Source organism: Cervus elaphus, chromosome 33, assembly GCF_910594005.1.
Source record: "Cervus elaphus chromosome 33, mCerEla1.1, whole genome shotgun sequence".
Lineage (NCBI taxonomy): Eukaryota > Metazoa > Chordata > Mammalia > Artiodactyla > Cervidae > Cervus > Cervus elaphus.
Window position 1 is genome coordinate 37,910,088 of NC_057847.1, and position 144,179 is coordinate 38,054,266.

The following is a 144,179-nucleotide window of genomic DNA, read 5'->3' on the forward strand; positions in this document are numbered from 1 at the left end:
GCAGGCTTGGAGCCTGGGTTTCCAGGCGGCCTGTCCCTTGGCCCGAGAAGGCCTCTGGCCCTTACAAGTTGGAACTTGGGATAGCACTGGAACCTAGCAGAAAACAAGAGTTCCCCGCTTACTAGAAGTGATGGAGGTGGGAAAAGGGTGGACTGGAGGAGTCAGTGATACACTCTGAGTCCCTTTCTGGGCCATAATCTCCTTCCGTTGTCAGTAGGCTAGTAGATGTCAACTGTGAGAGAGGAACTCTTCCTCACCTAGGAAAAGAGAAGGAAAAAGAATCGCCTTTCACTAGATAGATGCAGTGGTATATTCTGGCTGGAATACGTTGGGAAGTTTTTTTTGAATTTTGCGTGTGTGTGGGAGGAGTGAGTGAGAGGGGAGGTTGGGTGGGCGGGAGGTAGGGGGGAAGGGAAGAGACTTGGATAATTGTCTAGGCATTTCCATTCAGCCCCAGTGGCAGTGAAAGAAAGATGTACATGCCTCAGAACCCTTCACAGTGAATGCCTAATAATCACTGTCACCTTGCTGAGGAAGATGTCAGTGTGATGTGCTTGGCACCCGGGGAAGTCGAGCCACCACTCTCATTCTTCCACAAGCTAAGGCCCTTCACTGTGGCACAGGTGAAATATGAACAAACTGCTCCAACCCCTTATCAGAAACCCTCCCCACAGCTTTCTAAAACACTTGCTCCCAAGAAGGCTTAATTTTCTGTTTTGAGAGTTGCAAATCAGTGTTTACTTCATAAAAGAGAAGCCATTCCTCAAACATTTTAAAAAATTGAGAGTGGGGTGGGGGAGGGAAGAGAAACCTAAATGACAAGAATCATAGGGAAGTCTCATTTTAAACAAAATTCTGCAGTCTTCTGAATTTGGTATCCTCTCTCTTAAATATCCTCCACTGGCCATCAGGCTGCTAACAATGAATTAACAATTTCTCAACAAGAATGTGAACATTTCTAATATAAATTAATAAATATGGATAATCCTTACAAGGTTTTAGATTTGCTCCCATTAAAGACAAATGTGTTCCTTTAGAAAGTTTAGCTTGAAAAATAATTTTAAATTTCAAAGTGATCTATTAACTGTAATAAAATGTCACCAGATCTGGTATCACCCTTCTTTCAGATTATTGGAAAGAAACATGAATTATATGAATTTCCCCCAAATGTGATTTATTTTTTTATTCAGGAACAAAGAACACATTAACTATCACAACATAAGTAACTCTTAATATTTAACTAACTTCATCATGTAGCTATACATACAGAAATAATTAAACCTATGTCTATTATTTAAAAAAAACTAAAGTTTTTAAATAATCCCACCAGTGATTTTCATCACTGAGCAACAAATGTCTTAAGTTTGGCACTTACTCAGATATTTATCTTGTCTGCTATTCTCTATTATAGGTTTATTCAAAAAGAACACCCAATGCATAAATAATCTAAATTTTAAAATGAAAACAAATTAAAAAAACCCTATAAACATTTGACATCACCACATTCAATAGATCTAACTAGAAACCCAAGCAATAAGCTTAGACATTTGAAAAAACATAAATTATTGTTACACAATTGCATAATCCCATACATAATAAAGACTGTAAACATGAATACAATGAATTACAGCTTTGTACAAAACAATCTTTTAAAAGGCAATAAAAGACAGTTACGATATTAAGTTTAGAAAAAAATTCAAATAGCAGTGACTGGACTTTTCAGTAAATGATCTTGAGCTAAGTTTGCAATCAAGTATTAATATATAATATTACAAACCCAAAATCATCACGTAGAACTTGAGATGTCTGTTTTCAAATGCATCTTAAGTCTCCCCATTAAAGTGTGAATTAAGATGCCGGAGGAAATCCCCCCTGGATGTAATGGATGGTGGGAAAACTGCTTGACAGAATTCACATACTCGAGGTATACGCAGTTCAGAGCCTGTTCCACTTGGTACCGATAAGTCACTGTCTTGATTAGGAAAGGGCTTCCAAATGGGCTGCAGGAAACAAACAAAAACATCTTCTGTTATTTGTATTTAAAATCAACTTGCACTGAGTTTCAAATTCAAATTTTTTGAATGGGATATATACATATATATGAAATTCCCTAATATGAAAGCAAATTACCTTTCCATAGAATTAGCACGAGGACATGACTCAATTTTCTTTTTTATAAAGGGTATAGCTTAACTTAAAGAATCACTTAAAATACACATTCACACACTTTATCTTCACAAACTAAAAAATCTTTCAGCTTTAACATCAGCATGTTTTAATACCCATTATCACAGTGATAATAGTTCTGGAGCAACAGTCAATACCGAGACTTTAAAAAAATTAAAATTCTATCTTTTTTATTTTAATTGGAAACTTTCAGTTATAGGACCTTTATTAATACACAGCACACTAGACCTGATGTGTGTGAACATGCATTTTGATCAAGAGTAATTTAAATTTTACTACTATTTACCAGCAAATCCACAACGAATAAATCATAGAAATAAGTAATTTTTGAAAATAATTTTTTTAAGTATGAAATGAATTCTATTGATCAGTTCTTTTTTGAAACCTCAAATATTTAATCATTCAACAAAAACCAACACTGGATGCATTCTTTTGACTTCTTATTTTGCTTCTGTTATACAGTGTATACTTTGGCCTTCTTACCTTTTCTAAGTGGCTAAATAAAGTGAAGCCTGTCAATAGTTGCCCAATTAAAGAATTATGGAAAAGCATAATTCAACAGAACTACCTCTAGTATAATAAGCAGCACATACATATTCTTAATTGTATTTACTATTAAAAAAATATTTAGAAGGGTAAGAGAAAGCATTTAGTTCAAGAGTAGGTGCTCTGTAAATGTTTGCTGACTGGAATATCTTATTTTCCTGAAATGCTATAAGCCAAATTATTTCTAAAATTTGCTTTCTTATCTTAAAACATCTCAACTCTGGCACTCTGAGGAAAATCCCCTCAAAAAGTCAACTTAAAGAGACCCCTTTGTGCTCCTATTACTAATTTGCTTTTAAAATAACAACCTAATCCAACTCTTGACACAGTGTTAGTTTTCATTCCCTTAACCAATCTCTTTCATCCTGGCTAACCAATCATTACGTAAACAGTATATTACTAACTGAAGCATTTGGGTTTCACGTCATCACTGTCTTCTTATAAACATTTTACTGGACAGCTGTGTACAGTTGGTGTAAATATACAAAGTCTGTCTAAGCACCCAGATACATTCAAGTATCAATACAGAGGGCTTATAACACTGACTCAAATCCTTTTGTGAGAAGCAACAATTTTATAACAAAAAACAGTAATATTTAAAATACATATTTGAAATTTGGGGTGAAATCATTTCCTTTCTCCCATGATAAAAGAAAAGCAGTACTAACTGTGAGTATATAAGAGTTATCTAGACTTAAATTTTAGTGTTGGCGGTTTAAACAAAAATTAATAGGTACCATTCTAATGGGAAGTTGATATGGATATAAATAAAAGATTATTAAGTTAAAGATACTTTTAATTAAAATATATAAAATAGTTATAGGCTCAGGAGCAAACTAGCTTTTAAATTTGATAAGCCAATCTTCTACTGCCAATTAATTTTCAAAGTCCATACTTATCCTTCTCTGTTAGGACCTATTAGTTCAGATTTGATCTTTTCACAGAATTTGGTTGGGACCCCAATGACTGACTCAGCAAAAGTAGGAAGAAAAGAAAATCACATAAAGCAAAATAAACAGATATATTTTAGACTTTATTATGATAGCTGAATGTATAAAAAAGGTGTTAAGTAGTAATGATATAAAAGTAAAAATCTGAATTATGAAACCAAAATTTCACTTTCTTTTGTTATCAACAACTCAAGAATTTTGTATTCCTCATAGTCGCTTTACTAAAGCAAATAAAACAACAAAATGTTTTAAAAAACCCATTTTAAGAAATATCCTTTGAATCCTAAACTGTAACACAGCATTCAAAACAAACGAGTTTCTCTGCCTTTTCTGCCAAAATATCAATTATCTAACCTTATGCCCCATGTCTTGTGACAGCTCAACACCAATTCTCCTGCATTTTTTAAGCTGAATACTTTTCCATCAAGTTGTAATCACATACCAGCTGTTTCTCTTGCTGTAGCATAGAAAGCAAATGCACAATGCAGGGTGCCATCTACTGAAACATGACCGTACAGACTAGTAAAAGAACAAGCAGGAGATATAATGGGGAAGAAGTAACAGCATTAGAACTGACGCACTTCACAGCTCCACAGGAATTCTACTTGCAATAAATGAAATTGTTTAATTTGTTTCATTAAGTAGTAACTATAACTGTGAATATGATGTAAAATAAGGTACAATGTAGAACATAAGTGAGTCAATAATTAAAGCTTATTGTCAGAGCTGCCTCCTTTTCTCCACTGCTAAACTATACCACAGCTTGAGTACTGCCTTCTTTGTATGTGGATTTAAAAGTCTATAACCTATAAAAATACTGACAAAGCCAAAGAGTATTAATCAAGTTGGTGGTGTTTTTTGGTTTTCAATATCTCAAGGCAAAGGGAAATCAAACAAATGTCCTTAAGTTGTTTTAGACACTTGTATCAATCTGCAGTTTTTTCCAAGCTCCTGTTTATTTTAACAACTGTATATTTTTCAGTTGTCTTCAGGCATTAACCCTCATCCCCAATTTTTTTAAACCTAAAGAATCATTTTGTAATAGCACCTGAATAAAAGGGAGGGTAGGAAGGGACTGGGGTGGCGTAAGGGTGGGCTGAAAGTAGTCTGCAAGCTTTAGAAACACTAAAGAATTTGATAAAAATCATACATATGTAACGACTAAAAAATATATTAGGTTGTGTGTTCAGGGCCAGATTAGAAACCAAAACCAAACCCTCCAGATCCTAAGTACTGTATAAATGAGACTGCAACAAAAGTATTATTTGAAAGACAGTTCACTTATTTTCAGAAATAGAAATATACAGTGTGATTATTTACTTATTAAAAAATGATGCATTCTTATAAAGCTAAGTATGATATATACAACTTTTTGATAAAAAATGACATCTGCTTCACTGAATAAAATTTAATAAAAAATCTTATTATAACAATGATACTGAGTAAAAATCTGAGTAAGGGACTAGGTAAGATAATGACACATACTAGATATAGATAAGGTTTATATCTATTTTTAAATGTGCCATAAATTTTAAGGTACTTTGTAATAGACCTTTGCCATAATCATCTTTTAAATTTCAAGTCATTTATTTTAAGACCTGGATTTTGTTAGTTGAAAGCTTAACTTTGGCTAGTCAGTAGTTTAAAAAAGATGTCTGATAACCTGAAAGAGATGCGTATCTGTGCATGCATGGCAAAATGTGTGTTCACACATAATATATTTGTTAATGCAAAACAGTTACCTGCTGTGGTCCTCGGATAGCTTTTCCTGGGGAATCGAGTGAAGGAAAAGGTGCATCAGATGGGTCCTGAAGTGGGAATGTATTTACAAATAATGCATTATGGTCTCCAGGTGGCAAACACGGAGCTCTGTCCAGAGATGTCCTAATACAAGGATTTGAGGGTTTTGTTTTGTCAGTTGTTTTAAGGTTTTGTATAGCTGAAGCTATGGGGTCAATTCCCTGAATTTCAAATAAAGTTTCTTCTGTTTTGACAAAGTTTCCTGGATTGTCTCTGGGCTCCATACTAAATTGATCCTGGCACACAGTCTCAGCTGTGACAGAACCAAGGACATTGGGTCTTTCTGGAGTGCTATGTAAGAAAGTCGAGTCATTGTCCGTAGGTGGAAACTTGACATTGAATTTAGAAAGTGATTCAAAAGATGTGTCTTCCTCATCTTGGCCCAGTCCTCTTGGTGTGACAGATGTGATGCATGGTGCACCTCTATTTATATCATCTTTTGCCTGGGGCTTAAACAGCACTTCTTGTTTATCTGTTTTATCCGTACACTGTATAGGCATAGAGCACTGTGTCTCTGCAGGGAAAAAAACACAAAAGGAAAACAGTCGCATTTCAATCATTCTTAAAAATCTGAATGTTCAATTAGCTTTGGATAGATGAGTATTATTTTTTCTATTGGTTTTTATAGTAACTGAAGACAATTGGCTTTTTTTTTTTTTACATTTGTGACCATCTTACACAGAAATATTAACAGTCTCCAGTGGGTGAACTGGAATATAACTTATTAGTCACAGTTTAACTACTTTGTCTTTTCCTAGGTCTTGTGCTGTAAGCCTTGAGTCTTGTTCACAGTTATTTGCTCTACACTTAAAAACATTTGCTTATAGTATATACATTTCAACATTTTGTCAGTAATGGAAGCTGCAACTGTTAGCTTACTTAGACAAGTAAGTTATTAAAAGGGAAACTCCTTACCAATCACATATATGTACAGGTTAAGAATCTATATGAATTAGGTCATTTACTCCCCTATAATATGTCTGTGTGACAAATATTAATATATCACCAATCAGCTTAGCCACTGTCTACTCTATGTGAGGGAGTGGTGGTGGTGGGTGTTAGGGACAGAAAAGCTTGGAAGCAAAAGAAGGATGAAATTTTAGGATGCATGTTCAGAAAACTCTATGTGAATATAGGATTTTCTCATTTAGAAAAGGCCTCTCTAGATAACAGGTAATATCAGGTAGATACTAGAAACTCCGAAGCTCATTTATCTAGAAGATACTTTTCCAATAAATTCAGCTCCCAAGGACAGAGGCAAAAGCTAGAAAATAAGAAAACAGTGCTTTTGAGGAGTCAGGTTTAGAGCCACAAGGCCCACTGATGAATTTTGCTCTTATTCTCATTTTAGATTCATTCTAACAAGCTTGATGATGTCTGCCTAGTTCATAGCTGGTTAGAAGCAGCACACTGCAAGGTATGGACCTGAGTTGTTGAAAGCAGATGCAGCCATCAGTAAGAGCTGAAAGCACGAGACAGGAAAAACAAAAAAGCAGATATAAGAACTCAGAAAACACTACAGTTCAGTGTAGGGCCGACCAGAGCTACGTTTTTCAATGCAAAAAAATGATGATCAAAGCACTCTCCCTGTTGATGATATTGAGAGATTAGAAAAAGCTAAATTACGCCCCACAATGTTACTTAAGATGACAGTGAAATTGGAGGCTGGTAATATGCATATTTTCATTAAATGGACAAATGGTAAAAAAGAAATTTTTTAAGTGAAAGTGAAGTTGCTCAATTCTTTGTAACTTCATGGACTGTAGCCCACCAGGCTTCTCCATCCATGGAATTTTCCAGGAAAGAGTACTAGAGTGGGTTGCCATTTCCCTTGCCACTGGATCTTTCTGACCCAGGGATTGAACCCGGGTCTCCTGCATTGCAGACAGATGCTTTACCGTCTGAGCCACCAGGGAAGGCTGGTGATTTTTTTAAAAATCAGCACGCTAAAAAGGTAGTCATCAGTGAAGCTGTACATTAACCAATGATGCCAATTTAAGCAGACAGGGTATAGAGAGCACTGTGCAATACAGCGTTTGCCCAGATCAGTAAGCACTTAACAAATGTCGTTCTTTTCCTTTCCTTTTGGTGTTTACAGTCTCATGACACCTTTCTCTTCTTTGCCAAGCTACATTCCAACACAAGATGTTTACTGTTTGGACATGATTGTAGTACGATGCCAACAGCTTCTTTAGTTCATCCTGTTACATACCTCTGCCTCTCTTTAGTATGTACCATCTTCTCTTACTGGATTAACTACAGCAGCCTTTGAACTGCTTCCTTGCATCTAAATTTTTCTCATATCCACTCCACTATCTACACTGCTTTCCCCTACCCTGCCTTAGTTTTTCTAAAACACGTATTTGGTCAGGTTATTTTCTTAATAAACCCTTCTCATGGCTCTCCAAGGCCTTCAGCCCTAACATTCACATAAAACAATGCGTGACTGATCCTTGATCATGTCTCCATGCTGCAATCTTTCACCACACCTGCTCCATTCCTTACTCCAGCTTTAATGAACTTTGGTACAGTTGTCCCAAAGGTCATACTCTCTTGTCTGTGGGCCTTTGCGCATGTGGTGCAGACTATCTGAACTGCCCCTTTCTGATACTCTTTGCCAAACTCTTATATGCTCTTCATTTCTTGGCGTAGGCATTCACTTCTCTGGATGGCTGGCTCTGGCTTCCCAAGACTGGTTTAGTAATGACTTGTGGGTGCCCTGAGGACTAAACACTCTGCATTTTATTTGCAAATTACCTCTTTCTCCCATTAAGGTAGATTTATTGAGGTCCTTAACTATGTTTTGTTTCCCACTTTCCCCAGTACCCTGCTCAGAACTTGCACATAGTATGCCCTCAATAAATGCATTCTGAATTAATCTGTGTTCTCTTTCCCATGGAGCTTAGTATAATAATCTACATTTGCTAGATAATCTGTCTGTAACTAGGAGTGAAAGTGAAAGCGCAAGTCTCTCAGTCATGTCCGGCTCTTTGCGACCCCATGGACTACAGAGTCCATGGAATTCTCCATGCCAGAATACTGGAGTGGGTAGCCTTTCCCTTCTCCAGGGGATCTTCCCAACTCAGGGACTGAACCCAGGTCTCCCGTATTGCAGGCAGATTCTTTACCAGCTGAGCCACAAGGGAAGTGGTACAGTATTAAGATCAAGCACAACTGGTTGGCAGGATTTCTTTGTCCTCTGAGGTTCTTAAAGTCCATTAACTCTCAAGTAGTCATTTTTCCTGGTAGTAGACTTAAAAAATGGTAGGAAATTCTAGGAAATAGTACTTTCTTTGTAGATTACTTACTAATTGCAAATAATAAACCAGGAACCACCTCTTGAGATAACTAAATTTTGTTAACACCTTAGAAGGAGGAAACGCTTATCTAAATGTTCTTCAATAGGAGAACAGGGTGAAAGCGAAAGAATCTGCTGCTGCTGCTAATGACAACTATTAACATTAACAGAACTTCTATGTGCCACACGCTTATAACCATTGTATGTGTGTTAATTCAGGGGTTAATTCCAGGGCTACACAGCTAATAAATGAGTGGTAGATCTGGAACTGGAACTCAGGCAGCCTAACTCTAGAGCCTGTTCTGAATTATTATGACACATTGAACGTGCTGCTTTCTACATTATAGAAAAGAATCTCCAAAATGATAGAAATGTGCTTTAAATTTCTTTTCCAGAAGTAGATCTATCCCCTTTGTGAACAAAACATAGAACACCCAAACGAGTGTAAAAAAGCATATATTTTCTTTCAGTATAGCTAGTTGGCATACCTCTCAGCACATTAATCTTCTGAATTAATCTGTTCAAGCAACAAGAGTTACTATTAAAAAAAATTTTTTTTTGTTTAAACCTAAGATTTCTAAGGCTACCAGAAATCTAAGCTTAGAAAATTTAAAACTCAAGCTGTATGAAAGCACTTCCATTCTGACACTATACTAAGAAATATGATTAGGTGAGCTTATTGTCTTTCTACTTTGTTTACTTCAAGGACACTTATCTCTAAATTTTAGATTTCTAAATTTTAAGAACAGGCTGTCCATTTGGACTACTTCTCAGTTTAATTATCTGGTATATGACAAAAGAAAAAGATCTGATGGTTGTTTTAACTTATAGTCCTATATCTTCGTCTCCTGATCCCCACTGAAATATGACCCTGCTTCATGGACCAAATAGTTCTTCTTCCTGAAGCCATAACTGCTTAAGCATACTTCATCTTTATCCTTTCTCAAGGTTATTGTCATATGTGGATGAGAAGAAAAAATTAAAAGAAAATTTATAACTCTACTAACTCAGCAATTTATGAATTATATCTGTTTCTTAGAAGTAAAAATCAAATTTTAACAAAAAATAACACAGGGGACAATCATGTTAAATATACTTTTTCCAGCTATATTATGCAAATCACATTAATACAGTTACTTTGTATTTGTATTCAACGTAGTGTTCACCCTTAAAATAAACCTGAACAGGCAGGCGTCTTCCCCAACCCATCTCCAAACATTTCTTTTTCTTTTTTTCCCCTTTTATCTACTCCTTTCAGAAGCAGAATATGTGATATTGTGGTTTGTTTGGAGTCAGAAAACTTCATTGGAATTTGTAGCACAAAAGACCTAAAATGTTTCCAGAATAATGCTGTATTTATTATTTGTGACACAGTTAATATAAAACATAAGAATATTGTTATGAAGCAGTTTTAGTGGGAAAGGAACTGAAGTTAAACACTCCAGTTAAGTATTCCAGTTGACAGATACATACTCATATTTAGACCTGTACAACTTAAAAATGGTCAAAGTATTATGCCATTGATAATGGGTAGGTTCTCTGTGTAACAAGGAATATGTCACCATTACAATGTTTTGATAAGATGTTGATGTTCAAAGAGGCATGTTTATGAATTCTAGGTACTACATCTCTATAGCTAGTAGATTTTAAATAAAGATAATTCTTTTACTTCAGTAGTACTTAGTGTTTTCAGTCTGTAGAAAAGATCAATTTCTCATGAAAATGACAGAAATTAAAGTGTAGAAACTCAGAGCTCTTTCTGGGGAAGTACAGCAAAGGGACGAGAAGTAAACTATGTCTGTTTACAAAGATTGTTTTGCTTTTCCAACAGAACACTGTGTACCTTTTCTGAAAACAAAATGGTAGTAGTAAGCAAAAAGTGAATTTACACAATAAAATGATTTCTTAAATAGCCTAGTTATGAGTTTTAAGAAATGGGAAGTGATCTTTAAAGGGGTGTTTCAGATTGAAAACTGTAAATCACATCTCTTCAGAACTGTATACAGAATATCTCAAATCACAAGGGTAAAAGAGAATTTATCATTATAAATGATCAGTTTACCTTCCTTTTGTTTACAGAGATGCTTGGTAGCCAAATTCAATCCTTCCTTGGTATTTTGCTATTCATATTTAACCACTGAAGCAAATACCAGGAAGCCTGTCTGGGGTTTTAGGGAAGGGTAGAGCTTTTAAAAACCACACTACACATATCTGTAAAACAGATATTCCTTTTGAGTTGTATTTTATGCTAAATTTGCACTTGGTGCCTTCAACAGAACTGGACTCATGAAATGTGAAATGTTTATTTCTTCAATCAAATTAGAAGAATGTATCTATGATGTACAATTAACTTTCAGGCAGAAGTTAAAAAACAAATCTAATGTTATAATTTTATTTAGCTCATATATGATAGTGTAGCTTCTAGGTTGTTTACTAATATATCAATTAATTTTAATAAGACACCCAGTAGCAACTGAAGATTTTGAGAGATATATCCTATATTTATTTTTCTAAGGTAGGACTTCTTATTAAGAGGATTAGTAATTATGTCAATCAATTCAATCTGAATAGCGCCACACAAAATAGAGGGAAGAGGCCAATAATTATATAATGTAATAATTATAGAATTTAAACAGTACTTACCCATTTTAAGTGGTGAAAGGCACAAGTCACAATCCTCAGCACTTAATAAGCATTTAGAAACATTTTCACAATCAAAAAGAAATCAATTTCAACCAATTAGATTAACATTACTGTATATTAAATCAAACCTTACCAGCTGCAGTGGTTGGTACATTAAGTTTGCTTAAGTGGTCTTTTTGTGCTTTAGCTAGCACGCATATTCTATGAAATTCTTCTTTCAGATCCCGGAAAGTCTTCTCTATACAGCTTCTGAAAATAAATCAACATTTTAAAATGTAAAGACTATATCTTCAAATTTTAAAAATCATGATTGAATTTACAAGCACCTTTGAATGTACCACAAAATAATTACTGAAAGGTTCAAGTTTAAAAATGTCATTTTAAATTCCTAGACAATATTTCCTAAAACAACTTTAATATTTGGCAAGCCAGGCACAAAGTAAATGATAAAGTTCTAATACAGACATATTGCACAAACTAGCATGTCTCCTTATTCATATATTCCACTTATGCTGGCTGTCTCATTCTTGCATTAGAAACTACAATGTATTGACTTTTTGTCCTCTGTGGATATTTTAAACAGAAAAAACTTAATTTTTTATTTTTCACATTGAAAAGATTAAAGATCTATCCATATAAAATGATGTGGCCATAATACTTGTTCTACTGAAATAGGAGAACTTCAGAGAATTCAGTTTTTAGAACCATCTCTGATATTAACTGTATGACTTATTTAGGTCATTTTAACATGGAGAAGCCTTGAGTTCATCTCTTCTAGTTTTAAAAGGCTGCTGTTTCTTACAATTTCTAAAAACTTAAATATGTAAATAAAAATATATTTGAGTATTTATAATTTGTAGAGTGGGCCAAGAAGGACACAGAACTACCTTTCATGGAATAAAGGAATGCCAAGACTCCTTGGTGAAGTTTCTTTTCTTGGAGAGGAAACCTCTTGTCTTCTTACCTTCAAGATATAAAATGATTACCACTTTAAATTGCTTCCAAACTCAAATGAGAATGGATTAACAGAAAACAATGGAACATTTATCTTCCTCACTGAAAAGTAAGTTTAGTTAGTTTTACATATATATGTTTATATATATTAAAGTGAAAGTGTTAGCCCCTCAGTCATGTCCAACTCTTTGTGACCCCATGGACTGTGGCCCACCAGGCTCCTCTGTCCATGGGATTCTCCAGGCAAGAATACTGGAGTGATTCCCTTCTCCAGGGGGATCTTCCTGACCCAGTGACTGAACCCTGTCTTGCATTGCTGGCAGATTCTTTATCGTGTAAGGCATCAGGCAGGGAAGCCCCATATATATGTATATATTACAATAGATTTTTAAAAAATGAGAACATTCAGTGGAAAAAGGAAAATGAAAATAGAAAAATAAGATGAAGTCATGAAGTATTTCTGGTAACTTCAATACTATTTCCAGTATTGATAATTCAAGGAATTTCCTCAAACTCATATCTTGATGAAATTGCTACTCTGATCACCAAGCATCTGACATGACTAGAAACTTTAGGAAAAAAATCCATGTGAGTTTACTTCTTTTCCGTTATTGGCCTATACATCTAAATCAGTGTCTTTGTATTCTGCTATAGATTCTTTGATGAGAAATGCAGCTGTCTAAGAGGAATAAAGAAAACCAAGTTACAGCTCTTTAGCATTTAACAATCGTTTTTAAAGACAGGGCAATTATGAATTTAAGCTCCTTTAACACAAGTTCTTGCCACCACCCTGTGGCTTCCACTGGTATTACACTTATCACGACACAAGTCAACATTAAAGAACATGTAATAATTTACTGCATAGTTTAGATTTTTAAAAAATCTTCAATCACACCTAGAGAACTTTGTGTACCTTTTAAAATTACAAATTGATAAATTCAAATATTTGAAAAAACCTTAATATTATTCAATTATTTATACTTTGGCCAAACTGCATAGGATCTTATTTAAGTTCAAATTCAAACCAGTATTTTGTATTAAGTGACTTTTCAGATTTTATTCAATTAAGGTCATTGTAGCTATTACTAAAATGGATAATTTTACTTCATTGCTTACCACCTGAGTACATCTCCCTTATAACCTTACTTTCCAATAGGTTCTTTTAATTTCTTAAGAGTATTGTTCGTTCTTTAGGGAAAAATCTGATTCTAGTTTGCTCTTCTTAAAATTCATATCTGCTCCAATTTCTTCAGTTTATTGTTCTACTTTTCCAGCTTTTTCGAAATACTAGTGTTTGCTTAACATTTCTAAAATAGTGTTATTAGTTTATAGTAAGTAGTAAAATATAATCTTGGCAACACAAACATATGCGATTTTATATATTATGTTTTCAAACTGAGGTAAAACAAAGATCATTTGCTGATGCATACTTTTTGTCTGCAATATTTAGGCCATTTCTTCTTCTGGATTAAAACTGCTTTGTTGAGCTTTATGGCTTCCCAGTTGGCTCAGTGGGTAAAGAAGCCACCTGCAAAGCTAGAGATGCAAGAGAATGGATTTGCTCCCTGGGTCAGGAAATCCCCTGGAGAAGGGCACTGCAATCCCTCCAGTATTCTTGCCTGGAGAATCCCACGGTCGAAGGAGCCTAGTGGGATACTGTCCAAAGAGTCGGACATAACTGAAGTGACTAAGCATGCACGCATGCACACACTGAGCTTTATAAAGCAGTCATATAAAAGACATTTTCACATTCACAGTTTGTTTTTAAAAGTGGTAGACAAGGTTTTCCTTTGGTGTTATGTGCAATTAGAACACTCAGTAGATTTTAGTGTAGACTAGGCAAAAAGGCAACATTTTAAAGCTAACCAATCATGTCAGGACACTATAATAAAAACCTCTTAAAAGGTTATATTAAATCTATAGCAACAAAATAGAGAAGAGGTAATGTTAAGAGAACAGAAACATCTGACAATTTAAATAATAAAAAAGGTGATTAAACTAATAATCTCCTTTTAAAATTTAGTATCTGAGACTCTCAACATGGAAAAAAAAAAAAAAAAACTGTGTTAGGAGCCAGAAATAACCAAAGAGAAGTAACTCCTATAATTTTAGCCTGAAAATGAAGATAGTTAAAGAAAACAGTGATGACTTCTCCAGTTTTCAAAGTATACTGATTTAGACATAAAGTAGGAATGACTGCTTCTGAAACTAAAGAAGCCTGAAGACCAATGGGTGGGGGTGGGGTGGGGGAGGAGACAGAGGTGAAGAAAAAGGTAGGAAAAGAACGATGAATTTTTGTTTGGCTTGCCAAATAACTTGTGTCGACTTACTTCTGAATTTATCTGGAAAAGACTCCTGGGTTGTACTGGCAGGAGGTAAAGGAAGACAGACTTACTGAGGAATCTATGAAGCATCTAAATTAAGGACTTCAAGTTTCTTTGGAGTTAGGAACGGCTCTACTTACTATTATTTCTGTTACTATTGATATATTTCAAATGAAATTTTTATGTCCCACATCCCAAGAGAAAATTCAAGAGATCTTAATATGCTAGTTAAAAAAAAATAAAGGAAAGTACATTTTGAAGCAGGGTTTATCTAGAATGGGTAGAGAAAGTTAATGTTAGTTTCCATTGTAGCAATCAAACACAATTTTCTGAAAAAGATTATCTATTTTCTCATAGGATTTAAGATCAGTACAGTTAATAGCAACTCAGAAGCTCAGAATTTCTTTTAAGTGGTAAAATTATCTTACCTAATGAAGACTACTCAGTTTTGTAAGCATCTCAGAGAGTAAGCAAATATTAGAAGAGATAACTAATATTTTGCTATTTTCAAATATTATCCAGGTGGGTCCTGCACTGCAGGAAATTGAAGTTACTACAACTTCAGATAAGGAAGCAAGAAAACTCTGAACGTTATATTTTAGGAGATTTTTAACATGAAATCATTCAACAAATGAATTTATTTCGAGGTACTAAAACTTAAAATACTTAACATTATAAACTGTTCCAAGTACTAGTTTGGAAATGGCGAACTTGTGGAATGAATACTGAAATAAGAGTTTTACACGTCGTACTTTTCATTTACACTTCCAGTATGGCACTGGATAAGTCATTCAACTAAATCATTAAGATAAACCCATTTGAAACAGTTGGAAGACGTTGTGAAACGATTCCTTAAATTTCCTCTTATGTAAATTGGGAGAATTTGTTTTAGTGTAAATCAATTTAGGTTTCTCATAGATGAGTAGTATATATAAAAAATGTTCTGTTCAAGACCTAGTTAAATATGCAAAGATATTTAAGAAGGAGAAAAATGAAAAAGTGCTAATATTTCATTAGTCCAAAACCTTCTTATTCTTAATGCATATGATAACAGCAAATATTTTTGTGTTGGAATCCAAGATTTGTCACACATCAACATTTCAAAGAAAGAAATGTATATTTCCCCCAATGCCTGCCTTTTTAATATTTGGCACTAAAAGTATTTTGTTCTTTTTATAAATCAATGTAAAAAATACAGAAATGATTCACAATAGCAAACATATGAACTCAATCTATGTGTCAACTGATGATGGATGAGTAGTGAAAGAAAACGTGGTATATATGCAATAGAATATTGTGTGTGTATACACACACACATTTTACGGATGAAGACATCAGCTTTAAAAAAGAATAAAATTCTGTCATTTGAGACAATATGGATAAATCTAGAGGACATTATGTTATGTGAAATAAGATAAGACAGGCACAGAAAAACAAATATAGCACAATCTCGCTTATATGTGAAATCTAAAAAAGTCAAACTCATAGAAGCAGTGTAGAACGGTGGCTGCCAGGATTTGGGGGAAGGTGGGGGGAGATGTTGAGTACAAAGTTTAAGTCATGCAAGATGGATCAATTCTGGAGATCTAAAGCAGAGTATGACAACTACAGTTAATATTACTATATGTATATTTGAAATCTGCTGAGAGTATAAATCTTAAATGTTTTCACCACAATAAAAAAGAAAATTATATGAAGTGATAGATATGTTAATTAGCTTGACTGTGGTGATCGTCTCATAACGTATACATATATCAAAACATGTTACACATTGTAAATATATATAATTTTTATTTGTCAATTTATACCTCCAAAAAGCTAAAGGGAGAAGAAGAAATGCAAAAAACAATTTTAATCAGAATCATTAGTTGACTCTTAATAGTTTTTCTTTAAAATCATTAGTTTTTAAAAATTTTGAACAATTAAAGTCAGCAAAATTAAATTGAGTTATTTAAAACTCTTTAATACTTTTAGGGTATATTCTCTCATATGGAAGGAATTTTAACTTTACAAGGCTATTACTAAATAAAGGTGGTAAGTTTTCAATGATACGTATTTGAACTATAGCAATCACTAACACTTTATTCTAGGATTCATATCAAAGATTCTCTCTAAATTTAGCTGAGATCCTTTCATGCACGAGGAATATTTATTTTCCAGTATCTCAGGCCGCTGAGTGTAGGCTATATTTGATTTTACTTCTGAGATTATGCTTTTAAAACAAAAGAGAGGTATGTTTTTACTTGGAACCAATATCAACCAAGAAGTCAAGGTGAGATGGGATGGATCAGTAAAGGGAATGTAAACTGTGGAATAGTTATAAACACTAGCTTAATAAAATTTACTACAGAAAAAGAAAAATGAGCAATGGAAAAAGAAACTGCAAATAAGGATTCAGTTATCACTTAGATTTCTGAAACTAAGAATGAAATGTTAAAGGAGAAACTGAGGTTGCATTTGTTAGTTTAGATATACTGAGACAAAAATGGACTAAGAAAGCGAAGAGCTTAAAGTAGAAAATAGGAACAAAAAAGTTACAAGAGATTTGATAAGAATATAAAAGCATATTAAAAGAAAAGTTTGAAGACAAAATATAATTTTAAAAAATACACAGAAATTGTATTTATAAGAACTTATGACCATGTGAAATCTATGGTTCTCTCACTCTCAGCAGTATTACTGAAAATCTAGAAAAGCAAGAGGAGCACAAATTCTAGGAGCCTTATTGGTTCTGCATGATGCAGTATGCTAGGTAGATCCACTACCAATGCAGGAACAATTCCAGGGCAAGATGGGATCCATCCCAGAGTTCTGAAGGAATGGCAAGAAAATAAACAATATAAAAATAATATTAAATATCCCAATTATTTCCAAGTGCTTCACAGGGTTTTGGTTTAATGTTAATCCCCCCAAACTTCTATCAACTCAATGTTACAATAAAACACTAAAAAAAGTTATCTTGCTGAATTTTCTTAACAAATAATTGTATCTAATTGTGGGAATGCCTTTTTATGTGGAACAGAAAATAAATGATTAATCTTAAAAAGTAAGGTTTCCCATACTTCCCTCACCCCTTTGCCGAACACTGCATTTAAAACGAAATAATCTGGGAAAATTCTTTTCATTAACTACTCATTTTATGTTTTATCATTACCATGGTGAACAGAGAATATCTTCATGAAAATAGCTGTTATTTAAGCAACTTGCATATATTATTTAACTTAATCCACATAATTTTATGAATTGTTGTTGTTTAGTTGCTAAGTCGTGTTTGACTTTGCAACCGCATGGACTGTGGCCCACCAGTCTCCTCTGTCCATGGGATTTTCCAGGCAAGAATACTGGAGTGGGTTGGCCACTTCCTTCTGCAAGGGATCTTCCCAGGAATTGAACTTGAATCTCTTGTATTGGCAGATGGGTTCTTTACCACTGAGCCACCAAGGAAGCTCAATCTTGTGAATTAAGTATTAATACTTGAATTTGATTTTAACATTTGCTAGAGGCTTTGCTAGAGGCTCCCTGGTAGCAGAAGACACAGGTTTGATCCCTGTATCCAGAACATGCCCTGGATAAAGAAATGGCAACCCATTCTAGTATTCTTGCCTAGGAAATCCCGTGGACAGAGGAGCCTGGCGGGCTAGTCTATGGAGTTGCAAAGAGTCATACATGACTTAGCGACTAACTACAATAGTTACTAAGGCTTTGGAGAGGTCAAGTAATTTGTCTACCGTCTAGTAGAAAGAGAGGCTACAATTGGAACCCCAGGCTCTCAACTTCTTGGCTTTTAGGTCCTAATGGTGCTAGAGGAGTAAAATAGTAAGGTTATCTAACCTGGAGAAGGGAAAGGCTACCCACTCCTGTATTCTGGCCTGGAGAATTCCATGGACTATGTATAGTCCACGGGGTCACAAAGAGTTGAACATTACTGACTGAGCGAACGTTACTGAGCGACTTTCACTTCACTTCATCTAGCATGGTGAGGAAGATGGATAACACTTACACATTGCACCAATGCAAACAAATTTTAAGATTCTAAAACTTGGCTGTCATATAACAAATAGAGTTCTCAGTGAGGCATAGTTATAAGCCAAGTTTTGATGTTTAAATATTACCTGGGGGAAGAAACTTTTGGTATGGCCTTTTTTTGTGCTCAAGAATGTCAAGAAGAAATTCAAACCCCAAAATCACCTGGATAGATTTACTGAAATTTTACAAACCAGTTCATGTATCAGAGGCAATTTGGCAACAGTTTCTTAACCAAAATTTCAGTTTAAGTGTTTCTCAACCTTCTGACAATGCATGACAACTGGAGTACCTTACTGTTAATTCTCTCCTTTCAAAACCTTACTTCTCTACCTGCCTTCCTAAATACCTCCTAATAGACAGCTAGACATAGTTATAGTAGCTGACTGAAAATCCTTGTCTGATAATCTCAGTTGGTACATTATCTCATGATAGATATCTGTTCCCTTGAAACTGGGTGAGACTTTTCTTGACTCACCATATGTTGAATAATTTTGGATTATACCCCAAACATTGTGAATATTACACTGGGGAGACAGTATTTTATGGTGCCAAAGGGTGTTGATGGTTTTTGTCTTCACCAGGTAATTGAGTGGTTTGGATGCAGACCCCACACTGCCCCTCCTCTGAAGAGCAGCAGCTCAGATCTCAGCTCATCCCTTTATGCTTTAGCTGCAAACTGCTTCCAGTGTGCCCACACATCCTTGGTTTTGGGGAGATCCAGAGACTTAGGCTTAGTTTAAACACAGAACTTTGAGTTCATTTTCTCTTGCTCTCTCCTCTCTGGGGCTCCTTCCCTCTCTGGTGACAGCTGTTATTCTGGGCTCATTTTCCTTTCTGGTTCTTGCAGCCAGGATGGTGGGTAGGCTTTCAATTGGAATTTCAGCCACTCGAAGTGTGGCCCACCCTCAAGACAAAACCACAGAAAACTTGTGAATTTACTCTGAGCCAATTACATGCTCCACATTTTGACTCCTCTCCAAAATATGCAAAGTTCATATCCAAAGTCCTCAGATAATTGTTTTGTTTGTATGCTGCACAGTTATTACTGTTATTTGTAGAGGACTGGTTTGCTCAGTACTCATTCCTCATTGTAACATAAGCTGAACTTCCAAGCTCAATTTTCTTTTGTTAACCCCTCCATTCTTTAGAGGATTCACCATGGTTTTCTAGAGATGTCTTCATCACCAATCCAATGACCTTTCCTAAAGTTCACCTTCTGCTTAATGCTCATTTGACAGTTTTTCACCCTAGTGAGCAGCTTTTCTTTCTTGATAACTTTTTGGGTACCAGTATAATATTTAGGTTTTCTTAAGTTCTGGTGTTTTCACTGGTCCTTATTCTTCCAAGACTAAAAATGTGGGTATTCTCTAAGATTAAGACATGAGGGTATACTGTTCTTCCCTCATTATACACTTTTCTTATTATTTATTCTTATGTTACGTCTATTGAGTATTCATTTCTTAAAGTCTGTCTTCAGGCTCACCGTCTCTCTTGATAACCACTCTCAATGTTCTTTGAATCCAATATATTTTTACCTATTCTGTTGCCTATTGTAGAGCACCACATTTTAATGTATAATGTAATAACCATTTCCTCAAATCTGTTTCACACCTCTAATCTTCATATTCCTTTATTAATATAAGGCCATTCTCCTTAGCATCAAAAAACCTTAGATAAAGATAAAACCTTAAGGAAACTGAGATTAGGCTTTCCTGGAATAGTAAAATTCAAAACAAAACTAGAGGTCTGATAAAGTGCTACCAACTTTTTATTTTGCCAAGAAAAAGCTTAGTAACAACAACTAACTATAAAGATCTATTATCTTTTTCATATAAACGAGAAATTGAGGGACTTCCTTGGTGGTCCAGTGTCTAAGACTCTGCACTCCCTAAGAAGGAGGCCTGGGTTTGATCCCCGGTCAGGGAACTAGATTCCATATGTTGCAAATAACAGTTCATATGCCTCAACTAAAGAACCCACATGCTGTAAACGAAGACCAAAGATCCTGCGTGCTACAACTTAGACCTGGTGTAACCAAATAAATTTCAAGAAAGAGAGAAAAAAAATGGACATTTATCAGAAAAGTAGAAGGGAGAGTTTTAGATTTAGCTTTACCAAAAAGTTTTCACTCTGTCCCCAGGACAAGATAAGAAACAAGAGCTGGGACAAGAACAGGGATTCTGTGACTGCAACATGGGAAAAGAGGAGGAGGAGAGAAGGTTCCATCAGCAGCATCAAGAAGGAAAGGATTTACTGTGGCAACTGACCATCCAGCAGGGATACATCCTAAATTACACTTTCAGGGAATCTGGACAGGTAAGTGACCCCTTGCAGCATTATTTGGATGAAATGTAGAAGGAAACATGCTGCCTTAATGTTAACTAGTGAAGAACAATTAGAGGTAGAAACAGCAGTGGGTAAATCCATCCAATATGGAATATAAAAATCACTACTGATAAACAAAAGAAGAGAGAAAACAAAAGACAGCCACCTCAGAATTATTTGGTTTTCCAAAAGGAACTTACCAGAGAAGGAGGAAAAAAAAAAAAAAATCACATTTAATGGCTTAGAGAATGCACAGGAACTAATTTACAATAGTTTTATTAGGATTCTAGGATCTTTCTCTCTATTTTAGAGCAAAGTATCGAGTGTATGGAAAGATGTCTAATCGGCAAAGAAAGAAAAAGTCTTTCAGGGAAAAAAGTCAGCTTTCATAACAGGGCAAGAGTGCCTTAAGCAAGCAACAAAGACACTGAAAGAGCATAAAATACTAGGTACAAATGATAAATTAGATGTGCCCTCCCCATCTCTTTCCCATCAAATGCTAGCAATATCTTATAGAAGACTACAAATTCAAGAAGTGTTGTTAAAGTAGCAACTTCCCTGGTGGTCCAGTGGTTAAGACACCATGCTTCCACTGCAGGCCACACAGGTTCGATCCCTGCCTTGGTCAAGATAAATCAGGAAAGAATAGAATACAGTAACTCTGTTTTGTGGACTCTGGAGAAGAGTAGAAAAAAGAAAAATGGGAAATGTAAGAAAGCGTACAAAAGGGGGAGATAAGGGGAGAAAAGCCACATTAGGGATATTTAAATCTGCTTAGAAGTCAGAGAAAAAGATTTAAAAAATAATATGCCACGTCTCATTATCTTCTCCCCTCAAAATTTATTTCCAGTATAATAACAAAGCAAAACCTAAAATTACATATTAAATTAAAAACCAGAGACTCACCAACATAGAGAAATCTGTTCTGTTTCTTTACATTAACCATAAAGTATCAGAACTGGAAAGTATCAATAAAAGAATAATCCTTTTTAAAATCACATCACCAAATAAATAAAACACTTAGAAATAAACCTGATCAAGGAGGTGAAAGACTTATATGCTGAAAACTAAAGAACATTAATAAAGGAAACAGTAGATGATTCAAGGAAATGGAAAGACATTCCATGCTTTTGGATTGGAAGAATTAATATTGTTAAAATGGCTGTACTACTCAAAGTAATCTACAAATTTAATGTGATCCTTATCAAATTACCCATGACATTTTTCACAGAACTAGAACAAATAAGCCTAAAATTTATACAGAACCCTAAAAAACCCAAAATTGCCCAAACAATCCTAAGGAAAAAGAACAAAGCTGGAGGTATAACCCTTCCCAGATTTCAGACAATACTACAAAGCTGTGGCAATGGCAACCCACTCCAGTACTCTTGCCTGGAAAATCCCACGGACAGAGGAGCCTAGTAGGCTGCAGTACACTGGGTCACGAAGTTGGACACGACTGAGCGACTTCACTTTCCCTTTTCACTTTCATGCATTGGAGAAGGAAATGGCAACCCACTCCAGTGTTCTTGCCTGGAGAATCCCAGGGATGGTGGAGCCTGGTGGGCTGCCGTCTATGGGGTCGCACAGAGTCGAACACGACTGAAGCGACTTAGCAGCAGCAGCAGCAGCGATTAAAACAGCACTGTACTGGCACCAAGAGATGGATCAACCGGACAGAGTGGAGAGCCCAGAAGTAAACTCTCACACCTACAGTCAAATCATCTTCGAGAAAGGAGGTAAGAATATACAGTGGAGAAAAAACAGTTTCTTCAGCAAGTGGTTACTGGAAAAGACAGAAATCTATTAAGTTAGAACACACCCTCACACCATACACAAAAATATACTCAAAATGGCTTAAAGACTTAAATATAAGACATGACCCCATAAAGCTCCTAGAAGAGAACATACGTAAAATGTTCTCTGATATAAATCGTACCAATGTTTTCTTTGGTCAGTCTCCCAACAGAAACAAGACCAAAAACAAACAAATGGGGCCTAATCAAACTTATAAGATTTTGCACAGCAAAGAAAGTATAAACAAAAGGAAAAGATAACCTACAGAATGTGAGAAAATATTTGCAAATGATGTGACTGACAAGAGCTTAATTTCCAAAATATACAAACAGCTGACACAACTCATTAACAGGAAAAAAAAAAACCCCAATCAAAATATGGGCAGAAATATATATGGAATTTAGAAAGATGGTAACGATGACGCTATATGCGAGACAGCAAAAGAGACACAGATATAAAGAACAGACTTTTGGACTCTGTGAGAGAAGGCAAGGGTGGGATGATTTGCGAGAACAGCATTGAAACATGTATATTATCATGTGAAATAGATCGCCAGTCCAGGTTCGATGCATGAGACAGGGTGCTCAGGGCTGGTGCACTGGGATGACCCAGAGGGATGGGATAGGGAGGGAGGTGGGAGGGAGTTTCAGGATGGGGGACACATGTACACCCATGGCTTGGCTGATTCATGTCAATGTATGGCAAAAACCACCACAATATTGTAAAGTAATTAGCCTCCAATTAAAATAAATTAAAAAAAAATATGAGCAGAAGACCTACATAGACATTTCTCCAAAGAAGTTGTAAGACTGCCAATAGGTACATGAAAAGATGCTCAATATCATTAATCATTAGATAAATGCAAATCAAAACTACAGTGAGGTACCACCTCATACTGGTCAGAATCAGTTTAGTTTAGTCCCTCAGTTGTGTCCGATTCTCTGCGAGCCCACGGACTGCAGCATGCCAGGCTTCCTTGTCCATCACCAACTCTCGGAGCTTGCTCAAACTTATGTCCATTGCATCAGTGATGCCATCCAACCATCTCATCCTCTGTCGTCCCCTTCTCCTCCTATCTTCAATCTTTCCCAGCATCAGGGTCTTTTCTAATGAGTCAGTTCTTCAATTTTTATAATAGAAATTTCAATGTAAATATTAAAATGATTTGGATATTGATTTTTTTCTTAAGAGTTTGTGATATATTTATTATGACACTTTGGGAAAACTTTAAAGAATAAACTTGTTGAAAGCAACCTTCTAATTATTATTCTACCAGAAACTTTATAGACAAAGACTAATCATCAAAGAAAGTAATATATAAATGTTACATATAAAAAGAAGGCATATTTGATCCAATCTCTAAAAATAAAACCAGGGGGAATGGAACATTTGCTCTGAGAAGGCAAGCTGCTATACACAAACACGTTTTCTCCAACCCTTAGTAATCCCTAGGCTAGGCTGTCATGTGCCATTATATAGTAGGCATTTCTATCTAATAAAAGATGAATCAAGCCTTAATGGAGTAAGGGATATACATATATATACTTTTTTTTTTAACAAAAGTAAGAACGTAAGAAGTCATATTTTTTTTAAAGTTCCTCTCTCAGGAAAGGTAGTGAGTGTTTGGTGGTATAAATCATATTTTATTTTGTCATGGAAATCACTTGATAGTTACCTATCTTGATTAATGGTCTAATTTCCGTTCATATAATAAATATTTATCATATACCTATATATGATAACTTTTATTTTAAAGCATTTACTATGTATATAAAACCAGGTACCTGATAATATATAGCAACCTAGCCAACAAATAAATCTAGTTTAAGATACTTACAACAGAGAAAGTATCTACAGTGGTCAGAGAAGCTATAGGGGCCTGAAACTCAGATGGAGATCGTGAAGTGAGAGGTGCACCTGAAGTCCAGAGTATACGAGATATGAACAATTCAAGGATGGAAACCTTCCAAGGCCACCCAAGACCTAGACTTGTGAGGCCAAGATTTTATAAGCTACAGTGCCTGCCAAAATTGTCACACATAATAAATGGAGGAACACACCATGGGTAAATGTCTCTCACTGAAGAACTGTCTACAGAATAAAGAAACAAAAAGCAGCACTATCCTCTGAAGTCATGATTATGTCATTTAAAAAAGGTTATAGTCAGTGAAATTGGTTTTTCAAAACCCTCAGTTTGAGCTTTCTGTTTATTTTATGTTCTGCATAGTAGCCTGGAATAATATTGGTCCTTGCCTAGAAATTATTCTTTTTCCATTAAAATACTGCACAAAACTTAAGTTTACATGTCTACGCATATAATATTAAGATATAAGCAAGTTAAGAATTCCCTCCCCACCCCCAACTTAAACTAAATGCTGAGTGCCTGATCAAGCCTACCTTTAGCTCACTGGGAATATTTATTTCTAAATTAAGGTTCTATATACTTATCTGTGGGCTTCCCTTGTGGCTCAGCTGGTGAAGAATCCACCTGCAATGCGGGAGACCTGGCTTGATCCCTGAGTTGGGAAGATCCCCTGGAAAAGGGAAAGGCTACCCACTTCAGTATTCTGGCCTGGAGAATTCCATGGACTGTGTATAGCCCATGGGGTCGCAAAGAGTCAGACACAACTGAGCGACTTCCACACATATTTATCTGTACCATAAAATGATAATTAGGATTTCATTCTGTCATGTAATTAGGATTTCATATTGTCTCATAATTTGCTTGCTATTATTACTATGGGTCTGCAAATCTTTCTTTCCCCAACTAGGTTGTAGCTCCTTAAAGGAGGGAGATTTTACCTCTTATTTTTTGGTATTCCTATCAAAGACTAGCAAGACTGGGTAAATAGAAGGAGTTCAATAAATACTTCTTGTCTAAGTGATTGACAAGTGAATTTTTAGACATCAGTTTTCTTCAAATATGTCATAGCTTCTATATATACTTGCAATTGCCAGGTACAGCATATCTTATTTCCTTAATGTTAGCACTGATGGTAGCTCCACAGGTCCATCACTGTTTTACTATTCTGAACCTACAAAATTTTTCCTACTCCTCAAAGCTACCATATATTTGCTGATCTAATCACAATGATAGCTATATTAGAAATTTGCCAAGTGTCTAACTGGCATCTTTCAGCAACAACTGTATTCTTCGTATTTTTAAACTTTTGTTTAAAGTAAATACCTCAGATGAAAAAAGATGCATAAGGAATAAATTATATACAATCAGAAATAGGCATAAAAACAGCTCTTTATACACATGAATACACGGTCTCTAAATAGTTAAAAGTTCAAATAAACTCATACAATACCTACTTTGTATCCTGGATACTAGACCATTCAATAATGTCTATTTGGTTATTAAATCAGGACTTTAAGTCAGAGGGCAGTTTAGAGGTATTGAATGAATGAGTGAAAAAATTTACTAATATTGCTAAATTCTTTTATGTATTTTACATTATTGCTCTTTATATATTGTGTCAAAACACTCTAGACTTCTGTATAACTTACACACACACAAATGGAAAAGAAAGATGCCAAAATTTTTTGTCACACCCTATACACCTCGGATAGCATTTAGTTTGACAACTGAAGTGTTTCCTAAAACACTATTATAGAAAGTTTTGTTTTCAAGATCATAAAAATGACCCAGGGGATTTTTCTGGCAGTCCAGTGATTAGGACTCTGTGTTTCCACTGCACTTGGCCTGGGTTCAAGTCCTGGTCAGGGAACTAAGATCCCACAAGCCATGTGGCGCAGCCAAAAAAACCCCCAACATATTACAATCCTAGCTTTTTTATAAAAGTAAATTAAACAATGCCAATTTGTATTTACATTAAAATACAAAATTTGCTAATTAATAACTGCCATCATGACATATGTTACTATGTCTGACAATGGTGTCCTGCAAACAAGATTGTAGTCTTTGCCAAGAACAAGTATATGTATTTTTGAGTGATTTGATTGTTTACAATTTTTAATTTTCACAGTAATAACATGCAAGTTTCTTGATTCTCGAAAGCACCGCTCAGCTAATCTCCCCTGAAAAGTCTATATTCATATTAGAATTCTTGAAACTACTCTCAAGATAAATAAGCTATGATATTTCTTTCCTCTGAGATGAATAATAATAGAATTCAGGAAGTCAAATTCATTATTAAATTCTGCCAGATTCCTTTATCTTTCATTCATATTTATCACATGGTAAGTGAAGCACTGTGCTGTCCCTCCACATACCCTTGATCTTTTTGGTACCCTCTTCTGTACACCACAATCTACAATCCCTGTGATACTTTTAAATACAGTAGGTCTACAAAAACTTCGATAATCTTCTTTTTTCCAAGAGGAAGAACTTATTTTCTTATCTCTGGAGCACTTAGTGATTCATTTCTAATAAGCAGAATAAAGCAGAAGCAAAGGTGTGATTTGAGAGACTAGATTTGAGAAAGCACTATGGGCTCCTCCTTGCTATCTTGTATCTCTTTCTTTCTTAGTCTGAGTAAGATACCTGTCAGTGTGATGAGAGGCCTGGGTGGCCAGGTCTCTTGTCAACAGCCATCTTGGAGTAAGCCATCTTGAAAGTGGATCCTCCAACCACAGTAAAGCCTTGAGATGACTGGAAGGCCTTGGCCACATCTTGACTTCGATAACACGGGATCCTGAACCAGTACCACCCAGCTAAGTCACTCCTGAATTTCTGATTCACAGGAAGTGATAGTTGTTGCTAAGTACTAGGGTAAATCTGAGGTGGTTTGTTATATGATAGATAATATAATGAATTCTATCTCATCAAGAAACACTGTACAAACTACTGTGGTGAACAAGAAGTGAAACTCAGGTTTTCCTTTAAACTGAGGACTTCTCCCCTAATGTCTCTATACTGTAAATAGAATACTAACGGTCATTCAACGATACAGGTTCTGCTATCTTGACTCTTTATATCCTTTTAGAAATCAAAGGATTCTTGCATGTGCTTTGTGTAAAAAAAGTGATGCGTTAGTCCCTCAGTCCTGTCCGATTTTTTGTACTTGTGGCTCCTTGTGTAGGATTACCATAAACAGAGACTGAACTACAAATTTCCTATTTCTCAAATACAGTCTTCTAAAAGGGCCTCTTTCCCCTCCACTCTGTGTCTCGTTTTCCAAGGCAGCCATTGTTGATATTTACTATAGTGTCCAGGGATCTTTCCCTTTTCAAATACCGTAATCAAGTCCTAAACAAGATAAATATTCCTCAAAACTTCCCACCAAATAGAAGGAGGAAAGCGCTGTGAGTGGTTAGTAGCAGCTTCCTTCTGTTACTGGTTCAAAACATTTCTGTTAAGTCACTAATTCATTAGAGACTTGGCCAACTGATTGGGAATGAAATCAATTGGAGTTTTTTATAACACAGAGAACTATATTCAGTATGATAAATCATAATGGAAAAGAACATACAGAAAAGAATGTTTACAGTATATGTATAACTGAGTCACTTTGTATATAGTAGAAATTAACACAACACTGTAAATCAACTATACTTCAATTTAAAAAAATTAATTCATTTTTGAGAAGGCTAATAAAGTCACATTGAAAACAGAAAAAAAATTGTACCACTATCTTAGCCATTTCTGAATACTACCTGATAGGTTTTATTTTGTGTATACATGCATACTTTTTTAAAACTGCAAGCAACCAATATGGAATTTTTTCATTTTGGAAAAATCTTAAATGTATCCATACCATTTAAAGTTTTTAGGAAAGAATTTCACTTGTATTAGCTAAAAGTGTATTTAGTTATAACTTAATAAGCATAGACCAACATATATGCCAATGGAAAAGATTTTAATTTCAACTGGCCAGTATTTTTCTAAATTAGGTCTAAGGTTTTACAGTGAAATATATATCTAGCTCTTAAATACTCAATAAATCCAACTTATTAATTCCTTTAGAATATATCTGTTCTCTTTAATCCTTTATATGTTCAGGGCTTATTAGCACTTTGGCTCTAGATATATAAAAGGGCTCCCCTGGTGGCTCAGATGGTAAAGTGTCTGCCCAAAATGCGGGAGACCTGGATTCGATCCCTGGGCTGGGAAGACCCCAGGAGAAGGAAATGGCAATCCACTCCAGTATTCTTGCCTGGAAAATCTCATGGACAGAGGAGCTGGTAGGCTACAGTCCATGGGGTTGCAAAGAGTTAGACACGACTGAGCGACTTCACTCACATATAAAAGGAGATCTTCCCAACAAAGGGATTGAATCTGCATTGCTTGCATCTCTTGCATTGTTAGATGGATTCTTTACCACTGTGCCACCTGGGAAGCCCATTTTTAATGTATGTGTGTGCTCAAATGCTCACATTAAATATACAGTTGTCAAATATAGTAAGGAGAATTAAGAGAACTCAATGAATTTTAGATTTATTTCTTATTTGGAGCTTTATATATTTTCCTCTTATCATCTGTCTACAAATATAATCAATGCAATATTATTAATTTTTTGATAATAAGCTACCTTTGACATGATTCCTGTTACACTTAATTTCAGCTCAAGTGTTCATAACTGACAGATGTTAATAAAACTTTCAAATAATGACAAATTATCCAAATTCAAAATTAACTAAATTAGTAACACATCTTAGAGTTTTTCACATTACCCCTTTTGTTCTAATCAAGATTGCTATTTTCAAAAATACCTTCTATGTATTTTGAACTGGAGATATTTTATTATCCTCAAAGATATAATCAGAATAAATGTAAGAATTGACTAAAAATTAATGGTAAATCATGACATTTAGAAGTCCCTGAAACAAGAAAATGGTCTGCAAATATTACTTACTTAAGCACTACCTTTATAAGTCAGTATCTTATAGTAGTTTAATGATTTTAAAATGTACTTACTAGGCTCTATCACAAAACTGTATTCTAAAAGTCAGAATCACTGTTTCTGAATTTTGTGTTTGGCAAAATAAGTCTATAAACATATTCCAGTGGCATGGTTTCTTGTATTTACTAGCAGTTTTAGATAAATGGAAATTGGAGCGAGGGCGAAGAGAGCTGAATGATTCAAATAAAAAAACCAATACTGATTCTTAATAAAGAACTATGAACTGAGAGATACTGTAGGAAATTTTTCATTCTAAAATTTTTATTTATAGGGAAGTATCCAACAGGATTTCTCAATTTGATGTTAAATAAAAACAAGATAGTCTTAGTTCTCCCCATCTTTATTTTTCTAAAGAAAATATGTAACCTTCCTGCATGTATTTTTCTACTTCATTATGCATTTATATTTTTATAAATGATGTCATTTTACATTAAAAAAAATCTAAAAAAATTATTCCTATTTTATCATTTTGTAATCTCCATTGTTTATTCAACACTGCTTTTGAAATCCAAGTATAGTAGTAAGTAAATGTTCAGTTTAATTTTTCTAAAATGTTTAACTGTAATGATGTACCACTGTGCTACTGATGGATGTTTAGGTTATTTCTAACCAAAGTGCCATGAACATCCTTGTGCATGTCTCCTCCACAGATATGCAATATTCATTTTTACACTGCTTCAATGAAGACTTTTGCTTCAGCTAGTTAGGTGGATTTTGTTTTTTAATTAAACACAGGCAAATGAAAAAACAAAAATGCTATTTTCTAGCCCAGAATCATCTGTGTCTTACTATATTATTTTTATCTTTCTTTGTTAAATCTTTTATCTCTTTGGTAAACACCTGTGATATAGAAAAGTGAATACTAGAAAATAAGAAATTTAAGCCTTTATTTTAGTGCTTCAAATATATTTAGGAACATGTAAGTTACTTGCTTGTAATATAAACAACTTCTGTTTAGAATTCCAGTGGTGGATTCACTTTAAGAAAACAAAATGAGGAAGATGTGTTATATACTAGCATTTAAATTCTACTTCTTGTAATAACAGTGTTAGGGTTGAAAAGAATCTTGTCCGCTTTCTCCAACTTTCTTGCCCACCCCAAATGTAACAGAATACTGACTAAATAATTCAGAAAGTCTGATTTTTCATTTATTTCCTTTAGGGAATGAAATGGCAGCGCAGTCTACCTTTGATTCTTTTTCTCTTGGTATTCCTGATTTTGCTTTATCATGAGGCTGATCAAGAGTCAAATTATTCTTCCTTGCTTCACTGTCTTCAAGCAGGGGAACATAGCCACAACTGTTATCTGTAAGACAAAAACCTCTTGGATCTAAGTGGGAAATCCTTGTTTTGGGTACCACTTAGAAAAGTAAAAAGAATATACACCCAAACCCCTAATTTTAAAGAGCAGAGATTTTAAACTATGGGTTTTAAAAATTCTTTAGATAATAGTTACTTTAACAATTTACATTTGTCCACTTAGATTCTGGCATATTTGATTCGTATTTTTAAATTTTCATTCCCAATAAGCACACAAAATTCCTACACTTCCAGTATTAGTAGTATACAGAATACATAGAATTTACAAAACTAAAATTATGCTGTTTGTATCTTATCATCAGCAACCGCAATTAAATTTTTATTTAAGAAATATATTCAGGTATGCATTTGCTGTTTACTTACTTGTATAATGACTCTATGCTTATTATAAAAAAATCAGAAAATGCAGACATGCTGAAAAGTATAAATAAAAAGCTACTCACAGTTTTTATCATCTGTGAATGATTCCTAGTAACATTTTGGTTTATATTTTACCAGAATTTTTCTTTCTCAATACACATAAATTCACAAGAAACAATTTTTTTGCATAGATAAAATGCATGTTTTTTATCTTGCTTTTCTCATTTTGCTATATATCATGAATATGTCTCATGTTTCTAAGTGAACACCTATTATTATCACTTTACTTGGCTACACAGCTGTTTCCTACATGAATGACTGTAATTTAACGGTTGAACATTCCATTATTAGAAATTATTACTGTGATGAGCATCTTTGTAATATATACCTTGAGTACCTGAAGAAATATTTTTTTATGATACATTCTTAGGACTCAAATTTTTGGTTTAAAAGGCACACACACTTAAAAAGCTTTTGCTAGTTACTGAAAAATTGTCTTCTAGGAAATTTTACCAACTTAAGAGGGCCACCATATGGTACATGTGGCTGTCCACTTTCCCATTTCCTGCAAGTGTTCATTTCTTAAATAAACATAAAACTTAACTGCACCACAGGTATTAAGATACCAGAAACACAGGAGAAATAAAACAGAAAAACTTAACTTCCACCTTTCTTTTCCACAGAGGTTTAAGAAATACTTAAAAATTTAACATGAACATACCTCGACTGGAGTTCACAAGAAGTAACTGTGACTTGAGCTTGTCAATGAGCGTTTGCTGACGTGACAGCTGTTCCTGTTGCTCACGTATTCTCTGCTCATAGTTCTCAGTCTGCTGACCATAAAGACCAGTTAGCCTGGCATCTACTGACAGACATGTGTATACATTAATGTCCGTTAGTAATTACATATAGGTATGAGTTACCCATACTGCCATTTCCCAGCCACAGGGGCATTTATTTACGAGCTGAAAACAGGATTTAATCATGTACTTACAATCGTTACAAACAAAAGTGATTTAAAACACTTTAAGCACTGTAAAATTTTAGAGAAACCTTAGAGAAATTTTTAAGAGCTCAATGTACAGTTTCTTGGGTAAAAATTATAATTTAGAATTTAATCTGTAATGATAACAAAAAAGCACGAATGACAAAATGGATGCTACGTTAAAGTTTTTCTATAAAAATACTAACTTTAAAAAATTAAGATTTCATGTTCTTAAAACAAATGCACTTTTGAATTTATTTTTAGAGTAGAAAAACACAAAGTAGTTACAGCTAAAACACTATGAAAATCAAAGGTACAAGCACAAATTATAAAATTACATTGATCAGAAATTCCAAGATTAGGATTTAAGAAGTCAAGAAACCACATGGTTAATTTCTAATGGACATCTTAAATACCACAATTTCCCTTATATTTTTAATGCAGTCACTTTACTACTATTGCAATGGCTGTGAGAATTAAGCAATGAAAGTCTATGGCCATACCACCCTGAATGAGCCCGATCTGGTCTGATCTTGGATGCTAAGCAGGGTCAGGCCTAGTTAGTACTCGGATGGGAGCACTGAAAAGAACACACAAGTTCGCACTGCAGCATATAAATGTTGCAAACCTGATATTTGAAAACACTCCATTACGATGATCAAGTTAGCACAAAGTCTGAAAAATATATAACCAAAAAATAATAGAGAATTCTTTACCAATATCTATCACTAGAACATATAAATGACTAAATTGTAAATTCCTTGAAATATGAAATGGGGTTCTAATAATCTTGGAATGTCCTTCAATAGATACTAAATATTTGATTTTGAATTGATTCTTAATCAATGATCAAAATTAGTGAAGCTCTAGTATTTTCAGAGATCCACAAATACTAAGTACTTTATAAATGACACAGCTGTTTCTAGAGTCCCAAAAGAAATTAGCTTAAGAAATGAAAGCAAAATAGCACATTTTCCCAAATAAAAGGTGAAATTTTGTACTACATTTTAAATATGAGTAACTGACAAAGCTGGTAAGTAATCCAAGTGGTGTTTTGTCTTGCATGCTGCCTGAGGGTAGCTTCATGTAACTTGACATTTCTATGCAAAGTAACTTACACATAGGACATATTCAGTACAAGGTTATTGAAAAAAAAAAAAGAATTCCATTAAAATAAAATTCAATTGGTAAATTTTATTATTTTAAGTAAAAGAATGAATCTTTTGAATCTGTCTGAACCATACATCCTATGACTAGGAGTGTGATAATAGAACTTTGGATACCAAATTCTAGCCTAGGGCCAGGCTTCCCAGAACAAGACTTATTCATACATAAATTTGCATCCAAGCCCCTAGAAAGAGTGGGTGGGTTGACTATAAGAAGGGTTTAAACCTCTAATGCTAATTCTGTAATACTTTAAATTTGCCTTGTCTACACAGAGCTACCAGGGCTGAGGAATCAGCAAACATGCCTGATATTATGGTTTGTTCTATCTACTTTTGTGTATTTAGAACTTCCTCTAAAGAACTCCAAACTTTCCATAAACATGAACCAAAAATTATCCATTCTTTCACTTTTTCGATAGGTATATATATTTTACTATCAAGCATTAAATGACCAGTACAAAAAACTTACTAAGTTAGAGACACACTCAGAATAAATGTATAAGTTATTCAAACCTCAGCCCATTCTCTATCTACTACATATTTTTTTCCCAACCTTAATGAAAAAACAAATGACCTGTATTTTCTTTTGGAAGCAACTCAGAAAGCCTCTGCCAGGTAATTTTCATCTTCTAGTTTCTGGCTTAAAAACATACTTTAGCACATCTCCATATAACATATTATAATAAATGAAAAATGCTGAAAATGTTTTCATTAGCAGGTAAAAAAATCAAGAGATCAACAATTTCAAGTTGAAGTTTTCCACTATTTAGTAAACCACTTAACAAAGTACTTCATAAACTTAAGCAAATTCTGTAATAATTTAAAAAACTGATACTCTGGAAGTATAGCAGGAGAAACAGAATAGCAATAACCCATGTTCTTTTAAGTTCTTTCCACACACTTTCATTGTATCAATTATTAGTCTAGCCTAATTGTTTATATGTATGATTTCTCTTCAGACTATGACCTCCTCAAGGACAGAGACTATTCTGCTATCTCCAGAGTACCTGGCACATACTGAAATGCTCAATAAATATTAGTCAAATAAATAATCTAATTAAGTTAAGAAAATATAAGAGAAATAGATATGTCTTCAGAAGTTAACATGAAGGAATGGAGATAAGGTTTTGCTTACATTTCTGAAGAAAAATAGGAAAAATAGAGATAGTAAGTCAGTAAGTAAATAAGACAAAAGAAAATTAAGCTTCAGAAGATAGATGCAAAAAAATGGCTATGTCTGAAGATTTTTTCGTTTTTCCTTTTTTTGGAAAAAAAGGGAAGCTTATACTGTTAGAAAAAAATTTACTAATTTGAGAAGAGAAAATATTTAGAAACAGTATAAAGACTGACCACAAAGCCATGAGAGGGAAAGTCCAGAAGAGGATATTGTATCAAATTGGGAAATAACCAGAAGAACTGAGTTTACTTGCTATGTTTGGAAACTAACAGAAACAAGAGGCTTTTCTTCTTTTTATTAAATGCTTTTTGTTCACTGAACAGATGTATATAAACTTATTATCTGAAAATTCCTTTTAAAAGGTCAGATAATTGTTTCACTGTCATAGTATTTACACACACAAAAATCAGTACAATTACAAAGCAAGTACATTCCAGCACTACCAAAGACCCTACAAAACAGAAAAATTACTAACAACCACATTGAAAATGTACAACAGCAATGTCTTGTCAACACTTCTGTACAGAGCACAGACATGACAGCTAAAACAGACAGAAGAGAAGATGCTTTTGACAGCCAGTGTGTGTGAATGATTCTTTGAGTCAGATGGCAGCAACAAGTTACCAACTAGGAGATCTGCATGACAACTAACCATCCATCTGTATCAAACACCATCTGGCCAAGATGACTCTGGCTTCTGTGTATCTGACACTCCTTCCAATTCCAAAGAATAGCAAAACAAGTGGTCTACCAGCATCTAAAGAGGTAAACAGGTACTGAGGTACTTGTGCCAGAATATACTTTAATCCTTTCTCAATGTTCAAAAGCAAAACTTGTAACAATGCTGATGAAATATAGCACACACCTTGGATTTACTAAAAATGGTTCTCCATACACTCTCTTGACTATCATAAATAAAGCAAAAAGCTTATCTTAAGAAAAGTCCCTTTATCCTGGCAAAATTTCAGTCCATCTTCAAAATTAAGGCAGCATATTTTCTATAATTTTGGACATACAGCTGCTCAAGTTTTCATGGGTTTCATAAATATTAAAAGAGTTCTATAAACTGAATTTTTTTCTATTGCTAACATTGAAAATTCTCATTTTTCATATTTTCCAAAGCACTTATTTCCTAGATGGGAAAAAGTTCAAGTGTCCTCAGTCATCCATAATACTCTAAATAAGTCAAACATAATCTCTCTCATCCTCAAGAAATAATCCCAATATTCTGAGAAATACCATTTTTTTTTCTTCCAAGTATAAAAAAGAAGAGAAATTTAGTAAATATTGAATGGATTCAGAGAAAAAGTTTAAAAACCTTCCAAACTATTGCAAGATTAACAAAGAGAACAAAAGCTTTATTGACGGGTTTGCTTGGCTACTACAAAAACTCTCAATAGGAACTCCATAGTTCATGAAGGAAGATAATTAAATATTAATTATTCCAATATATAACATTTTAGACAAAAACTATCTTGAAACTGGTAAATCAAAAACATCAACTTCAATTTTAGGTTAAGAAAAAGAGAGACTGCATAGGATTAGCAACTGGAGATCTGGTTTCTACAGCTCATTTCTAAACCAAACTCTTATATTCTCCTATAACTAGGGAGTTATAAATCCTGCCCTCTCCCACCCTCCTGATACCAACACTTATCCAGGAGACCTACAGTCTGACATTAGATTATCAATCTGATTATCTACTTTTAAGTGATGGTGCTGTCACCAATTTCTCTGTATACCAAATGGTAAACTATTTTTATTTTACAATATTGTGTTTTGGTCCTGATTAATTTACTTAGGTTCTTTGGGCCTTGGTTTCTTTCACTTTGAAATAAAATTAATATTTACTTGAAGTACTGAAGTAGATGGCATGTATAAAATGTATGTTATGTAGTAAGCTCTTTGCAAATGTTAGCTCCCTTCCTGTAATAATGAACAAGGTTTCTACATACTATTATTAACATGTGTGAATATGTCCATTAACTAAAGCTCTGATTATCACTGATTATCACTACATATACAATTTGTCACCAGACTTACCACACAACCACTGCATGCTCTAAGCCAGTTTTTTCAATTCTTCTTATAGTTCACTGTAATTTAAGACTCAGAAGCTTTTTCTCTGAAAAATCAGTGTGGTATCTTCATTGAATCAAAAACATTCTATGAAGCAATAAACAAACAAAATAATTAATAAACAAACTCTGGTTGTTCAAAGTTTACAAAGAGACAAAATAGGCTCAAAATGATTAAGAAACAAAATGGTTGCTAAAAATTACAAAAGTAGCACATCTGTTGAAAACAATGCAAAAAACAACAAAATGTCCACCATCACAACCATATCAAAACCTCAGATGTGTACAAAGTAAAAAACTAACAGTCTCTTCCTTTACTTTGCCCTCCATTCCTCCTTAGAGGTAATTCCTATTGACATTTTGGTATGTGTTCTTTCAAAACTTCAGCGTACATGTGTATGTATCTTTTTAAAAAATGTGAATTGTTCTACAACCAAATTTTTCATCAACACATTATTATATGATCATTTCACTGACTACTATGCACCAGAATCAGAGAGCTTTATTTTCTCTATTTCACTTAAAAGCATTAAATTAACCTCCTGAGATTATTTCCCACATTTTATAGATGAGAATACTGAGGCAAAGAGCTAGAAAATAACCTGCTCAAAGTTTCTCAGTAGGAAGTAGAGCTGGGATTTGAATCCAGGTTAGCCTGACTGCAATGCCCAAGCCCCCTGAATAATCACCATGACTAGACGCACAGGAGTCTATCTAGCTCTACCAAGATCTTCTTTTTGCTATTTACTCTCCAGTTGGATATGCAGATGAAACCACCCTTAGGGCAGAAAGCCAAGAGGAACTAAAGAGCCTCTTGATGAAGGTGAAAGAGGAGCGTGAAAAAGGTGGTTTAAAACTCAACATTCAAAAAACAAAGATCATGGCATCTGATCCCATCACTTCATGGCAAACAGAAGGTGAAAAAATGGAAACAGTGGCAGACTTTATTTTCTTGGGCTCCAAAATCACTGTGAACTGCAAGGAGATCAAACCAGTCAATCCTAAAGGAAATCAACCCTGACTATTCATTGAAGACTAATGCTGAAGCTGAAGCTCCACTACTTTGGTCATCTGATACGACGAGCTGACTCACAGGAAAAGACCCTGATGCTGGGAATGATTGAGAACAGGAGAAGGGTGCAAGAGAGAATGAAACGGTTGGATGGTATCACTGCATCAACGGACATGAGTTTGAGCAAACTCTAGGAGACGGTGCAGTCCATGGGGTCCCAAAGAGTTAGACACGACTTAGTGACTGAAAAACAACCTCCCCCTCAGGCAGTCTCATTTCCAGTGGTTGGTTATTTGCCAGACTTTCAAATTCTCCTTCCAGCAGACCTCTCCTTTGAACTCTCTATTTATGTGGCCAAGAGCTACTGAAAAAGTATTTGTTATTTGTAGCAATGGGAAGAAAGCAGATGGAAAACCTGGGAAGGGCTGTGATTTAACTAGGTTAGTATAATGATTACGAATTTAGAGGAGTCAGATAAGCTCAGTTTCAGTATCGATTCTGCCACTTATGTTGCAATATTGATTTATTTCTGAGTCTCAGGTTCTTCATTTGAGAATGGGGCTAATAATGCCAACTTCGTAGGGCTGGGCATATTTACATGTAAAGGATGTGACATTTGTAAAATATATTTATTCATAAAAAGTTAATTCTCTTTGCTGCTTTATGAAGTAATATGAATTTAAGGACTGAAGGAGCAAAGAGAATACAATTGGTTCAGTATTATCTGGGATTACCTGACATTTTAGTATGGTCTAGGATAAAGGCTATCCTGGGAAGAAAAGCTAAAAACAGTCAAGTTTTCATAAAGACTAGAGGTCCTTAGACAAACAATTTAATGTCATAGTGGCAGGAGTGTCTAGGTATAACAATGGAAAATTTGGTATCAAGAAGAACACCTCTCAGGTCCCAGAGAAAGTGAATATACTTGATGACCAACAGGACATTAGTAGCAGTATCAGGAATCATCCTTGGAAATTTAAGTGAGATAATTTAGGATAAATAAAAGGCACTATTATTCCACACAGTAGCTTATAAGACTCATTACTCTTTTAACATGGTATAGGTGGGAAAAAATAGAGGATGTATAAGCTCAGGTCTGACAAAATATGGTTTTCAAGTGACAATGAGACATATGGATCTAGAGCTCAGAGAGTAAATCTGGAGTACGGAGATAAATTTACAAGTTATTGTCATAAGTATCCGAAGCAATGGAAGATGAAATAGCTCATACAAGAATATAAAGTAAGATACAAAGAAAGGCTTGAATAAGTCTAATATCTAGTGGCCTGGTATTGGAGAATAAACCTACAGAGAGAAATGAGGAATTGCAACCCAAAAAGGAATGAGAAAAATCAAATATGGTGTCTGAAATGTTAAGGAAAAATAGTGCTTTAAGGAAGAGGTAGCACAAGAGATACAATCAGTTATTAAATGGAATAAGGTAGTTTTGTATGTGTGAACTTGAAAGACTATCAATGATTTTAGGCAAAGAAGTTATAGATGTGAAATCCGTGGTCAAGCAATTTTTTTCAAATCATAATTCTACTACGTATTAGTGGAGTGCTTGTTAGTTCACCTTTTTTGTTTGAAAAATTTAAATAACAACTTACTCAAAAGAGCCATATAATAATTAAATGAGATGACTGTAACACTTTGCCAAACATAAGCTTCAATAAATCTTAGTGATGATGATGGTGAAGATAAACATAGTTTTAAAATTTTAAAATCTTTTCCAAATTAGCGTAACTCCATTTTTGAAAAGATACGATTCACATATTCTGAAAGGATAGAGGTATGTTATTAACAGTGGTGACCTCTGGGAAATGAGGGAGAGGACCATCACTTTATACTCTGTATATCTTAGATTATCTGCATTTTTTTCAATAAGCATGTGCTGCTTTTGTAATTTTAGCTAGTAATATTTAAAAAAAATCACTTACCTGTCTTATTTGTCTTTGTCTCCTTTACTGATTTGGAATACTCGGATGTCTTTGCTTGACAGAATGTTCTAAAATGGATGTAGCACACTGACTTTTCAAAGAGGAGCTTCTGAATCTTAAACTGAAGTGAACTAGAAGAAACACTGTGAGAAGAACTGGCCTGGAGTATGGACAGCTGAGTGGTAAAAGGTGGGCAAGTATAAACTAATGAATGACAAGTGAATAGAAATAAAACATAGTCAGAGAATCTACGCTAATTTTTTAGTAATAGATTTTTTTTAAAAGTTTGGTAAAATACATATAGCATAAAATTTGCCATTTTAATCATTTTTAAGTGTATAGTTCTGTGGTATTAAGTATAGTCAGACTGTTGTGCAAGCATCACTACCATCCCTTTCCAGAGCTTTTTCATTTTCCCCACCTGAAATGCTGTCCTTTACAACATGAATTCCCCACTCCCTTCCCCCAGCCTCCAGGAACCACTCTACTACTTTCTGTCTCTTTGAAGTCAACAGGAACCACTCTACTACTTTCTGTCTCTTTGAAGTCAACTATTCTACCCATTCTATGTATATATTGTTTTTTGTATATTGTATATACATATACAAAATGTATGCATATTTTGTTTATCTATTTATCCACTGAGGGGCAACTTGAGTTGTTTCTACCTTTTGGCCACTGTAAATAAGGCTGCTACAAACACAGGCATACAAATATCTCTTTGAATCCTTGCTTTCAGTTTATTTGGGTATCTATCCAGAAGTGGTATTGCTAGACTATGTGGTAATAATCCTATGTTTTGTTTTGAAGAAACATCATTTATTTTTCACAGTTGATACACCATTTTACATTCCCATCAGCAATGTACAGGAGTTCTAACTTCCCTACATCCTCACCAATACTTAAAAAAAAATTTTTTTTTAATAGCCATCCCAATGGGAACGGGATTAGTGTGGTTTCAGGGCTTTCCTGGTAGCTTAGTTGGTAAAGAATCCGCCTGCAATGGAGGAGACCCTGATTCGATTCCTGGGTTGGGAAGATCCCCTGCAGAAGGGTTAGGCTACCCATTCCAGTATTCTTGGGCTTCCCTGGTGGCTCATACGGTTAAGAATCCGCCTGCAATGAGGAGACCTGGGTTCGATCCCTGGGCTGGGAAGATCCCCTGGAGGAGGGCATGGCAACCCACTCCAGTTTTCTTGCCTGGAGAATCCCAGGGACAGAGAAGCCTGGTGGGCTACAGTTCAAGGGGTCACAAGGAGTCAGAACACGACTGAGCGACTAAGCACAGTGATTTCAACTTGCATTTCCCTAATGATGTTGAATTAATGTTGGCTTCCTAGGTAGGCTATCCACTCCAGTATTCTTGGGCTTCCCTTGTGGCTCAGCTGGTAAAGAATCCGCCTGCAATGCAGGAGACCTGAGTTGGGAAGATCCCCTGGAGAAGGAAAAGGCTACCCACTCCAGTTTTCTGGCCTGGAGAATTCCATGGACTGTATAGTCCATGGGGTTGCAAAGAGTCGGACACGACTGAGCGACTTTCACTTTCACTTTCCCAGGTGGCTCAGTGGTATAAAGAATCTGCCTGTCAATGGAGGAGACACAGGTTCAATCCCTGGGTTGGGAAGATCCCTTGGAGGAAGAAATGGCAACCTATTCTAGTATTCATGTCTGGAAAATCTCATGGACAGAGCAGCCTGGCGGACTACAGTCATTAGCATGGTAAAGGGCTGCACACAATGGCTGAGTGATTGAACAATGATGTCGAGCATCTTTTCATGTGCTTATTGGTCATTTGTATAACTTCTTTGGAGAATGTCTATTCAAGTCCTTGGTCAATTTTTTCATCAGGTTGTTTTTTGTTGTTGTTGAGCGTAGTTCTTTATACACTCTAAGTATCAATCCTTTATCTGATACATGATTTGCAATTATCTGCCCACTTTTCTTGGGTTGCCTTTCACTCTGTTGATAGTGTCTTTTGATGCAGAAAAGTTTTAATTTTGATGAAGTCCAACTTATTAATTTTCCTCTTGCTGTCTGTGTTTTTGGTGTCATAGCTAAGAAAGTGAAAGTGAATGTCACTCACTCGTGTCCGACTCTTTGTGACCCCATACAGTCCATGGAATTCTCCAGGCCAGAAAACTGGAGTGGGTAGCCTTTTCCTTCTCCAGGGGATCTTCCCAACCCAGGGATCGAACCCAGGCATCCCACATTGCAGGCGGATTCTTTACTAGCTGAGCCACAAGGGAAGCCCAAGAATACTGGAGTGGGTAGCCTATCCCTTCTCCAGCAGATCTTCCTGACCCAGGAGTCAAATGGGGGTCTCCTGCATTGCAGGCGGATTCTTTAACAACGAGCTATAAGGGAAGCCAATAGTAAGAACCCTCTCCCAAATCCAATGTCATGAAGCCTTTCCCCTATGATTTCTTCTAAGAGCTTTACAGTATTGGCTCTTGCATTTAGGTCTTTGATCAGGTTTAGGTTGATCTGTATATAGTGAAAGGTAAGGGTCCAACCCATGAACACAGATTTTCCCTCAAATGTTCATTTTTTTAAAAAAAAATTATTATTATTATTTTTGAGTATACCATAGAGCTTGTGAAATCTCAGTTCCCTGAGCTGGGACTGGACCTGGGCCATGACAGTGAAAGCTTGGAATCCTACCCATTAGGCCACCAGGGAACTCCCTCTTTTTAAAATTTCTTTCAGCAACATTTTGTAGTTTTCAGTGTATAAGTCTGTTGCCTACCTGGTTAAGTCGATTCCTACTTATATTATTCATTTTGATACTATTGTAAATTCAATTTTCTTAATTTCCTTTTCAGCTTGTTTAATGTTAATATATAGCAATGCAGTTGATTTTTGTGTGCTTATTTTATATCTTACAACTTTGCTGAATTTATTACTTCTAACAGTTTGATGGAACCCATTTAGGGTTTTCTATACATGGGATCCAGAAATCGGCAGAGATAATTTTTCTTCTCCCTTTCCAATTTAGATATTTTTCTTGCCTGACTGCTTTGGATAGGGCTTACAGTGCTATGTTGCATAAAAGTAGTGGAAGTATACTTCTTTGTCTTGTTCCTTATTTCAGAAAAATAAAGCTTTCAGTCTTTCACCATGGAGTATTATGTTAGATGTGGTTTTCTCACACATAGCCTTTATTATTATTTTTTTAACTGTGGTTATTTATGGCCCAAAGCAAGTGGCTGGCTGTTTGCTAGAAGCCAAGGGTTTTCTTTCCTTTTTTAAAAAACTATTTATTTATTTTAGTTGGAGGCTAATTACTTTACAATATTGTAGTGGTTTTGCCATACATTGACATGAATCAGCTACGAGTGTACATGTGTTCCCCATGCTGAACTTCCCCTCCCACCTCCCTCCCCATCCCATCCCTCTGGGTCATCCCAGTGCACCAGCCCTGAGCACCCTGTCTCATGCATCGAACCTGGACTGGCGATTTGTTTCATATATGATAATACACGTTTCAATGCTGTTCTCTCAGATCATCCCACCCTTGCCTTCTCCCACAGAGTCCAAAAGACTGTTCTATATATGTGTCTCTTTTGCTGTCTTGCATATAAGGTTATGGTTACCATCTTTCTAAATTCCATATATATGTGTTAGTAAATTGTATTGGTGTTTTTCTTTCTGGCTTACTTCACTCTGTATAACAGGCTCCAGTTTGATCCACCTCATTAGAACTGATTCAAATGTATTCTTTTTAATGGCTGAGTAATATTCCACTGTGTGTATGTACCACAGCTCTCTTATCCATTCGTCTGCTGATGGACGTCTAGGTTGTTTCCATGTCCTGGCTATTATAAACAGTCACACATAGCCTTCAATATATTGTAATAGTTCCATAAAGTCTGTTTGTTGAGTGTTTTTACATTAAAAAAAAAAAAAAGGTGTTGAATTTTGTAAATTCTTCTGCCATCAATTGAGATGATCCTGTGCTTCTGTCCGCCTCTTCATTCTGTTAGAGTGGTGTATTACATTCATTGATTTGACCATTCTTGCATTGCAGGAATAAGGTGTATAATTGGTGAAGGTGTATAATCCTTTTAACACACTGTTGAGTTTGGTTTGCTAGTATTTTGTTGAGGATTTCTGCATCACTGTTGATAAGGGATATCAGCCTATGTAGTGCCTTTGTCTGGCTTTGAAGTTAGAGTAATGCTGGCCTCATAGAATTGAGTTAGGAAATATTCTATTTTGATCAATTTTTTGGAAGAGTGTGAGAAGGACTGGTGTTAATTCTTTGAATGTTTGGTAGAAATCACCAGTGAAGCCATTAAGTCCTGGGCTTTCTTTGTTGTAAACTTTTTGGTAACTGCTTCAATTTCTTTACTAGGTATTGGCCTATGCAGATTTTCTAGCTTTGCATCCCATTTTGTTACTGATGTCACTAATTACACCTTTATATATTGTAAACCCATTAATATAGACTTAAAATTATCTTATGTTTGTGTTCTAAATATGGCTATAGAAAATAAAAAGCAGAGTGACAAATCAAAATTATAATAATACTGATATTTATATTTGTCTATTATTCACCTTTCCCAAAGGGTTCTGTATTTTCACTTGGCTTCAAATTATTCTCTAGTACCTTTTCACTTCAACTTGGACATTCCTTAGCACTTCTTATAGGTCAGGTCTAGGGGTAACGAACTCCTTCCACTTTTGTTTGTCTAGGAATATTTTAATGTCTCCCTCAGTTTTGAAGGACAGTTTTGCCAGATATAAAATTCTTGGTTAATAGTTGTTTTTTCCCCCCTCTTTAATACTTAAATACAACACAGCATTGCCCTCTGGTCTGCAAGCTTTTTGTTGAGAAATCCACTGAGCCTTATTGGGGCTTCCTTGTACACGAGTCCCCTTCCTCCTGCTGCTTTCCAGATTCTATATCTTTTTTTTAATCATTATTTTTTTTTTTCATATTCTATATCTGCCTTTCAACAGTTTGATTACAATTTGTCTTGATGTAGGGCTCTTTAGATTTACCCTACATGAAGTCTGTTGAGCTTCTTGGATTTATATATATATATATAGTTTATTTTATAGTTTATTTTATATATATATATAGTTCCTTAAATTTGAGAAGCTTTATTTAATAATCTATTTCTTCAAAAGAATCTCTCTCTCCTTCTCCCATAGCACATACTGCTGTACTTGATAGTGTCCTGTAATTCCCTTAGGCTTTGCTAACTCTTCTTTATTCTTCTTTTTCTTTCTGTTCCTTGGATTCCAATCTTTCAAATGACCTGTCTTTCAGCTCACTGATTCTTTTCTCTGCTTGTTCAAGTATATTCTTGAACCTCTAGGGTAAAATTTTTATTTTCTCATTTTGTTCATATTATTGCTTTCCTGATTTACTTTAGCTCTTTGATTCTGTCTTACTTTAGCTCTTTGGGCATGTTTGCAACAATTCTTTGAAAGTCTCTGTCTAGTAAATCTGATGCATATATTTCCTCAGGGCCTGTTTCTGGGAATTTATTTTTTTCCTTTGAAAAGGTCACATTCTCATTTTTTTGAATGCTTTGCTATGGTTGAAAACTGTGTATTTGAACAGTCACTCGCCAAGCCTGCAACCTTGTGTGGATGATCTTCACTAATTAGCAGGTCCTTTAACCTTGACATTAGTCCAGGGTAAAGGTTTAAGGTTTTCTCAAGTATTTTCTGGGTGTGTATCCTGTTTGGTTCTCTGTTTGTGATTTTTCCCCTCTTGATTTTTCCTGGCTGTTTGGAGGTGTCTTCTCAGGGCCTCAGATGTTCCATTATATTCCTTTTCCCACATCTCTTGCACCATGTGTTCACTGCAATCCCCTCCCCACAGTTTCCGTATGTTATGATGCCACCACTGCTTTCCACAGTTGCCAGTCTGAGACCTAAACTATGCAGTCAGTCATTCCCAATTCCAAGCTTCAATTCAGATTAAGACAGAAAACAGTCCCTTGGGTAGTCCACAGACTGACCAGGATGTTTCAAAAATGTTCCACTTTGCTTGTTCCTTTCTTCCTTCCTGAGGGAATCAGGAACTGGGCTGCTTCCTTCCAGATGCACCATGCCATGCTGGGGAGGAGGTGGGTCAAGGGTGAGTAAAATGCCCTTAAATTTTCTTTATTTTCATTGTAGGTTTTTCTTGACTAAGTGTTCACTTTGTTGCCATACATCACTGACTGATTTCCAGAATTCCTAAAAAAATTTTTTCAGTCTGTTTAATTGATGTTTTTGTGTAAAATCAGGGGATTGGACTTCCTACTTTATTACCTTGCTGATGTCATTCAACAGACCAATTTATTTTAAGCTTAATGTTCAGAAGCACAGCCAAGCTCACTCAGAGTACAGCTCCTGGGGCCTTTTCAGAAGGCCAGGCAACTTCTCCAAGGTTATTTTCTTGCTTCCCTTCTTCCTTTGCTCTATTCTCTTTCTCCTTAGAACCTCCTTCCCCTATCACTCCAAGTATCACTCTACAAAGTTGATTCCTAAATTTGTATTTTCAATTGTTACTTTACTTCAAAGATCTGTAACTCAATAGTCTGCTGATAATTTTCCCCAATGATCTTCTAATTCTTGAACTCAAAATATCAGATAAAACCAAATAACTTCCTTTATCAAAATCAGCATTCTCTTTTCTTGTGCCTGCATCATCAATCTTCCATTTATCCAAGCTAAAAATCTTGGAAGTGACATTTTGTTATCTTCTCATACTACAAGCTTGAGAATGTGTGTATATATATATATCTTATATATAAGATTATGAATAGGGAATATCTAGCTTGATTGAACTTTTCAAAGTTCAATCTCACTTCTGAGAGTAGACAGATAAGGAGAAATTAGTGATTTACACTTGGTACATTTGAGTCTATAATTTTAAAAAATAAATGCTCCATAAAATAAAATACAAAAAAATGTCAAAAGGATGTATAAGTGTTTTCTCACAAAAATGTTTTAGAAAAATGTTAGTTTTTTAAAAAAGGAACGAATGAGATCAAATTTCTAAACTCTATTTCATTGTACTATAGAGAATGCAATGGCCAATAAAATTGAATTTCAGCAAGTCTAGCATCTCACATTAAAATGGGAATAATTATGTTGTCTCCTAATAATTATAGATGCCTCTGTAACTCCCTCATATGAAGCTGTCTAGTGTTATATCAAACAGGGATCGGGCAATGGAGTTAGATGCAGGAGAACAAAAAGGTAAGTCATTTGCTTCATTATTGCCACTATGGGCCATTATTCCTTTAAACTTAAGCAAAAAGCCATTCACAAGGCATTTTAATTATACCAGTCTCTTCTCAAAACAGTTATCTTCCAAGACACTAATCATTTCCTTACGTTCAGGAATTTTTGCTCTTCCCTTCACGTCTCTCTAAATGTTCTTAAATCTACCACCATTCTAGGAGAAGTGCTCTAGTCTTAAGAGTTTCCTGAATTCCTCAATCTCATTCCAGCTATCCACTTTCATGACTCATTATGAAAACAGAAGATACTAAACATCAATCTTTGCTCACTGACAATAATCCATCCTTTGAACTCACATTCTTCTACTCCCGCTGTATCTGTCCTCTCACTTCATGAACACTTCATCCATAAACCCTCTTTTTGTTCTTAGTCTTAAACTCTTCTCGGATTAGCTTCTTTCTGATTTTAGCTTATATCTCAAAGCACATAACTTCAATTGCTTTTGTATGTACTTTCTGGTCACCTAACCAAAAATTCTTTTACTTTAACTCTACAATCTCTTAATCTTGGATCTAGCCATCCAATTACTTCTACATCAAGAAAGCTGCTGAAAGAATAACCAGCAAACACAGCAAACAAAAATTCATGATAAAGGCTGGATGCCATATTTTTCTTCTTTCACTTAACTGAAGCTTTCAAGTCTTTATTATCACCTTCAGACTATCTTAAAATCCTAAAATCATTTCACTCAGTAGATGATCTTGTATTTCACAGCCAAAAAATGGACTCTCATAAGAAAATCTACTCTTTTTTTATTTTTTAAATTGAATAAATTTGACATATAATAATACGTAAGTTTAAGGTGCATAGTGAGTTACTTTGATACATTTATTTCATAATATGATTGTTGTAGTCATACTTAACACATTAAATAATTATACTATAATATTATTGTTTATATTCATTATAACATGCATTAGATCTCCATGGCTTATTTACTACTTGTTATAAATTTAAACAATACCAATCTTCTCTGCCTCTCTCCATCTCCCAAGTAAACACCGTTTTACTGTTTTTACAGGTTTGACTTTTTTGGATTCCAGATATAAGTAATACATGATAATCCCTTTAAACTTTCTGCCATCTCCGCTTCTTACATACAAACTTATTTTCATTTGCAGCCATTTTTCTCTCTTGTGCCCTCCAGTTCTCAGAGGAATGGGTGTTTCTTCATGTTCAGAGTAAGTTCCTTAACCTCTTTCTGAATCTCTAGCAACCGCCTGGCTGGCCATGTTTCCATCCTCTGCCTCTTCTTTTCTTCAAATATCCCTTCACCCCACACATTGTAATTTGGAAATGTACACACTCAGGGCTATAATGAAATTGTTGTTCTATAATCTATATCTATAATCTCCAATTCAGGACATTTTCACCTGTATGTCCCAGAGGTAACCAAACAATTGCCATTCATTTTTCTTTAGTAAATTGAAACGTAATATTCAGTTCAGTTCAGTCGCTCAGTTGTGTCTGACTCTTTGCGACCCCATGGACTGTAGCATGCCAGGCTTCCCTGTCCATCACCAACTCCTGGAGCTTACTCAAACTCATGTCCACTGAGTCATTAATGCCATCCAACCATCTCATCCTCTGTTGTCCCCTTCTCCTCCCGCCTTCAATCTTTCCCAGCATCAGGCTCTTTTCCAATGAGTCAGTTCTTCGCATCAGGTGGCCAAAGTATTGGAGTTTCAGCTTCAGCATCAGTCCTTCCAATGCATATTCAGGACTGATTTCCTTTAGGATGGACTGGTTTGATCTCCTTGCTGTCCAAGGGACTCTCAAGAGTCTTCTCTCAACACCACAGTTTAAAAGCATCAATTCTTTGGTACTCAGCTTTCTTTATAGTCCAAATCTCACATCTATACATCAGTTCAGTTCAGTTCAGTCGCTCAGTCATGTCATGACTACTGGAAAAACTGTAGCTTTGACTAGATGGGCCTTTGGTGGCAAAGGAATGTCTCTGCTTTTTAATATGCTGTCTAGGTTGGTCGTAACTTTTCTTCCAAGGAGCAAGCATCTTTTAATTTCATGGCTGAAGTCACCATCTGCAGTGATTCTGGACCCCCCAAATAAAGTCTGTCGCTGTTTCCATTGTTTCCCCATCTATTTGCCATGAACTGATGGGACCAGTTGCCATGATCTTAAGTTTTCTGAATTTTCTAAGAAATCCAGAGTTTTAAGTCAACTTTTTCACTCTCCTCTTTCACTTTCATCAAGAGGCTCTTTAGTTCTTTTTTGCTCACTGCCATAGGGTGGTGTCATCTGCATATCTGAGGTTATTGATATTTCTCCTGGCAATCTTGATTCCAGCTTGTGCTTCTTCCAGTGCAGCATTTCTCATGATGTATGTAATACATGTATATTAATAGGTAGGCTTCCCCAATGGCTCAGGGGTAAAGAATCTGCCTGCAATGCAGGAGACACAGGAGATGAAGGTTCAATCCCTGGGTTGGGAAAATCTCTTGGAGAAGGAAATGGCAACCTGCTCCAGTATTCTTGCCTGGAAAACTCCATGGACAGAGGAGCCTGGCAGGCTACAGTTTAAAGAGTCACTGGACATGACTAAGCACACAGGCAAGGCATATTAACAGGTATATAATTATATATTTATATATAATAAAGTGCCAATTGATGGTTGCCACTTATTTTTATACTCCTGATCTTAGACCACTGCTTAGCACCAATATGCTTGTTGAGCCAATTCCACACTATTCTCTATCCTATCTATCCTCTATCCCACTGTCAGGAAGACTTTTCTAAAGCACATATTAAGTCCTTCAATATATTTTGAATGAGTAAGAATACAGTACAAAACTACTTGGTTATAATCATCATAAGGCCCTAATCTATCTTCACAGCTTCTTTTCCTGTACTGCCCTCACTTCTGAGTTTTTACTATATATAGTTCTCTTCCTGCTTTCAGGATCCATCTTCCCTAATTTACCCAGTTCCTCCTAATCTTGGCTCAAGGGTTGGGCTTAGTGGTAGGCTTATGACCTGATCCTCCCAGAGTGAGTTAAGTGCCTCTTAACTGTGCTCACATGTTATCCTGTATAGATCTCTACTACAGCACTTAGCACGCTATAGTAATAACTATTGATCTTTTTTACTTATTGAAAGTCCTTAAGGACATAAACCATATTTTATTTAAGTATTCTCAGAACCTTATTAAGAGCTCAGTACAAAAAAAAAAAAAAAAAAAAGAGCTCAGTACATAGCAGACACTCAATGTTTCTTAAATTAGTATGTCTAGAGTTTAACATTTTTTCTTCTCCTATTTTTAAACAGTATTTCCCTTTCCCCTCTTTAGGATAAGTGCCATAGTGAATAAAGGTTTCTTCCACGGCAGAGATTAAATTATACGAGTTTTCAGTTGCTTACTACTGGCCAGGGCAGAAAGATCAGGAGATAGATAAATACCTGTCTCTGTTTTATCGCAAGAATATCTCAATATTCCTATTCCCTAATTCTGTATTTCCCAGTGTTCCTAGAACAGGCATAGCATTGTTGAAGTTTCTTAATGAACCTAATAAGAAAATAAGAGTAAAAGCTGCGAATTTTTGTTACTCTCTTTAAAAAGTGATTATGCCTTATACATGAATTGGAAAGGAAAACAAATCCAAATTCTAAATTTCACTTCAATAATCGAGAAAGTGTCTGTCATTATCCTATCTCTGTTTCTCTTATGCACCCCTACTGAAGATCTCTAGACCATTAAGTTTACCTAAATAACTGGGAGTATTCTTTTGTAAATCAACATGAGAATCACACACAAAAAAGATAATTTTTGAGAAATGGAGTGCAGCAGGTATAACACCAGTTTTATAGTAGATGTATCAAATAGAAAGGAGAAAGGGAATTGTGTATTCCTATACTTATGGAGGAAACTAAGAACTGCATGACTAGCATATTTCTTAAGACTTCACAATACCATAGACTAGTAAAAAAAAATTTTTTTTTAATTGAGGGAACCAACAGAAGATCCTCTACTTTCCACAGCCTTACAGGAATGATTTAACATAGCAGGCCTTAAGCTATTTATCTTCAGAAAGGCCTATTTGCAAGGCTGGCCCCTTGACTGGCATCTGGGAATGTAATCTTCAAAAACATTTCTTAAGTGATAAGATTCTAAGTGCTGTGCCAACCTACTTAGACTACCATGATATTCATGGTGAATAACTACTTTCCCTCTGACACAGGGTGCCTATGTAACCAACCCTTAAAAATAGCCCAAGCTCGTGAGTCTCAAATGGAGTTCCCCGTGTCAAAGCACTGCATATAGGCTGGGTGAACTTCTGAAAGCTGGAGAGAGGGTGCACTCCGTATGACTCCTCACAGAAGGGAAAGAGTATAGGAAACCTGCACATGGATTCCTCTAGACTCCACCTGGTGTCTTTTTCCATTAATGATCTGGCTGTGTATTTTTACTAGTCTCTGTAATAAATCCTAGCTCTGAATATGACAGTTTTACTAAGTCCTGTAATCCTTTTAGAGAATTGCAGAATGTCTGGGTGTACTGGGGACTCCCAAAACACTAAGTAATGATACTAACTAAGCAACAAAAAACACAAAAACCAAAACCTCTATGATTATCATTTGACAAATGGGTATGTTAACAAAATTTTGCTCTTTATTCTGACAGTACAGAAACATAGAAACAGTATCAGAATAAAGGATAGAATTTTAAATGGAATAAATTTAGCATTATAAGAAGTTAATTACTTTATTCTTATTTTTCTCATTTTACTGTAGGTTGGTGAAAACCTTATCAAGGACCATCGACAGACATGCCTAGGAACTACTTAACCAGTAATTTTTGCCTGGATATACCTTTCTTCCAATTTACTTTCTTTAGAAACTGAAAACACTAAGCGGAAATTTGATGTGAACAGGAGTATTTTAAAAAGCTGAAACTTCTGGTAAGACATTAAAGATTTCACTGAAATAATAGTTTATCTTTAACTTATAGTTAGAGAATAAATTAATAACAAATTTAGTTCCATGATATTTTAAGATTTGTATCGTCTTCCAGTCAGCCAAGTAACAATATGAAACAAACAAAAAACTAGCTGAGATACCGATACTCTGACTTTTAGTTTGTCATTTTGCTTAAAAATTATTCATGGAAGATAACGTACTTATTTTTCCTCAATACAATCATCTTAAAATGAATTCTTTCCATAGGTCACAATATTCTTTAAAAAGTTAGCAAATAAAAACCTCAAATTTCATCTATCAATATATCCCTGTGTTTTAGTTCCTTAAAAAGTTCTTTCTTTAGTTCTAACAACATAATATTTTCCATTGCAAAAGATTCAAATTCCATTCACCAGGATAAATAACAACTTTCAAAACTAACACCACATACCTTTTGCTGTAGTTCTTTTACTGCAGAATCTCTATCCATGCATGCCTGTCGAAAGGCTTCATAAGCTTTATTGAGTTGCTCGCCAATGTTTTTATCCATTCCTCTCTGTCCTGTTGCATCACTATAAATGATGGAGTAAATGACAGATCTGGAAAATAATTGAACAATTTAGATAGCTATCAAGTAGTATACATCATTTTAAAAATGTGCCTCAAAGACAGTTCTGTATTGTTTAGCATGAACATTATGGGATCATGTACTATAAAGTTTTTTAAAGTATATTTATTTATTTATTTCTTTGGCCGTGTTAGGTCTTAGACGCAGCACACGGGATCTTTCATTGTAGCACAGAGACTCTCTAGTTGTGGCGCCTGGGTTCCCGAGCCACAGGCTTCAGTCATTGCGGTATGTGGGCTTAGCTGCTCGGTGGCATGTGGGATCTCAGCTCCCCAATGAGGGATTGAACCCATGAACCCTTCATTGCAAGGTGGATTCTTAACCACTGGATCATCAAAGAAGTCCCCATATAAAACAGCTTTATGAAGGCAAAAAAGTCTCATATAAAATCCTGATCATATTTTAATCCTGGAATATTGTGAAACCTTAACTTCTACAATTTTGAAATATTCTTTATGAATGTTTAAGGAGCAATTAGGGTTCCAGTTCATAAAGATGCTACTTTGCAAATGGTATTCTATAAATGCAAGTTAAAAATGGAAAAATATAAAAGGCCATTTGTTATTAATCCTTTATTATAGAAATGCACAACAGGCTTAGCAATGTTAGAAGGGGTTTCTTTTTACTAAATGGACAGTTACTTCCACTTATAAGGTGAATGCTTGCTATACTGAAATTAGAGCAAAATTAAGTAGATAATAAATGTTTGTGGATGGAGTTCACACTGTTATCACACAGCAATTAAAATGTGTGAAAATGCTCTTATTTTAGCACAAAATCTAGGGAAAACTGCCACTGGATTGTACATTAAAGAAGGAAAATCACACCCCATCAGTCTTACCCCTACTCTATATTAGTTTTCTGACTTCTCTGCTATTTCTGAACTACAGGTGATTTCCTCAGTGGAAGTAATTTAGTTTTATCATCTCAATTTGCATTATATCTTTAAAGACACTCCCTGACTCTGAGCAGAGGATCATCTATCTAATGACTGATTTTTCTTGTCAAGCTGTAAAAACCACACCATGGAGCCTTTCTCTTAATCTTCTGAGAGCCACAGAATAGACAAAGTTGTCTATCAGTCACATGGGGTTTTGGGGATACCAAATTATTTCATACCCTTTATGACTGGAAATCCTTCATAATATCAGTCTCTCTCATAACATCTTTATCTTTGAGTATACCTGCTTTCCATATTTTACATTAAGATATAATTCATATAAAATAAATTCACCATTTTAAAGTATACACTTCTGTGGTTTTCTGTATTCACAATGCTGTGCAACTATCACCAAAATCTAATCACAGAACATTTTTATTAGCACATAAAGAAACTCTGTACCTACTAGCAGTTAGTCCCAATTCCCATCTCCCCTGTAACCCCTGACAATCACTAATTTGCTTTCTGACCCTATGGATGTACTTATTCTGAATGTTTAGAATCATACAGTATATGCCAGTGTGTCTGGCTTTTTTCACGAAGCATTAAAATTTCCAATCTTTAAACACGTTGTAGCATGTAATAGTACTTCACTGCTTTTTATGTTTGAATAATATTCCATTTTTTAGCTATACTACATTTTACTTATCCATTCCTCAATTAATGGATATTTGGGTTGTTTACATTTTTTGGTTATTTTGAATAAAGTTACAATGCGCATACATATCTGTGTGAACACAAGTTGTCAGTTCTCTTAGATATATACCTAGGACCAGAACTGCTGAGTCAGATGACAGTTACGTTTAACTTTTTGAGGAACTACCACAGACATTACAGTCATTTCCACAGAAGCTGCATCATTTTATATTTTCACTAGCAATGCCCAAGAGTTCCAATTTCTCCACATTTTCACCAATAATTATGGTCCATTTGAAAATATGTTAGGATCCTATTGGGTGTGAAGTGGCACCTCATCACAGTTTTGATGTTGAGCATCTTTATAGAGCTTATTGGGCATTTGAATATCTTCTTTGGAGAAATGAATAATCAAATTCTTTGCCTACCTTTCATATACATGTGCATATACACATACATATATGTACATGTGTATATATGTGTGTGTGCATGTACATCAAACGTCTAGTCAAATCCATATGTGCCTATATGTGCACGCTAAGTCATTTCATTCATGTCCAACTCTTTGCAACCCCATGGACTGTAGCCTGCCAAGCTCCTCTATCCATGGAGTTCTCCAGGCAAGAATACTGGAGTGGGTTGCCATGCCCTCCCTTCTCCAGGGGATCATCCCAAGCCAGGGATCAAACCTGCACCTCTACATCTCCTGCACTGGAAGCAGGGTTCCCTAGCATTAGTGTCACTGGGAAGGCATATATACACACACTGCGTATGTGTGTATATACATGTGCATGCATGCTCAGTTGTGTCCGACTCTTTGTAACCCCTATGAACTGTAGCATGCCAGGCTCCCCAGTCATGGAATTTACCAGACAAGAACACAGGAATGGGTTGCTATTTCCTTCTCCTATATATATATACATGTGTGTATATGTGTGTGTATATATATATATGTATATGTATAAATATATATATTTATGCATATGTACATGCATATATATAATTTCCAATATTTTCTTCCATTCTGTAGATTATCTTTTTGTTTGATAGTGTCCTTTGACAAAGTTTTAATTTTGATGAAGTCCAATTTATCTTTTTTCTTTAGTTCTTGTGCTTTTCATATCTAAGAAACCCCTGCCTAATCCAACCAAGATCACACAGATTTTCACCTATATTTTCTTTTAGAAATTTTGTAATTTTAGCTTTTACATTTAGACCTTTGATTTGTATTGAGTATCTGTGTAATACAGTATGAGGTAGGGCTCCAGATTCATTCCTCTGTATGTGGCTGGTGAGTTCTCCTGGCATCATTTGTTGAAGAGGCTATTTTCAACTGAAATGCCCTTGGCATTTTCCCACTGAATGTCCTTGGCATCCTTGTTGAAAACTAGCTAACCATACATCACAATGCCCTTAAATACCCAGGTAATAGTTTAATCCTATCAGCCAGTCTTTAATATACTAAGCACACTCCTACATCATTTTCTAGACTTGGTAAAGAATAATTTTCAAAGATTTTATTATGGGGATCAAACAATGGAAACTCTTCAAGAGATGGGAATACCAGACCATCTTGAAAAACCTGTATGCCGGTCAAGAAGCAACAGTTAGAACCTTGTATGGAACAACTGACTGGTTCAGGATTGAGAAAGGAGTACAACAAGGCTGTTTATTGTTACCTTGTTTATTTAACTTATATACAGAGCACATCATGAGAAATGCTGGGCTAGATGAGTTCCAAGCTGGAATCAAGATTGCTGGGAGAAATATCAACAACCTCAGATATGGAGATGATACTACTCTAATGGAAGAAAGCAAAGAGGAAATAAAGAACCTCTTAATAAGGGTGAAGGAGGAGAGCGAAAAACCTGGCTTAAGACTCAATATTAAAAAAACTAAGATCATGGAATCCAGCCCCATCACTTCATTGCAAATAGAAGGCGAAAAGGTGAAAGCAGTGACAGATTTCATCTCCTAAATTACTGTGGATGGTGACTGCAGCATGAAATTGGAGGACAACTGCTTCTTGGCAGGAAAGCTATGACAAAGCTAGACAGTGTGTTAAAAAGCAAAGACATCACTTTGCTGACAAAGGTCTGTATAGTCAAGGCTATGGTCTTTCCAGTAGTCACAGATGGTTGTGAGCGCTGGACAATAAAGAAGGTAGAGTGCCGAAGAATTGACGCTTTCGAATCGATGCTGGAGAAGACTCCTTAGAGTCCCTTGGACTGCAAGGAGATCGAATCAGTCAATTTTAAAGGAAATCAAGCCTGAACATTCATTGGAAGGACTGATGCTGAAGCTGAAGCTCCAGTACTTTGGTCACCTGATGTGAACAGCTAACTCAATGGAAAAGACCCTGATGCTAGGAAAGATTGGAGGCAGAAGGAGAAGAGGATGACATAAGATGAGATGTGTGGATGTCATCACTGACTCAGTGGACATGAATTTTGGCAAATTCCAGGAGATGGTGATGGAAAGGGAAGACTGGAGTGCTGCAGTCCATGGGGTCATGAAGAGTTGCGGACACGACTTGGTGACTGAAAAACAACATTATGGGGATCACAGTGTTTTTACCTTGTGAAGCAATGAAGTGACTGAAGTAAGTGAAGTCGCTCATTTGTGTCCGACTCTTTGAGAACCCATGCACTGCAGCCTAACCAGGCTCCTTAGTCCATGGAATTTTCCAGGCAAGAGTACTGGAGTGGGTTGCCATTTCCTTCTCCAGGCAAGATCCAGGGGATCTTCCTGAACCAGGGATCAAACCCGGGTCTCTTGCATCGCAAGCAGACGCTTTACCATCTGAGCCACTAGGAAGGCCCTGAAGCAATGAAAGTCATACTTTTTTAGGCATTCCAGTTAGGAAGTCTGTTTTTACTGCTACCTCTGATAGATGGAAAAGATGAAATACTGTTAAGATAATTAACATTGCCAGGATCTCTAACATACCATAGACACTATGGAAACAGAGTAATTAGCATTAGCACAAAGCATCATTTTGAGTATTTATTTAGATACTATTATCATTCAAAAAAGGATTTAGGGTGGCTTTAAAAAGCACATGAGATTAAAAGTAAGTATATGAGCAGGAAAAGAAAAATAAGGATAGGAAGCTATAGGGAATATAGTATACTATAATACGCTCATACAGAAATTAGACAATTTAAGTAGCTATGTGGCTTGATTGCCTAAAACTGTCTTAACAAACTGCAGATGTCATAATAAACTGTCAATGTAAACCACACTTATATTTTAAAATCTGGGACAAACAAGAATCTTGAACTGGGAACTCATCTAGTTTCTTGTTTTATTCTGTCACTGACTGACTGTGGGACCTTATTTCAGGGCTACTAAATCTTTTTGGACTCAAGTTTCTCTCCCTTCAAACAAAAAAAGATGTTTGGATTTGATTTCTAAGAAACTTCTTTGTTCTACACGTCTTGCGTCTGTGAATTGAAAAATGCATGTCTGTTCCATCAAGAAGGTGCATTCTTGTTTTTAAAAATGTAAATACAGTACTAAAAATAGCTGCATCATATGCAAGTAAATCATGTGCAGTCTTCATTTCAGGTCCTTGAATTAGATCACACAAATGTCACTACGAAGAGTTACTGAGTAAATTCCACATGGATGCATCCTATTTCCTGAATTAAGAATGTATGCTGGGGAGATATGATTCAGGTCAATACAACTAAATAAATGATACATTTCATTCCTATCCCACAGCCAAGAAGAAAATTGGGTGTCAGATCAGTGATACTGACTAGAAAAAAAGGAAACAGTCTCTGGAATCCAGCTAGTTAAACTGGACAGGTTTCAAATATTAACACCGTAAACTTTAAAGCCACTTGTGTTCCTTTATTTTTTAAAGCGTTTGTTAAGTGTAAAATTAACTTCACAATTCAAGAGGTAGTCCATTTCAATTACATTTTGGTATCCCTTCTTCAAAAGTTGCTGGACTCCAAGGAAACGGTTTTATTTATAATAAACATGTTCAAACTCAAATCTAATGGCCACTGTGCTGTGCTTAGTCGCTTAGTTGCGTCCAACTCTTGGTGACCCCATGGACTGTAGCCCGCCAGGTTCCTCTGTCCGTAGGCATTCTCTAGGTAAGAATACTGGAGTAGGCGGCCATGCCCTCCTTCAGGGGATCTTCCCAACCCAGGGATCGAAACCAGGTCTCCCGCACTGCAGGCAGATTCTTTACTGTCTGAGCTACCAGGGAAGCCCCTAATAGCCACTACCATCCCCCAAATCCAGGAGGTCCAAGCTAGAGCTACCTCTGCCGTGGAAACACTCTTTTTAGTTATGGCTTCACTCTTTTAAATGTGTTTTCAGGAAAGCTTTCTGTGCTAATTTATTTCTGGGTTTGGTTTGCTGGTTTCCTTATACTTACACCGGGAAGAGATTAACTTACTGATGCCCAACACTATAGCTGAGCGGGCAAACACAAAGCACGCCACCCCTAGCGTAATCCTCTTGAAAGCAAGGTAGTCTTGTCATATCCACCTCTATTACTCTGACAGTATTTCCTTTTTTCCTTTGGGTACTTCCTGTAAGATGGAAAATGAAGAGGGTACCAAGTTCCTCTTCTACCTCCCAGGTCCAGCAGGTGCTCGCCCAGGAGGAAGCACTAAGAAAATTCATAGGCATCAGGCTGCTTTCTCTTTTCACTGATCCTTGGTGCATAATAAAAGTGTCCCAGAGTAGGAAAATCAGCATGCACAAGGGCGATAATTTTATTTTTCCCTTGGTAACATTTCCCAGATGTGTCGACTACAAGGGCCAAATTTTAATTTTAATAAAATATATACCATTACTATCCAATTAAATGAAAAAGTAAAGCATGTGTTTGCTGAATACATGTAAGGCACTGTACAGGACGCGGCAAGGAGCTTTAGGGATAGTGCCACCTTAGTTTTATGTGCCTTTTACGAAGCTGTTTCCCCACCAGTTCATTTCCCATTACTCATATTTCAATTTGACTGACAAGGCGCAGGGTAGTTAAATGACCTGCGTATAGTAACAAAGCTATAACTGAGTGACTAGGACTAAGTTTCTGGAAATCTTAGTTCAAGGATTGTTTATTACAGCCAGCTGCAAAATATTCTCCCAGGATGCCATGATGGATATTTCATTCAGTAAAACAAAAAACAAAGCCTGGGCTGGGCACCACTGATGTTCTCACCACTGTGAGAACAAAACAGACACGAAGCCCACCCTCATGAAGGCACCACTAGCTGTAATTTAAAGAATATATATGAATACCTGGATATATCTGAAGGCTAGAGTTTGGAAAGCAGAGCGCTCATATCTAATATTTATGAGGTTTAGGAAAGGCTTTGAGAGGTAGATGTCATCTGAGTTGGGTTCTGAATTATGAGTAGCAATGACTTCACCCATTCCTTTGACTATCAAATAGCATCATCCTTTCTAAAACTGGTTCCTAATAGCTATAAAGACGTTTTTATTTTATTTTTTTTTAATAAAGACATTTTTAGTGCTAGATAATACTCATTCGTCACTAAAACAGGCCAGGATTATATGTATTTATTGTGCACTGTCCAGCCTGAACTTCCAGATCAGAACAACTCTGCAAACCTGAGACAACTGTTAAGTATACCACTGAGAGTTACTTAGAGAAATGATGACCCAGGCCAGTGTTTGTACTATGAGGCTTGAGATGAAGCAATGGTGGTAACGACATCAAGGGCAAGTTCTGCCTCCTCTGGACCTTGATTTTCCTTGCTTTTAAAATGAAGGGGTTAAAGATATCAATACAAGATGGTCAATACCAAAATCAGATTGATTATGTTCCTTGCAGCCGAAGAAGAAGAAGCTCTAATCAGTCAGAAAAAACAACACCAGGAGCTGACTGTGGCTCAGATCATGAACTCCTCATTGCAAAATTCAGACTTAAGTTGAAGAAAGTAGGGAAAACCACTAGACCACTCAGGTATGACCTAAAATCAAATCCCTTATGATTATACAGTAGAATTGACAAATGGACTCAAGGGATTAGATCTGATAGACACAGGGCCTGAAGAACTATGGATGGACGTTTATGACATCATACAGGAGGCAGTGATCAAAACCATCCCCAAGAAAAAGAAATGCAAAAAGGCAAAATGGTTGTCTGAAAAGGCCTTACAAATATCTGAGAATAGAAGCAAAAGGCAAAGGAGAAAAGGAGAAACATATCCATTTGATGGAGAGTTTCAAATAATAGCAAGAACAGATAAGAAAGCCTTGCTAAGTGATCAATGCAAAGAAGTAGAGGAAAACAATAGAATGGGAAAGGCTAGAGATCTCTTCAAGAAAATTAGAGACATCAAGGGAATATTTCATACAAAGATGGACACAATAAAGGACAGAAATGGTATGGACCTAACAGAAGCAGAAGATATTAAGAAGAGGTGGCGAGAATACACAGAAGAGCTATATAAAAGAGATCTTCACGACCCAGATAATCACGATGGTGTGATCACTCACCTAGAGCCAGATCCTGGAATGGGAAGTCAAGTGGGCCTTAGGAAGCATCACCACGAACAAAGCCAGTGGAGGTGATAGAATTCCAGCTGAGCTACTTCAAATCCTAAAAGATGATGCTGTTAAAGTGCTGCACTTAATATACCAGCAAATTTGGAAATCTCAGCAGTGGCCACAAGCCTGGAAAAGGTCAGTTTTCATTCCAATTGCAAAGAAAGGCAATGCCAAAGAATGCTTAAACTACCGCACAATTGTACTCATTTCAATTGTACCTCATGCTAGCAGAGTAATGCTCAAAATTATCCAACCAAGGCTTCAATGGTATGTGAATGGGAAACTTCCAGATGTTCAAGCTAGATTTAGAAAAGACAGAGGAACCCAAATCAAACTGCCAACATCCACTGGATCATAGAAAAAGCAAGAGAATTTCAGAGAAAATATCTACTTCTGCTTCACTGACTATACTAAAGCCTTTGACTGTGTGGATCACAACAAACTGTGGAAAATTCTTAAAGAGATAGGAATACCAGACTACTTTACCTGCTTCCTGAGAAACCTGTATGCAGGTCAAGAAGCAACAGTTAGAACTGGACATGAAACAATGGACTGGTTCCAAACTGGGAAAGGAGTACAAGGCTGTATACTGTCACCCTGCTTATTTAACTTATATGCAGAGCACATTATGTAAAATGCCAGGTTTGATGAAGCACAAGCTGGAATCAACACTGCCAGGAGAAATATCAATAACTTCAGGTAGGCAGATGACACCACACTTATGGCAGAAAGCGAAGAGTAACTAAAGAGCCTCTTGATGAAAGTGAAAGAGGAGAGTGAAAAAGTTGGCTTAAAGCTCAACATTCAGAAAACTAAGATTATGGCATCCAGTCCCATCACTTCATGGCAAATAGATGGGGAAACAATGGCAACAGTGACAGACTTTATTTTCTTGGGCTCCCAAATCACGGCAGATGGTGACTGCAGCCATGAAATTAAAATATGCTTGCTCCTTGGAAGAAAAACTATGACAAACCTAGACACATATTAAAAAGCAGAGACATTACTTTGCCAACAAAGGTCCTCCTCGTCAAAACTATGGTTTTTCCAGTAGTCATGTGTGGATGTGAGATTTGGACTATAAAGAAAGCTGAGTGCCGATGAATTGATGCTTTTGAACTGTGGTGTTGCAGAAGACTCTTGAGAGTTCCCTGGACTGCAAGGAGATCAAACCAGTCAATTCTAAAGGATTGATTTCCTTTAGAATAATCATTGGAAGGACTGAGGCTAAAAAGCCAACACTTTGGCCACCTGATGCGAAGAACTGACTCATCAGAAAAGACCCTGATGCTTCAAAAGACTGAAGGCAGGAGGAGAAGGGAACGACAGAGGGTGAGATGGCTGGATGGCATCACCGACTCATTGGACATGAGTTTTGAGCAAGCTCCGGGAGTTGGTGATGGACAGGGAAGCCTGGTGTGCTACAGTCCATGGGGTCGCAAAGAGGCGGACACAATTGAGCTGAACTAAACTGACAAGGTATCACCCTTGTCAACTTTATGATTAGATAACATTTCTAAACAAATACCAAGCACTGAAGCTTTTGTTCAGCAAATACAGTGATTTATTTTTCCTCATAAATGATATCTTAGATTTAAAAATTAAAAACCAGTTAGCATGGCAATTTATTTCATGATGTGTGAGAAGTGTGGAATAAAGTTACATGGGATGTCCTAGAAGAGATGACATGATACTGTGAAAATATGTGATATGAAAATACATGATGTAACACTGTGAAAATTAATGCCTTTAACAATTATATATTTCCTCCTAACACTTTACTAGGTAGAATGGAAAAAAAGGCTTTGAATTCAGATCTCAGACCTGCAATTTTTCTGGCTATTTACTTAGATCCTCTGAGTATTAGTTTTTTATATATAGTTTGTAGGTTTATTGTGAAGACTGAGGTCATATGTGAAACATATCTGTTAACTATTTCTCAATATCCATTCTCTACTCTTCTAGTATTCCTGAATTTTAGTTGATGTGGTCATGTGACCATGTTTCGGTCATAGGCAAGTAAGAGTAACTTCCAAGACAAGCTCTCTTTTTTACCCCTTTCCTTTTCTTTTATTGTGGTGAGACACCCGAACCATTGTGGTGAGGGCAACACTTCCGGATGGTGGAACAGGGGGATGTGGAATGACAGGAATAAAGATGCCTAGGTCCTTGACCCTGTGGAGCTGCTGTATCGGCTCTGGACATCTTATACTTTGAACTGTCATACATGAGAGAAATAAAATATCCGTCTTGTTGGTTTAAGCCACTGCCATTGGGGAGTTCTTAAAAGAGAAGCTGAGCTGTATTCCAACTGGTACCATATTCAAGACTGACCCAGCACTGAAGACAGTAGGCTCCCTTTTTTTCCAAGGGAAAGAGATAAACTTAAATAATCTTTGCCTTTTTCTCTAATTAGAGCTTATAATTTAGTAAGGCAAAAACACATGAGGTCACCCAAAGGTTCACTCCAGATTTGTGCATTGCATTGTATACAGGTTTTACCTCAAAGGAAGAAGAAAAGAACTGTTAAGTAAAAGTGTAAGCAGTAAAAAGGTATAATAGAAGGAACAATTAAAAGGAGAGAACTGAGGAAGGTTTCACAGAGGATCTGACACTTATACTGGGCCCTGAAATATGAGAATGATTTCAACAAGTAGAGTGAAAGGAGAACAAACATTCACTCTGAAAAAGTAGATGCTCTGAGAAATCACTAGTATAATGCATTTAGGGACTGGTGGTGAATATAATATTTACGCAAGTGAGGCATGTATACAGAAAGGATGCAGAGGTCAGAGTGCTGAGACAGGATAGTTGGGGCCACCACATATGACTGTCCTGCACTGAAAAAACCCTATGGGTCCCAATCATGTAGACCATAATTGGAATGAAGCACCCTAGAGTTACGGAGTGTACTAACTACATAAAACTGTACACAGCAGACTTAGATATGGCCAGACTGCAATAGACCTTGAATGTCACTAATTTTAACCTGCTGACATTAAGGAATTTTCAAGCAGGAGAATTTTCAAGCAGGAGATGAATATGTTTTAGAAAGACAAACCAGATACCAGCAGAATACAAACTAATGAGGGAGACAAAGTGAGTATATCCATAGGAAACCATTGTTGTATTCTGGTAAAAGATAAGGGCTTGAACTAGAGTAAGGGAAATGAAAGATGAATGGATTCAAGAGACATTTTAAAGGCAAAATTACCAGGATTCACTGGCCAACTGGATGTGTACAATAGATGAGAAGGAAGCATTCAGCGACTCTGAGTGAGTTGGCCTGGGATGGAGTCCTAGCATCTATGTTTTAATAAGCAAAGTAACCGGTTTATTTTGTTAAAGGTGGTTGGCCAGCCATATTTTTCAAAATATAGGGCAAACAGCAATGCCAGTCAGCCACAGAGAAATAGGAAGAAAAACTGAGAGAGACAGGAGAGGATACTGAATTCAATTTTGGACAAAAGTGCTAACAGAGACATAATAATAGGCAGGAAAAAATGTACCAACTGAGTGATAACGAAATCTAAAGAAGAAATGATGGCTAAGTAAGCCTTCCCTCCAGCTACTATTCTTAAAGTCCTGTTTTTAATGTCCTCTGATACTGGCTGACAGTCAACCAGGCCAAAATCTTTCTACCAAAAAACAAATAAACAAAACCTCTACATTGTTTTAAAAGAAAACAGTGGAGAGAGAAAGAAGCAAAACTCATTATTGTACTACTTTGTATCACAAGATATACACCTTTCTTTCTCCCAAATACAAACCAAAATATAGGTAGGAATATTGTCTAGTGCTCTGCTGTGTTAACCCTTATATACTGTTAAATAACAAGAAAAATAACTTTCTGGTAGAGTGTTTGAATGTGTGATTTTTCTTAAGTCTTTCTATTCTACTCTACCAAACTTATGATAATGAAATAGTAATCATCTTTCACAAGAGTAGAACAGTTTCTACCTATTTTCTGGTTTTAACTAAAAAAGTTTGAAAAAAAGGTCCCTTCATCCCGAAGACAATGTAAGAGATGTCACAGGCTGTACCAGATTCATAAAAGGCAAAGTTGTTCTTGAAAAAGTAGTTAAAATTTCATGAGTTAACAGGTTAGGGGCCCCTCCAACAACTCTGAGTCATTCACTAAATCACAATCACTATGAAAGGGGAGAGCTCGTCTATGAAAAGAGAATGAAACTTCGGGAGACAGAGGACCTTTTTCACAAAAAGGCCTATTTCCTCTTAAACTGCAGTTTAAATTGCTGGGCAGTCATTTAGCCTTGAGAATATTACCAACGATAAATGGGAACAGGCAAAAAGTCTACATAATTATAAGCTGTATTCTGTGCTCTTAATCACTGGCACAGAACTCTTCAAACCCTGGCTTTTAATTTCCCCGAGGACACCTAGAGGCTGTTGGGCCAATGCTTGCCAAGTCACAACTTGTTTTACTAGAAGTAATTGAGAGAACTCCAGTGAGAAAATAAATAAGGTTTCAGAGATTTCCAGATCTCCATTTCCAGGCATTCCCAAAAAGTTTAGGGTGTGACTGTAAATGTATAATATGATAAAAGTTTAAAATCAGATAGAATATTTTTATACCATGCAACACACTTTCTTACTCCTACTGTCAAATACTTCTGAATACAGGACCCCAAATCTCTAAGGAACCCTACAAACCAACTTCTCAAACCTGTCTCTGTGCCAAAATTACACACATTTCCACTCTTTTCAGGGCCACCCCAGTTTTCCTCAAATGTGAATACTCAGATCTAGTAAGTCCTAGCATTTGCTATGCTATCCTATTGTGGAGAAGCAAGAGTTTATTAAAAATTCTGATTTGATGTTTCATTTCCTTTTCCATCTGGAAAAAATAAAAAAGATGCTATAAAATAAAAATTCCAAATCCTATTTTTAACTGAGGCCACATCTTGTGTAAAATATATTAGCTTTTCTTAATACAAATCAGAGAACCAAAATTAGAAAGCCTAGTCAACCAAAGATAAAATCAGAGTTGGAGGGCAGAATACATGTCCAAGGTAGACATGCTTGTTGATGGGTGAGAGTGAATAAGCTATAACCTTTGTGTGAACCTCAGTTCCCTCATCTGCCCCAGTTTAGAATGTCTGGGGTACAGCATGCTGTAGGCCAATGGTTCCCAACCTGTCAGTACATCAGAATAATCCAGGGCAGTTCAAATAAACAACAACAACAACAAAATTAGCAAACCCTGTCCAAGACTTCTAGGACCATAATTTATTTTTTTGGCATGGGGTGGAGTAGGGGGAGGTAAGTGAGGGTAGAAAAAGAGACAAACAAGTGCGAGAGATTTCGAATCACTGCCGCAGAGGGTCAAGTCATAATGGGAAAGCACTGAGCTCTGAAAAATACTACACAAATATGTACCAAGGTAGGGAAATGGGCTTCCATAAAGTGTCCTTTTGTTCCACAGTGATCTGTTTTTTTAATTGTTCTAGAAGTGCATAGAATTCAGAATCAAAAATAGCAGTGGCTAAGGTAGATGTTCTTTAAAAAAAAAAAAAAAAAAAGGTATTTTGATACTTTGGCAGATGGTTCAGAGCAATAGCACTCTTGCTGATCTTGGTTCATGAAATCTCCACAATTCACCAGTCTATGTGACAAGTGTTTTCTTTATTACTGGAAGAGACACCATTAATGGCATTTGCATTGAAGTTCGTGTTGAAAGACAAATCTGAGACCACAGCTTTTCTCCCACCGAGCAGTCCTTTTATAACTTGATTCTCACTGCTACCAACATTCCAAATCACCTTAATTCTTTTAAAATTCTCTATCTATAGATAGTTGATAAAGGACAGAGATCCCAGTGACAGACCTTAGTCTGAACAGGCACACACACAGCCATGAACCTGAAGATTCTGAACACTAAGAACCTTGTATCTGAAAGGTAAGCATCCCAACAACGGTGGTCGTTCCCTATTTCCTCCTAGGAAACATTAGTGACAGGGGTAGAATCTTACACCTACTGAGATAAAAATTACTTGCCAGCTACTTTACTAAACTACCTTATTTTAATCTTCCCTCTCCAGATAAGGAAACTGAGGTTCAAAAGGTTAAATAAGGTGCCTAATATCAACAAATTAGAAAAAGGGAAGACCCAGATAAATCCAGGTCTCTTTGATGTGAAAAGACCAATATCTTAGTTCTTTTCACTATAATTTAATTTCTATTTTATTTTTAATCAAAGCATAATGCATCTATATTTTAATGAGACAAATGACTTTATAAGGTTTAAGAAAAACAGTAGTCCCTTACTCTCCTCTCCTCCCTCCCCACTTCCTGCTTCACCCTGGCAACAATTTTCAGCTCTTTTGATTCGTTTTGGTATTTACCTTTGTATTTCTAAATAATTTGCTAATATTGTCACTACTGATTTCTATTTTACTTGTCTTCCCACTATGGAAGACAAGGATTCAGCTCACTTTTAAAATCTCCTCTCCCTTTATATCCTCCTCATCCTTCTAACAGTTATGTACTATTTGATTAGATCTACATTCCACTTTTACTTTCTTATGACTGTGTAATGCTATTCACTGATGAGCCATACACTAAACTATGGCTCCTTTTTCTTTCCTGAAAAATATTTTTCCTGAAAAAACTTATTTGCTTTATTTCTTACTATTACTAATACAATTCCTCAGTAAGTTCAGACATTACTTTATCTATTTCATTTTCTAACAAGGATCTCTCCTTGAGCTTTCCGACTTGCTCAAGTTTAGATTGTTCATCTCTGTGCAGAGAGGAAGGCCTTCACCTTGAGACCTTCTTTCAACCTGAATCTGATGATTCCCTTTATTCATCTCTCTCTCTAGCTGATCTCTCATTCTCAGTATCCCAAATCTTCATCCTTCCTGTTTTACTCCTCAGTTTGATGGGGTAAACCCTCCAGTAGCTTTCTGATGAAGTGCTTGCAAAGTAAATTTTTTGAGACCTTGCTGAAATTATATTTCAGATAACTGAAAATATCTTTACCCTAAGATTTAACTGACAGTTCGCCAGGTTAAGAGTCCCAGGTTGAAAGTAATTTTTCCTCAGAATTTTCTAAGTTTTGCTACACTCATTTTGCTTTTGTTGAAGTTCAGGGCCATTTTGACTCCTGCTCTTATACTTAACCCATCTGGAAGTTCATCCTTCAGTTGTTGCAAATTTTCTTGAATTACTTTTTGGGCCATTTCATTCCTTCTCTGTGCCTATTTGGGACTCCTACTATCGGGATGTTAAATTTTGTGAAGTGGTACTCTAATTCCTCCTACCTCCTTCTTTTTAAACAAACATTTACCCCCTTACTTTATAGATAAATATATCTTAAGTCTGTTGTCTTTGACAACAAGCATTGTGATGACAAATAGTGTCCAACCAATCCTCAATAAAAAGTAATAATCAAGGAAAATAGTGTGCTTCTGGAACTCCACTGAGGCTGTGGGTGTGTAGACAAACAATGCTCTACTACCAATTGCCCAGTTCAACCAGAGCAGCTCAACTTTGATTAGTTATACACATTTGGATTTCAAGTTTGAAAAGAATCACATGCTTAAAGGTAGATTTCCTCCACCCCTTTTGCTTTTCAGTTGCCGAGTCATGTCTGACTCTTTGGACCCCATGGACTGCAGAATGCCAGGCCTCCCTGTCCCTCATCATCTCCCTGAGTTCCCCCAAGTTCATGTCTACTGAATCGATGATGTCATCCAATCATCTCATTCTCTGTCACCCTCTTCTCCTTCTGCCTTTGATCTTTCCTAGCATTAGGGTTTTTTTCCCAAAGAGTCGGCTGTTTGCATCAGGTGGCCAACGTATTGGAGCTTCAGCATCAGTCCTTCCAATGAGTATTCAGGGTTGATTTTCTTTAGGATGGACTGGTTTGATCTCCATGCTGTCCAAGGTACTCTCAAGAGTCTTCTCCAGCACCACAATTCAAAAGCATCTTTAACAAGGTCTACTTTTTGTGGACAAGTAGAGACAAGTGTGGGTGATTTAGTAAGTAGAAAAAGGGTCCTCTCCTGGGTTTTCCCCACTGCTGAGATTATTATGCTTCTGGGTAAGTGTTCTACCAGGGTTGACACTTGTGGTAAGAGGCCAGTTTAAATCTAAAGCAGTTTCAGGATGGGGTGATTCTAGAGTAACTGTTTACCTCTTCTACTCTGCCCTAGAAAAGAAAGTCACCTGCTTTTCCCAACCCCTTGGGGTATGAATAATAACAGTTCACATTCTACTTCAGAAAAGTTGCCATCTTAGCAAAGGAAGAAGTGAGTAAGTGAGTGAGAGATACATCCTGTCTTTTCTATTTAGCTCTATGTTTGACTCCTCAGCCACAAAAAGCAACAAAAGCAAAAAGCAGAAAAAAAGTGAATAATGTAGAATATACACATAAATAAAAGAACATCTTCTGTCTTAGATGGTTAAGGTAAACCTTTGAAGGCACTGAAAAGTATGTGTGTTTCCTTACTTGAAGAAAGGAAATGGAAGAGAACTGTCACTCCTGACATTAACTTCCAATCATTTCCCAGTTTTAAGAGAGTTCCATTAGTACAAGCAGCCAGTTCCCCAAAATGACAGCTTCCATTTCTATTCTCACTTTCCAGGTTGTAAACTTCAGTTATGGATACACCCACAGCACACTGCACTACACTGTCACTGTGTAACACTGTTCCAATCAGGCAGCTGAAATCACAGAAACTTAAATATCATAGATCCAGCAGAGTCAGAATTTGCATTTTGCATTTTTTTTTTAATAAGCTGGTTGGCTAAATGCATCAGGATAGATAAGGTAAGACAATCCCACAGATCAAACCCAAAACTCACCATACTAGGTTCTCTATTTTTCTGGATGTCAGAACTTGATGAAACTTTTTGTTATCTTCTAAGAGTTAAAAGGAGACTTCATAGCCAAAGACCACACCCATGAGTCTCAGCTTTGCCTCACTTCCTTTTTTATCTCCAGTAGCACTTCTTTCCCTCAAGTTGTATAAAATTCTATGGGCTGAAGTGCAAAACTAAATAGTGTAACACCAAAAGGGAAACTAGACATGTGATGTTCTACCCATCTCAGGCATTGCTCAGTTAGCTTGCTTAGCCATGTTAAGGGGTATCTTTTCCTCTGAGTAGGGGCCACGTTAGAATCTGGAGATGCAGGAGAAAGAATTATCAGTTTGAAATGGTTACCTAATATTAAAAAATCTGTCTTTCATAAATTATATAAAGTAGGGCTCTACAGAATATTCTTGGATGGGGAAAACTTCAAGAGGAAGTTTACATTCAGTAAGAGGAGGTGTAAGAACTTCGTGGGAAGAAAGGTCACATATTTTTATCTCCTAGGATTTGTGGTATTTTAATGTTTATAAAAAAGGAAATATGGATTTAAAAAGGCTGAAAAACATCAATATGAAGGGAAAGGCATTTTAGTTTAGGGATAGCCAATACATAAAGTCATGAAATTAATCATGGTAAAAGCCATATATTTATTGGATGGAAATAGTAAAACCACTTATATATCCAACAAGAACAGTTGATTTTTTTTTTGAGAAATTTAAAATCATTATTATCTTGAAGGGACTTGAGTCCCTGATTTCTGTCCTTAGAGCAAATCATTCTTCACAGCAAAATCACCTGATTCAGTTTATTCTGCTGCTGAAGAGAACAATTCTCCATACCTCATTCTACTGCAAATATCTCAAGGATTCCTATAACTTCAGCTAAGTAACCATCAAACGAACTCATTATTTTTCTTAGTCCACTCAATTTCCAATAATTCATAACTACAATGACTTGCAGACAGACTGTTTTCACTGTTAACAACCTATTTTCAATAGACCCTTCTTTTTTTGCAAAGAAAAAAGCATCGTGGTAAGTGAAAGCTACTACAGATTATTGCTCAAAATGTTTACCCTCATAATTTAGTAATGATAATTACCATTAAAGAAAGTATATCTCTGAAGTTAAAAAGAAAACAAGGTTACTGTTTAGGACACTTCTCCCAGGAGACAAACAATTATCATTATTATTTACTTCCCAAACTTTTTTCTTAAAATAATTTAAAAAGTCTCTTAAGAAATGCTTTTCTTGCTTGAACAACAATGTGAATACATTCAACACTACTGAACTATACACTTAAAAATGGCTAAGGTGGTAAACTTCACAGTATGTGTATTTTACCACAATTTTTAAAAATGTTTTTATAGATTAGGAATCGAAAAACTGTAACATATACAATTACATAGGTCCCAAAGGCTTGTTTTCAGTTGCAAAGGCTCTGGTACCACTGCCTGTTTCAATCCTCCTCAACTTTTTTGAACAGTTTTCAAACAATGCACACGATTCAAAAGATTCCGTACGCTAATTTGCCACCCACCCACAAGGGAGTTCAATTCATATTCTGTTACCCTTTTTTGAAAATGATTCAGAATCTTGGTCTTGGACTACAGAGAAATTTTGTTACCTATTCTTGCTAACAGCCTCCTCTTTTCCCCTACCCATGATTGAAAACCATAGCAGTAAGCATAAAAGACAACATGGAATGAATGGCAGCCACAACGTAAATCCTACAGAAAATAGAAACTAAAAGTTGATTTGACATAATTACACACAATCAAGTTGAAACCGAATAGTAATATTCATGCTTAGAAAGCTGTTAGAAAACAAAAGGATATATAGTAGCAACAGCTAATCAACTAAGGCATGAGTATATGGCTGGCTGTTGAACAACACCAGTTTGAACTGCACAAGTCTACTTATCCAAGGATCCATGGATATTTTCATGAGTAAATACGGCAGTATTATATGATCTGTTGTTGGTTGAATCCCTGGATGTGGAAATGCCGATATGGTGGAAGTACAGGTACACAGGAACCTTGGATACAGAGGGTTAACTTTACACGCAGATTTTCAATTGAGCAGAGGGTTGCCATGCCTTAACCTCCGTGTTGTTCAAGGACCAACTGTAGTTAGAATAGTGTTTTACATCAAGAGGCTATGTATTCTTTTTTTTTTTTTTTTTTTACCATTTCCTGACAGATAATTGCTATGCTTTTAAAAAATATGCAGTCTTTGTCTGTTATAGGTTGTTGTTTAGTTGCTAACTTGTGTCCGACTCTTTGCGACCCCATGGACTGTAGCCCACCAGGATTCTCTGTCCATGGCATTTCCTAGGCAAGAATACTGGAGTGAGTTACCATTTCCTCCTCCAAGGAATTTTCCCAACCCAGGGATGGAACCAGTATCTCCTGCATTGGCAGAAAATTCTTTACCAGTGAGCTACCAGGGAAGGGCATGCCCCCAAATTGTGCCAATAATCACTTGTTCTAGATTAACAGATTTTTAAGCTAAGCTACTCAAATATCCAAACACTGACAGAATACCTGCATTCCTCTGTAAATAACATTTATGAGCGTCTTGAAGTTTCCTCCAGTTCACAGATGTATATTGCTAAACTGCATTATCTAAGGTAATAGTCTTGCTTGAAAGCAATCAAAAAGTATTTCAAATAAACATTTATAAAAGTGAATAGCTCTCCCAAAGATTACATAATACACTACTATCCACATATTAACAGTACGCCATTCGTTAGCTGAGTAAAACAGTGGGCTGTGGTTATATGGTTTATATGCCTCAGAAGCCAGCCCTGTTCCTATGTGTGTCCACAGACTATGTACATACGTAGACTGTTACAGATTTTCACTTCATATTCAGTAAGTAAAAGCATGCTGAGCTTGCATATTTTCTCAGCCACTCATTTTGAAACTCCCCTATTGGATTTGGCTAGAGTAGAATGTCAGCTAGATTACTACCTCTAAAACAAGAAATTTCCTGGGAAAATTGGGAAGCTGATGACAACAAAGTGAACTAATGCTCTTTTAGTTGAATTTCACTCAATGTTTCTTTCAGGTCATAAAAGTTTGCCCATGTAGAAGCAACACCCTTTCCTTTATAAATTGGAGTAGAGGAGAAAAAACAGTAAAGCACTTTATTATCACCCTCAGTCTACGTACAGCATTTTCCCTGAAAAATAAAAAAAAGGTGGAGGATAAAAATGACCAGGATCAGCACAGCAGTTCTTCATTCTCTACATTACTGGTGCTTCACACCCCTTCAATTATAAGGATTTACTCTAAGGAGTTTTTGTTTGCTTTTTAAAGTTCTGGATCTTTCTGCTGAATATTATTGCTGCCTTAAGAACAATGTACAGTTGACCTTGAACAACATGGGTTTTAACTGCATGGATATACTTACAGGTGAATTTTTTCCCCCACTAAATATATACTACAGTACTACACTATCTGCAGTTGATTGTATCTGAAGATGCAAAACCTGGGAAACAGAGGGCTGACTATAAATTGCTTGCAGATTTTCAACTGTTGGGAGCTGTGGCGCCCCTAACCTTCAAGTATTATTCAAGGGTCCACTGTATTTTCATGAATTAATTCTTTCAGACTTTCAAACAGAGAGCTCTTAAACTATTTTAGGTTTCACTGGTGGCTCAGCAAGTTGAGCTGAGTCTGCCAATGCAGGAGATGCTGAGTTCAATCCCTGAGTTAGGAAGATCCCCTGGAGAAGGAAATGGCAATCCACTCAATATTCTTCCTGGGAAATCCCATGGACAGAGGAGCCTGGTGGGCTACAGTCCATGGGGTTGCAAAGAGTCAGACACAACTTAGCAACTAAACAAGCTATTTAAACCACCTCAAAGCAGAGAAAGAACGAACTAACCTAAAGTCTTTTTAGAAAATCAGCATAGCCTTGATATCAAACTCTGGCAAAGATAACAGGAAAAAAGATATCTACAGATGTAACTCAATTACTGATTTTAAATAAAATTGTTATCAAAAAGAAACCTATATGCTGAAATTTAACACAGTGATGAAGTGCAAGTTTGGTTCAAAAACTAGAAATCAAAGATACAAATGAGCTTATTTACAAAACAGAAGCAGAGCACAGATGTAGAAAAAAAAACTTACAGTTAACATGAGATAAAGGGGAGAGGGATAAATTGGAAGACTGGGACTGACATATACACACTATATAAAATAACTAATGAACCTGCTGTATAGCACAGAGAAATCTATTAAATACTCCATAATCAATATGTAGGTCAAGAAGCAACAGTTAGAACTGTACATGGAACAAAAGATTGGCTCTGAATCAGGAAACAAGTATGTCAAGGCCGTATATTGTCACCCTGCTTATTTAACTTATATGCAGAGAACATCATGCGAAATACCAGGCTGGATGAAGCACAAGCTGGAATCAAGACTGCCAGGAGAAACATCAATAACCTCAGATATACAGATGACACCACCCTTATGGCAGAAAGCGAAGAAGAACTAAAGAGCTTCTTGATGAACGTGAAAGAGGAGAGTGAAAAAGTTGGCTTAAAACTCAACATTCAAGAAACTAAGATCATGGCATCCAGTCCCATCACTTCACGGCAAATAAACAGGAAAACAATGGCAACAGTGACAGACTTTATTTTCTTGGGCTCCCAAATCACTGCAGATGGTGACTGCAGCCATGAAATTAAAAGATGCTTGCTTCTTGGAAGAAAACCTATGACCAACCTAGAGAACATATTAAAAAGCAGAGACATTACTTTGCCAACAAAGGTCTGTTTAGTCAAAGCCACGGTTTTTCCAGTAGTCATGTATGGATGTGAGAGTTGGACTATAAAGAAAGCTGAGCACCGAAGAATTGATGCTTTTGAAGAAGTTTTTGGAGATGCTTTTGGAGAAGACTCTTGAGAGTCCCTTGGACTGCAAGGAGATCCAATCAATCTTTTTTTTTTTTCCCCCAATCAGTCAATCTTAAAGGAAATCGTCCTGAATACACATTGGAAGGTCTGATGCTAAAGGTGAAACTCCAATAATTTGGCCACCTGATGCAAAGAACTGACTCACTGGGAAAGACCCTGATGCTGGGAAAGACTGAAGGCGGGAGGAGAAGGGGACGACAGAGGATGAGATGGTTGGATGACATTACCGACTCGCTGGACATGAGTTTGAGCAAACCCTGGGAGTTGGTGATGGACAGGGAAGCCTGGCGTGCTGCAGTTCATGGGGTCGCAAAGAGTCAAACACGACTGAGCATCTGAACTAATGGCCTATATGGGAAAACAAACAAACAAAAAAAGTGGATATATGTTCGTATACTTTGCTGTACAGCTGAAATTAACCATTATAAATCAACTATACTCCAATAAAAATTAAAAACAACAACAACAACAAAGGTAGAACTCTACTAAAACAATTTGCCATTCTAAAAGGTCAAGGAAGAAAACCACATGATTGGCCATATTAGATGCCAAAATGCCATATATGACAAAACTCAACTTCCACTCCTGATAAAAATGTTTAGCTAAGTAGCAATGAAAATACATCAACAACAAATATATACACCAAATGAAAACTCAAAATCTACTATTCAAAACTGCTCTCAAAGTGCTGGCCAATGCAAAAGAAAAAACAAAATAAAAAAACCCCAACTTTAGACACAATCCAAAATCCATTCCCTGCAAAAATCCAAGTAGCTAGAAATATTAAAGATATTTATTTGATAAATAAAATTATTTGAAATTTATTATAAAATTCATATTCAATGATGACACAATAAAAACAACTACAAATGAATAAATATGATAAGGATGCCCAGAATCACTGTTATTATATATCACTGTTTTGGAGAAGCTAGATATTTATAAACAAAAGAAAGAAGTATAAAGAAGGAGATAAGAGTATATTCAGAAGACTATTTTCTTAGAAAATTCAAGAGAATTTATTAAAACCAGTAATTTTAGAAAGTTGGCCAGAAATATAAATCATCTACATGTCAGTCACAAAATATCAGCGGATAGTTAAAACCCCCCAAGGGCTTCCCTGGTGACTCAGCGGTGAAGAATGCAGGAGAATCAGGTTCAATCCCTGGGTTAGAAATATCTCTCCCCTGGAGAAGGAAATGGCAACCCATTCCAGCTTTCCTGCCTGGGAAATCCCATGGACAGAGGAGCCTGGTGGGTTACAGTCCATGGGGTCACAAAGAGTCGGATATGACTGGCAACTATACAACAAAACTCCCCAGAGAAACCTGTTTTAATGAAATATAAATAGTTTACTTTAAATTTTACCTGAGAGAGAGTACAATCATCAAGGACATTTGAAGAGGGGCTTGCTTTATGCATGACTACAAAGTGCCTAACCAAAGAAAGATTGGTAATTGTATAGGAAGAAGCAAATACAACAAAGGAACACAAGAATCCAAAAAAGACTCATGTATGCCTGGAAATTTACTATATTAAGGTAGTATTTCTAGCCAGCTGGGAATGAATTAATTTCAGCAAATGATTGCAGCAAAAATGGCTAAATCCTGATCTTATGCAATTTTCAAAAATAATTTTCATACGTTTTAATGAATAAAGCATAACAAAACTGTAAGAAGATTTAATGAACAATAAAGGAAAATATTTTAATAATTTTTAAGTGAGGACCATCTTCTTAAGTGAAAACCTGGGCATTTTAACCCAAAGACTGATAGTTCTTGAAAATACTCGCCATGTAATTCACAAAGGGTTAATATATCTGTATCCTAATGAAATACAGATTAAATAATTGTGAAGAAAAGGGCAAAATATATAGACAGGCCATATTAAGAGATGTTTAACTACATTTGGATCATCCAGGCAAAGAAATCCCATGCTGACATTAAGGTAAAGCAGAGTTATATATGGTAAGATTTCCACTGTATATATTCTATCTGAAAAACCAAATAATAGGACTGTATGCACATACAATCTTATTTTCATAAGAAAGCGAAATAACATGTTTATGTACACATAAGAGAGATGTGCAAGACGTTGGAGTACCTGTGGCTGGGGAGAGGGCCGTGAAGGAGTTTCATTTTCTGCTTAAAACATGACTGTTACCACTTTAGGGTTCTCTTCTCCTCCCCAGTGAGAGGGACAAAAATTTTTTTCGCAGACTACAGAGCTCGCTTCTCTGCTCCCCCTCTTTGAAATGTGTATTCCCGTCGTGGTAGAGAAACAGATCACGCTATTTTCCTTCACTTTCGTGTCACTTCACTTCCTTTACTAACCATTTCTCTCTTAAGATAAAACTTGTCAAAAGCGTCTGTGAGACACAGGACACTTTATATAGCAAAGGCTGCTATACTTCTCCTTGTTACAGCATAGTAAGAAACACAGAGACTCCTTGGTTTGAGTATCTTCCCCCTCCTTGCTTCACTTCGTGACGAGCACAGCTTGTTACACGTGTAACTCGTCACTAGTCAGTTTACACCGCGCTAGGGATTCCGCCTAATGCCCGGTTCCCACTGGGGGCAGGGTTTGCTTCCGCTCTTTCCGCCTCAGCCATCCAGTTTCTCCTTGACCCTCGGGGAGGTTACCCAACTTCTCATTGACAAGGCGATGATGACACCCCACAGGAGAGCTGAGAGAGAAACTGTGCAATAACCTTGGTGAAAAAACAACAGAAAGAACCTAGGAAGTTTTTGAAAGAGTAACAAAGATAGTATTAACTTCTGGAAGGCAGCCCCCGGTCCTCAAGGGAGGCTGTGACCTCCAGGTGGGGTCCACTGCTCACCCTGACATCACAGGCCTGCCTCCCTGGTTAGCAGGCCAAGAAATCAAGTCACAGAGAGCGGCCGACGCGGAGTCGGGCAGGGTCCCTCCCCAGCAGCCGTCGCAGCCGGGGCCGTCGCTGCTGCGCAGACGCCGTGAGCCCGGAAAGCCCCTCCCGGTCCGTTCCGGGACGGGGACCCAGGTGATTTCTCTCGCACAAAGTCCCTCCCCACCAGAAGAACTGGTTGTCTCTGCAGCTCCTCGGTTTTACTCCCTGCGGCGCCCATACGGCAGCGTATCCCTTTCGCTCACACACACAAGTTCTCCGTCGCCGTGCCCGACGCATTCGGACACAGCAACTCGCTAGCGAAGTTTCTTACTTACAGCTCAGGGTTTCCGCACCGGTCTCTCCACCCTCAAGTCGCCCGGCGCCCGGCCGAGTGACTCCGACCGGAAGTTGTTTTCCTTTCCAGTTCAGAGGGCAGCGCCTGCGCGTGGATCCCTTAACCCTTCACCCTCCACCCTTCCAAGCCAGACCGTGCCCCTCCCGCCACTTCCCCCAACCGCACCCAAGCCCCGCCCCGCCCCGCCCCGCCCCGCCCAGCGCAGCCCCGCCCCGCCCAGCGCAGCCCTGCCCGGACTCAAGGGGGAAAACCACAGGCCCGGAAAGGCACGCGATGTCAAGTTTAAAGGTCAGCTGAGGGTCTCTTGTTAAAGATATAGATTCACTCTTAGAGATTCCCAGAGTTAAGAGCGCAGCTAAGTCGCTTCAGTGTTGTCCAACTCTTTGAGACTTGGTGGATGGTAGCCCATAAGGCTTCTAGTCCATGGGTTTCTCCAGGCAAGAATACTGGAGTGGGTTGCCATGCCCTCACCAAGAGTTAAGAGCAACTGGGGTGAATTCCAGGAATCCTCATTTTCAGCAGATATTCATGTGAATGTGATTAGGGTTATTAAACTCCACATGCTGAGAAAAACCACGCACACACACATACACACACACACACCCATTTGGGTTTTCCCCAACTAGCAACACCTATCATTAAAAGTACTTGCTAAAGTTGAATGATTGCTACATGCAAGTAGATCTCTTTTAAAAAAATTTCCCCTAACTTAGGATTCTCCGTTATTCCATTTCCTACCCATGCTTGAATATTTTCCAAGGTGAACATTTTAGACAGATACCTCAAGAAAAGTTTTATCTTGGATATCTACTATCTCAGGCAAGTTGCTTTAATCTAATGAACCTTGATTTTCTAAAATCTGACAGCAAATGACAATGATAACCTACTTCACTGGATGGATGGTTGCAGGATCAACTGATAATGTAAGCCAAAAAAAAAAAAAAAAAAAAGAAAAATCGTAAAATTCAGAATGCTCTGCAAATGAAAGGGGCTGTCTGGAGTCAGTCATGTCATCCTGGCTCCTTCCCACCATCAAGCTCATTCCTAGGATTCCTTTTAGGAAAAGAGTAGTCAAATTCACAGCATATACACATATGGACTCTCCCTGAGAACACTGAAGGTTGGGACTCTCCACATTGACTGAAGTATAACTGTATTTGGTCAAATGCATGTAACACTTTTAGAAGCTTCCATGGTGATTACTTACTATTTATTTAATTAAAACAATATTTTTAAAAACTTTCACTATTTTTGCATGTATCTGACAAGAGTTGGTGGTGTTTGAAAAAGACTTTATCACCAAGCACAAGCATATTAAGGGTGTTGAAAATAGCAAGTTCAAAGCCAAGATTAAAATGACCATGAATACTATATACTGTTGTCAGGCAGAGCCTGCTCTAGAACATAGCTTTATATCCACAGACTTGATGAAATTTCCAAATTTGAGAACATGCCTGTCCTAGTGATCTTGGACAAGCCATGCTTGGACAGGTCTTCAGTCCATCCAAGATTCTTTCTTCATCCTGAGTGTTTCAAGCCTAGCTCTGCAGTCTTGAGCTCTTTTTTTTCTAGTTATACTGCTGCATATAACTTAGAAGCTGCTATCCCTCCAGGGGAGTCCAGGATCTTGCTCCTCCTAGGATAGCAACTTTTCTCTGATACAGCATAAAGATCAAGTTCTGATTGCCTCAATTTCTCCCTATACTTCTGAATCATGGATATTTATACTCCGTTCCTTAGGCCCAGTCATCCAAGGATTTAAAGACTTGCCAAATTACAGTGTATTCTACTGGATTATCTTGAGTATTTGGCTTATTTTTTAAGTCAAAGCCAGAACATAATTTTAAAAACATTGTCTTTTTAAAAAACAGAAATGTTTTGGTATAGCATTGTGACCAGTTGAATAGTTTTCTTGTAATAAGTAATTGAGTTAATCATGACAGTACAGTACCTTTTTAAAAAAGAATTTGTGATTGATTTTAAATTCATAGCAAATTTGCAAGGAACACATAGAGATTTACCATACACTCCCTACTCTGAAACATGCCTAAGACTCTTTATCATCAACACTTCCCACCAGAGTGATACACTTGTCACAACTGATGAAATTACATTGACATATCTTTATCATCCAAAGTCCATAGTTTACATTAGGGTTCACTCTTGGTATTATACATTCTATGAGTGTGGACAGAGGCATAATGACATATATCTATCCTTATAGTATTATACTATACTGGAGGATACCAGAGTATACTCTATGTACTCTGACATGTATCCATAGTTGTAGTACCATACTATACTAGAATAATTTCACTATCCTAAAAATCCTCTATTCGCCACTTATTCATCTCTTCCTCTCCCTAATCTCTGACAGCCACTGATCTTTTTACTGTCTTCATAGTTGTGCCTTTTCCAGAATGTCATATGTTGGAACCACACATTATATAGCCTTTTCACATTGGCTTCTTTCACTTAGTAATTGCATTTGAATTTCCTCCATGTCTTTTCATGGCTTGAAAAATCATTTCTTTTTATTGCTGAATAATACTCCATTGTCTCGATGTACCACAGCTTATCCATTCCTACTGGAAGACGTCTTGGTTGCTTCCAACTTTTGGCAGTTATGAATAAAGCTACTATAAACATTAGTGTGCAGGTTTTTGCGTGTGTTTTCAGCTACTTTCAGCTACTTTCACACTCCTAAATATCAAAGAGTGTGATTGTTGGGTTGTAGAGCAAGAGCTGGAGAAGGCAATGGCAACCCACTCCAGTACTCTTGCCTGGAAAATCCCATGGACGGAGGAGCCTGGTACGCTGTAGTCCATGGGGTCACACAGAGTTGGACACGACTGAAGTGACTTAGCAGCAGCAGCAGAGCAAGAGCATATTTAGTTTTGTAACAAGCTGCCAAAGTGTATTCCAAAGTGGCTATACAATTTTGTATCCCCATCAACAATGAAAGAGAATTATTTTTGCTTCACATCCTCATTAGCATTTGGTGTTGTCAGTGTTCTGGATTTTGGCCATTTTAAAAGGATGATAGTGGTATCTCATTGTGTTTTAATTTTCATTTCCATGATGATATATAATGTGAAGCATCTTTTCACATGGTGATTTTAATCTGTATATCTTTTTTGTAAACTATCTGTTAAAGTTCTTGACCCATTTTAAAACTGGATTGTTTGTTCTCTTATTGTTGAATTTTAAGAATTCTCTGTATATTTTGTATCACAGTCCTTTATCAGATTTATCTTTTGAAAATATTTCTACCAGTCTGTGGCTTGTCTTTTAATTCTCTTTACAGTGTCTTTTGCAGAGCAAAAAAATTTAATTTTAATGAAGTCTAACTTATCCAGCCCTGCTTTTGAGCAAATTGAAAGAGCTACTTTGACTATTTCTAATTTAAATAGTAGAATTTAATAATATACTCAGAATCTAAAACTGAATTCATGAGCATTTTGAAATATAAAAGTGCTAAACATTTTAAATAAAGAAAGAAGAAATTAAACATATCCATTTCTTAACTATATATTTTTATCTTTCCACTCCCATAATGTTGGAGTCATGAAGAGAAGTGGCTACATACTTCTCCAGTGGCTGAAATATGCATAAATGCTGGGCTAAATGGATGAGTTTTGTGCTAAAATGGTGTCAAACATTTTCCTTTTTTATAATGATTTTTTCAAAATTTATTTTTGGCTATGCTGGGCCTTCGTTGCTGCGTGGGCTTTTCTCTAGTTGTGGAGAGTGGGGGCTCCTCTCTAGTTGTGGTGCTTGGATTTTCATCATGGTGGCTTCTCTTGTTGCAGGGCTCTAGGGCACATGGGCTTCAGTAGCTGTAGCTCCTGGGCTCTAGAGCACAGGCTCAATAGTTGGGGCACATAGGCTTAGTTACTCTGCAGCATGTGGAGTCTTCCCGGACCAGGGGTGGAATCCGTGTCCCCTGTATTGGCAGGTGGATTCTTTACCACTGAGCCACCAGGGAAGCCTGATGATAAACTCGTTAAATATAATGTTTTATTAAGGTTAGGAATTTGAGGAATAACCCTTTAAAAATGACGTAATTTCACTCTAATTTTCCTTATATTATTATGTACCTAAGGTTAGCAAGCAAGTATTGGAGGGTAGGATGAAATGAAAATGAGAACTGCAGGCTTATTAAAACCATTTCAGAACCTGTTTTCAAAACTGCTGAATATTTTATTGAGAGTTCTGAATATCAATCCAGAAACAAGGAAAGCTGCCAGTATAAATACTACTACAACTTGGAATGTCAGGTATGCATCGATGAGCTCAGTCAAATCTTTGATGTGAAATATCACTATTAATAGAATCTGGTTGACTTCTGATTTAGGATGACATCTGGACTAGCTGTGTTTGTCTCAGACTCTCTGAATTAAATACCTTATGAAAAATCAGAAAAATATGAGAACTCATAATAACATTAAAAGGCAGGATTGATGACCAGACCCACTGCACATGGCTGAGAAACTATACCCAGTACAGGACCCTCAATTGAAATAGGCACTCACTTGGCAAGCTTTGCTACTTTGGGACTTAAGTCTTCCAAAGTAGATGTTGACAGGCATCCTCTGACAGAATTTGACAAGATTTTTCACCATTTTCAAGAACCATGGGGCCGAAATGGACATGAAGCTTCATAGTTTGAAGGTGAGCAAACTTGTGACTTTAAGGATAGTAAGCAAGCTATCTGCCTCATAGCACCTTCTAGTGAAATGGACAGTACTAACTCCACTACTGTGTGTTACCTCAAATACTAGTTGTTTTTTTTTTTTTTTTTTTTACATCTTGTTGCCCCATCATTCCCCATTAGTACTTCTTTTTATTATCTATTGATAGTTTGGACCTCTGGTTTGGAGAATACCAACATGATTCCAATAGGTGTAGACACATGTGATATTCTGTATCTCAGGATATGTGAAGCAAATAATGGAAGGGCCTGGGCAGACAGACCGGTGTGTTTGACCCTCTGGGAGTTTAATTTTCATACATGGTGCCAGTCAAGGAAAAGATGAATGATTTTTTTTCTAATTTAACCAGGAATTCTCTTCTTCATATTAAAATAACTCGGCAATAAGGGTGAGGAATCTCACCTCAGGCCAGTACTCATGGTGAGAACTTGCTAAATGTTAGCTTTAGATTCAAAAGTTAGATATGAGCTATGCATGTCTTTATGTCTCCCAGCTCAAGACCTATGCTGAGGAGCTAGTAGAAACCAGGCAGATAATGAGAAGAACCAAATAAAATCCACACATCTGGTTATAAGGGCTACAAAAAACTTGGAATGAGTTTAATACAAGATAAGCTTGTATTAATAAGTGTAATACAAGATAAAGCATCCTTTTGAAAAGATTGTGTTGCATAAAGGAAGAAGAACTAAGTCCCCCCAAATTTTGGGAAAGTGAACACTTTAGAAAATGGTTTGCCATAACCATAAGTAAATGGAAAGAATTGTATTTGTATTCTCTGTGACACAGAACTTGAAATCTAAGACATGATATTAGACTAAGATAAGAAGGGAGAAATAACAAAGATGGATAAGTTAAGGCTGTAAGGACACAGAACATGCAATTTCAAAATCTGAATATTTATTTGAACATAAGAAAAGGAATCATATTACAGAATGTTAAATCAATGATTAGAGGAAAGATAATGAAGTGAAAAAGAGAAAGTGTCAGTTGCTCAGTCATGTCCGACTCTTTCTGATCCCATGGACAGAAGCCAGTCTTCTCTGTCCCTGGAATTCTCCAGGCAAGAATGCTGGAGTGGGTAGCCATTCCTTTCTCCAGGGAATTTTCCCAACCCAGGGATTGAACCTGGGTCTACCCACATTGCAGGAGGATTCTTTACCATCTGAGCTACCAGGGAAAGGATAAATGGATGGAAACAATTAAATGGAATTAATAATAATGGAGAGAGAGTGCTCCATCTTCTGAAAAAGAAATCTGAGGAAATGGAACAAAAATAACAGCTAAAGATATATCAGAATATATCTGAAGTAATACTTTGATATAAGGCAATCAGAGATGAAAAAACCTCAGTGAGTTTTGAAACATAGCAATAAAAAGAGATCAAACATTTTGATCTATCCGGAGAAAAATTTTACTCTTCAATGATATATCTACTCATTCATTAATTCAGGAACTATTTTGTGAGTGCTTGCTATATGCTAAAAGTTAGGGTCACAAGGACTACCAAACACAGTTCTACCTAAAAAAGAATTTAGTGTCTTTTGTGGAGGATATGCATGTAAGAAACAGGCAATTGCTACACAATGTGGTATTATAACATTACAATGGGGTAAGAATAGGGTGCTCAAAAAACATTGGAGAGAGGGGATGAGGGAAAGTTTTCTCAGTCTCAAGTATGGCAACAGTTCAATAAAAATCCAGAGAAGAGACTTCTCTGGTGGTCCAGTGGCTAAGATTCCCCACTTCCAATGAAAGAGGCCCAGGTTCAATTCTTGGTCAGGGAACTAGATCCCACATTCCACAACTAAGATCCCACATACTGCAGCTAAGATAGTGCAGCTAAAAGAAAAAAAGAATTCAGAAAAAAGAAGCTCCTTTCAAAGGAAGAAAAAGAAAAATAGACTTATCTTCAACATTAAACTTCAGAAGCTGAATAGAATAACATATACAGTAGCCTGAAATAGATTTGACTTACAAAGTTTATACCCACACAAATTATCATTTGCATAGGAAAGGAAAACTTAGACATTCTTAGATACCTCATAGTTCAGAAATATATCACCTCTGTACCGAAATAATTGAACATATACTTTAGTAAGTCAGGAAGGAAATCAAAGTACAAGAACTAAGAAAGATGAAATTCTGATATAAAAGAAATACCTATAAATATTTGAAATAATTTAAATATTGGATGAGGCAAAAATATAATGAGAATATTAAAAGTGATCTTTAAGACATACAGTCTAAGTATAAATAAATAATTTAGTAATAATGTGTTCTGAACTTCCTGATTATACCAATAAGATCTCAAGTGGTTGGAAAAGAGGTGGTAGGAAGGAGAAAGTTCTAATTTCCTCATTTTCTTATTTTCTATTTGTGAAAACAAGGAAATGATAGGTTTTCATTCTAACAATGACGTAATTGAACATATACTATTTTATGTTTTTTTAAAAAACATGAAGGTAAATAATACAAATAGAATAAAAAATTATTTGTTTATTTTTTCATGTTTGTTTATTTATTTTTTTTGCCACATCTCATGGCTCATGAGTTCTTAGTTCCTTACCAGGAATTGAACCCAGACCCTCGGCAGTGAAAGCATAGAATCCTAACCACTGCCCCCCCAGGTAATTCCTTATTTTTTCATGTTCCTCAACAGAGGAACAAAGAAAGGAAAACATTGCTCAGATAACAAAGATGTAAAACTCTCATCCCAGTGGTTTATCAATCATCCATTAAGGAGCTCTTGTGAGCATTCCTCTACAACATTAAAAAAAATTTTTTTTGGCTGCACCACATGGCATGTGGGATCTTATTTCCCCAACCAGGGATCAGACCCATGCCCCCTGCAATCAAAGCTCAGAGTCTTAATCACTGGACTGGCAGGAAAGTCTGAGTTTTTTTTTTTTTTTGCAAGCATATACTGTGTGCTTGGGCTTCTCTTGTGGCCCAGCTGGTAGAGAATCCGCCTGCAATGCGGGAGACCTGGGTTCGATCCCTGGGTTGGGAAGATCTCCTGGAGAAGGGAACAGCTGCCCACTCCAGTATTCTGGCCTGGAGAATTCCGTAGACTGTATACTCCATGGAGTCGAAAAGAGTCAGACACAACTGGGTGACTTTGACTTTCACTCTGTCCTCATTGTCATCCTCTGTCCTCACCACCACATTGTTTCTATTGACACTCTTTGTTCAGACCATCATCAAATTCATATTTACCATGTTTTTCTTCTAACTTTCCCCCTAACTTTCTCTTTTGGAAAATTCTAATTTTTTTTTCTTTTTTAAATTTTTAATTGGAGGATAATTGCTTAACAATATTGTGTTAGTTTCTGCCATATATCAACATGAATCAGCCATCGGTATACATATGTTCCTTCCTCGCACCTCCCACCCCATCCCACCCCTCTAGGTTGTCACAGAGCACTCAGTTTGAGTTCCCTGAGTCTGACAACAAATTCTCACTGGCTATCTGTTTTACATATGGTGGTGGATGTGTTTCAATGTGACTCTTTCAATTCATCCCTCTCTCTCCTTCCCTGAGTGTGTCCACAAGTCTGTCCTCTGTGTCTGTGTGAAGATTCAGACTTACTTCGCTCTGTATGATAGGCTCTAGATTCATCCACCTCTTTAGAACAGGCCCAAATGCATTCCTTTTTATGGCTGAGTAAGGAAAGTTATGACCAACCTAGATAGCATATTAAAAAGCAGAGACATTATTTTGCCAACAAAGGTCTGTCTAGTCAAGGCTATGGTTTTTCCAGTGGTCATGTGTGGATGTGAGAGTTGGACTGTGAAGAAAGCTGAGTGCTGAAGAATTGATGCTTTTGAACTGTGGTGTTGGAGAAGACTCTTGAGAGTCCCTTGGACTGCAAGGAGATCCAACCAGTCCATCCTAAAGGAGGTCAGTCCTGGGTGTTCATTGGAAGGACTGATACTGAAGCTGAAACTCCAATACTTTGGCCACCTCATGCGAAGAGTTGACTCACTGTAAAAGACCCTGATGCTGGGAGGGACTGGGGGCAGGAGGAGAAGGGGACAACAGAGGATGAGATGGTTGGATGGCATCACCAACTCGATGGACATGAGGCTGGGTAAACTCCGGGAGTTGGTGATAGACAGGGAGGCCTGGCGCACTGCGATTCATGGGGTCGCAGAGAGTCGGACACGATTGAGCGACTGAACTGAACTGAATAATCATGTATATGCAGTGGAATATTATATATGTAACTTCTTTATCCATTCATCTTTTGATGGACATTTAGGTTGTTTTCATGTCCTAGCTATTGTAAAAAAAACAAAAAGTGCTGCAATGAACATTGGAGTATGTGTATTTTTTTCAATTATGGCTTCTTCAGGGTATATGTCCAGTAATGGTATTGTTGGGTCATATGGTAGTTTACTCCTAGTTTTTTAAGGATTCTCCATACTGTCAAATTTGATTATGCTCCTTTAGCACCTAAGGTCACTTCCTATTAACCTTAGGATAAAATCCAAACTCTAAACATAGTATGAGGTTTCTTCTTACTTCTCTATAGACTCATATCCTGCCTCTTCTGGCTTTTTTCAATACCTCAAATGTTCCCTGTTTTGTTCTTTTCAGACAGACTAGTTCTGTCCTGTTTGCTAGTGTGTTTTCTTCATCACAGAACCTGTTTCCTTCACATTTTGCTTGGTCTGTTAAGGCCTCAGCTGAATGGTCTGAGTTAAAGCAAGGCCCCCACTTCACTTCTCTTCCAGGTTAGAACTATGGGCTCATATTTCACCCTATCTGTTTCCCTTTATGATATGCACTGCACTTTAAATTCTAAGACATATATTTAGATGTTTTTGACATTAGAGTGACTATTACAACTGATATTAAAGAAACTTGCAATACCATTCTGAGGCCTAAATGGCCATTGCCCTTACTAAGGCAAACTCAAGCTGATGTAGGCTAATGCAAACAGACTACAAATGAGAGTTCTCATTAAAATTGCCTCATTCATATGTTGGTATTGCCATTCACTAACCACATGACTTTACCAACCCTGAGCTTCAGTTTCTTCTCCTGTCAAGTATAAATGATAATATTACTGGCCTCAAATGTTGTGTCTATATGTGTGTGTGTACAGTGAGATAATATATGAAGAGGACCTGAATTATAGGAGGAACTCAGTAAATATTAGCTAATACAGTTGATAGTTGAACAACCAGAAGGTTGGGACACCAACCCCCCTAAGGAGTTGAAAATACACATATAACTTTATAGTCAGCCCTCCGTATCCATGGTTCTGTAGCCGCAGATTCAACCAACTACAAATCATGTAGGACTGTGGTGGTGGTAGTTGGTGGTTTAGTCACTAAGTTGTGTCCGATTCTTGTGACCCCATGGACTGTAGTCCGCCAAGTTCCTCTGTCCATGGGACTTCCCAGGTGAGAATCCTGGAGTGGGTTGCCATTTCCAGCTCCAGGGGATTTTCCTGACCCAGGGACTGAACCCAGATCTCCTGCATTGCAGGCAGTCTCCTGTTTTGCAGGTAGATTTTTTACCCACTGAGCCACCAGAGAAGCAGTACTGTAGTACACGTTTGTAAAAAAAAATCCATGTATTAGTGGCCCACCAGTTCAAACCCATGTTGAACAGATAATATCTGTAACTTAAGTAGCTGGCTCCACATGCAGTTGATTTTTAATTTAAGTAAGTAGTCAGAATTACCATTTAAAAAGTCTTTAAAAGTTTACCTTAAGGAAATGTAGAGATTGTACTTAGTAGAAAAATATCTTACTTTAAATCAGTTGTCTCACATATGCCCAAAGAGTTAAAGGAAACCATGGGCAAACAACCAAAGGAAGTCAGAAAATGGTATATAAACAAAATGAGATTATCAGTAACAGGATAAAAAATTGTAAAAAGAAACCAAATAGAAATTTTGGAGCTGAACAATACAATAAGTGAAATGGAAAATTCACTAGTGGAGTTTGAAGACAGATTTGAGCAGGCAGAATAAGTTTGTAAATGTGATGATAAGATAATTGGAACTATCCAGATAGAGGGACAGAAAAAAAAAGAAAGAATAAAGAAAAGTGCATACAGTCTAAGAGACCTATGAAACATCATCTTGCAAACCAAAATATACATTATGGAAGTTCTGAAGGAAAGGTGAGAGTAAAGGAGCAGAAAATAAATTTAAAGAAATAATGGCTGAAAACTTCCTGATATGTTGAAAGACTGAATCTGCACATTCAAGCAGTTCAATGAACTCAAGTAGGCTAAACTCATAGATTCACCCTGAGATACATTACAATCAAAGTGTTGAATGCCAAAGACAATAATGAGAGAATCTTGAAAGCAGCAAGAGAGAAGCAACTCTTTATATACAAGGATCCTCTGTAAGATTAACAGCCAATTTCACTTTGGAATCATGGAGGCCAGAAGGCGGTGGGATGACATACTTAAAATGCTGGGGAAAAAAATAGGTGTCAATAAGAAATTCTGTATCTGGCAAAACCATTTTTCAAAAATGAAAGAGAAATTATGACATTCTGAGATACAAAAAAAAAAAAAAGCTGAGAAAGTTTGTTGCTAACAGATTTACCCTTAAAGGAATTATAGAGGGTCCTTCAGATAAAATGGAGAAGGAAATGGCAACCACTCCAGTAATCTTGCCTGGAGAATTCCATGGACAGAGAAACCTGGCTGGCTACAGTCCATGGGGTTGCAGAGTCAGGCATGACTGAGCAACTATCACTCAGATAAAAGGGTCATTAGACAATAATTCAGAGCAACACAAAGAAATACACTTTGGTTAAGGCAACTATCTAGGTAGCTAGAAAGACTGTCATGATTTTGTTTTTGGTTTGTAACTTTTAATTTCCTACATATTTAAAAGAAAATGCTTAAAAATAATTTATCAATCTATGTTAATAGGCACACAATATATAAAGATGAAATTTGTGATTACAAGAATGTAGAAGAGGGAAATAAACTGTATAGGAGTAGAACTTTATATATTATTAAGGCTAAGCTGGTATTAACTCAAATTAGATTGTTATGAATATTTCAAATTATAATCCCCATGATAACTACTATGACAATATCTGAAAAATTACATAAAAGAAAATGAGGAGGGAATAATATGGTACACATAAAAGAATCAAACACAAAAGAAGGCAGTAGTGGAGGAAGTGAAGACCAGAAAAATGGTATAAGGTATATAGAAATCAAATAATAAAAATGCAGAAGTAAACCCTTACTTATCAGTAATTCCTTAACTGTTAATAGATTAACCTCTCAATCAAAAGGCAGAGTTTTGTGGAGTGGATAATATAACAAGGTCAAGCAATATACTCTCTATAATAGACTTGCTTTAGATCCATAGACACAAGTATGTTGAAAATAAAATAACAGAAAATAATTTTTCATGCAAATAGTGGAAGAGAGATGGGGTGACTAAATTGATATCAAACAAAATAGATTAAGTTAAAAACTGTTACTAGAGACAAAAGAGAGAGCTTATGTATGACAAAAGTGTCATTTATCAAGAAGACAACAATTACACACATATACACATCAAACAATAGAGCCCCCCCGCCAAGTATATGATGCAAATAATGATAGAACTTAAGGGAGAAATAGAGAGTACTACACTAACAGTTGGAGACTTCACTACATCATTTTTAATAATGGATAGAAAAGCAGAAGACCAAAAAGGATATAGTAGACTTGAAAAATAACATAAATAATATATTTAACAGATATATATATAGAATATTCTACCCAGCAGCAGCAAAGTACATATTCTTCTGAAGTGGATATAGAACCTTCTCCCAGACAGATCAAATGTTAGGCCACAAAAAACCTCAGTATATTTAAAAAGATTGAAATCATGCAAAGTATATTCTCCAACCAAATGAAATGAAGCTGGAAATCAATAACAGAAAGAAAAATGAAAAATCCACAAATATGGAAGTCAACCACAACATTTTTAAATAACCAATAAGTTAAAAAAGGAAATCACGTTAAAATCATGAGTTAAAAAAGGAAATTAGAGATGGGGAAAAAAAAATTAAATCATACCAAAACTTATAGGATGCAGTGAAAGCAGTGCTCAGAGGGAAATTAATAGAAGTAAATGTCTACGCTAAAACAGAAGAGAGATCTTAAATCAATAACCTAACTTTACAGCTCAAGGACGTAGAGAAAAAGAGCAAACTAAATCCAAAGACAGAAGAAGGAAGGAAATAATAAAGATTGGAGCAGAGATGAATGAAATAAAGAATAGAAAATAATATCAATGAAGTCAAAGTCAGTTCTTTGAAAAGATCAAAAAAAAAAAAAAATAGAAGAAACTTTAGCTAGACTTAAGAAAAGGGCAAAGAATAACAAGTAACTAAAATCAGAAATGAAATGGGGACATTACCATACCAAGTAGGAAAAAAAAAATAGAAAAAAAACCAATTATTTATAAAAGAATAGTGTGAATAACCACACACCAAAATATTAGATAATCTAGATGAAATGTATAAATTCCTAGAAACACAAAATACCAAAACTGAATCTAGAAAAAAAAAAAAACTGAATAGATTTATATTAAGTACATTGACTCAGTAACCAAAAACCTCCCAACAAAGCACTTCAGAACCAAATGGCTTCACCAGTGAATTCTACTGAACACTTAGAGACGAATGAATACCAATCCTTCCCAAACGCTTAAGAAAATAGAGGAGGAGGGAATACTTCCCAACTCATTCTATGAGGCCAGCATTACTGAGATACCAAAGCCAGACAAAGATACTACAAGAAAAGAAAACTAAAAACAAGTGTTTTTCATGGATGCGGCTGCTGCTGCTGCTGCTGCTAAGTCGCTTCAGTCGTGTCCGACTCTGTGCGACCCCATAGATGGCAGCCCACCAGGCTCCCCCTGTCCCTGGAATTCTCCAGGCAAGAAAACTGGAGTGGGTTCTTTATGGATGAAGATGCAACAATTCTCCACAAAATACTTGCAAACTGAATTTAGTAGCATATTAAGTGGATTATACATCATGATCAAGTGTGATTTATCCCTGGAATGAAAGAGAGGTTAAACATAAGAAAATCATTCAAATGCACAATTACACTGTGAGGCATATACTTAAAAGAACTGAATTAGGTACTCAAACAATGCAAATGCACAGTCATAGCAGCATTGTTTACAACAGCCAAAAAGGGAAAACAGTTCAGCTACCCTGTCCATCAATAGATGAATGGATTAATAATAATAATTAGTTATAATTATTAGTTATAATAATAATATTATAACACAATTAATAAATTGTGTATAATACACATTACATAGATGTATCTTGAAAACTTTATGCCAGGTGAAAAAAGTCAGACAGAAAAAGTCACATATGTGATTTCACTTACATGAAATATGCAGAATAGCTATATTCTCATATAGACAGAATACAGACTGGTCGTCCCTAGGGACTGAAGAGAGCAGGAAAGCAGAGCAACTGTTTAGTGGGTACAGGGTTTCCTTTTGGGGTAACAAAAATGCTTTGAAACTAGATAGATGTGGTGGTTGCGCAAGACTGTGAGTGGACAAATACCACTGAATTGTTCACTTTACAGTGTTTAATTTTGCTCTGTGAATTTTACCTCAATTTTTTAAAAGGAAAAAAATAAGGAAATTTAAATAAACTATAAACTGAGTTAATAAGAATGTACCAATATTGTTCCTCAATTGTCACAAATGTACCATACATTAATATGTTAATAATAGGGGAAACTATGTGTCTTGGGGACCAGGGGGAAGGATGGGGAAGAGGCAGGGCTGTACACGGAACTCTCTGTAGGGTTTGTTCACTTTTTCTCTAAATCTAAAACTGTTCTAAAAAAATCTATTAGCTAAAGAAAAAAGCCCTTTGTTTTCCTAAATAACTCTGGGATCAGAGAGGAAATAAAATGGCAGTTAAAAAACAAAATAATAATGTGAAATTGACATAGCAAACGTGTTTAAGAATTGTTAAAATGGTATTCAGAAAATTCTTAGCCTTAAATACTTTGATTCCAAAATAGGAAAGAATACAAGTAAATGAACTAAGCATCCGACTCTAAAACTGAGGAAAGGAAAAGTAAAATAGTCTAAAAAGAGGGAAGGGCAGTAAGAAAATAGAATAAAGATAAAGGCAAAAATTAATTATTTAAAAAACAGCTAACCATAAAAGTGGTACATCCAAGAGATTCACACTTTGACATGTCATATCAGGGAAAAGAGAGAGAAAAGATAAATGGACAAAGTTAGTAATGAAAATGGGTATCCATATGGTTATGAAGATGATTAGAAATACAATACTTAGCATAATAATACATTTGAAAACTTTAATAAAACTTTACTTATACATAAAAAACCTAAACTGTGTGAAAAATAAGCATAAAACTTGAATAGATCAATAACAATAGAAAATATTGAAAAGCTTTTAAAGAATTACTTCCAAAAATGTGTGCCAAGGACAAATGTGCTAAGATTTTCTCTTTAAACATCTCAAGGAGCCGCTAAGTCCCATGAAACTTTTTTAGAACATGGAAATGTTTCGTAGTTTTATCAGAAAATAAAAATGCAGATTAACTTCACTTATAAATAGGAATGCAAAAACTCTCAATAAATTATAGGCATTTCTTTTTCAGTATGTATTTTGTTAATATAAACTGGTGTAAGGTAAATCAATTTGGACACACATTTTGCCCACCACTGTTGGCTGAACTGTGGCCTGCAGATAGCACTGCTAAAATAGAGAGAAAGCTTTTTGCACAATGTGTAGGAGCAGCTGCTTTGTTTGAGTAATGGTTGCTCTGCCTTGATAGGGTTCCTTGGCTATGCCACATTGTTTTCATTCTTTTCTGTTAATTTGAGTTGTGAACTGAATTGTGAAGCCAAAATAATAGAGGAGAGGCGTAAAGCATGTGGACTGAAGAGAAAATGAGGAAATGTGTAGGTTTGGTTTGTTTTTTTTTATCAGCCAATTTATTATCTAGAGTGATAACAAAATACACTATATAATTATAAACCTACTTTTATTACTGTGGGAAGATTTTTATAACATGTACTTTAAAAAATGCAATTACTGTATCATACTGTATCACTGAACAGGACCCATATAGTTTAAAAGTAGAAACACTGTATGGTTGTCTCTAATGATATAAAAAATATAATGAATATAGTTTAACATGAAGTCTTGATTCACTTTTAGCAAATTAGGGTTAGGAGTATATTTGGTAGTTATTTGGTTTTTATGATTAAGGTGTTTATCTCAAACCAATAGCCAACGTCATTCTTAATGTTAACCACTAGGGAAATTCCCACCGAGATCAGAACATGATGAGGTTGGCTGCTCTCTCCTGTTATTAAACACTGTTCTAGAAGTTCTGGCCAATGTTACCATCAGAAGAAAAAAAGAAGACAACGTTATGTTTTTCCTATCTGGGCATTGCATATGAATTACCCAAATAATTTAGAATAAGTAAAATAATGCAATGACTGGATGCAAGATAAAATTATTATATCAAGGACTTTCCTAAATGTCAGCAGTATTTAGTTAGAAAATACAATGGAAAGAATGTCCTTATCAAGATTGCATTCCTATTACCCTCCTGAAGAAGATAAAATACATTGGAATACATTTTATAATAAACAATCTGTTTCCTGAGGCCTTAACACATGGAAAGAAAAAATGTTTGCAGACAGGAAATTTCTTTCCCATTAAGAATGATTGTTTTCTTCAAATTAGTGCATAAGTTTCATGAAATTCCAACCAACACTTTTGGGGAGAAATTTTAGAGATTTCTTTGAATCTTCCAGTTGGCCAGCTCTTTCACTGTCACAGGTGTTTAAGAGAAATAATTGGACATTGCTTTAGTTGACTGCTAGCAGGAACTTCAGTCAGGTTAGACCTGGAATACAGTCCCAGGTCCTCGTCCTGCATGGGGGCAGATAAATGTGAGCACCTGTGCCCAGGTGGAAGCGAGCCCTGGAGGGAGTGAGGAGATGGGGTGGGCAAGTAAGGACAAGGAAGACCTAGGAATGAATTACAAGTTTCTGTAAATGACTTGGCTTTCCTGTGACCTTGGCCCAGTATTGATTGCCCTTCCCCCGAAACCCCATCTTTTTGCAGTTTGGATAAGATATCTCAAAATATTTTTCAATATTGTAAGAAGGCAGGGCAGTGGTGACAGAGAGCCAGAAAAAAAGAAGTGATGGGGATTTATGGTTAAGCCCTGGCTCTGCCCTGGCTCTGCTAGTTACTCGAAGGCAATGGCAACCCACTCCAGTACTCTTGCCTGGAAAATCCCATGGATGGTGGAGCCTGGTAGGCTGCAGTCCATGGGGTCGCTAGGATTCGGACATGGCTGAGTGACTTCACTTTCACTTTACATTTTCATGCATTGGAGAAGGAAATGGCAACCCACTCCAATGTTCTTGCCTGGAGAATCCCAGGGACGAGGGAGCCTGGTGGGCTTCTGTCTATGGGGTCGCACAGAGTCGGACACAACTGAAGCGACTTAGCAGCAGCAGCAGCTGCTAGTTACTATTTGGAAGGTCCTGTGATCATTTTCCCTCTGGCAGACACAATAAATGGCAGGTGTTTATATAACAGTAGTGATGATCCTTGTAGTTTCACCTTTTTGGAACAATCAACTTATTCTTAAGAATACACTACATAATCTTTAATATTCACTTCTTGTGAAAATAAAGGCCAATTGATAATAAAATAAGACTGGATTGCTATTATAGTATGAATTTAAATGTTTGAAGATAGGTAATGCAAAGTTTTCTACTAATATAAAGAAAATACTGTAAAGAAATATTTATAAACATATTTCTTAGAAGATGGAAATGAACACACTGAATCAGGTCAGAATTGATCTTTAAAAATTTAACCAGAAAAGTATGAATATATATATAATATTTACTTTTCAACCTAATAAGCTATATACAACTTAACTTATGCCAAATAGATACCTTTTAAGTTTTACGTTATAGAAACCACTCACTGGAGAAGGCTGTATTCCAGACATAAACTTTAAAAAAGCATTTCAAATAGAGACATAAGTTTTATCTTAAAAGTTGGGACAGTAGCAAAAGGATCACAGTTTTTAAAAATTTCTCATAATCTTGGCCAGGGACCATATTTTTTAAAAGGCTGAATTTCCAACTATGGCAGTGAACAAAAGACATTATTGAATCACATCATAAATTACTCATTTAACAGAATCAATTGTAGAGCAAATCTGCAACACAGCAGTTTAAGATATCCAGGCTACCTTGCTAGTTTGTGAATAGGTAGGAACTACTAAAGTTCTGATTACCTCTTCTGCAGGTTACAAGATTTCCTTCGTAGACTACTGCTCTTTAAAGAAGTAGACAGTTAGAGTCTGGAAGTTTTATCTGCAGGCTCTCATAGTGCCGCTTAAACTGTCCTGAGATCTCCCTTGTGTTAAACTGGGAACTTCCACTGAGAAATCCCCCAAATTGAAGACTTCCTTTTTTGTAACTATCAACAGCCAATCGTGGCAAGATATTGAAATGAAGCAAAGGCTACCAGAAATGTCTGTAAACCACCGTGACTGTAACTTTGACTTCCTTTTGAAGCGAAGATACTTTACTTGAAGAGCTAGGACATTTTAACAAAAATCCAGAAATTGTAAATCCCAAAATACATTTGGATTAAGCACATTTTCATGTCAGAAAATTTTAAAGAAACCTTATTTGATAAATGGCTTTTTAAGGTTTTAGGAAGTCACTTTTGGACCTAAGCAGTATAATTATAAATAGCAGGTAAAGAAAAGATTTTAGTATAGCTGTCTTTGCTTCATGGCCTACAGAGGTCACTAGGATGAAGCCTCATAATAATAAAGTTTATGCTGGAGTCCAGAGTCCGACCACAATTTTCTGCTTTCTTAAAGAGTTTTCCTCCCAGGGAATTAAGATTCGCTCTTCTATGGATAAGTGTATGTGCCAGAACACTGGGGAAGTGCTTTACAAACATATAGATTCTTCTCAGGCTACTTGGAGAAAAACATCAAGTTCTACATGCAAATAGAAGGCAGCATATGCACCCCAGATATTTTTCTTTGTTGTAAAATTTCAAAGCTGGTGTCCTTAGACACCATCTGTTCCATTTCCTTTTTATTACAGATGAGGAAACAGGAGAGGGCAAATGCTCAAAGTCACCAAGAAGGTTAGAGGCAGCACTCAAATTAAAATCTGTTTTTTGAATCTGAGTGTATTTTTCTCAGCGTAGCAGGTTATTAAACAAGAAAAGGACTGTGGCAATGGAACCCTTTCCTCGTTCAACTCCTGCATTTTGTGGATGAGAACTCTGAGATCTTACTCAAAGTTTCCCAGTCAGTAAAAGACTAGAATTTAGAACTTCAGATTCTCAGTCTAGTTTCTTTTCCACCTTAAAACACCACCCTCTCTTAAGTATCAATTAAGCCTGAGATATTTCTACTCCTGAAGAAATTATTGTATAAAAAGGAAATAATTCTGAATTAATCTAAAATGATGAACAAGATTATGATTAAAAACATTCCATTTACTTATCTAACATATAAGGAAGTATTAATACCTTTAGCACCTTACATTGTCTAATTAGCTTACAGATATAAACCTCAAACTCTCTTGTGTGTAATGGGAAAACAAAGCCTATCTAATACTGTAAATATAGCCAACAAAAAAGTGAACTAGCCATTGGTGAAAGGAAAACTTTTCTCTCAAGAATTTACTTTTTTGAGTTGGATATTAAAAACATAAGTTTTGTTTGTTTGTTTTTAAATTGCTGTTGATGCTTTAACTGGGAAATGCCCCAATAATCCCTCCATTCTAGGCCCCTTCCCTCTTCCTTTTTTTTTTTTTTCACTTTGGTATATGAGCTTGGTTTGAGCCAAAGTCACAGCAGAACCAGCTAATCCTGGGTAATCGGTCTCAACTTGATGGAGCACTGTTTGCAAGAAGGCCCTAAGGCCAAGACAAAGAAGACAAAGAAGACAAAGAGACTCTTTTGGAGGAAATTTTGGCTGTGTGTGTGGAATGTAGAACCTATGCTGGTTCTGGCTCTAGGCAAAACATGCGAAGCAGATGGAAGTTTTTGTTGTCTCTAGTGGTTCCTTTTCCTATTCCCGCCCCCTCCTGTTTTCCTCTCACTGACTAGAGCGGACAGAAATACAGTGATTTCTGCAGGGGAGGAAGCAGCAAATTGGTCTGGAGAGACAAGAGAGCCAAGCTGGTATTGACAAGGGTTAGAGTATTATGGTTAGGACTGGAGGGGACTCAGTGGGTGGGGAGCTCCAAGCCCAAATTAGGGGTTGGGAGTCACAAGTGAGTTTCCCATTCAGGCAGAGGTGAACAACCAACAGTTTGCTAATCAAAGAATGAAGAGATTGCCACCATAGAACGACAAGGTTCCCTAGGCAGGTCTGGGTGAAAGGCCTCCTGAAGAAGAGTTCCTGGAAAGCAGAGTCTACCCTGGAGGAGGTGGAAGGCACAAAAGCTGGTTTTCCTCATTGCTGACCGGGATTTAGAGATAGGCTTCTTCCTTCAGGAGGGGGACCCAGCTGCCTGTAACTCTGGCCAAGGAGATAGGCAGCCAGGCTGCACGGGTAGGTGTTTAATTGGGAAACGTGGTGACAAAGACACCTGCAGTACAAATCCATGTTCCAGGCATGGTATTTGTGGGAGAAGCAGAATTTTCTAGCCTCTACTTGTTGGTGGGCTGATGCTCTGGGATTTCATTGGCCAATGGCCACAACAAGGCTGGCATTTGGGGGGGTGATGGATACTCTTTTTTCACTACCACCTCAATCTCTATAAACGGCACTAGGAGGAATGGTTGGTATGGATAATTTGCAACATAAAAATTTCTGCCAAGGTATTGCTCCAATAGGGATATGTACATTTTCTGTCATAGAGACTTATAGAATCAAAGTGCCATTAGAGTGAACAGGGGAAGGAGATTTGGTGGAAGTAGGGAGGAGGTAGTCATTCTAACTCAATAAACATATATTATCTATGAAGTGTTGGGTTCTATGCTGGGTGTAAAAATCATTAAAATGATTTTTCTTGCCTTGGAGGGGCTCATGATCTTAAGGGACAGACAGACAGCAAACAACATTTTCCTCCGCCCATTGCCAAAGATGAGAGCAGAGATACATACAAGGTGCTGTGTGGGCAGAGAGGCAGTTCTCAGAGCTAGAGCGACTCATGAGAAGATGCCCGCCTAGACATCCAGGAACTGAGCAAGCAAAAGATCAAGGGTTAAAAGTCAATTTTGTACCTTTTGCATATTCTCAGTAAGTTCATTCTGATTTCCCTTAGGCTAGCCTTGTGGCTTTTTGCTCATTTCTATAGATTTATAAGTAAAAATTTCCTAAAATCTTAATGTGGCTTTTAACATTCTAAAGGATTGTTTACAGTCTTGATGAAAGATAGACACTATTTTAGTGTTTTGGGTAACTGTTGTTACAAACCAAAGCTGCGAGGTGCCCAGAGAGCCTGAGCATTTAAGAAGTATGTTAGGCCAGTTATTTTAAGACTAGGAATAAAAGTAGGACTCTACCTTTCCCAGTACTCTGCCATCCTCATTGTATGATGGCTACATATTTTTGGCTATCAAAAGAAAGAGGACACTTCGTTATGTATGAAGAAATAAAGGTTGATAAAACTAAAATCCAAAAATATCCTGACAAACTCATGTTGTAGGCTGATGCCTTATGAACTATAACAGGGGTAACTATAAAGTTGTCTAGTTACTAGTTTTACTTACAGACTACATTACTCTACAACCATCCACCATCCTATAAACAAACAAAAAACAGGAAAAAATTTCATATGGTCAGAAAGGGACGATGAGATGCAATTTGTAGCAGTCATACAAAAAAAGACTTAAGACTTTCACCTGAGGTAGATATAGGGGGATGCTAATAAAATTCCAAAATGAATAGGACCTTTGAATTCCCTCTAGAATGAGGGAAGCACTAGTTCTTCTTCCAGACCCATCTTTCCAGGTGTCACTCTTTAACAAGACCATAGATAAACTAGTTATAAACTCATCCATGTTACATATGTGTGATTGCAGGAATGGAAGATGTTTAGCTTATAGAAAGGAAATAACAGCATTTAAATATCAATTATATTCTTCTGTAGAGTTCCAAGGTAAACCTCAAGGTAAGTAGGAGACAAAAGGAAAACAATTTTGCTTCACTGTAGAAAGATCAAGTAAGAAAAATAGTAAGTTACCTTGGGAGATAATGAGTTCCATGGTCTGGGGAAAAATCAACATGGGATAAATGACCGCTGCTTGGGAAGATTGAAAGGTTATAAAAAGTCTCAGCTAAGATAAAATGACTAATACCTACATAGCATTTCCTGTGGTCCTAGCACAATTCTAAGTGATTTACATGTGTTACCTCATTTAATTCTTTGAAGTACCCTACGAAGACGGCGCTCTTTTATAGCTACAAAAACTGAGGCATAAAGAGAGGTAACTAATTTATCCAAGTGCACATAGCTAGTAAGTGTAAACCTCTGCCTACAATGCAGGAGACTCCGGTTCAGATTCCCAGGTCAGGAAGATCTGCTGGAAAAGGGATAGGCTACCCACTCCAGCATTCTTGTGCTTCCCTTGTGGCTCAGCTGGTAAAGAATCCGCCTGCAATGCGGATTGCATTGCAACCCAACCTGGGTTGGGAAAGATCCCCTGGAGAAGGTAAAGGCTACCCACTCCAGAATTCTGGCCTGGAGAATTCCATGGACTGTATAATCTATGGGGTTGCAAAGAGTCGGACAAGACTTAGCGACTTTCACTTTCACTTTCTGACATTTGTCTCTAAAGTCCGTGTTCTTAACAACTTCACTGTCGTGCATCTGGGATGTCCATTACAGTGTATTTTATTGAATAGATTCCTTCAGTCACTGAGAGCACGAAATCTTAGAGGCAGAAAGAAATTCAGATGTGTTCTCCACCACTTTTTATTTCTTCTCACATCCGATTTGAAAGCTTCCAGCCTGCCAGGAAGTTAACAAACTGAGCGTATGTCACCTCTGATCCCTGCCTGATATCTACCAGTTTGGTCTTAGGATGGGCATGTAAGGATGATATTACTAGAGACAGCAAAAGGAGTGTGGGGCAGGAGTAGGGATCATGGGGAGAAGTGGAGGAGGTTTTAGGCTTGCTGCTTTTTCTCAAGTGTCAATTTTAGAGCAGCCTTGGAGCAGATTCAATACCATTAGTTAAGGAAGATGACAGTGCACATTTTGTTTCTGCAGATTTACTTAGCCTTCAATTTTTTTCTCTTCTAATCTGTTATGGATTGCTCAGTAAGTCTCATAAAAAAATCCGTGATACTTCCTACCAGATACAAGGTGAACGATCTAAGTCTCCATAAAAAATCTCTATAAGTTGACAGAATTTCATCAGGGAATGAAGGTACCTCATCACAGAAAGGTTTGTTTCAGTATTATACATTCTACTTTCTCTTTTAGTGGCCAATGTAGCAATATATTTAGTTTATTGCCAACTGGTCCTTTCATTTTGATCTATGTACTGGGATTTCTCTTGTCTGAGGTTAATGAGAATCACCAACCAAAAGAATGAGTCTCACAGGCACTTTCTATCAAGCTGAGAAACCCAGAAAATGGTTTAGGTATTAGAACAGAGAAATTAGAAATTATTTGGATTCTTTATGAAGGTCCAGAATTTATAAATGGTGGAAAGCAAATTTTGCACTACCTGAGACATATTTATTTTGGATTTATAAATTTATGAAATTGAAATTGCTCTGAGGTGCTTAATGTGCATCAATAATTTTCTATGCAAGCATACAGCACAGTAATTTAGTCCTGATATAGTTTCTAACATTAGCAGGATTAATAGTTCCAACTTGTAATTCTATATAAATGAGGAGATAAAAAAAACATTTTACCCCATCTATAACCTCTAAGACATGATGGCAGTGGGAAAAGAAAAGAGGGAGAGACAGGAAGGATAATCCATAAACTCTGGATTTTTCTATGGCTTTAATAAAATAAGTCAGGCTTTCAAAGATCTGACCTTTGAAAATGGTTTAGCTTGATTCCAGGGCGTTGTTGGGAGGATTAACTAGCTGAATCTTGCAAAGAGATTTCATGATTTCTTGTGTGTTATTTATTCTTTGGTTTACCAGTTAAGTTCCTTTTTAATTTGATCATATTTGGAGAGATTCCAGAAACATGATAAAAAATTTAATAAACATGGGTTCCAAGTAAAATCACAAGCTATTGTTTGAGGAGGAAAAATTGAGGTCGTACTAGAAGTGTAGGAGTAATTGTGTGTGTATATGTGTATATGCTGTTTTTTAGATAACCTAGTTGTAGCCCTCTACTTCAAAGGGGAAACTGAGATTCAGATTGACTTTTTCAATACAAAGCAGCTGATTGATAGTGTTGACAGCTTTCCTATCTTTAAGAATTAGAGATTCTAGATCCCATGCACCTGATCATCCTTGACTTTATAATATTTGGATGCTGTTCAGGTTTGGAAGCTGAGTGGAGGTGACTAGAGAACTTTAGATTACTCTGTAAGCAAAAGGCCTATGTGCTTTGTCTCTTTTCATTGGCTTTCAGGCTTTGAATGGGAAAAATCACTGCTTTATTGAGAGGTAGTCTAGCAGAAGGGTTAGGCACACAGTTCCTGGAAACTTATTGTCTAGGTTCCAAATCCTAACTCCATTCTTGGATAGCTCCTTGCCTAAATCTTATGGTAGTTTTGAGGACTGAATGAGTATATCTAGAGAATTTAACCACTTAGCACATGATGAGACTATGTGAGATTTTTGTTGTTGTTTATTCATAGTCTCTATAAAATCACAATGTGAATTTAAACGAGCTTTACAGGAAAACTAGACAGAGGCAAATTAAATTATTTAAGCAAGATCTTTTTATATCTCTGTGTAGCATCCATATTGTCTTTTCTTTTTCCCCCTTATAGTCTATGTACAGTTTGGGAAAACTCCACCCTTGATTCCATGGGTAAGCTGCTGCTGCTGCTGCTGCTGCTAAGTCGCTTCAGTCGTGTCCGACTCTGTGCAACCCCATAGACGGCAGCCCACCCGGCTCCCCTGTCTCTGGGATTCTCCAGGCAAAAACACTGGAGTGGGTTGCCAGTTCCTTCTCTAATGCAAGAAAGTGAAAAGTGAAAGTGAAGCCGCTCAGTAGAGTCCAACTCTTAGAGACCCCGTGGATATGGGTAAACTAGGATTGTCTTAAATCAGTCAGCATATAACATTTCCCTGAACTTTGCTATTGTGGTGAGCAGATCTATTGGTGAGAGCTATTAAGTGACTCAAGTCAATCTAATCTGAGTGAGTTCCAGAGCTCTGGTCTGGAATACAGAGTTTACTTTCCTTTATCTCTTGACTTCCCTATTATGTAGCACTTTTAAAAATTGTTTAAGCTAATTTGAGTTGGCTTTTCTGTTACTGGTAACCAAAATCTTCTTGCTATGATACTCATTGAAGTAAAAAAAGAAATCATGAGTAACAGCAATAGCCATCAAAAAAAAAAAAAGACTTTTGGAGAAGTTGCTATGCGGCAAGCACTGTCCTAGGTACTGATCTTTATAATAACTCCGTGAGACAGTCATGAATCTCACGAGTCAGAGTGAAACTCTGAACACCATGTACAAAGTATCATGACTGTAGGCCTTATGTTTCCAGCAGATCTGTTTGTGGCGTGTTTTGTACTAATATTTTTGCAGAAAACAAATATAAAAGTCTAACTAGTTTGGCTTCCTTTTCCTTGATCCCTCAGATGATTTTTAAAAATAAGTACAGGACATGATCATTTGGGCACAACAATACTGAAACTTGACAATTGATTAGGGCCCTTGTGTATTTAGGTTTGAATTTTTAATTTTGTTTGTTTATTTTGCTTTGTTTTATTGCAGGCTTAATATGAGAGTTTTTTTCTAAGAATTGAATGTTCATTGTTTTTTTTTCTGTCTCATTTATTATAATCAAGGTATTATGTTCATTTGCAACAGATTGCTGTGGCAGAAAGTCAAACTGTCTGATTCTTTGCATTCTTTGAGTTTTTAAACAAATGCTTTGATAGTTTATTCTTCAGAAATGAAGATTTTTTTTCCTCCCCCTTCTTATATCAGTGAGAAGCCAATAGAGGAAACAGATACCACAGAGTAATTTAAACAGGAAAAATTTTATATAAAGAATTAGCAATTGTAACAGATGGTGATTTATAAAGGGTAAAGATAACTCAAAAGAATAGCCTAGGGTTCATGGAGGGTATCCAAAGAGGGAGCAAATGTGGAAAATATTCCTCTTCCCCAAGGCTGAGATTAAGGCCACATTGGAAAAGGTATGGCTGTGGACCACTGGATTGCAGAGAATTTTGCAATCCAGTTGCCCAGATTAGGATTGATCTATGAATACTGGACAAGCAGGAACCACTCCTCCAAAGCGCAGATGGGCTTCTGGGATGGGCTTCTGCAGATGATTTCTGGGATGCCTATGAGACTCATTAAGAAGCTGTCAATCAGGATGCAGCTGAAACTTGATGAGAAGCTGTCTGTACATGTGCCAGAGTAACTTGATGGAGATGAGTGCCACTGGTTGAACGTCAAACCTGAAGCTGGCAGCAATGAGCTGGGAACAGGAAGAAGCAAGTGGAAAGTACCAGAATCAGTAGGAGAAGCCCTGTTCTTCTCATAGTGTCTCTCCAGTTCTCTACACTGACAAAGCTTGACATCACGCTTATTGAAAGAAGAAATATTCCAACATTTCAACTCCATTTAATAGGGCATACAACAAAGAGTGGTTTTGGAACTGGGAGGAAATATACAGTTTCAGCTGGAAACTTTTGAATGTAGGGGATTTGTTTTCATTTTAGCCTGTTATGACAATGTTCAACAGTAGCTTTTATTGAACTATATTATCTATATTACTTGAAGATAAATATAACAAGTTTTAGCTCTAAAATGTTTTCTCAGCTCCCCACTGAAGCCTTGGGGCTCCCCAAATTCTCCTTTACTGGTGTCCAAAATAGGCTAGACCTTTACTTGTAAAAGAAATCTTTTACCCCAATTAAAATGTAGTTCATAAAGGAGAACCATTATACTGTTATGGGCCATTAAACCTTGGGGTAACTGAAGACTCTAATGATGACTATTGATAAGGGAAATGAGAAATTTTTGAGGAACTAGGATGGGGGTGGTCAATGAAGAGGAATGTGGGCTAAGAATGAAGAGGTTAGGAGTACCAAAGAGTTTTATCCATTTCTCAGTTTTGTCTAACCTGATGACATAGAGAAGGAGCAGGAGATAAATTCTTAAGGACAAATGGGATTTAGCAGTGAATACAGTTACTGGGAATGTTGTATATGGTAGGGTGGCTTAGATATCTTTGAAGTGAAATAATGAATAACTGAACCGTAGTGGAAGATGGAAAGTCCTTTGCATACAGTGGATGAAGGGAAGGGTGATCTATGATGTCTAAAATGACATCTGGCTCTAACACATCAATATTTTATCATTCTGTTTCTTGTCATCATTGAAACTTCTAACATAGAACTTGTTTATGAGGGGATAGGACATAGGAGAAAATTAAGAAGCAAAGACGGTGGAGCACAGGTAAAGGTGGGGAGTGAAAATGTGAACAAGGATGGTTGAGTGCAGGTGGGCTGCAGAGATGGGCTCTTACCCAGTGTGCAAGGCTGAGGTGGGGATTCTTGAGAAGAAAAATGAAGTTATCCAACTTGAAACAAACATAGTTAATTTAGTATTTAATGACACATTCATTGTGAACATTCTGTTCTTGAATTAGAAATCTTTTTTGTTTTCCCTATGCTGAAACTTTCCCCTATCATTAGGGAGACTTTCCTGTCTCTGGAACTTTTCTAAGCACTGAAATTCTGAAACACACAGTTTAGCTATATCTTATATATTCTTTTACTGTTCTAGAATTATTCCATGTATTTTGAGAGTGGAAGCCATGATTTGCACATAATTTGTACCCTCACAGTACCCAAAAGTCCTATGAGGTTAATTATACATTTGAGTTAATGATATATCCAAAGGAAGAATTTCCTATTGGCATTACATGTTAAGAAAAACTTCCTATAGTAACAAGACTCTTATTCACAGAAAAAAGAGACTTAAAGGCTTTGGACATTCCCTCTTTTCTGGAATTGACTCATCTCAGCCACACTATTAAGTAGATTTTGTTCTCATTCTGCAGGTGAAAAAACAGAAATGGCAAGGTCACACAATTACCAAGTAGAACCAGGGTTTGAATTGAGGCCTGTCTGATTCTGGATCCCAGCTCTTTCTACCATATGACATACTCTTTCTTGAGAAGAGAATCTATAATAATCAGAATAAGTGGAAAATTCACTTAGTTTAGGTGCACAACCTGAGTCTCCTCTAAAAGCAGAGAACGTTTCCATGGGGATTGGGTTTGTAGCTTTGAATGAAAGTGGTTGGAATGAAGTGGGGGCTTGTCAGGGAAGCTGCCTGCACAAGAACCAGTTTTCACCCAACCGGTAACCCAGCAGGCACGGGAATACTGGGCAAGGTTTATTCCCAGTCGAGTGCTCCTTGCCAGAGTTAGGGGGTCATGCTCTGGAAACAGGTGGAACCACAGCTAGAATAGCTTTGGAGTCTTGTAAATTTCTGAGGCTAAATGTACCTTGGATATTTATTTGTTGGGATTTCCCATTATGTTTTAAAAATTTCTGTCATCTAGAGGAGACATCTTTTTTATATACCATTCTCTTCTGAATCTTCAGAGGAAATGGTTATTTAATGGCTGAAAGCTCTGAGTAGAAGTTATTTTGTACTAGTTTGTGGGATGCAGAGAGGTATAAAACATTATAATCTAATGAAGAGAAGAAGGCCAGAGGTAAGGAAGTCAGTTAGGAATGATGCTTTGACTGTAAAATTGGCCGAATGTGGGGACTGATTGTGGAAAACCAAGGAAAAGCAGTTGTTGACGATGCTACTGGATCTGTAAGTAGATGACTGGAAAGTTGATAATGCCTGTGACTGAGAGAAACTGCTGTGCCAGACAACATTCTAGATACTGTATGCAAATCTCTCATTTCACTGAAACTTTGTAGTCACCCTAGGACCTAGATGAAGGATGTAGAGAGAATGGGACTATGGTGGTGAGGAGATGTTCAGTTTTATGGAAGTTGATATTCAGGGGCAATCGAGCCTCTGTGTGGAGATAAATTCAGTTCAGTTCAGTCACTCAGTCATGTCCAACTCTTTGCAACCCCATGGACTGCAGCATGCAAGGCTTCCCTGTCCATCACCAACTCCTGGAGCTTACTCAAACTCATGTCCATCAAGTCAGTGATGCCATCCAACCATCTCATCCTCTGTCATCTCCTTCTTCTCCTGTCTTCAGTCTTTTCCAGCATCAGGGTCTTTTCAGATGAGTCAGTTCTTTGCATCAGGTGGCCAAAGTATTGGAGTTTCAGCTTCATCATCAGTCCTTTCAGTGAATATTCAGAACTGATTTCCTTTAGGATTGACTGGTTGGATCTCCTTGCAGTCCAAGGGACTCTCAAGAGTCTTCTCCAACACCACAGTTCAAAAACATCAATTCTTCAGCACTCAGCTTTCTTTATAGTTCAACTCTCACATCCATACATACTACTGGAAAAACCATAGCTTTGACTAGATGGACCTTTGTTGGCAAAGTAATATCTCTGCTTTTTAGTATGCTGTCTCGGTTGGTCTTAGCTTTTCTTCCAAGGGGTAAGCATCTTTCAATTTCATGGCTGCCATCACCATCTGCAGTGATTTTGGAGCCCAAGAAAATAGAGTCTGTCACTGTTTCCATTGTTTCCCCATATATTTGCTATGAAGTGATGGGACTGGATGCCATGATAAATTAGCAAGGATTTAAGTCCACCCATTAAATATTAAGGTGATAAATCCTATCAAAATCTGAGGAGACTAATTGAAGCTCTGTATCTCAACCATTATTTCCCTTTTCCCCCATAAGTTCACTGAGAAATAATGGGCATACATCACTGTTTACATTTAAGGTGTATGGTATAATGGTTTGATTTACAAATATTGTGAAATAATTACCATACTAGGTTTAGTTAGCATCCATCATTTCTTATAGACACAACAAAAATAAAAGGTAAAAAATTCCTTGTGATTATAACTCTTAGGATCTATTCTCCTCACTTTCCTAGATGTCATGTAGCAGAGTTAACTATGGTCATCATGTTGGACATTACATCTCTAGCACTTATTTATAACTGGAAGTTTGTATCTTCTGACCACCTTCCTTGAACTCCTTTTCCTCCCACACTCTATCTCTGGTAACCACAAACCTAATTTCTTTTTCAATGAATTTGGTGAGTTGGTTTGTTTCTTTGTTTTATATTAGATTCCACATGTAAGTGAGATCTTATTCCTTCTTTGTCTTATTTCACCAAGTATAATGACTTCAAGGTCTATCCATGCTTATGGATGGCAACAAATGGTAGGATTTCCTTGTGCTTTTGTATGGGTGAATAATATTCATATATATATATATATATATATATATATATATATATATGCATGTATCTCACAACTTCTTTATTCATCCATAGATGGACACTTAGGTGGCTTCTGTGTCTTGGCTATTATAAATAATACTACTATGAATATGGTGATGCAGATATAGTTTTGAGTTAGTGTTTTCATTTCCTTTAGGTATATTCCCAGAAGTAGAATTGCTGGATCATACAGTAGCTCTATTTTTAATTTTTTTATGAACCTCCATACTGTTTTCCATGGTGGCTGTGCCAATTTACAATTCCACTAATATTGCAAAAGTGTTCCCTTCTTTCTAAATGCACACCAGTATTTATCCTTTGTCTTTTTGTTATCATTTCCTTTTGAAATTTTTCAGTAAATGATTACTCTCTGAACAATTCCTTCCCCCACATTCCCCAACCCCCATCCCACCCCCATGCCAACTATAATCTTGTCAGGATTCATCACCTTACTGCCTTTTATTTTTAAAGTTGAGTTTCTGGATTAGCTTTTTTGAGTGACTTCTGAGCAAATTTATGATCTGAGCTCTTAACATTGTTCTCTGCTCTGGGACTTCAGAAGAAAACCAGAGGCAACAGGACAGGTCTACTTATACTGCTACACACATCAGTAATTTTATTATTGAGACAATTTTAACACAAAGTGTAGATTCAGGCTGTATCTATCAACAGAACACAATGGCTTGATTTACAGACCTATTTAAAGTATTGCTTTAGTCAATATGACCGAACCAGTTTGGTGTGTAGAATCTACCTCAGAGGCTTTCATCATTCTTTCAGGGTAGTTTCCACAAACAGGCAATGAATAGACTGTTCAAATGAGAGTTATTTTTTTAGGCTAGATCCAACAGAGGAGCAGATTTCCAAGAGGTCTATTTAAGGTCTCTTAGATCTTCTTTTCCAGAAAGCCTGAATCAGGGGCTTCACTAAGCATTCTCCTGCCTCTGGCCTTTTATGTTCCTGAGTCTCAAATAATGATCTAATGCTGATCTATTGTGTTCCTAGTTTTGGCACGATCAAGACTCACAGCCGTGGCCTGTGCTATTTCTGCTTTACTCTTGATTCCAATATCGTACTTCCAATCTTGGTGTTACAGTCTTGGCCTGATTCCTGCCTTTCCCTTGCTTGAAATCCTGCCACTGCTTTCACAGCCTACCTGCTAGTAAAGAGTTCAAAAGTTATTATTTCTCTAATCCCTCCAATTTTTTTTCTTTGATTTCATCTTTTCTGTCATTGAGGCCAGCTTAAGACTGGGAGAAAACAGAATTGTTTTGCCTTCTTTTCAAAGCCAATGCAGCTTCTTAAAACCAATGGCAGGATTAAAATCTGACAGAGAATCAGAAACTTGTTCCTCTTCTAAGTACTTAATACTGTGTGGGCTGCCTCATAAGTGGGTTCATAAAAGCAACCCACATAGTGTAAAATAGTTTATGGTGACTTGCTAGAAATCAGAGGTTCATATTCTAGGATAAATGAAGAAAGGGAAAGCTCATTTTGTCCATAACCTGGCCTTTTCCTCAGTAGGTTGGAGAGAGGATTGCCATATGTATACATGATAGAATTTATCACTATGGACAAGCAGATGAGGGAAAGAAGCTGAGATGGAGCAGATGGATACAGGAGCTGGCCCTACAGGGACAGCTGGGTGTCCTCCATACAGGGCACAACACCATGATATGCACAGGGCGGATTTAGGCAGGCACTGATTTCCAAGTCTGGTTCAAATAGAGCCAATTCCCTGAGCAAAGAAAGACCCTAGTTCTTATTGTTGATGAGGAAAACATTACCTGCTACCCAGAGTTCTAGTTACTTAAATCCATAGTGCCCAAAGGACAGTATATAATCTACTGTCTATGATAAAGCTTTTAACAGGCCATGTGATGAGGAAGATAATGTAGTGATTTTTTTCCTAAAGCTAACTTTATTCACTTTAAAGAACCACCTTTTATTCTGAGAGTTGTTCCCTCCTACTTAATTTTTTTGGTATTAATGTGTGCTTTTAAAAAATAAAACAGCAGTGTTAGTGTATGGTCATTATTTGTTTTATATCTTTGCTTAGTAAATTAAAGATGAACAGCTTTATATTGGTCCCCAAAATATTTTTTGAAAATATTACTAGTGCATAAAATCCAAACGTTTTGGGAGTTCTGATTTAAGCCACATGCTTTCCAGATATACACCAATTGACAAGGAACCAGGAGATGTAGTCATGGAGAGACCATATTCTTTGCATGGTAGCAAGTGGGGTGTGGAACAAATGTCCTAAATGTTTTCTATGGGTTTTCTATCAAAGCTATTTTAGAGTACCATTTAAAACTATTTCTGTTTGTTGTTGATAGTAGATCAGGAAGACTCAAATCAAGGATTTTAGAAGTATTGATAAAGCACAAATACAATTACATAGTTATGGATAAAATATATATAATGTTATCTTAAGTGTGTGACCATTTGAACATACTAATTTATTTTCACTGTCAGGTTGGTGTCACCAAGAAATGTTATTGTTTGGCCAGAATAAATAAAATTCTACTCTCTTTGGGAAATGCTCTTCTTAGAGTTGTTTCTCATCATACCCATGTCAGGGATGCAAATATTGGATATTGGATACTGTGTTGGGAAGGAGTCTAAGGCTAAGTTTGTGCTCAGAGAGAAAGAATATTATGAATGGTCACTGATACCTGCCAAGGGCTCCAGAAGCGATATGCTGGTGTTTGTTTACCAACTTGGGTTGATATCTTCATTGGATATACTGCTCCTAATTGTAGCTTTCAGTTAATTTACACAGAAAAATTCTTTCTTTTTACCATGGTACTTCCTGTGAACTGAATATAAAAGTGGGTTTTCACAAAATGGATCGTGTTTTTGTGTGGAAGCGATGCTTTAATTGTGCTTTAAATGCTCAACATGAAATATACTGGAAGTAGCAAAGAATGTTCCACAAGAGAAAAAAAGGCCTTGAAATAACAGAATTGATTCTTCCTTAGAATTTAAGGATGAAGAGACCATCCATGTCCTTGCTACCTACATATGGTTGATGGACCAGCAGCAGCAGCGGCACCATCAGGCTTTTAGACATGCAGAATTTGTGGGCCCTGCTTCTGCATTCTGACGAGATCCCCAGGTGATTCTTGCTCTGTCAAGGAAACCTGAACCTGAAGGACTAGCAGACAGAACAAAATCTCTCATGACCACAGGATGGAGGCATTTTTAGCACAAGTTTAAAAGAGGAGCCCAGTGCAGTGGGGACGTAGAACCAAGCCAAGTCATTAGGAGGGTTGAAAGGAACAGCTGTGTCATAGGAAATGCTTCGGGGCTGAGCTTGGGAAGTGAGTGCAGACTCACTGGGCTCTTTCCTGGAAAGGGATGATGTGGCTCTTCTAAAATCCCATCCAGAACCTTGGCTGAAGTCGGGACTCAGAGATTAATCAGCGGGGAGAGGTATAATAAACAAAGAGGAGAGAACTAGTCATGGCTTTGCCATTCTACTTCCCTCAGGCTGCTCATTACAATCATCTGGGGGAACTTAGAAACCCTCCAATGCCTGGCACCACCCCAAGAGACACTGATTTAATTGGTCTAAGGTCTGTCCCAAGTGTCATTATTTTTAAAATGTCCCCAGTTGATTGTTCTGTGCAAACAGCATTGCAAAGTCTTGATATTTTATTTCTTTAAAGACCTTTAAAAGAAAACCCTGCAGGGGAAAAATAATAATAAGTATTTTTACTTCATAAAAAGCAGTTCTCCTATAGCATAAATATATGTGACATAAATTAATATAAAAATAATTGTAAACATTTAATTAGAAATATCTTTTTATTGTGTTAGAACCTAGAAGGATGGGGCAGGAGGAGCATGAATTTGAAGAGCCATTTATTTTTTAAAAACTACAAATAAAGCCTTTGCACGTCAGGTTTCCTGCTGCAGATACTCAGAAGTTAAATTGGGATTAAGAATCAGGAGGCCTGAATCTGCTCTGTGACCTCCTTCTAGTGATTAACCCTGTTGAGACTGATGAACACATGGGTGAAGGTGAAGAGTGGGTGTTAATTGGACTGCCTTGAAGTGGAGCCGCTCCACAAAAGGCTAATCTTGAAAATTCAGAGATTCTTTTTATTACCTTAACACCTAGTAGGCAAATTCCTATGAAGGAAAGGAGCAGGAAGCTAACATTTTTTTTTTTTTATAAGAAGCTAAATTTTATTGGGAGCCTATTCTGTGCTGGGTTAGGCTTTCTCATTGCATTTTCACAACTCCCTTGTGAATTAGATGTTTTTCAGAGGATAAAATAGGCTCTGAGGGACCAAGTAACTTGAACGTAGTAAATGGCAGACCAGGATTTGAATCCAGGTATGTCTGTCTCTAGGGCCTGTGATCTTTGTATAGCATTAATGCTGTGTTCCCCAGGGGGCAGAAGGGCCTGTTAGATCATGTATTTTGATATCCATAAAGCTATTTCCCAAACATGATGGATGTCTGACAAGTATTTCTTTTTGAGAATCCATAGTCAAGTTACACCTGACACACACATTAGGTAGGTGTGTCCAGCTGTGTTTTATATCATGGCAGTGAGCTGTGATCTGCTCCTCTCACTTTCCATCATCTCTCATCATTCTCTTTCTGATAAATCTTCATCTATTCTGATTCTATGATATGCTCCTTCTCTCCCTGTGGAGATGAGAGGCAAACGCCAGTCTAACTCTTAGACTCTCTATACATCCTATAACCTACTAATTCTGGCCTGACAGTCTTTGCCACTTTAGGTGGAGAATCAGATTGGACCAAGCCTGGAGACACCAAGGGAATTCAATGAGCTGCATGGTGTCTGAACCTTGATTTGAATTAGATACAGGTGGAACTGGGATAGACTCATAACTTCAAACAGTCTAATTCAGAGATTTATTCAGTCTTAACACTCAGTAGTTAACATTATGGGTTTCTAAGACTCTTCATATTTCTGAATTATGGCTGGAACTGAATAAAAACTGTTGTCAAAGGTTAATTCTGGTGTTGCTTCTTCTGTATAATTTGATGTGTTCAAGACTGCTTGAAAATGTCACATTGCATTTGAAAATATGTGGGTTATTTTAAAATATCTTTTGATATTGGTTTCTAACACAATTCCACAATGATAAGAGAACAGACCCTGTATGATTTTAATACCTTTAGACCATGAAATTTTTGCATCTTGTTTTATGTCCTTGGATATGTTCCAGTGTCTCCTAGTTTACAGACTATGGGAACTTGAATAGAATTTGTTTCCTGTGTGAGAATTGTATAAATCTTAATTATGTTGAATTGGTTCACAGTGATTTTCAGGTCTACTATATCCTTCTACTTCTCTGAATATTTATTTATTTATTCTATTTTTTAGATAGAATAATATTTATTCTATTAATTTTTGAGTTTGATATTGAAACTCCAACTAAAAATCTTTATCTACTTAAAATTAATTTTAATATATAGCAGAACTATATGTAATTTTGTTTTGTATTTTCCAAGTCTCCTGTAAATGTTAACATATTCATAATTTAAAAATATAAATGAAAAAATAGACTGCTTAAATCACTAAGATGACTTCATAGGAAAAATTTTCTGAGAATAACCACAAAATGGACACTATTAAATAACTAAAATTAAAGCTGTAGTTTTTGTTAAAGTTGAATTAGAGAAAAAGCTAGAAATAAGTAGTTCTATAAAAAAATCAGCAGTTAAAGAATTGATAACAATAAGATGGGTTTGGTGGTAGAAGCAGTTTTGTGGTGGTTTGGGGCAGCTGTGTGGGCACATGACTGTCACAAGTTATGGTTTCAATACTAAGCATGATATGAACATTCATTAATCTGGGTAAGGGTTAGCTAAGCGGAAAATACAATTTTGGAACTAGTCTGAAACTTACCCAGTGCATTACTTTGTGTTCTTCCCACCTACAATTGAGTGTTTGACTGGTTTCCTCTTTACTCAAAATTTAGATGAGAGAGACAACAATGATGCAAATATTTGTTACTCATTAGGTATACAATGATTCTGGATTTTGTGTTAAGCACTTGTATGCACACATTATTTCTGAAGTTAAAGCACATAAGGAGAAAGGACTTTTTTTACTTAAAATTTTTTTCAAGTTTTATTGAGATATAATTGACATACAGTACTGTAAAAGTTTAAGGTATACAGAAAAATGATTTAATTTACACACATCACAAAATGATTACCATAATAAATTTAATGAACATCTACATCTTACATAGTTGCAAAATTAAAGAAATAGTAAAAAATTTTTTCTTATGATGAGAACTCAGGATAAACTTTCACATATAACATACTGCAGTGGTAATTACATTTATCATATTGTACATTACATCCTGAGTATTTGCCTATTTTATAACTGAAAGTTTGTATCATTTGATAGGGAAGACTTACTGTAGATACAAAGAGCCAGCTGACCTTTTGTTCTCAATATCCTGAAGGAGTTATGGCATTTTTAGGGGCACCAGTATCATTACTATTGAGCTTCCCTGGAATTGTGCTTGAGTGGGACAGATGCTAGTGTTAAGTCAGGTAAACATGAGTCATATTCTGTTCAGGAGTCTGTATTCCCTGAAGAAATTGAGCACCAGTAGTCGTCTTGGGAGGGTCTGATCTAGTTCCTTTCTTTTCCATTATGGTTAAAAGGACAGGTGGGGGAAAAATGCTAAGAAAGGGAACATTTCTGTATTCACAGGTTGTCTGCTATATTGAAGTCTTTCCTGGGCAGGCATTTTGATGGGGTGAAAACCATGCAATCAAGGAGCTTTAAAAATAAACAAACATAAGGAGGATTTCATCTCCCAGTGGAGAATGTGAAAGTGAAAGTGTTAATCACTGAGTCATGTCCGATTCTTTGCGACCCCATGGACAGTAGCTGCCAGACTCCTCTGTCCATGGAATTCTCCATGAAAGAATACTGGAGTGGGTAACCCATCCCTTCTCCAGGAGATCTTCCTGAGTCAGAGATCGAACCCAGGTCTCCTGTATTGCAGGCAGATTCTTTACCGTCTGAACTACTAGGGAAGCCCTGAAGAGAATGTACAGTCCCTTAAACAAAGGAAAAGATCTTGTGAGCAGGGTTTTGACTCCATGTTGGCCCCCACTTAATCTCTTGACTAAGCTCTTGTATGCTGCACCTCCTGAACAGGGATGTCATGGCATCCCTGACACAAGATTTAATTTTATTTACGTTAGTTTACTGCTTACGAGAAAAGGGGGTGGTTGAAGAGAGGTATTTCATCTTCAGAGTCTCAATATCATGTTTTCAACTTGTAAGTAGAGGGAAAAAATTCTTTCCTCCTAAACTGAAACTCTAAGAAGAACCAAAAATCTCTAAAAAAAAAAAAACCCAAGTATGTCTAATTTTCGTAGGCCAATCAGGTGACTTTTACACTGCAGAGCAAAATTTATTGTGAATTCTATTGTGGGTTTCCAGAGAGGGGAAATGTAGGTACTTTTTGGAGGCTAGATCATGGTGCTATCCCTTGAGAGACAGTGGACAGATGCAGGAACTTGAAGCCACTGGGGGAGGGAGGAGAAAAGGGAGAGTATTTAGTTTCTAGTTCGAGAAGTGAGTTAAAAGTCTTAAAGGATAAGTGTTTGGATGTTAGGGCGAAGATGATGGAAATGAAAAGACCTTAATACATTAATGTAAAATCTAGGCCCCATCAGAAATCAAAATATACAGAACTAGTTACTTTCACTTATTCTCATTTCATAATACTTATAAAATAACACTGTTATTCTACTTTATAGAATTATCAGAGGCTGCAATTTGGATTCCCATACTCTATCACAATCTATTTCTTTAGCTTAAGTTGTAGAAAAAATACATTAAATATATTTTTGAAAAAAGACAAAGTGGCATATTCATCCATAACTCTGACCTTTTCTCTCTTAGTTTTTCCTAAACTCATATATATATTTAGTTGTAGAAGTTATGTGCATGCAATTTTGTACTGTACATTTTTGTATATCTTTCATAGATATTTTTATATTGCTTAATCAGTTTTCATAAGGATCATTTGCAACAACTGCAAAATATTCCATTGAGTGGACATATAATACTTTATGTAACCCTTTTCCAATTGTTGTTAATCAGGCTATTTACATATATATAATTAAGATATAATTGGTCTTTAGAAGTCATTCTATTTAATTAAAAAACAATTATTTTCTCTTTCTTGGCCTATGCATCTATCTTGCAGTCTATAATTTAGAAAATGAATACAATTACTGAAATTCTATTGGTGGTTATTTTAAAGGTTTGTTCCTCAGACTTTAGTGACTTCCAGAATCACCTGGGGCCTTTTAAAAAGCACATTTCAGGCTCTATCCTTAAATGTATCGATTAACTAGGTCTAGAGTGTGGCTCTAGGTTTTCTTGTGTAGGGGATATAGAGTATACGTGATAAAGAATCATTGTCTTCAGGAAAAGACATAGGGGTGTAGAGAAGATGTTGTAAGGAGAACCCGAGGTTCCTGAGCTATGCAGCAATGTTACAGACAACAAATCTGTTGGCTTTCTTAAGAAATCTAAACAGTGATTTCAATAAAAACAGAACATTTAAGGACATCTAGTCAGCTTTACTAGAGAAGGCAATGGCAACCCACTCCAGTACTCTTGCCTGGAAAATCCCATTGGCAGAGGAGCCTGGTGGGCTGCAGTCCATGGGGTCCCGAAGAGTTGGACACGACTGAGTGACTTCACTTTCACTTTTCACTTTCAGGCATTGGAGAAGGAAATGGCAGCCACTCTAGTGTTCTTGCCTGGAGAATCCCAGGGATGGTGGAGCCTGGTGGGCTGCCGTCTATGGGGTCGCACAGAGTCGGACATGACTGAAGCAACTTAGCAGCAGCAGCAGGAATCAGCTTTATGGGCTTCCCCCGTGGTGCTAGTGGTAAAGAACCCACCTGCCAATGCAGGAGACCTAAGAGACTCAGGTTGGGAAGATCCCCTGGAGGAGGGCATGGCAACCCAGTCCAGTATTCATGCCTGGAGAATCCCATGGACAGAAGAACCTGGTGGGCTACAGTCCCTAGGTTTGCAAACAGTCTAACATGAATGAAACGACTTAGCAGGCACACAGGCAGTTAGCTTTATGGCTTCCCAGGTGGCTTAGTAGTAAAGAATCCGCCCACCACTGCAGGAGATGCAAAAGAGGCAGGTTTGATCTCTGGGTCAGGAAGATCCCCTTGGAGGAGGAAATGGTAACCCACTCCAGTATTCTTGCCTGGAAAGTCCCATGGACAGTGGAATCTGGCAAGCTATAGTCCATGGGGTTGCAAAGAATCAGACATGACTGAGCAACTAAACAAGTCAGCTTTATAGTTTGATGAAATTAATGGCTTAAATTCACATTCAGCATGAACAAATTAATATTTTCACATTATCAGAGTGAAATATCTGTATGCTTATCATACTTCCCTCAAGGGCATCAGAGAATAATAGTGTGATTAGAACCCAGAATGTTTTCATATGATGCGCTTCTATTTCAGAGTGTCCATCATGAAACTCAGAGCATCTGTCAGACTGTTCTTTTTCCTTTATTTCTCAAAATAAGCAGTGAGTGAGCAGATATCATTCCTATTTCATAATCACAGGAAGAGAAGCTCTGGAAAATGAAGTTTTCTGTTTCGGAAACCAGCTAATTGGTTTCTTTTACTGAATTATTTGAGAGTTGAGGTCATGTTAGTTTTTAGCCTTTATAAATGCTACAGCAGGCTCAGCACTGTTTTCTGTGTGTCCATCACATTTCTGCAGAGACACGGACTGCCCTTTGCTCCAAAATGTCTTTTCAAGAAGGTTTGTATAGCAAACAGCCTTTGAAGACAGAGTGTTTCCTACCAGAACAAAGGGCAGACATGCTTGCTGTCCAGTATAAAAGATCTAAGTTGCCTAAGTTCAAAGATCTTTTTCTGAAATGCAACCCACACATGCGTGGCATCCATCTGGGTTCATCTGCATTGCCTCCCGGGGATTTGAAAACAAGGAAGAACTGACCTATGCTACCCATGCTGCTTGCTGTGCTTGTGAGTAATAAGTCTTTCATCTTTGACCCAAGAGTTATGTCTTATGTCATCAGCCAACATTCATGAAACTATGGCAGGCTAACTATTGTTATCTAATCAGTAAGTAAAATCTCACAGCCTTCACAATTCTTGACAACCACAAAATGGTGTTCAAGTAACTTAAAGTAACTTAAAGACCATAGAACAGAATCAAAGCCCAGATAATAGAGTCTGGGTCTTCTGATCACAGAATCGTGGTCCTTGGAGAAGTCGGCACTGCCCTACAAAGTATAACCAAAGAAGAAATAACAGCAGCTACACAACCCCTGGGAGAAAAAGACACCTAAGTAGAATGCACTGCTAACAAATGTGCTTAATCTATTTTGTTTGCATTTGAAACTGTCCAATTTAGAATCATACATATGTGTGACTAAGAAATGTTGTATGACTTTATTTCCTGTGAGTTACTAAGCAAGTTAAAAAACAAATCCAACCTTTGTCATTACTCCTTTTGCTTCCTTCCAGAGGTTTAAATTTTGCCCAGAAAATAGAGTCAGAGACCACATGTCACCACTGATATGCACTTTGTCTAAGCCTGTGAGTGTCTCCTTGAAGCAGCCAACCCTACTGTTGCCATGACACCTGGCCCTGGACATCTTCTCTGCTGAAGCTCCACGTAGGGTAAGCGGTACAGGTTGTAAGCTCCTCTCTTCCCAGATAAGAGAGGAAGGGACCCCCTCTCTCTGTCAGATAGCTTCTTTCTCATCATCCTTATGACATAATACCATGATACCTTCAAGGAGCTCTTAAGTGTTGACAAACAAAGTCAAAAAGGAAACCCTGAGCTCCTGCAACAAAGGAACCTAAAGGGTGTGGCTCTTTTTCTGGAAGTGGGCTGAAGACGGAAGTGTAATTTGAGAATAAAGCATAATTTAGTACATCAGTAAATTGTCCTGCCATACTGTGTTTTATATTTTTTCTTTCTTTGCATTCTCCTTGGATCCTTTCTTTTAATAAATGTGGATGACCGGTTTGAAAGTGTTACATGGACAGTGTTAAGCATACAGTTCCCGAACAGTAGCCTGGGGGTGGGAGCAGGGTTTAAGGAAAGAGGCAGCGCAGAGAATGAGCAAAATGAATAGGAAACGTGTGGGTTGGCGCCTGTGGTTCTAGTCCTCTTTGTTCTCTTCAACTAGTAACCTTTCATCCCTCCATCAGGCTCTCAAGGTAAAACCAACCAGCGAATTGCCTGTTTAACCAACCCTTCTACACTCGAAGACTATGTAAATGACAATAAAACACTGGCGGTCTGTGCAGATTCTCTTGCATACTAGATGCAGCAAGGAAAATATGGTCTGTCTTGACTCTCACTGCTGTCAAGTGTTTAAATTGTCCTTCCAGCATATATTTAAAACACATTGTCATTGCAATGTTACCAAACAGTGAACAAGTCAATGTATCTGAGACCACACAGTGATTGACACTCTCTAAATCAAACAGAGCGACATGGAACCTCAGCCTGTGACTGCTGTTTCCAGCTCGGAGGACGGCTGACGCCGTTTCTGACAGTGTGGAGAGATGTGTCGTGTCGGTTCACAACCACAAGCTGTAGAGTCAGAAGGTAGCTTCCGCTCCTTGGTCTCTTGGCACATGTTGCTTCCTTGGGTGGGAAAGAAACGAGGCAAAGGGCAGTGATGTTATGAACATATTTTTTAAGCAGTTGTTCTTTTCAATGTGAATGTTGGGGAGGTTTCTTACTTTATTGATTTGGGTCTTTAACTTTATTTGGTTTGGAGAAGATGAGCATATATGGGTTATATGCTCACATAGGATTACTTGCAGGATCACGGAGCAAGCCTTCTGGATAGCATCGTCGTATGTGAGTGAGCAAGGTCCTTGTTCTCAGTTTAAATCATTTGTTAAGTTTCTTACAAATCATCACAAGGACTCCACCGAACTGCAACTTTAGAAACTGGAACTTGCACTTTAGATAAAAGGTCAGGCTAACCTTCTCAATTAGAGTGAAGTTCTGTCTAAGCAGCTGCTCGCACTACCACTTCAGCTGAATTAGGGTGAAACAATTTTTCACCCCTAGATTATGTGCAATTGTGGGAGGCAGAAAACGAACTTTTCATCCTTATATTCTAAACATGTGTCTCAGTGCCTGGCACAAAATACGTTTGTCAAATGAGTAAAGGAATGCATGCCAACAATTAAATAGCAGTGCAAATAAAAAAAGAGCCTTTCAGGTTTCCTGGATCTTGTTTTCAGAGGTTACTCTTCCTAGGCTGTTTTTTTTTTTTTTTCCAGCTCTAATGACTACATCTCATTTTATTACATCTTTCATTTTTTTTCTAATTAAGCTTAGCATGGTTCACAAACCCTGAGAAAATAGCAAGCTTATCCACTAAAGAGTGTTTTTCGACCCTCATTCCCTTAATAAGCATTCCTGGCAATGTTTTTGACTTCCCCAAAGAGTGGTTACATAGATTTTATATTATTTAGATGGAGAAAGAAGAGAACAACATGATCAATGAAATTAAGGCTTTTGCATAATTAGGAAAAAACACCCTTTGCTTGGCACAGCTTCAATCTTCTTTTTCACCAGCTGCTAAGTCATTTTCATATCCCTAGCTGCTTCCTCCAAGCGCAAACACACCTGTTCTCCGAGCTCAGTACCCATTTTATGCTGGCTCCTTGTGAGCAGGAGATGTGAGTGTTTTGACTTGCATCAGAGAGCTGAATTATCATCTCTTTATTATGGGATGACAGTAGTTGTCATTGGCAGAGGAAGGCAGCTGTGCAGTGGTCAACGTCAGAGTTTTCCTCCTGAGACTCTGAGTAGGACCATTCACTTAGTAGCTTTTAGGTAAAGCTACAAGCTTGAATTTCTCTCTCTTTTGGGTCAACTTGTTGCTGTCAATCTGTGAAGGCACCTCTGGCCCCGGTTGGACTTTATGTGTTGCCCAGGGCCAAGTATCTGGTGGTCAGTCCAGAGACAAACAATCTTGTGCTTCCATGTCTGCTGCAGATGAAGTCACCAGCAGATTGGGTGACTGGCAGCCTAAGGGTCTCCTCTGACTCTGGCCCACGACAAAGGAACTTAAACTGATGCGTAAAGCCTGCACAGCTTCTGTGTTAATGGGAGCAAAGCAAAAGCAAGCATCAAGGATAAGATTAAGGGAGATCAAAGGCGGAGCAGTGTGCTGGCAGTGGTATTTGGCAAAAGTAGGGGCTCCTTCCACCACTGCTATTACCGTCATACCCCCACCAGGTACAGATGAATTACACGGAAGTCAGAAGTTTCGGTTCTCAACAGCCTTAGCGCTTTTACTCTCAGAATGTTCAAGAGTGACTGGCTCATTTTTATTGGAAATTGCTTATAGGCCCCCAGCACCCATCTGATTCATAACAGTTTCCAAAATAATGGTGTCATTCTGAGGATTTCTCTCCATTGTTCCACTCTGTATTCTTCCCATCTGGTTAGCACACCACTCATCTTAATTAGTAAAATGCCATCCTGTCTGGTTCTTTGCCAGCAAGTCATTCAGTTCCCAAATCACTTCTTCACCTCTATCTGATAGTTGAGTGTTTTGCAGCAGGAAAACTGTAACATACCACATTCTTCTCTGAACAGGAAAAAGTGAAATCCACTACAGCAGTGCTAATTAAGCAGAGTTTAACATTAGGTTTAATTTAAAGTGGCCCTCCTGAGACTTCCTAGCATACACTCAGGGTGTCATAAACTATGAAGCCACACTGCCTCTCAATTAGCATCCATTTATTTGGGATCAACACCAAGAGGCAATAAACAGGCACAACCTGTTCCTTTTTCCTTTATCCTGCCCGGCAGCAGACTGCTCATTGGAGACTTGCTTCAGCAGCTTTAACAGCATCCTTTAGGTGTCTGAGTTAAATCAAACTGGGACTAAATAATGTGTCTTTCTTGGGGCTTCCCAGGTGGCTCAGTGGTAAAGAATCTGCCTGCCAAGCAGGAGATGCGGGTTCCATCCCTGGGTCAGGAAAGACCCCTGGGGAAGGAAATGGCAACCCATTCCTGGGAAATCCCATGGACAGAGGAGCCTGGCAGAGTACAGTCAATGGGTTTGAAAAGAGTTGGACATGACTGAAGCAGCTGAGCACGCATGCACACAAAGGGTCTTAGTAGGCATCGCTCTTTCCCTCACCTTAGTTGTGTTTTACAGCTTAAAGTGCACCATGCCGGTCAGTCAACTGTTGAAATAACTTGTATTAAAAGGAAGACTCAGTCACATTCAGGATGGAATTGGTTTGGTCATAGGTGATTTTAGGCAGAGAATAAGCAGGTGATTGGAGACTGCTGGGAGCTTGGGTCTATGAATCAAGCTGTCCTTTACAAACCTCCTGTGTCTCTGCTTTCACACCTCCACCTGCTAGATCACACCTCCAACCCTCTCCTTCTGTTTCCTAGTGGGCAGGACCTTCATTACCAGGTTTTCCTGATCCCCTCCTTCATTGAACTGTAAAGGCTCACTGTATCTCTGGCCAGTAGTTAATGCTACTCTATTAAAGTGTTTACATTTTACCTTCCAGATAAGCATTTTTAGTATAGGTGGGGTTCAAAAATCCTTTTTAAATTTTTATTTTATAAGCCCCAAACACCTGAAAAGGAGATTTTAAAAGAAACGAAAGAAATCCTAGCACATCTATAACATCTTAATCCAGTTGTGTCTGTTGTTTCTGCTGGTAAGACCTCAATGCATTTAAAAATGAAGAGATAGGGACTTCCCTTGTGGTCCAGTGGTTAAGACTCTACGCTTCCCCTGCAGGGGTCATGGGTTTGATCCCTGGTCTGGGAATTAAGATCCTACATGCTACACGGTGTCTCCAAGGGGAAAAAAATGCACTGGAATAATACATTTTTAAACTGCCTGGATAAGGTGATCTTTGTAAATTCAGCCAGAACACAGAAGCCTTCTGTTTTCTTCTTGTTATGTAGATGAGAGTTAGAATTTTAATAAATAATAAATAAGAGAGGTGGGAAGAAGAAAAAACTCCAAGGGAAATATCAATAGTATCAAACATCTTCTTGGTCCCATCTGTTGCATCGTCCATTAGCTGAAAAGGTGCAGAGAGCACTAATAATAGTACTTGTGATTTAAATAGCACCTTTCAAACAAAGAGCTTTGCTATCAGTAATCTCATTTTTTTACAACATTCTTACAGGAGCACATGGGACAGGAATTGTGATCCACGTCTTACAAGTAGAAACACTGTGGTACAAGGGTTAGTGATTTAAGCAAGGTCATGCTCTTGGCTGGGATTCAGCTGGTAAAGAATCCACCCTCAATGAGGAAGACCTGGGTTCGATCCTGGGTTGGGAAGATACCCTGGAGGAGGACATGGCAACTCTCTCCAGTATTTTTGCCTGGAGAATCTCCATGAGCAGAGGAGCCTGGTGGGCTACAGTCCATGGGGTCACAAAGAGTCAGATATGACTGAGCGACTAAGCATGGTGCATGCTGTTTGCTGGGGCAGATAGAGGATGTGGACCATACGCCATGACTATGATACACCTTTGCAGCAGCTACACTGTTTAGGTCTATGCAGACCCAGAAGCAATGTAATGACCTGAACAACATTGTTTATGAGCTGATTGTAAGCAAAGATCAGGTTCTCTGCTTAAGGGAACACTGGTTGCATACATAATAATATACATTCTTTCTAAATGCTTGATGAGCTTCCTTTGCCTAGGTGAAAACACTTAAAGGATTATCACTTAACAGCCTTTCTCTAGCACAAATTTCTTGTTTAGATGGAAGTATATGTTTATCATGGCCTGAGTTTGGTTCTTTCTGTGTGTGTGCTGTGTGCATGTTTGATATGCTGGTCAAATCAGAGCTAGTGTTAGTAGAACAAATTTATACAAAAAGCAACAGTAAATATGGTCAGAGATAAATACGTAACAAAGTTCTGTCAGTCTTAGATGCAATCCAGCAGGTTTTTCCAGGATATGTAGTTGGGTGTCATCTTCCAATGATGGAAAATATTTCAACTGGAGGTCCATATCTCCTTGGCTATGGGCACGACCACAGTGCTTCACAAGAGAAACTATAGGGAGACCAGTAGCTCCTTTAATATTTAAGAAACATTCAGTACTTCAGAAAAGGACAAGTAACACATTTTTTTAAAATGTCATCTGGATTTCTCAGTTTTTCTTATTTTATAGCTCCGGAAACAAGTATTTAACAGATTCAGTTAGTTCATTCAGTCAACTGACAAATATTAATGAAGCCCCTGCTATGTGTCAGACCTTTATGAAGGTGCTGAGGCCTGAGCATAGAATGAGATAATCCAGGTCCCTGTCTGCATGGAACTGATATTTGAGGGGAGAAGTAGATAATAATGGGTCTTCCCAGGTGGCTCAGTGGTAAAGAATATGCCTGCCAAGCAGGAGATACAATTCTATCCCTGGGTTGGGAAGATCCCTTTAAGGAGGAAATGGCAACCCACTCCAGCGTTCTTACCTGGAGAATTCCAGGGACAGAGGAGCTTGGCGGGCTACAGTCCACTGGGTCACAGAGTCAGATGTGATTGAGCATGCATGCATGTAGATAATAGCGAGAAAAGACTGGGGACTACAGCAAACAAACACATAGAAAACAGAAGAAAGAAAGAAAATAGAGATTTTTAATATGTGCTCTGGAGGAAATAGGGTAAGAAGATGTACACTCAGCCAAAGAGAAGGAGAAGGAGAGGAGGAGGGAGAGGGAGGCCCTTTGGATGGGGGTGGTCGTGGAAGATTTTCTAAGAGAGTGACATTGAAGTTGAGGCCCAAAGTCACTGTTAATATGATATCTGTGCTATTTATGTGTTCTTTCTCTCTACTTGATCCTTAATGCTGTAAAAGAAGAACAATATTTTATTGTTGATTCCTTTGCTATAAAACTTGGTATACAACACGTGCCTTGGTTCTCACAGGCCAGTGGTTCTCAGGATCTCTTTACACCCTTAACAACTCTTGAGGACCCCAAAGACCTTTGGTTTATGTGGGTTATATCAATATTTAACACATTAATAGTTAGAGAAATTTAAGCATTTATTTAAAACTAATATATGATGGACTTATCATTTCTAACAGAAGTAACATATATTTATTATACATTCATATATAAATATTATTTCTTAAAATAAAAAAATAAAACAGTGGCTCAGATTGTTCTGCATTTTTGAAAATCTCCATTTTTTTTTTTGGCCTATTAGAAGACAGCTGGATTCGCATGTCTGCTCTTGCATTCAATCTGTTGTGAAATGCTGTTTTTGTTGAAGTGTATATTTTTAAAAATCCAGTCTTATACATCTTTGTAGTTGGAAAAGGGTGAACGTCGTGTGTCCTCTGAGAACCTACTGTCTTAGAGTAGCTTTTAGTGCAATTTTGAGAAAAGTGAAAAATATTTGTGGGAGCTATATATCTGGTGATCTTAATCATCCTTACATTTATTGCTTTCAAGTGGTTTATATCCCCCATTGTTATGGGCATGTGTTGGGTTAAACTCAGACAGCTATAAAACTCAAATCTGACTTTCAGTAGCTTATTTCTTTTCGAGTGATTTACAAACTGACTTTTACATTTCTGAACATAGAAAATGTAGCAGGTGGTAGAAATTTACACACCAAGACTCATATTTTCACTTTATTTTCTACAACTGATTTCATAGTTCTCTAGAGACCTCATTCCCACTGATGGCAGAGCGCATTGGCTATGCCAATAACACATACCTTCTTCTCTGCAGGTTCAAAACAGTCTCTTTTCTGTAATTACTTAGTTTTTCAGGGTCCCTTCCCAGGGGTGAATTTAAGAGCAGCCTATGCTTCAGGGATTCACTTGCCTGGGACCCTCCCAAGTCCCTGGGAGTCACCCTAGCAATTTTCTATTTCTATTTTGCATTCTTTTTCCTGAACATGAGTCTTTATACTGTAAAAGCTTCAGGCACTATAAAACCTGGATTTGTCTTTCCCTTCCCCTTCTCAAGAGTCTTCCCTTCTTTCTTCTTCTCAAGATGGGTGAGAGAAGATGCCATTATCCTTTTGGCAATGGGTGAGTGATGTTTGCCTTGGCCTGCCCTCTGGATTCTTGCTGAAGGAGCTCTGAAGTGCCCTTGGCCTCGTAACATGGTTTTTTGCTGACTTGGCCCTCCCCTTAGTTCTAGTGAGAGAAAACGTCTGGGGTCTGGCTGCAATCCTGGCTTAGCAGTGGCTCTGTTACAGCTTCCTCCCCCATAATCTTAGTGAACTGCCCAGCAGCATGACAGCCCACACCCTGAACAGTCTTCTGTGATCACCCAGCCATGTGCTGGCCCTGGGGGAGAATATGCTCTCCTAGGCCTGCCTGTCCAGTACCTCCTGTAGTTACTACTCTACTGCTCAGGGTCCATTGACTGTGAGACTTTTTCTGAGAGGCTTATAGCTGGTCCAGGAGAAATGTATCTATTTTTTAGGTATGTATATATACATACAAACCCATATGTAAATATATATATATATATATATACATATGGACTTTCCAGGTGGCGCAGTTGTAAAGAATCTGCATGCCAATGCAAGAGATGCAGGAGATTCGGGTTCAACCCATGGGTTGGAAAGATCTTCTGGAGGAGGAAATAGTACCCAGCTCCAGTGTTCTTCCCTGGAAAATTCCCCGGACAGAGGAGCCTGGCGGACTATAGTCTGTGGGGTTGCAAAGAGTCAGGACTGAGTAACTGAGCAATATATATTTAAGAAATATTAGAATAGGGATACATGCCATTTTGAATAAGTTTCTTGATCCTAAAAATCAATATAAAAATTAATAAAATTTGGAGAGTGAAATAAAACAAAACTATGTGGTTCATACCTATAAGAAATTTGCAGTTTGCTAACAATTTCATAGTTTTCTAGTAAAATGTCCTAAATAGCAAGGAATTGTGTAGGAAGAGGGAGTCATTCTATATCTAATTTCATCCCCATATATTTTAATAAAGTGGGTGCACTGTTTTCACTGTCAGTTTCTCCTTGTCTCAGACTAATGATCCAGGTGCTGAATCATGTAGGGCATTAAGATCTGGATATTTAAGAGACATTCTTCCTCACTTTACCATCACTTAAGTTTGCATGCGGAAACAAACATGGTAGAATGAAATAGCACATAATGTACTATATTTTCAAAGTTCTTTATTTACTGAGTCGAGTATCTGCCTTGGACTTTAGCTCTATCTCCCATCATGGTTGACCACCAGCATTACTGTGGCTGAGGTTTACAGAGCCCTGCTGCTCTTTTTTTTCTTCTTAATATTTATTTATTTGGCTGCATTGGGTCTTAGTTGCGGCACACAGGGCTAAGTTGTGTCATAGAGGATCTTTGCTCCATGGCTTGTGAGATTTTAGTTCTCCAACCAGGGATTGACCATGCATCCCTTGCATTGCAAGGCAGATTCTTAACCACTGGACCACCAGGGAAGTTCCTATAGAGCCCTTTCAGCTGTACTTCACATGTTATTTCCTCACATGCTCCTGTGTCTTAAGACTCCTCAGCCAGTATTTACCAGGCAGGGAGATAGGTCTCATCTCTTCTGTGTGACTGTTCAAAGGGCTTCGTACCTGTAAGGTGGCCTCATTCCTCTTTTCCCTGCCCTACATCTGTGCCTTTGACGACTGACTCCTGAGGGGCCTGAGGATTGGTTGTAGATGTTTACACCATCAGTAACATCTTAGAGTTCAATTTGAAAACTGGCACATCCCCTAAGTAGTCAGAAATAGATGTTTTTCACATTTTCTTTCTTTGCTGCATTTTGTCCTGTTCGATCATGTGTTTTCCAGAATCATGGTTAGATAAATGTTGGTTATTGTTTTGTTGTAATCTAGTTCCCAGAAGTTGAGCACGTCCTTAGATATGGGAAATCTGGGATTTGTGCAGGTTCTGATCCTTACTGAGTAAATTTGGATAAGTCATTTGACAGAAGGCTCTGTTTCTTCATCTATCATATGGGTTTCAAGGTTTCTTTAAAGTTTTGAAGAGATTATTTGTGAGCGTGCGCTTTGAAAGGTATAAAGTGCTGTACAGTTTTGACTTGGTATTATAATAATATATTTTTGACATACAGCTGGTAAATTTCTGTTGACAATCATGTGAATGAATTTTTGTTATAATAATCAGTTCTTTCACCTAAATCAACCAAACACCTGGTGAAATCCATTGTAATGTTATTTTGACTGAATTGATAAGTAGGCATGAGAATTAATCTCTCCAACACCTGTAGAGAAAGTCCAAAATAGCCTGGAAATGTAACTTTGCTATTTAATAAAGAAGCTTCCTGTTTATCTCCTTAATGGCACCTGTATTACTCACTTTGGAGCCAGATGTTGTACTTCGTCATTTCATAACGTGTCATTTTTGCACGCCGGATTTCTTTTCATAGTTTCTGAAGCAAAATCTATTTCATCCCATCACCAGGATACTGTTAGTGACAGCTGCAACACCTGAATAGGTAGCTTCAGCTTTCATATGGACATGGAGGTGGAATATGTTCTCAAAACGGAGCCAGTAGGGAATGAAACATGTGGCTGGAAGTGGAAGAAGTGGAGAATAGTTCCTGTAACAAACTCCTGCGAATTTTGACAAGGCTCTCTGATAGACTCACACCACCCCAGGCTAAGAGGCAGGTAACACTTCTCCATCTCTAGTGTGAACATTAAGTCTTGCCTGAGGAAAGAACTTTCTTACATTGTTATCCAAAAATCTGTTGGGAGGCAGTGAGTTCTTCATTACTGGATATAATAAAGAAATGGTTTGTAACCTTCGCAGCTCATCAGATCCACCTGTGTAGATGTTTAGACTATTTCCACCCGCCCACCCCAACCCCACCTCCACCCTTAGATATTTAATTCAGTAGATCAGGGATGGGGTTCAGACATCTATATTTTTAAGAGGCCCTTCTGATTTTTCTGATATGCCAAAATCTAGGCAGAAATGTATTAGATAATCTAACTGTGGTGTTGGAGAAGACTCTTGAGAGTCCCTTGGACAGCAAGGAGACCAACCAGTCCATCCTAAAGGAAATCAGTCCTGAATATTCATTGGAAGGACTGATGCTGAAGCTGAAACTCCAATACTTTGGCCACCTGATGCGAAGAGCTGACTCATTTGAAAAGACCCTGATGCTGGGAAAGATTGAAGGTGGGAGGAGAAGGGGACGACAGAGGATGAGACAGTTGGATGGCATCAGTGGTTCAATGGACACGAGTTGGTGATGGACAAGGAAGCCTTGTGTACTGCAGTCCATGGGGTTGCAAAGTGTCAGACATGACTGAGCGACTGAACTGAATTGAACTGAATTACCTAGTGAATGGTGGTTCTAGGTGACAGACTTTAAGGTTAAGTTCATGTGAAAGCATGAAGATAAATCTTCATTTGAAGGGGTCAAAATCTGAAATGTATACAGTGAGTAACAGATAAGAGAATTGTGTGTGTGTGGGGGGGATCGGAAGGGAGGGGATATATGTAAACTTGACTGATTCATATTGTTGTACGGCAGAGGCTGGCACAGCATTGTAAAGCAATTATCCTCCAGTTTTTTAAAAAAGTAAACTGTGAAGTGCTTCTGTGAAATATAATATGTAGTGGTTGGGGTTTTGGCAACTGAGGAATGATACTGTATGAAAGGGCTTCCCCGGTGGCTCAGATGGTAAAGAATCTGTCTGCAAGGCAGGAGACCAGGGTTCGGTCCCTAGGTTGGGAAGACCCCCTGGAGAAGGGAATGGCAACCCACTCCAGTATTCTTGCTTGAAGAAGTCCATGGACAGAGGAGCCTGGTGGGCGACAATCCATGCGGTCATGAAGTTGCTCCATGGAAAGGCACCCCAGTTAACAAAACACACCTGTGACAGATTTGGCTCCTGGGTCTCCACTTTTACCTGAATCTAAAGTCTTCTGGGGGTTGAGGGGTTGGGGAGAGCTTCTCATGCCTAGTGTTTTCTTCAGATTCTCCAATGTTTTTCGGGTTTTTTAAGTGAAAGTGAAAGTCGCTCAGTCATGTCCAATTCTTTGCGACCCCATGGACTATATAGTCCATGTGTTATGCCCTATGTCCGAATCCCCGAGCGGGAAGAGAGAGAAGGCTTCCAAGACAATGCAACTCGCAAAAAGGGAAGTTTATTACTGTCTCGAGCCAGGGCTTTCTGCCACAAACATCACAGTGGTGCAGGGTCAGAAAGCGCCGAGCTCAAGCTTGGTACACAAATTTATAAGATATGCAAAAGCGGTTAGTAGCTGGCTTAAGCGGATTGGTTACATGTTTGCAAAGTAATTCTATCGGTACAGACTTTCGCGGGCTTTTCAGCTCTCCCTTTGTTCTTACTGGGCGCATATTGATTGGCTGGCTCCAGGTTACCTGATGGGGGTAGGGAATCTTACCATTTCGGGGGAAGCTAAAACTTAGGTCCAGGCCGCCCATCATGGTATTAACCCTGGCAGCCTCACACATGGAATTTTCCAGGCCAGAATACTGGAGTGGGTAGCCTTTTCCCTTCTCAGGGGATCTTCCCAACCCAGGGATTTAACCCAGGTCTCCCACATTGCAGGCAGATTCTTTTCCAGCTGAGGCACAAGGGAAGCCCAAGAATACAGAAGTGGGTAGCCTATCCCTTCTCCAGAGGACCTTCCCCACCCAGGAATCAAACCAGGGTCTCCTGCATTGCAGGTGGATTCTTTACCAACTGAGCTATCAGGGAAGCCAGTTTTTTTTTTTTTAAATCTGGGATTTTTGAAACAATGTTAAAACATTAAATGTAAGAGGTACATGTAAGAGGTATATCTTGTTGATTGCCTTTTATACAGATGGAGAAGAGAGAGATGATTAAAATGGATCCATTTCCTTCTCTTGCTTTATTCCTCAGCTTATCCCCACTGATGACATGTTTGGAGCTAATGTGAATTACATGTGGATAAGCAGAGTATGATGAACCTGAAGTTGAGTTTACCTTGATTTTTCTCCTGGATCCAGTCCTTAATTCTGTAGGACAGTGGTAAAAAAATGTTAATAAATGAAAAGAAATATAAGTAAATAGCAAGCACTTCGAGAAGATTTAAAGAACTATTTTAAAGTTAGAAGTATTTTAGGGGCATCTGCTGAAAATGTTGCCTAACTGTGGTATTCATTTTTTTCACTTTGGGGCAATGAAATTTTATGAGTCACTAAATACATATTTTGACATCTGGCTTCACTGCTTTATTTTCCTTGAATGCTGTAAATTCTCATCATAAGAGTTTCCTTCTTGTCAGTCTTTTGATACTACACTTTCAATCATTTTCTGGGTGATTTACAGATGGTTATACCTAATTGCCATAGGTCTTAGTTTCCTATGAATTGTTTAGGCTAGGATAAGGCTTTAGACCAAGGAATGGAAATGTTGAATTATATGTGAGGATAGGCTAAGTTTTGGTCTTCCTTAACTGTGTCATTTTTTATCCTTGTGCCTGTTTCTTTTGCTAATGTAAATGCTTATATCTAGCATTATTCAGACATGATTTCTTTCAGATTTAAAGATTCTCTTGCCTTAAAATTTCTTTCTGATTTGGAACTCTGATCCATGTGAGATTCTCAGATGTTTTAATTTTGAATTTGTCTGTTGATTTTGTTTTGTAGAGAAATTAGTTTTACATTGACATAAGGTAATGAAAGCTCTTTTTATGAGTAAGTTTAAAAAACTTAAAAGATTCTAAATAGGGGGTTTGTAACCAGAAGAGAGTTTTAATTTCTATAACTGAGGAAGTATGTCTGTGCTGTTTGGTATATGGGGTCCTGGTTCCATATTTGTGGATTCACACTTTGATGTATGAACTTTTATATCAAGAACTAGATAATCCAAACTTCCCTGGTGGTCCAGTGGCTAAGACTACTTAAGATTCAGTGCATTCAAATAAATAAATAAATATTTTTAAAAAAAGGCTAGATGATCCAATGGAAATGATATCAAAACTGGTTGCCTAGAGAATGTGTATCTTTTTTATTTTTAACCTTATCTACTACTTCTCAAATTTCATAAATGTCTAGTAGTATCTGTAAAACTCGCATTAAAACCTGATCATCCTCATGAGGAGAAGGACTTGTGAAGAGGTAATCAATCATTCTCCATTAGAAAATTTCGTGAGGAGGTACATTAAGAAGGTGCTAGGATGCTAGGATGAGTTTGTAAATCACACATGCTGGGACATTTAGAATAATGTGAAATCCCAGGTCTCTAATAACCACCTTAATTAGTGACATTGAGAAAATGGGAGGAATTCCTGCCTATGTATATATACTTCTAGGAAATTAGCTCAGAATCCCTCTGGAAAACCTAACATCAAGCCCTGGCTGATTACAGAGGAGGAAATGGAAACCCACTCAAGTGTTCTTGCTGGGAAAATCTCATGGACAGAGGAGCCTGGTGGACTACAATACCTGGGGTCAAAGAGTCGGACATGACTGAGCATCTGAGCCCTGGCTGATCACATTATTTCCTTAACTAATATTCCCTAATCTTAGACATTGCTGCCAGCATCTGATAGAATGTGTTTCGAGTGGGTTGCTCTGTGCATTTGCCAGCTATACTCTTTGGTGTAGTTGCTGAGTAAACTCTAAGAACTCTGTAGCTCTTAGGGTTCTTAAGAATGGGGTATTACCCTGAATACCTAATATTTCCCAGTAACTCTGATATCTAGTTAAGAACAACTTGGCATTTATTCTAGAATTTGTTAAATGGCTTTCACTTTTTGCCTTGTTTTGGTTTGCTTTCACTTTTGACTTTGGAATTGGGGAGGAGGGTTTTGCCAGCCTGTTGTTCAGTCACTCGTGTCCAACTCTTTGTGACCCCATGGATTGCAGCACCCCAAGCTTCCCTGTCCTTCACTATCTCTTGGAGCTTGCTGAAACTTATATCCATTGAGTTGATGATGCCATCCAACCATCTCATCCTTTGTCACCCCTTTCTCCACCTGCCCTCAATCTTTCCCAGCATCAGGATCTTTTCAAATGAGTCATCTCTTTGCATCAGGTGGCCAAAGTGTTGGAGTTTCTTCAGCTTCAGCATCAGCTAGCCTAGAGCCCTGGAACTCCTTGTTATTTTGGACTGTGGACATACAGTCCATTTGCCTGAGGCTAAATGGACAGTTTTGCTTTCCTGTTTTTCTGAAAGAGAACTGCTTCATTACGTGGCCTAGCTTTGGCTGGGGCCAGAAGTTAACAAAATTGAGATCCAACTCCAAGGGCCAATACTTAAGCTACTCGAAGTCAATTATACTTTTTGTTTCATCAGCTGCCTGCACACCACTCATTGGTTTTTACTCTCACTAACATCACGTATACTCATCCCATAAAATTTGATTAAAATGTTAGAATACATTTTTATTTGATTGCTTTTTGCATCTGAGCGTAGCTTCCCAGACAGCCACATCACATTGAGCACATTATTGATTATTCATGAAGACGCCCTAGGCATTGTAATTATTAGCTTTTCTTCAAATCAAATAGGCCTAGTCATATAACTGAAAAGATTAATAGGAGCTGGAGCAGCACATGAAGAAACCGGGAAGGCCAGCTTGCAAATCTGATTAAAATGTCTAGTATATTGAAATTGAGGAGAAGATGTAAAATTAAGAAAGTTACAAGCAGGAAATGGCAAACACCAGCTGAGGCGATAGGGAATGCCATATGTTATATGTTCTTCATGTTTTTTTTTTCTCCTGCTTTTTTTCAAAAAAGACTATATATAAAACACATTATATATATATACATGCATACATTTCCTTGGCACATGTATCATTAAGGATCTCCTTGGAAAGTCAAGTTGATATATTTATTTTTTGGAATTAAAAAAATCCAAAGTTATTTTCCACAGCATCAGGTTTGCACTGATACCAGTAATCCCACGACACTCTATTCATTGTTAAAAGATTTAAAATTCTAGTCAGTTTTCTTTTGGTTTTCCTGTTGGATTTTATCTGTCCAAGTTCTGAGCTCAGCTGTCTCTCTGTGTTTCTGTTGATGAGCATCCAAGGAACGGTTTTGGAGCCTGTTCCCATCTATTCTTCCCACAATATTTGTTTAACACGGGATAAACAACTGATCACAAAGGATAAACAGTGATAGAATATTTTTAATCTTATTGTATTAGGGCCATGCAAATCTAGGCAGCATTTATTACACAGAAGCCAATGTGAATTTTATTTCAGAATGTATAGTTAGTTTTGAAGGTCAAAGTGAATTATCCTATGTATGTTCCCTCTTCAGATTTATTTTAAAAATTTGACATTTCCCCCTTAAAATCTACTGTTCCAAAACCCATCTGCATATTTAGAGTCTTTCATCGTATTCTGCTATAAACAATCATCAAGAAAGCATCCAATAAAAAGTCTACAATTGCTAGTTGTTAAGAAAATCAATAGCATTTGCAAAAGGAGCAGCTATTCATCCTATTGCCTCATCTACATTTTTCCAGGCTTAGATGTCTTTGACCTTCCAAGTTTGCCTTCCAGATGGCAATAGCAACTAAATTTCCTCTACATGTTCTGTATTCATAATTTCATAGAGCTTATCTTAAAAAAATCATAGCCCTGATTAACAATTTATTATCAGTTCACAGATTTGCAAAATTTATATCAAGAATTTGCCTCCTCCTTATTATAAAAAAAATAGCAATGATCCTTTCTTTCTGTTTTAGAAAGGAGGCTACCATTTAAATGACTTAGCCACATTCCCCACCTAAGCTGTCTGCTTTTCTGTTGTCCTGGAACCAGTGGGGACTGTTTTCCTTTGGAGAGAACAATGGCTCTTATGGGAGACAATGGATGTGGGCTCTAGTAAAACAAAGAAATCTGTTTTATTAACATAAAACATGTCATTCTGGATATGCTGTTCTCTCCTGGAAGACCCATTTGATAGAAAGAAAGGATTCCTAGTTCAGTCAAAAATTGGTAGTGACCTGGCATATCAACTCATGCTAAAAATAAACTGCAACAAAGGCTGTTGTTAAAACATTTTCTAGACAGTGATGACTTTAGCTAGCACAGTTGCCAAGTTTAATATTTTCAAGGGAATTTACTGATAGGGATACAAACATAATTCCTAATTCAGAAGGCCAAAAGCTCTAAGACCTGGAGAGTGTTAAAGGGTTAGGGATTGTGAGAAGCTGTGTCTACAAAGATAGCAATAATCTTTAGATTATTCTACAAAGCCTTGAGTTTCTGAGTGTTTCAAGTAAGTTTCCCCCCTTCCTCCTCTTCTTCATCTTTCTTTCTTTTTTTTTTAGATGTAAGGTATCTACCTATATCTTAGTTGTCTATTGTATTTCATAGATGATGGGGTTTCCCTAGTGGCTCAGTTGGTAAAGAATCTGCCTGCAATGCAGGAGACCCAGGTTCAATCTCTGGGTTGAGAAGATCCCCTGGAGGAGAAAATGGCAACCCACTCCAGTACTCTTGCCTGGAGAATTCCATGGACAGAGGAGAGGGACAGGCTGCAATCCATTGAATCACAGAGTCCTACACGACTGTGTGACTAACTTTCACTTTCACTTTCATTTCATATATGATAGTCTCAGTTCAGTTCAGTTGCTCAGTCGTGTCCGACTCTTTGCAACCCCATGAATCGCAGCACGCCAGGCCCCCCTGTCCATCACAGACTCCCAGAGTTTACTCAAACTCATGCCCATCGAGTCGGTGAAGCCATCCAGCCATCTCATCCTTTGGCGTCCCCTTCTCCTCCTGCCCCCAATCCCTCCCAGCATCAGGGTCTTTTCCAATGAGTCAACTCTTCGCATCAGGTGGCCAAAGTATTGGAGTTTCAGCTTCAACATCAGTCCTTCCAATGAACACCCAGGACTGATCTCCTTCAGGGTGGACTGGTTGGATCTCCTTGCAGTTCAAGAGACTCTCAAGAGTCTTCTCCAACACCATAGTTCAAAAGCATCAATTTTTAGGCACACAGCTTTCTTCACAGTCCAACTCTCACATCCATACATGACCACTGGAAAAACCATAGTCTTGACCAGATGGACCTTTGTTGGCAAAGTAATGTCTCTGCTTTTTAGTGTGCTGTCTAGGTTGGTCATAACTTTCCTTCCAAGGAGTAAGTGTCTTTTAGTTTCATGGCTGCAGCCACCACCTGCAGTGATTTTGGAGCCCCCAAAATAAAGTCTGACACTGTTTCCACTGTTTCCCCATCTGTTTCCCATGAGGTGATGGGACCAGATGCCATGATCTTAGTTTTCTGAATGTTAAGATATGATAGTCAAGGGGAGGAAAATGAAACCTGCAAGTAGGGAAATAAATAAAAACTTACTCTTTTTATATTATAAATAAAATAGTAGTTACAAATACAAAATCCCAGGATAATTTGGCAGATAAATATGTCAGACTTAGCTGATTTTTTGTCTAAGTCTTTACAAAAAGATGTAGAACAACTGTCAGGAATCAATGTAATTTATGTTTCTCAGGGGGGAAAGAAGAAAAATGGTAGGAAATAAGGACTATGCCACAGCAAATGTTTAGGAAATTACAAAGTTGTGAAGTTTAAAAGAATTATAGTATCGGCAAAACAATTGAAGGAGAAAGTAAATGAGCTAGAGTAGAGCAGTCAGTAGGTTTTGTAAGTGGAAGATGGAGAAGAAAGAAGATATTTTGGAACTTTAAGGTAAGATAAGAAGTGAAACATAACTGTACTTCTATTTGTCATTGTCTCTCCTCTCTTCCTTCTTCCCTACCTAATCAGCCATCACATAGGTCAGGTACACCGTGAAGGTGTACACCAGCTATCTAGGAGCTCAGTATCCCTAATGCAGAGTGATTCTGATACACATGCTTAAATAATTACATGTTCCTATTTCAATTAAATCATCTGGTGGGACTCACAGAATAAAATGCCATACCATGAACCATATCAGTTGTATCCTGAAAAAATGAAGGTGGAGTTTTTGTTCTTATAAATACTGAGAGATGTTTCTATTAGTGGGTTTTTTTTTTTTTTTTTGCAATGGTATTTGGATTTCCTGTGATGTTCAGGTATATAGTATTCCAGGTGTAGGAAAGTAAGCAAGAAGTGAAAAAAATAGAAGTATTTCGCAATTTTGTAACATTTCCATTGTACTGATGCTTACTGTTTTCTTTCTTTGAAGTTTGCTTTCCTTAATTTTTCTCTGTTGTACATGCTCCTAAACAGAGTTGTCTTTGAGCAAAGTGTTACTTTTATGGTTTAAGTGTCACTGAGAGAATCCTATTTCTTCCCTAATATTTTAATTTCTTACTCTTTCAGTCTCTATGGTTTGATTATTCAGAATTTATTTCTTCAGGTCTTCAAAAATGTCCCACTGAAATTTTGTTATACTGGGAAAGATGACATCTTGAGCCTTCTACAGACAAACCAGGGTGGGTGGGTGGGGGTGGACTTAATTCAGTGAGATAAACCTACTGCTAAGTTGCTTCAGTAGAATGTAATATATATGCTAAGTATGAGGCTGGAAGAGCCAGCAAAACTCTAAGAGGGTAGCTGAGCAGGGAGGTGAGAAGTTGTTATGTAGATGGGGAGAGTTGTAATCTACTAGGAAGGAAACTAGTTAGCAGTTGAATATAGCTTCCATTCTAGAATTGAACAGACTAATTGCTTAAAATGGTAGCTTTGGGGGGTAGGTTGAAAAATTTCATGTCGTTCATCATTTTACTGAGAGTGATACACAAACAGGCTTACTTTCTATTTTAAAACAAAGAAAACAGAGGGCTCTGACAGAAGAACACTGTAATTGTGGCCATGTGTGAGACCCAAATATAGGCCGTAACACTATTTCTACCTGCCCCTGTAGGAACTAAGACATTTGGTGAACTACTTTCTAAGACTTCAAATAGATTATAAAAAATTTAGAAAATATAAAGAAAAAATTGCACATAGTATCATTTTTCAAAGACAACTTCTGATAATATTTCAGAATATTAATTTCTAGTCTTCTTTCTTTTAAATTAATAATGTTTCTCATTATCTTATGAATGAAATAGATAACAACTGGACAAAGTTTAGAAAATTTAGAAAGTGGAAAGAGAAAAATTACACCAAACCATACTAGAGATGGCCACCATGAATGGGTGTATTTCCTTCCTTTGTTTTCTATTTTTTACTGTATATAATGAGATGTGGTAGACTACTGGTTGACCTCAAAATTCATTCTGCTCTTCTTCTGGGGTACATGGCCATCCAACTATAATCTACATTTCCCAAGTTCCCTTGAGGCTGGATGTGGCCATATGACAAACTTCTTACTAACGAGGCACGAGCAGAAGTCATATGTGGAATTTCTGGCCATTTTCTGTAAGGTGATTGCTGGAGCCCTGAGGAGCTGTTTCTTTGTTTCATTTCCATTCACAGTTCCTGATTGCTACAAGGGAGCAGGGAGTTCCAGGCCAAGAGGGAAAAGGCACATGCATTGACCCCAGCCTGGGTCCTACCCATGGTCTTCATCTTGGAGAATCCACATGCTCTTTGGGTTCTCCTAAGGGGCTTCCCTGGTAAAGAATCTGCCGCAATGCTGGAGACCTGGATTCCATCCCTGGGTCAGGAAGATCCCCTGGAGAAGGGAATGGCAACCCACTCCAGTATTCTTGCCTGGAGAATTCCATGGACAGAGGGGCTACAGTCCATGGGGTCACAAAGAGTCAGCCACAACTGTGCAACTATCACTTTCAGCAGACAGAAGCCTGAGGGTTTGTAACTTTTAAGTTAAGAGCTAATGATCCCCAAAGGGAACTATATCCAATATCTTATGATAAGCTACAATGGAAAAGAATCAGAAAAATAATATATATATATTTACATATGTATATCCCAATCACTTTGCTGTACACCTGAAGCTAACATAATATTGTAAATCAACTATACCTCAATTAAAAAAAGAAAAAAATTTAAGCTGCAATCTATTAAGCCAAATAAAGGATATATTTTTTAAGAAGGAAATTTTATTTTTTTTCCATTTATTTTTATTAGTTGGAGGCTAATTACTTTACAATATTGTAGTGGTTCCTGCCATACACTGACACGAATTAGCCATGGATCTACATGCGCTCCCCATCCCGAACCCCCCTTCCACCTCCCTCCCCATCCCATCCCTCTGGGTCGTCCTAGTGCACCAGCCCCGAGCACCTGTCTCATGCGTCCAACCTGGACTGGCGATCTGTTTCACACTTAATAATATACGTGTTTCGATGCTGTTCTCTCAGATCATCCCACCCTCGCCTTCTCCCATAGAATCCAAAAGTCTGTTCTGTACATCTGTGTCTCTTTTTCTGTCTTGCATATTGGGTTATCAATACCATCTTCCTAAATTCCATATATATGCGTTAGTATACTGTATTGGTCTTTATCTTTCTGGCTTACTTCACTCTGTATAATGGGCTCCAGTTTCATCCATCTCATTAGAACTGATCCAAATGTATTCTTTTTAATGGATGAGTAATATTCCATTGTGTATATGTACCACACCTTTCTTATCCATTCGTCTGCTGATGGGCATCTAGGTTGCTTCCATGTCCTGGCTATTATAAACAGTGCTGTGATGAACATTGGGGTGCATGTGTCTCTTTCAGATCTGGTTTCCTCAGTGTGTATGCCCAGGAGTGGGATTGCTGGGTCATATGGCAGTTCTATTTCCATTTTTTAAGGAATCTCCACACTGTTCCCCATAGCGGCTGTACTAGTTTGCATTCCCACCAACAGTGTAAGAGGGTTCCCTTTTCTCCACACACTCTCCAGCATTTATTGCTTGTAGACTTTTGGATAGCAGCCATTCTAACTGGTGTGTAATGGTACCTCATTGTGGTTTTGATTTACATTTCTCTGATAATGAGTGATGTTGATAATGAGTGATGTTGAGCAGCTTTTCATGTGTTTGTTAGCCATCTGTATGTCTTCTTTGGAGAAATGTCTGTTTAGTTCTTTGGCCCATTTTTTGATTGGGTCCTTTATTTTTCTGGAATTGAGCAGCAGGAGTTGCTTGTATATTTTTGAGATTAATCCTTTGTCTGTTTCTTCATTTGCTATTATTTTCTCCCATTCTGAAGGCTGTCTTTTCACCTTGCTTATAGTTTCCTAATAAAGGATATTTTTTAAAAAAAGATCTAATGAGCCCTTGGATAATGAGTCCTTTCCTCTAAAAAAATTGAGGGGACTTAGGGGAAAGTTGGATTTATATATTGAACTTTTTATGAACACTATGCATTTATAGATACTTTGTAAATATTTTAATAAATTCATTTGTTTTGGTACATATCACTCTATATCATTGATTAATCTTTGAAAACATTCTCTTTACAGCTGTATAATAATTTGTCCTATAGGTCAACAGTTAAATAACGGTTGGACATTTTAGTTGTTTTTCTTTTTTTATTGTTAGAAATAATTTTTGACATATATAATTTTTGTTTTTTTGACTTATTAATTTTGCACTTTGGATAAAATGCTGGAAGTGAAGTTACTGGGTAAAGAGCATGTGTATCTTAGGACTCTTAATGTTGTTTTGAGGTTAGTAAACTGTGACCACAACTGTGAAGTACTAGGGATGGGTCTGTAAGTCTCTTTTCAAAAGATATGTATATGTCTCTTATACATATGGCAGCAAGAGAAGAACTCATGTAATGTTTGTCCAAGAGTGAAGTGGAATTTGCCCACTTGTGTCCAACTCTTTGTGACCCCATGGAATATACAGTCCATGGAATTCTCCAGACCAGAATACTGGAGTGGGTAGCCTTTCTATTCTCCAGGGGATCTTCGCAACCCAGGGATCGAACACAGGTCTTCTGAGTTGCAGGCAGAGTCTTTACCAACTGAGCTATCAGGGAAGCCCTAGGACTACAAAAAGCCCCTCATTATCAAGAAATTATGCCTGTTTACTCTCTATTTCTATTAGTGAACAGAGTAGAACTTGCTTTTCGGTGCATTGAAGAAATCAAGAAATTTGAGATTTATATTACCATAGATCTTAGCTTAAATGGCATAAGACCCCTACACCCTCCAAATTTCTGCTTCAAAAAAGCAGTGGAGGTAACAAAAGAGGAAGTAGTCTTTTTCCTGCTTGAAGCAATTGCACGCCTGCCACCTTGGAGCTTGGCTGTCGTCTGAGATCAAAAGTTTTCCTGACAGCCATTCCTAAGACCAAGAGAAGCAGTCCAAAGTGTCCCAACTTCAACAGATGCCTAGGAGTTGGGAGGCATCATTGGAATATTGTTTGGTGCTGCATGTGTCAGGGAAGAAGAGGAGAATAGAAGCATTTGGTTTAAAACTTCCACTTCACTGTGATGAGAAAACCCAAGTAAAACTTTGCTTGGTGTCGGGGAAGCGACCCTAGTTCTGGTAGTTCATAACAACATTAGTGACTGTTTGGATGCTTCAGTTTCACAGATGAAGTCTATAGCCTGGGGAAGGCATCTTGCTTCCATTGTGCAGATGTGCCATTTGCTCCTCTTCTGAATATTTTTTTCCAATTTTAGATTAGAACTTGCAGAATCACCTTCGATATGGAGTTCACAATGAGATTTTCCAACCACACTTCATAAAAAAAACCCAAATTTTATATTTTTTCTAAAAAAAGAAATCTAGTTAGTAAAACTGTATTATTGCAATAACTGTAAGTGTTCTCCATAGTGGGAAAGGAGATAACTTCCTAGTAAATGTACACCAGACCTACTTAGGAGTGTGCAAGTCAAATTCCCTACTTCCTCCGCTCCAAGCTGGTTTAAGCCATTCTGAATACAAGAAAAGAAAGTGAAAGTGAAGTCGCTCAGTCATGTCCGACTCTTTGTGGCCCCATGGACTGTAGCCTACTAGGCTCCTCAGTCCATGGAATTTTCCAGGAAAAAGTACTGGAGTGGGTTGCCATTTCATTCTCCAGGGGATCTTCCCAACCCAGGGATCGAACCCGGGTCTCCCACACTGCAGGCAGATGCTTTACCATCTGAGCCACCAGGGAAGCCCTCTGAATACAAAGGATAGCCCATCTATTTGCCCTTTAACATAGGAAACAAGGAAATGACTTTGGTTTCTTGCCTTGGAGATAAGAAAAGGAATGTAGTTTCTCTTAGCCCTGTGTGTTCTAAATGGCAGATGTAATATTCATTGCCTGTTCCCTCTCACATTCACTTGTGCTACTCACCAGTGTTACAGTGGCAGGAGCAATGTGTCCAGGTTTCCCTGCTGCCTATAGTCTAGCTCAGAGCTGGTTTCATTTGGCCCCCTTGCTTGCCAACAATTGAAGGAGCAATTAAATCACGTGCTAAGACTGGCTGGTGAATGATTGGCCAGCCTCAATTGTGAGTCCAGGCCTGCTGTACTACAGAAACTATAAAAATGTACTATAAAAATGAAGGAAACTGAGATGTATGAAACTGGAGCCCATTATACAGAGTGAAGTAAGCCAGAAAGATAAAGACCAATACAGTATACTAACGCATATATATGGAATTTAAAAAGATGGTAATGATAACCCAATATGCAAGACAGAAAAAGAGACACAGATGTACAGAACAGACTTTGGGACTCAGTGGGAGAAGGCGAGGGTGGGATGTTCAGAGAGAACAGCATTGAAACAAGTATACTATCAAGGGTGAAACAGACCACCAGCCCAGGTTGGATGCATGAGACAAGTGCTCAGGGCTGGTGCACTGGGAAGACCCAGAGGGATGGGATAGGGAGGGAGGCGGGAGGGGGGATCGGGATGGGGAACACATGGAAATCCATGGCTGATTCATGTCAATGTATGGCAAAAACCACTACAATATTGTAAAGTAATTAGCCTCCAACTAATAAAAATAAATGAAAAAAAAAAAGGAAGGAAACTAATTACAGTCTGTGAATCAAGGTCTACAGTCTATATGATATCTCATTAGCAGGAACTAGCCTCTCATTTTCCATTTCTTGCTACATTCCTGAGGTCAGACATTATGCAAAGTGATACTAAAGTTTATCATGGGGTTGAGATAGAGAAAGAACCAGCAAATTATGAGGCAAAAGACTAAAAATCAAGGATGGGGCCAGGAATGCTGTAATTATAGTTATAGCAATTTTATATTGAAACTACACAGACCAAAGAAATAGAAATGAAGTCATGAAATGGACCCGAATGTGTAAGGAACTTAGTGTGTTGGAATTTCAAATTAGAGGAACAGATATCCATTATTCAGCAAAAATGTTGGAGTTTTGGCTAGCTATCTGAAAAATATAAAGTTGTATCACTAACTTACTCCATAGCTGAAATAAGTTGTAGACCTATCAAATATTGAATGTAAAAAATAAATCTTTTTACATAAAATTTCTTACATAAAAATTGTAAGAAACACTGGACAAAATAATTTAAAAAATTGAAACAGGAAGTCTTTCTTGTATCTTGACACAAAATCTAGACATCAGAAAGTAAGAGACACATTTGACTAGTGAAAATTGAAGACTTTCGAAAAGAAAAAAAAATCACTACTTAAAAATTTAAGAGACAAATACTGGGGAAGAATAACTTCAGCAAAGGTGGGAAAAAGAAACAAATTCCATTAATATGCAAAGAATGCTTATAAATCAATAAGAAAAAGAGGAATAACCCAATAGAGAGCTAGGCAACGGGCACAAGCAACTGAGATTCACATGCGATAGTAGAGATGGAAGAAAAGTGAGTGGGAAAGGACTCTGAAAGAGGTTGACGGGACCCGAGGTGAGGGGACTGGATTTGTAGGAATGATACGCGGTGCAGCAGAGTTACCAGTGCAGACAGCAAGGTACTGCCAGTCACAGGCAGCAGGGACTCCCATGGGAGCCCGCCAGTACAGACCATCTGTTGCCTTCAGAGAACACCACCCATAGCCTGTGCTGAAAGACTGTTGGGCTGTTTCCATATCATGGCTCTGGTGAGAGGCTTTCATGAAAAGTTGACTGCACATGGCATATAGATTGTTCAACAGTTGTGACCTCTTTTTGCTGTGACATGTTATTTTTTCCAGTCTCGTCTTATTGCCTCATGTGGTTTCCTCCTTCCTAGAAATGTAATGCAAGGTCTTTGATTTCCAGAAGCATGCTGGAATCAGGAAGGGAAAGCCCAACATGTGTGGTACTTGGGCAGCCCTGGACAGTGACACAGCAAGCCTTCTGTAAATACACTTTCTGGAAGGATACACAGAGAAGGAACTGAAGTAA

At 37.3% G+C, this 144,179-nt stretch overlaps 1 protein-coding gene and 1 long non-coding RNA gene across 9 annotated transcripts; one reads left to right on the forward strand and one right to left on the reverse strand.

Annotated features, from left to right (window-relative positions):
- Positions 1-1,155: 1,155 nt before the first annotated feature.
- On the reverse strand, positions 1,156-95,815 carry TANK (TRAF family member associated NFKB activator). Of its 8 annotated transcripts, none has more exons than XR_006339419.1 (9): positions 76,540-77,166; positions 52,370-52,517; positions 32,120-32,231; positions 30,906-31,024; positions 12,312-12,388; positions 11,558-11,673; positions 5,426-5,997; positions 4,038-4,202; positions 1,872-2,000 (listed from the first exon to the last, which is right to left on the reverse strand). XR_006339419.1 is itself a non-coding variant. In XM_043894295.1 (8 exons), exons 2-8 carry the CDS (start codon positions 52,466-52,468, stop codon positions 1,824-1,826), a joined length of 1,272 nt encoding a protein of 423 aa, XP_043750230.1. In that variant the 5' UTR covers positions 52,469-52,517; positions 95,700-95,815; the 3' UTR covers positions 1,156-1,823. The 8 variants fall into 8 exon arrangements, 6 of the variants coding, with proteins under 6 accessions (XP_043750230.1, XP_043750229.1, XP_043750228.1 ...); XR_006339420.1 differs by having other exon boundaries at positions 32,120-32,228; positions 76,540-77,163; XM_043894295.1 differs by lacking the exons at positions 4,038-4,202; positions 76,540-77,166 and adding an exon at positions 95,700-95,815 and having other exon boundaries at positions 1,156-2,000.
- On the forward strand, positions 77,863-118,734 carry LOC122688358. The gene is made up of 3 exons (XR_006339421.1): positions 77,863-77,945; positions 117,731-117,999; positions 118,504-118,734. It is a non-coding gene; the product is annotated as an uncharacterized LOC122688358 (long non-coding RNA).
- Positions 118,735-144,179: the final 25,445 nt, after the last annotated feature.

What these genes read in the sequence shown, in the direction of transcription:
- TANK (XM_043894291.1), bottom strand. Translation starts at nt 76,574, where the DNA reads ATGAAACTCCTTCACGGCCCTCTCCCCAGCCACAG. An exon ending in GGCCCTCTCCCCAGCCACAG is followed by an intron (nt 52,518 to 76,539) that starts GTACTCCAACGT and finishes ATTATTTTCCAG; the next exon opens with ATCTGTCATTTACTCCATCA. An exon ending in CAAGAGAAAAAGAATCAAAG is followed by an intron (nt 12,389 to 30,905) that starts GTAGACTGCGCT and finishes TATATCTTGAAG; the next exon opens with GTAAGAAGACAAGAGGTTTC.